General features: G+C 37.9%; 1 protein-coding gene across 4 annotated transcripts; it reads right to left on the bottom strand.

Moving 5' to 3' along the window:
- Window positions 1-28,349: 28,349 nt before the first annotated feature.
- On the bottom strand, window positions 28,350-124,953 carry GABRG2 (gamma-aminobutyric acid type A receptor subunit gamma2). Of its 4 annotated transcripts, XR_005556755.1 has the most exons (11): window positions 124,620-124,953; window positions 94,805-94,953; window positions 88,861-88,928; window positions 87,696-87,916; window positions 86,553-86,635; window positions 85,141-85,278; window positions 45,341-45,493; window positions 34,509-34,714; window positions 32,444-32,467; window positions 30,298-31,080; window positions 28,350-29,839 (listed from the first exon to the last, which is right to left on the bottom strand). XR_005556755.1 is itself a non-coding variant. In XM_039343705.1 (10 exons), the coding sequence occupies exons 1-10, from the start codon at window positions 124,775-124,777 to the stop codon at window positions 30,805-30,807; spliced, it is 1,476 nt and encodes a 491-aa protein (XP_039199639.1). In that variant the 5' UTR covers window positions 124,778-124,953; the 3' UTR covers window positions 29,994-30,804. The 4 variants fall into 4 exon arrangements, 3 of the variants coding, with proteins under 3 accessions (XP_039199639.1, XP_039199651.1, XP_039199662.1); XM_039343705.1 differs by lacking the exon at window positions 28,350-29,839 and having other exon boundaries at window positions 29,994-31,080; XM_039343717.1 differs by lacking the exons at window positions 28,350-29,839; window positions 32,444-32,467 and having other exon boundaries at window positions 29,994-31,080.
- Window positions 124,954-144,179: the final 19,226 nt, after the last annotated feature.

The following is a 144,179-nucleotide window of genomic DNA, read 5'->3' as shown; positions in this document are numbered from 1 at the left end:
GAGGGGGAGAGGGAGAGGATTGTTTAGTCATTGCCTCTCTACAAATTGTTGCTTTGCTCTTTTGCATGTTTTTTTTTTATCCTGCCATGTGCATTTTGCAGCAGCTGATATGATGAGGACATCGTCTAGCTGTTAAGACATCATTCCTCTACATCACAGTGTCAAACTCTCCAGATCACATGACGTGCCGCAATGTATCACAACTTTTTTTGCATTGCCGGAGCTGGGGTGGGCGCGGCCTCTGTATAAAGCAACCAGCCCGCAGGCAGGCAGTTTGACAGCCCTGCTCTACATACATTGCCACTGGGCGTTGTAATAAAAGCAGGAATTCATCATTTGGCAGCCAGGTACTTTTCTTGACAACAAGTGTTGTGGTGTAGCATTTCAATATGTCTTGGAGACAGACTTAAGCTGAAAGCCAGTAAACCAGAGTAAACAAAACCAAGAATTGTCTAGATGTTGACTAGAGTTGGTAAGACTTGCTGAGCTAGATTACTAGAGCTTCAAGGAAGGATAACAGGGTCAGGCAAGAGTTTCTGGAAATCAGCCTGATTCCAAGCTGTGTGGAATTCCAGACAAATTGTTATACAAGAAAATTGGTTTGACTGCCTATGACAGATGATGTTACAGGAACATAAATGTAACACCAGTGCCAGATGAATGCAGATGCCATGGGTGAGGAGGTCTTTGTGAAGCTTGCTTTTCATGTGCTTTACCAGCCAAGCTCAAAAGGGAATGAATTTCCTCCCCACCTGGTTGGGTTTCTTTCTTTCTTTTCTTTCTTTTTTTTTGTTGCTAGAAAATTCAAGACTATGTATTCTATAGCACAATATTGGGGAGCTCATCATTCCTTAAATTAAAGTTAGTAAATTAATGACTGCTTCAAGGAGTTCAGATTTTAAGAACTAAAAGGAGTTCTGCTCAATTATGAACTTGTAACAATTGGATGAGTTCCTAATGTGGCATGCAAATCTATTAGTGTTATAGTTTTGCTCCTCAAAATGCTTGAATTGTGGAAGTCCCATTCCTGCCTTTTGGCATTCTGTATAATTTCTACATGTGCATCCAATGAAACCTATAAAGATAACTCTTTTTCCGTTATTTCTGTAGCAATTGAAAAGACTGTACAAAGAACATTCATTGCTACAAAGCAAGAGAGTCTCCATCATAGAAAATAAAATAATTTAATGTAATTAAATTCCTATAGCAACTTATTGGAAGTTAAACTGAGCTTTCTTCTTCAGCCAGCAGATTACTCTGATCCTCTTCCTGACTCCCAGGTGGTTCTAACCTGGTTCCATCAACAATTTCCTAATGTCTTCATTGTCATTTCACTGACAACCTGGCATAATCCATTTCCAAAAATTAAGATAAATATGTGCATGGATAACTGACTTTTATACTCAACACAGTTCCCCCATTGGCTGGATTACAGGTATCAACCATTTTTGAGAAATGATATTGAATGAATGGGAATATGCAATTTGTTTGAGCCTTGGCTCTGATGGACTTCAGAGACCATCTCCTTCTCCTTACCTGAACTGCCACTTAGCTGCAAGGTTTTTTTTTTTTTTACTTTCTCCAGTGATATATTGTCCAATTTCTATAATAATTTCTGCTATTTTTAAGACAAACGTAGCTGTCAAACACTTTTACCAATCCTATACCATAAGCGTGTTTATCTAAACAGAAGCCCAATTTCACTTATCAGTTTTTGTTCAAAACCCGGACCTACTGTAAACTAAAATCTGAGAGATTAAAACCTGCAATCATCTATTAGCAAAACAGGTGTTCTTTCTTTGAATTATGTCCTGCATAGTAAAAATAATGATAGAGGTTTCATGCTTTTTGTTTTAGCATTGAATAATAGCATGACCTTCTCCTGTATTCTTAATTTTGTGGGTATTGGACTAAATTTAAGGTTTTGTTTGTGTGGTGTACATTCTTTCAAAGTCTCTACAAATTACATGATGAAAATGCATCCTTTTTGTCATTTGTTAATAGAATCATTCCGAAACTACTCTTCCCAAGCTGGTGTAACCATTAAGGAGCTGTACTTTTCTTATAAACTTTTTTCTGCCTCAGTTCCTTTGTTGTCCTTATTTCTTCATTCACTTTTTCCTTTGCTTTTTTTCTTTAATTTGTTAGAAGTCCAGTTCTTCCCCATGTTCTCTTCTCATGCATCATTAATAAGAAATCACCTACAATGCCAGAATAGTATAGACTTTGGCAAGCCAGTAATCAGAAAATAAGATCTGATGCAGAACTTGAAACACAATTCATTTAAAACCTGTTCATGCATTAAAAAAAACATGAGGCAATATGGCCCTGTGGCTTCCTTGGATTGACAGAGAAAGGGAAAGTGCAAATGAAGTTCCAGCATCAGATACACAAAGGTTCGAATCACAATAAGGTTCCCAATGCAGAAAAGGAGTAAGAAACAGTAACTCTAAGGAAATTAAGGCATGGGGTAAAGAAAAGGGAAGAAAGAAATAATCCCTTCCTAGCCAGCTTGGTGTAGTAGCTAAGGCATCAGAATAGAAAACAGGAACATGTGAGTTCTAGTCCCAGCTTAGACATGGGTGACCTTGGGCCAGGTACTCTCAATGCTCAGAAGGAGATAATGGAAACCACTTCTGAAATCCTGCTGACTCACCAGGAGTCAACGTTGATTTGAGGCCACCACCAACAACCCAAAGGAAAAAAGACAGCAGGAATTCTACTTAAGATGTTTTGACATCATGGCATCAGCAGCATCCTCAGGCTCTCACTACTTTCATCACAGTGACCCAGCGTTGCACCATAGGTACTGTCACTGTGGTGGATGCATATATTGCATTGTAATACACATTAAAAAGGACAGACCTCTTGCAGCAAGCTTGCCTCTTCTAAGTTTCCTCTAGTACACACTACCTGATGTCAGTTTCATCCATCTCAAGATCAAAAGGAAATTAATGATGGCTTTGAGAAAACATGATGTTGAAGTGTGTTACCGTCTCTGTCCTGGGTGAAGCAGAATTATCTGGGAGGAGAGGAAAAAGAAGTGTCTTCCTCAGCTTCTTCCAAATGTAATCTTGCAGGTCTGGACTTAAAAATGCTTCAGCCCCCTTTTGTCTAGGGCTAGGCCATGCTTTCTGTCTACTCTGTCAAAGTCTTCCTCAATTCTCTACCCCCAGCTACCTTGTGAGAGATTGTATTTGGAAAATTGTAAGCAGTTTTTTAGAAATATAAACAATCAATGATTATATTTTATTACTATTAGTATTTTGTTGCTGTTATTATTGTTGTTGTTGTTGTTGTTGTTCCTGCTGTTGCTATTACTAGCCTTCTATTAAGCACGTTTTGCTGTAAATGATTGCCAAGGACTTAAAGTCAGTCCTTGACATTTTCAGAAAAAACACAACAGTAGTCACAACCTGATTTCAGTCACTACAGTCAACTACTAAACAGAAGTAAATTTAGAGAAGAAATGGAAATCTCTTCAAGCAAAATTTTCTTGCAGAATGGGGATATTATGAATACTGAATATAGTGAGCCTAAAAATTGCTGCCTCCAAATAAATATTGAGAGAGAAAACAACAAAGTGTCTGCCCTTCCCCTATGCCTTGATGAAATTGTATTTCACTTCTAGTAAAATATTTGGGTCTCTTGTTAAAATGTTAATTAAACTATGTTATTTGAATAAAGCCCCAGGAAAAGGTTTGAATGTGCAGAGGTACATAAAGATAATATTGATGTCCAATCCTTTAAAGTACAACATCCCTTTCCACAAGGTTATATTGTAGCATTAAAAAAAAGAAATGAGAAAATACATCTGAATTATACTGTAGCTCCAAGATAAATATTTTATTATAAGTATTTTATAGTAGTATTTAGTGTGAAATTAAAACCTGGAATGGAATCAATAATGCTCTGAATAAATAAACAAGTTTGGGAATGTATGCATTCTGTATTGTGCATAGACAATCCTTGTGTGGTCCTTTCCTGCTCTTGCTTTTGATCCATAAATCTTCTTTAGTGACCAAGAGATATCTTCATGCAGCCATTATATAGGCAGTGATTTGAGATGGAGGAAATTGCTGAAAGCTCATATTGATTGGAAAGTTATTCAATTTTACTGATACACTGATGAAAAATTTCAAATATAGCCAAAAGGGCCATCTGTGATTCTAGTTACCAAAAAAAAAAGACATACTTTTTTCTTGTATAATACACACACACACACACACACACACGACTCAACTGAACCAAAAATGCTCTTCCTCAACTTCATATAACTCTGTAGAACACAGTGAGAAGGACAAGAAAGGGTTTGAAAAAATTGCTAATATAAAATAGGTAGATAGTGTCCAACTTATAACTACATTCGGGACCAGAGGTTCTTTCACTAAATGATGCAGTCTTACTCTCCGCCTGCTTTTCCACCACTCTAATGTAGTGGAAGAAGGTCACTTTCTGTTCAGCCATTCACCCATCTTTATCAACTGGCACACTTGGGTCTTTGCTAAGGAAGTGAAACTTCCATTTTGGGTTAATGTATGGTTTTCAAAAAGTATGATCCATGCAAACTATGTTAATCTTTAAAGACAATTTCAATTGTACATATGAGTTTAAGTAACATTAAGTGGTCATTTTAATGTGTTACTAAATGTATTTATAGTGTGGATTTTTTTAGCATGATTTTTTTTTTTAACATGGCATCATAACATTTGGAAAATGCAGGTTAAGAGCTGTGAGTCTTTGGTGCTCTCTGAGCAGGGTTATTTTCTTGCAGAAAGTACACTGAAGAAGTGCCCTGAAGATGTTACCCATGAAACATCTGCAAAGACCTCACAATTCAACCCTGAACTACAAACATTCTCTTCCATCAGTTAAGAATGACAAATTCTATTTATTTATTTGTTTGTCTGTCTGTCTGCCTGTCTATCCTCCCATCTTGCAGGTCAGGTGACTGAGTTAGTCAGATCAAGATAAAGCATATGAGTTAGAGAAGAGGCCCCCAATCTTTTGGGCACCAGGGACCAGTTCTATGGAGAAAGGTTTTTCCACAGACCGGAGAGTGCATGATTTTGTGTGCTGCCTGCATCCCATGGATGGGGCTTTGCTTGTTTGTGTGGACCGGTTGCTGGCATGATGTGGCCTGGTACCAGTCCACGGACTGGGGTTTGGGGACCCCTGAGTTAGAGAATAGCTAATGTATTTGTCTTGCAAGTGAGGAAGATGAAAAAGTGTGAATTACTGCTCAGACCATTCATCTCACTCCTCTCTCCTTGAAGATGGAAGTCATTGGATTCTTTACTGATGCTAACTGGAAGGACAAAATTAGGAACTGTCCTGGATGGTTCTGTACAGTAATCAACAAAATTATACTTGACATACTTTGCAACACAGAGACAGGGCTGCCAAGCATTTGCTGCTTGTTTTAATTTGATATGTTTTTTTGGCTTGTATCTCAGAGTCAATAGCTCCCCATAGGATTATGAACCATTGTAGATATTTAAAATGCACTTGGGAATTGCTTCATTCCAAATGTTCCCTGTCATAAATTGAGAAACAGTCCCCTTTTTTCTCTTATTATTCTACAGCAAATCTATTCATTCTTTTTTTTTTTAAAAAAAAAAAAAAGTTTTCAATCTTGGTCAGTCAATAATAAGATTTTAAAACATCCCCTGACCCCATAAATATTTTCTTTTTTCCTTACTTATTGAATATTCAATCTTTTCTTACGTATATGATGATACAATCAGGAATCATTACTAAATATTTCCAATTTAGACTCCCACTGTAGACTTGAAACTGAGTGATTACTTCACTTCTAATCTACACCTTGATTCTGCTAAAACAATCCCTTCATGGTCAAAAGTCAATGGTTCTTAAAATGTTCCAAATTGATCAGAAAAACCAAAATTTTTATCACACAAATATCAAACAGAATTATGCTAGCAGTACTATTGATTTCAGACTCAAATTTGCCAAAATTGAAACAAGTCTGATTTAAGCCAACTGAAGATCCAGCTCATGGATTGTATGTCCAAAATTAAGATGATCACAGTTAATTCTTATTAAGTATACTGGAAATATCCAGTAACGCAATTTGTAATAATCTCATTTAAGATAATTGGAAATCAATACCCATTACATAAAGCAACCCTCCATTGGTTTACCAGGGTAGGGCATTCAATTCATTATTTCAGAGGCTGCATAAATAACTATTAATGTCATCAAACACTTTGAACTTTCTGTGAAAAAGATATACTTGCTTAAAAGCTAAAGTTAATGCTTGTATCACCTTCAAGTTCTGTAAAACCTCTGAAGCAAAATAGTATCTGGTTCAAATAATCCAAATGATAAATGTCTGAGTTGGCTAAATTGCCAAGAATCATTCTCAGATAAATTAACTCTAATCATCATCATCATCGTCATCATCGTCATTGTCATCATCATCAAACATCAATCATCATCATTATCATCATCTTACAAAGCTGTTTAAAATGGCATTCTCAAAATTAATCTGATCCAAAGTAATAATATACAGGGTCTCTCTGTGTGTGCATGTATGTACAGTATACTGTATGTCAACCATGTCAGGATAACAGAAGCTTCTGGATGTTTGAAGCCTTACCCAATTTTAACATCAATTACACACATTATAAAAAGGAGTGGCTAGTCACACCTACCACCAAGAGATCATTGACACACACATCCTATTTGATGCCCCTATTACGAGAGGTCCTGTTTATCAAGAAGGTGGATACTATCTTACTATCTTTAACCTGATTTTAAAAAAATATATGTTAAAATTTGATTGGCAAGCCAATATTTTCCACAGGTTTATTCTAGCATTAACTGGAGAGGTTAAAAGTTTCCAATAATAAGTCTCAAATTGTTCAAGGAAGACCCTAATTCATATCTCAGTCATTTCATTAAAGAAATGGAAAAAATATTATATAATATATTTTAATATTATATAATAACTGTCCACTATAAATAATCTAGAACAGGAGTTAAGTTCAAAGCACTAAAAGTATATTTTTGTCACCTATACCTAAGTATCTGAACATCTAATGTTCCAAGCTAGATTGGCACTAGATAAGGGATACTGGAATGCAAGGTGGGTGGTGGGGGGTGGACTTGGGTATCTCATGACTGCGTATTGATTCTAAACTGATGATGCATTTAACCCCACTCTCCAGCTCAGCCTGTTCACCTCCCACAATAACTGAAGTTAGATTATTATAGCATATCGATTATACAATAATTTGCACTCTTGCATTTTGTCATCCTGCTATCTATGGGACAAGATAGCAAATTTTGAAAGATTCCTTGCCAATGAGAGAACTCAGAATCACTGGTCCATCTGTAACTTCTAACATATACATATAGAGCATTTAGCACCTCTCAGTAGGCCGTTTCCTGGGCATCCAGCTGACTATTCTATAAAATTCTGTCTGGCCAGATGAATGTTACATAAAATTCTGTCTGGCAAATAAAGACCCTAAAATAACACAAGCTTTGCAACATTTGTATTTTCAGACTGAAAAACCCATGCTCTGTTAAAGGCAATTTATGGCTGAGTTTTGGTCGTATTCTGTTGAGTACAGTATTTCATAAAGCATTAAAGAGTTAGATCGTCTTCATTCTGTTTTATTACAGGTTTTTCTTTTTATTTTTTTCATAATTAACCTTTATTTCATAATTAACTCAAATAACTTTAATAATGTAAATTATTTTTGTGAAAATAATTACATATAAACAGCTTTTATATGTAATTAAATATAAACAGCTTTTCCTCTTTTCTTTTCACTTTTTCCTGATATATATGAAGGGTTTGTGACCCGCAATATAATACAGATATAAACAATAACATACATCTTTAAAAAATCATATAATTGATCTTAAGCTGTCAAGCTAATTACATTGCTACTAAGCAAATTGTTATATTTAGAGACATCTTTTAAAGGAAGAAGTTTCTTTTTTCTGATCTGATTTTCAGAAATATTCATAATGGGTTTTCTATTGCAATTTGAACAAACAACAAGAATTCCTTGCAATTTAATTGGATCACTAGAAAAATTATTACAAAATTAAAACAGGACATTTACGCACACCTTATCACAAGTAAGTACAAAATTATTACACTCCATCTGGGAGATTTCAGTATATTGCTTTGCTCCTTTCCAGTAAAAGAAGCAAAACAAATTCCCCTTAATGAAATTGTGACACCTGGTTGGAAAGATGGCAAGAGGACGTATGTATATACTGCTGTACAATTTCCCAGACTGGAACATATATGTTCAGGTAATAGAACTAGTTAACAGTTTATAAAAATCTAATAGTCTTTTAATATTTATGAAGTATATGTGTATTCACAATTCCCTGTATTAGATTATCGTCTGTCTGTCTGTCTGTCTGTCTGTCTGTCTGTCTGTCTGTCTGTCTATCTATCTATCTATCTATCTATCTATCTATCTATCTATTCTATCTATCATCTTCTATAATGTTGGTATTGTTTAATGAAAAATATTAACTTTCAGAAATCTAATTTGATGATCTTTTATCTTGGAAGTTAGATAATTGGCATATGATGCATTTTTTGTACAAAACAGGCAAACCATTTTAAAATATAAATTCTTATTAAGAAATAATAGGTTGAATGCATAATTGCCTTTCTAGGAATACAAAGGATCTTTCTATTTAGGACAGAAATGCAATTCAGGGTGGTGGATAACATTTTTGTGTCTCCTTCCTTATATTTTCTTCAGAGCAAGAACCTACTCCATAATTTCAAAGGGTAGAGGAAAAAGAAATTATCAAAAACTGTCTCTCAGCCTGTGGAAAGCTAATCTGATGTAAAACATACGTTCTGACTTCTCCCTTCTTCAGTGCACTAAAACTGGCACAATACTTCAGAGTGAATATGACATAAGAATGAGTTTGGGAGTCCAATTCCTTCTTCCCTTAGGTTTCTGCTATTGCTTGATAGAAATACACCACACTCAAATTTGCTCAGTTCTGTTTTTCTCCATTTCCATTCTACACTTTTGTGAATTTTCTGTATGGCACTGAATGTTGAATTCAGAATTCTTGGTCTGATCCAGTAGGGATTGTAGCATATATTCCAGGGCAGCCTCCACACTCATTCCACTCCACACATCCCCCACTCACCAAAGTGCACTATTGGTTTTTATTGATTGATTGTATACTGTATTTCTTACTTACATAAGGACTCGTATGACATTCTTGTTATTTCAGTCTTGTCTCACAAAAACCCTGGAATGAAATTTTGTTGAGAAGTAAGAAGACTCAGATCAACTGTCTAAGGATCCTGGTTTTCCAGGTCAAAAAACATTGTTTTGAGCCATGCTAAACTATAGATGATAATGTTGAAATAATTATTTTCCAGATGATTGTTCTGCTGGCATATGTACTCGCAGATAAGCCCATCTGTGGTTAAGCCAACCTTCACATTTTTAATTTATTTATTTCATTTATTTTCATCCTGTCTTTATTGTTTTTAGAAATAACATAAGGTGGAGAACATATTTAATATTCTTTCTTTCCCTTAAATGAAAAATGCCCCACTTGCAGATAAGCTATATTTTTCATTATATTTTGGTTAAAAATTTAAGGGTCTATTTAGCCATGGGTGTGTATGGGGATATGGGTATTTAAAAAATTAATTACTGTATATACTTGCAGATAAGCCCACCTGTGGTTAAGACAAATTCAATTTTTGGGAATGTAGTTTGGTATCTAAAATTCTCACCTTATATGCAAATATATATATGGTACTTATAACTGACCATAATCCATATGAAACATGCTTCTTAAACACCATTACTGGCTTAAGAAGCAACTCCAAACTACATATCTCACTTGCAAGGATCGTATTTCTTCTGTCAGTTACAGGAAACTCTACCTCTTCCATAAGAGCTGCATTCCCCACTAAACTTATTTTTGTTTTATCTAGTTCAGCTTTATCCAAATGATATCATACATTTTGAATGAGGAAATTATGTTTCTTTGGGCTGATCATAAATATGTTTAGCAGGGTCTACTTTCCTGCATCTTTGCAATGCTCACTTTTATTACCCATGTTTAGCAGATAATTTTATGCAGAGAGAATCGATCTCTGCAATGTATTTGGTCTTTCAAAATATTGAATGCAATTCATGTAATTCATGCAATTGAAACCCAGGACTAAGTGTGATCTTAAGTTTGCTTCTGATTCTCAGCTTAGGGAATCCTCTAGCAACCTACAATGATATGAGGGAAACTGTAATACCGTATGCCAGTAATCTCAGTCTCTCCCCACTCCATAATGTAATAGACGTGACCCTTCCATTTAGGGTGGAACTGAGGAGTGGAAATTAAAATGCTGAGGTAGAATCAACCTAATACACCTTCCGTGCATAATCTGTTCGACTCACCACTCAATTGATCAAAAAACCTGTTTTTAATTCAGTATGTAAAAGCCTACTTCATTTATATAATCTGTTTATAATAGGCATAGAATAATTCTAGAATCTTGTGCCAGCAGGCTGAAATCTGGTAAGTGGGCTGGCATACAGAATCCACTTTCATTTCACAGCTTGCTGCTCAGAAAAATAGACCTTTCACAAACATTAATAAAAAAAATGAAATTGGTCAGTGGCTCTTCATCTGTAGTCCATTTTAGGCTATATATCATCCACAAAGAGAAAAATGTGTTTTGATCCTGAAAAGAGCATAGCCTCACCTGCATCTGAATGAAGTGCCAACACAGGGGGGGAGGGGATTCACTGTGGAGAACATAACATTTGAGTCTTGTATGCACTTTGTTGACAAGGACATGTTTAAAGGTCAGTGGGGATTAGAAAAAGAAAAAACATTTCTAAAAGGGAATGCTCTGTTAGTGTGATTGTGATACATGGTTTGCAGAAATGTAGCATGCAGTTGTGTCCTTGTTCAGCCACATTTGCTATTGTAGCAATTGGTAATACCAATTATTCTGTGGACATAATACGGAAGTCTCTGAGCAGCTGTCATCTTCTCTCTTCCTTAAGCTACCTCTGGCCCTCACTTGTCTTCTCTCTGTAAACCACTCAGACTTCTTCTCCATCTTTACTAGTCACGGCTGATGAAAGGATGTATAATGGAAGATGAAGGAGAGCAAATTTAACTGCTCAGCAAAACATCGGGAAGTGGTGGAGCAAGGGAGAAGCTGTAATTGCACATTTCTCTTTAAAAGAAAAAAAATCTCACTTTTATGTTTGTGTGGGTAGCTAGTAAGCAGTTGAGATTATACAACATCTAATTAAAATAATTAATTCTTCCTAATTTGGGGAAATTATTTGGAGGGTGAAGAGAAATGTTCCTTTGATTTTTAAGGGGGAATGAATTGAAAAGGCAGGAGAGAAAAGAAAGGGTAGACTACTCTCCCTTTCTCTCACTCTCTTTCTTTTTGTCGCCTCAACTATTCACTCCTACCTATCCTGCTTTAAAACAGCAGCACAGTAAAAATAAACCCAACTAAAATAGGTGGAGTGGGAGGATGGAGGATTTGCGTTGGAATGAAGCTGCCAGATATATTTATTAGCAGTGCTTTTTTTTCTAAAAAAAAAAAAAAGGAACTGGAACTCACACACTTCATACAACCCGCCTTGCCTACCCTACAAGGTTCCATCCAAAAAAGGTGCCGGAACTCCGTTCTGGGCATTCTATGAGAAAAAAAGCCCTGTTTATTAGCAAAACTTTGGCAGCAATAGGAATTCAATTACAATTGGCCCTAATGACAGGGCATCTCTTATTTAAATACCTGTTGCTTTTCCCCAGAACTTCACCCCCCAAACTGCCCAAATTGCAAGTCAGCCATTAGTAGCAGGTATATGACCATTCCTGACTGTTAGTCTGGATAAGTTTTTTTTAAAAAAATATGGTAAGACAAGACTCCACTCTCATATTTGGAGCAGTCAGAACACTTGAAACAATGCTACCAAAAGCGACACGTTTTTACCCAAATGTTGGAATAAAAGTCTTGGAACATATTCCTTTGTTTCAAGGCTGAAACACTCAAAACTGCCATTTTGAACAAAAACACATATTGTGCTTGAATCATTTTGCATATCCTTAACTCTGTCCTTAAGAGTCACACTGCAGAGAGATATGGGTTTTTCTATAAATTTAATAAGTAATAAATAAGGTCTTCCCCTCTCATGAGAACTAGCAGCGCCCACTTAGGGATTTGTTTGAAACCTTTTTCTGTAATGGCCACATGTCAGGGGAAAATGTTTGAAGGAGGGGCCATAATGATTCATAGCTACAAGTATATAAAGGAGGAGGCCAGAGTAACCAAGACTGTAACTGTCTGATTTGGAGAATGTTGTAAAACAATAAATGGGAAGCGGGGGGGGGGGAGAATCCCAACCTATTTATTTTCGTCTTTTGCCAGTGGCCTTAGGTGATTTCCGTAGTGCAAATCCTGCACTTCATTCTGAGCTTCCTAGTTTCAACTGTCATTCAGACTGTAGTGTAGAGCAGGGCTTTTCAACCTTTTCACCGATTGTATCACTTTTAGGATATGACAATGTCCAAGTACCACCAGTCGCCTAGCAAGGTGTCAAAAACTTGATGACAAAAAAAAAAATGGTACTGAAAAAGTGGCCCCCAAGCCACAGCTGAGCAAGACACCTGCCTGCCCACCCAGCAGCGCTCTTCCTCCTGTCCGAGGTTTTCATTGTTGTATTTCTGTTGAGGATTGGCAGTGGGAGTGGGGTGGGAGGGTGTTTGATTTTTATTCCCCCCATCTGCTTGGTGGTTGCAGCAGGTTTTGGTCACTTCACATGACCCTGCAACACTGTGACCGTCATAAATATCAATCGGTTACCAAGCATCTGAATGTAAATCACAAGACCCTGGAGATGCTGCAACATTCCAGCTGATCGGCGCTTCTTCTGGGCTCAGCAGAAACACCAGGATCAGTATTGCTTTCCAGCTGATTGGTGCTTCTTCAGGGCTCAGCAGAAGCACCAGGATCAGCACCAAGCTCCAGCTGGAGCCTGGTGCTGATCCTAGTGCTTCTATTGAGCCCTGACAGTCCCGAAGAAGTGCCAATCAGCCGGAAAGCGGTACTGATCCTGGCGCTTCCGCTGAGTCCTGACAACCTTACAGCTCCAGCTATCTCTCGCTCAGACTTGTGCAGTGCTGCCACCAGTTCAGCTCATTCCCCTCCCCTGCTACCACTTTTCTAGGATTGTCGCATACCACCTGCAAGGTGCCAATGTACCACAGGTGGTACCCGTACCACTGGTTGAAAAGCCCTGGTGTAGAGTCATGACTACCTGTTAGAGATCTTTCTGATTCAACATGAAGAATGTTATTGTCTTGACTTTTTATTTCATTTTTTTTATTTTATTTCATTTTTTTTCCATCCCAAAAGTTTTAAAAAATAAACTTATATGGTGCAATTGAAAACAATAAACAAAAGCAATGATGTTTTTGACCGCATAAATACTTTGCTCTGCTCTATGACTGGGCTTAATCAGTGTAAAGACAATGATCTTTCTATGGGAGTTTCTCTTCTCCTTTTGATCCCATGTATAAGTCCTACAAAAGTAATTTAGACCACTCTGCTGTGGTCATATCTTAGACAGATCCCTCAGCATGTTTGCTGAGATTTCCTTTCAAGTAAACAGGTAGCATCTAATGAAGTAGACAGATACTCTCAAAGGTTCAATGCCATGAGAGGCACTATATCTCGTAAGACAGTGCAGTACTTTGGATTCAAAGGAAAACACATTTCAGATTGTGTGGGCATGCCGAAATAGCATCTATAAGGAGTTCCTTGAAGTATCTGCATCCTTTTTAGGTCAGACTGCTACCCTCAGCCCCCACTGCCTCTGGGGCAGTGAACCATAGCTCATGAAATCCTGCATCTTTTAATAAAATTTGTTTGTCCAAAAAACTGTAACCAGACTCCTTCTGATGTATGGCTTAGTAATTTAATCATGCAGTGTTTAGTAATACAGATAAATTGACCTGAAGGAGTGAATCAGCTTTCTTCAAAATGTTACTCAATCACCACATTTGTACAGTGATCACTATATAAAACTATTTTCTTTCTTTCTTTCTTTCTCTTTCTTTCTTTCTTTCTTATTTCATTTGATGTTATTTCATTTCCAATAAAATCATTTTCTTTTCTCAGAATAGCAAAGTTCATTCAGGGCATTTGATGTGCTATTTTAAAACATTTTGACAACATGAAAAAGGACATTATTGCTAAATTCTAATTCAGCATATGAAAAATAAAACATACCAAAGGACTGTTCTTTGTTTCAGAAAAATAAATTCAGTATGGATGCAGAAATAAAAGGCTGATAGCAGGAATAAAAAAGTAAGATTCTATAGTAGTAGAATGTGGTAGTCTTCACTGACTTGGAATCTTTCCCACATTCAATAAACCAGTCCTCTGTTGAAGCAGACATGGTTAACAAATGGGAAAATCTTCTAATGGTTTTGCAATAGTCAGCATTTTGGAATATGCTTATGCATTAGTAGCTTCTTAGCATTTTGCTTCAAGTGATGCATTGTTAGAACCCTTAAAGCACATTGCTTTTTTTTTTCCTCTAATGGTTTTTGGAAGATATATATAAGGATTTACATTTCAGTAATTCTGCTCAGTGGCACAAGGGGTTTTTGTTGTTGTTGTTTTTCCATGCCCAACAGGACTGAGACCTGTGCCTAGCTTATATGATTGTCGTGTATTACTATATGATTCATAGACATGTATAAGTCAGAACCAGAAATGTTACTTTTTAATTTAAATTTAAAACTTTCTTTTTAATTTATGAAATTGGATTTTTTTAAATAAACTCCCCAAGTATATGGAAAAGAAAGCTTTAATCTTTTTACTCCTATGTTTCTACCAATAGGCATTCAGCTACCCAAGAAAATGTATACATATTCATGAATATGTAACCCAATCTCAGATCACTGTAGTATTGCAATTTGTGCCAGATTCATTGGAAAGAGTCTGGAATCATTTGTCCCAGAAGCTAGGAACCCTTGTCCTGAAATGAGACCAAGTAGTATGGCAGTCCTGGAAAAGAAAGAAATATCTCCACTAATTGGACATGAGAGAATCTAGCTAAGAAAAGGGAAATGCAAAGTTCCAGTAAATGTCTATGGAGATTCTCAACCATCCAAGTCATGGTTGTCCCAAAAGTGTTTTTTTTTTAAAAAAGGAAACTGCACTTTGTTTTTGTTTTTACTCTCACCCAATAAGTTTCTGTGAACTGAAGAAGCTTCTTGGATGAGAAGTGAGACATCTTCAAGAAAAAACAAAGTTCGGTTGCCTTTTGAAAAAACACTTTTGGGAAAGCTCCAGTAGCAATCTTCAGTTCGCAACTAGGTGAAATTAACTCATAGACAATCATGAGAAGGAACATATTTAGGACGATGAAGAAGCAGTTGAATATGTCAAGATAAACATCTGGGATTGGCCATGGACTCAGCCACAACCAGCCCAAATTATTATTCTTCCCTGCTTCATCAGTATAGCTCTTGGGCTAGAGCAGTGGTTCTCAACCTGTGGGTCGCAACCCCATTTGGGGTCGAACAACCATTTCACGGGGGTCACCAAACAACGCAGTCCATCATTTTTTCCCCCTTTTTCTTAGCTGTGCTACTTCCTTTTATTCTATTGGCTTTTGAAAGCCAATAGAATAGACTCTCTTGAATAGAGTCTAATTCTATTGGCGTTCAAAAGCCAATCGGAATTGTCCAGACTGTCTCTGCCCTGCTGAGCCCGCCAAAAGTCCCATTCTGCAAACGGGGCTGCAAGTTGTCTGCAGCGAAGGCGAGCTGTCTGGAAGTTTCCACCCCTCCCTGCTGAGCAACTACTAAAAATGTAAGTAAAAGAGGGCCAGGGGTGGGAGGTGGGAGGCCGGTGGGTGCAGGGAGGGTTGCTGGCGCGCGTGAGGCCCAGCAGGTGCCTTACCTCCCTTGGGCTGGGCCAGCTGGTGGCCCAGCCAGTGGTCACCCTGCGCCGTCGCTGCCCCTTGCCAGGCACACCTCAGCATGCGCGGCACTCCCAGGCAGGGAAAGTCCTCGACTTATGACTGGTTGGGTAGTCCTCGACTTACGACCAGTTGGGTAGTCCTCAATTTACAACCGGTTGGGGGTCGCGGCATTAAAAAGGTTGAGAACCACTGGGCTAGAGCTTCCCACATTTACCCCTTCCCCTCCTTCTGATGACAACTGCAGCTTTATAGAAATTAGTTCATCAATAATTACAGAATCCTTGGTTTCCATGGCTCTTAACTTGCTTTTGATATCTCTTGTCAGCCACAGCTTCCTTGGAGAGCAAACAACATTCCAGAATTAAGACACCATCATCATTAAAATCCCCATTATATATTTATAGGGCATATTTTCTAAAGAAAGAAAAGAACTGACTTTACAAACACCTATTTCAATCGATAGCATTATCAACAGACCTATACAGACAGAAGCATTTTAATAAAAATGTAAAAGCATTTTTTTAAAAAAGCCTTGATCTTCTGCCTGACAAAGCAACATCATTATTTTAATGAAACTTCCTTACTTTAATTAAGTAATTCAGGCAAGCTGCTGCTTTGGACTTTGCTCATCATTCCTGCCTTGAATAGGAGTTTTGCAAACGACTGAAAAAGCTTCAATGATAGAAATAACTCAACGTTTTATTTGAAGTTTGTGAATGTCTTATTTAAGAGATTTGGAGATTTGGGATGTCCATGAAAATGACTGTTTATGAATTTAAAGGAGAGAAGCCTAACATTTTTCACCTTTGCTGCCAGTGAAGATTCTTTTCTCTTTATTTAACAAAAGGTGGCAGGAGTAGCAATCAGAGAGGAATCTAACCAAGGGTGCCTTGGATAACAGCCTTCATTCAACTTTCAAGTTTTTCATCTTCAGTTTGCATGTTCAAATACACCTAGACTTGTATAAAGTTTGCACAGTCCATGTATTTATTTCTAGAACTACAGAACTGCCACTGAACTACATTAGGAGACTGGCAAACATTTGAAAGCTCTTGAGTTTATCATTTTTACATTTACCGTATGTTTTTCATAAATATGTTTTTTTTTAAAAAAGATAAAAACTAATACAAACTAATGTAAAGTAAGAAAGAAAAAAAGGAAAGCAAGGAGAAAGTAAAGAGTGCAAGAAAAAAAGGTGAAAAATAGAAAAGAAAGAAAAAGGATATAAAGAAGTCTCCAATATTCTTCACAGCAGTTACAAGTACAATTATATTTTAATTTCTCTCAAAAGTTACATTATAATACTCTTTTTTCTAAGCTGTCTAACCATCAACATTTGATGCTTATATCGACTGTTAATTTTGTTTTGCTCTTTTCTCTGGTTGTTCCATTGATGGGTCCATTCTGGATTACTTACTAGGTAAATTAAGACAGAAAGTGCCACTTAAATATTGTGCCCATTTACTGAGTGTATGTCTAGTAACTATAGGACTATATGTTCCAACATTAGAATTTGAGGACTGTTTTATTTTATATCCTACAAGTCTTGCCATGGATTATTTAAATTAATTATCTTATATTGTGCCACACTGCAGTGTTAGTAACAGAAAGTCTGTGGCTTATACAGCTCTTTCTATCAACTGTCAGAAGGTTGAGTGGTTTCCATTTTAATGGCGCTATATACTTTTTCTGCCAGCAGCTAGGTTAACAACAGGAAGTCCCTTGAGAGCCTGGAAGGGAAGAGGCTGTTCATATTAATTCCTGCCAAAGAATCACTGAAGCCTACTTGGTGATTGGAAGCAGGAAAAAATCCATGAAAAGTTGTGGATACAACAAATAACCATCTTTCAAAATGACAAAATCAGAGGAAACTGCTTGAATTTGAACAGACCTGCCGGAAATGCCAGGGACTGAATTCATTGTTTTCAGTATATAAAAATGTGTATTGCTGTTGGAAAGTATGGGTTCTCTTGAGAACAAGTTAGAGAGGAAGGCTGGTAGCATATCTGAAGACTCAGTCATATGCTCAATAACATATCCATTTAAATCTCTAAAAAAATAAAATGCAAATGTTTGATCGTTTCAAATCACTCAACAAAGTGAAAAAAAAAAATATAGAAAGCTGATGAACAGCTTGGAATAAGTAAACCAGAATTTCAAGGAAGACTAGAAGAGGTACTCGGATTAAGATTTGCTCAATATTTGATAACTATCTGAGATAATATAATAATATTAATAATATTGCAAAAAAGGGGCAACTGATTCTAAAAGTTAGCCCCAGATCAGTGAAAAGAGTCTCCTAAATCTATTTACCAAAATATGCATTCAATGATCACTTAGTTGATCTGCATTATCTTCCATTGAAACATGTCCTCTATTCACCTTGTAACACTGCTAAAGCATGCAATAAGTGTGCTCAAGGAAAATCATCTGTAGGCTAGCTTTACGGGCTTTGAGAAGTTATTGTTTTCTCCAAATACATGAAAAAAGAACTTTCATGGATACTAAACATTTCAGGTTTTATCAGGATACTGTAAAGCTAGTCTACAGATGATTTTCCCTTGAGAATACTTGTTGTATGTAATGTTGCAAAGTGAACAGAGGACACATTTCAGTGGGAGCTAAAGCAAGTCAGCTATGTGATCAGTGCATGCATAATTTGGTGAATAGATACGGGATATGAAATACCTGCTACTTTCTTTGAGGCTTGTATAAAATATAGATGGCAATAAACAGATTTTTATGGTAAGCAATACATCCTGTTACTGCATTTTCAGGAAGGAATATATTCCTAAATTCCATTCCTTTGTTTGTCCTTTCCTTCATTCCATCTTAGTTAGCAAAAGAGAAAGAATTAATGAGATATTTGGCAATCCACAAAGGACTGTTTCATAATGCTCTGATCCATGCTTGAAACATTGCTAACTTGACTTTGTAGAAAACTGTCAATGTCTACTTTGTGCTAAAATAAATTGAGAGTTATTGTGAAAACCTGCAACTCTGAAACACTGTCTTTAGTTTGCTCAAAGTGTTTTTCTAATGTTTAATAACTGGAAGAGAACATGATATGGATTCTGGCAAGGATTATGAGTTTCAAAAAGGCTTGTTCTAGTTATGTAATAATAGATGCTTAAAAATATAGTCCTACACCATGGTAGAAATGAACTAAAAAACAAAAATAAGGAAACTTACCCTAAGAAATTTGGTGCCATAGGAAAAAGTGCTGTAGTAGCAGACTGGGCTAAATCTGGTCACTAGAAGAGCAATACAAATATTTTAAGATTTAAAAAGCTGTATTTATCTTACTTTAGCGAACTAATTCAGGGTTATTTTATACTCATGTTCAGGATGAATACTATACCTCTGTTTCATTGGATTTTCTATATAATGGAACACATGGATATAGTTGGAACAGTCTCCTGTGATTTCATTTATATGTTCCAGTGAATGGATTTTGGGCTATATGTATAGTTTGGCAGCTGCACATGTCCATGGAACAATAAATCTCACTTGCTTCTTCAATGGATGCGTAACTTCAAATCTCTGATCTATGCAGACTCTCTTTTCTCCATATGGTCCAAGTATCCATCATGCCATTGCATATGGAAAGTTAAGGATAGTATTTCTACTGTATCAAGGAAATAGTATGTTTGTTTGTGCCTCTAATAATGCAAATAATGCAAATGATGATGATGATGATGGTGATGATGATGATGATGATGATAATAATAATAACAACAACAACAATCATGTTGGAAGGGTGTGAGTGCAGCAAAATTGCGCAAACTGACTACAAAGGTAGACATGACTGAGTTGTTAAATTAATCCATTGGGCATTGTGTAAAAAATACAACTTGCCTGTGTCTGAAAAGTCGTGGGAACATAGGGTGGAAAAAGTTGTTGAGAATGAGAGGGTGAAGATCTTGTGGGACTTTCAAATACAAACAGATCGCCATTTGGAACACAATACGCCACATATCGCAGTTGTAGAGAACGGAAGCATATAGCTGATTGATATTGCTGTACCAGGAGATGATGATGATGAGGAGGAGGATGAGGATGGTGATGATGATGATGATGATGATAATAATAATAATAATAATAATAATAATAATAATAATAATAATAATAATAATAAAATAAAGTTGGAAGGGACCTTGGAGGTCATCTAGTCCAACCCCCTGCCCAGGCAGGAAACCCTACACCATTTCAGACAAATGGCTGTCCAGTCTCTTCTTAGAAACTTCCGATGTTGGAGCATTCACCGCTTCTGGAGGCAGGTTGTTCCACAGGTTAATTGTTCTAACTATCAGGAAGTTTCTCCTTACTTCTAGGTTGCTTCTCTCCTTGATTAGTTTCCACCCATTGCTTCTTGTCCTGCCGTCAGGTGCTTTGGAAAATAGCTTGACTCCCTCTTCTTTGTGGCAGCCCCTGAGATATTGAAACACTGCTATCATGTCCCCCCTCGTCCTTCTCTTCATTAAACTAGACATACCCAATTCCAGCAGCCGTTCCTTATATGCTTTAGCCTCCAGTCCCCTAATCATCTTTATTGCTCTTCTCTGTACTCTTTCTAGAGTCTCAACATATTTTTTATATCGTGGTGACCAAAACTGGATGCAGTATTCCAAGTGTGGCCTTACCAAGGCATTGTAGAGTGGTATTAATACTTCACATGATTTTGATTCTATCCCTCTGTTAATGCAGCCTAGCACTGTGTTGGCCTTTTTGGCAGCTGCAGCACACTGCTGGCTTATATTTAAGTGATGTCCACTAGGACTCCGTAGTCCCTCTCACAGTTACTTCTATTGAGCAAGGTATCCCCTATACTATACCTGTGCATTTGGTTTTTCTTGCCTAAATGCAGGACCTTACTTTTTTCACTATTGAATTTCATTTTGTTGGATAGTGCCCAGTGTTCAAGTCTGTCCAGATCCTCCTGTATCTTAAGCCTGTCTTCTGGAATGTTGGCTATTCCTGCCAGCTTGGTGTCATCTGCAAATTTGATTATTTCCCCATCTATCCCCTCGTCCAAATTGTTGATGAAAATGTTGAAGAGCACTGGGCCCAGAACAGAGCCCTGGGGCACCCCACTATACACTTCCTTCCATGTAGATGTGGTTCCATTGAGGACCACATGCTGCGTATGGCTGGTCAGCCAGCTCGGATCCATCTGGTGGTGATGCTGTCTAACCCACATTTTTCTATCTTATCAAGTAGTAGGTTGTGATCTACTTTATCAAATGCCTTACTGAAGTCCAAGTAAATTATATCCACAGCATTCCTCTGATCTACTAATTTTGTCACTTGGTCAAAGAATACAATAAGATTTGTCTGGCATGTTCTGTTTTTGAGAAATCCATGTTGACTGTTAGTAATGACTTTGTTTGCCTCTGGGTGTTCGCTGATTCATTGTTTGATTATCTTTTCCAGAATCTTCCCAGATATTGAGGTCAGGCTGATAGGTCTGTAATTTCCTGGGTCCATTTTTTTTTTTCCTTTTTTGAAGATGGGAACTATATCAGCTCTTTTCCAGTCTTCCAGTAGTTCCCCAATGCTCTAGGATCTTTGAAAAATATAGTTCAATGGTTCTGAGATCACATCTGCCAGTTCCTTGAGAACCTTGGGGTATAATCCATCTGGTCCTGGTGAATTGAACTCATCTATCCTGGACAGGTGCTCACTTACCGTTTTCTTGTCTATCTTACCTTGCGTTTCTATTCTGTTTTTTGTGGTACTATTTTTGGTAAGTCTGTTTTTTCCCTTTGTGTAAAGACAGATGCAAAAAACAAGTTAAATAGTTCTGCTTTCTCCCTGTTGCTTGTCACCTTCTTGCCACTTCCACCCACTAATGGACCAATCATTTCCTTCACTTTTTTCTTGTTTTTTACATGTTGAAAGAAGCTTTTTTTTGTTATTTTTGACTTTGGTCTCAAGCCTTAGTTCATTTTGAGCCTTGGCTTTCCTCACTTCATCCTTGTAGGCTCGAGCTATTTGCTGATATTCTGACTTAGTTATGTGCCCTTTTTCCACTTTCTATACTTGTCCTTTTTATCTTTCAATTTATCAGAGAGTTCTTTATGCAACCATGCTGGTTTCTTTTGAGAGGTGTTATTTTTCCTCTTTGTTGGTATTGTGATAGACTGGGCTTTTATTGTCTCGTTTTTCAAAATTTCCCAAGCTGCTTGAGTTGTTTTCCCCTTGAGGATTCTCATCCATGGAATCCTTCCCAAGCCCTCTCTAAGTTTATTGAAATTAGCTCTCTTAAAGTCCAAGACTCTAGTTTGACTGTGTTCTATTGCTTGTGCTTCCATAATGTTGAATTCCAATATTGCATGATCACTTCCTCCCAAGGTATCTGTGGCTTCAATACCTTCTATCATTTCATCTCTGTTAGTGAGAATTAGATCCAAAATGGCTAATTCTCTAGTTCCCTTCTCTACTTTTTGGGAGACAAAGTTGTCTGCTAGGTTTGCAAGGAATCTGTTTGATCTTCCACTTGGTGCAGAGTTTGTTTCATCATTGTTGTGCTCTTTTTCTGTAGAGATGTAATTGTTTCTTATACATAGAGCAACTCTGTCTCCTCTTTTATTTGGTCTGTTTCTTTTAAATAATTTAAATCCCTCTAGCTGTGTTCCATTTGTGGGTTTCATCCCACCATGTTTCCATAATGGCAACAATATCATATCTGCCCTCATTAACCTGAATTTCTAGTTCACCCTGTTTGCTGTTCATACTCTGTGCATTGGTGTATAGACATTTGAGTCCTTTATGACTGACCCTATGTTTACTTTCTACATAACCTGTATGGTGCCTGAGTTCCCCTATTGTTTTACAACCTATTTGGTTAGTGTACTTTGTGTGGCACTCACTATTAGAAGCTTGATTTTGCTTGACAGTAAGGTTGATATTCTTGTCCATACACATATCTATGTTACATGCACTGATAGCCCTATAATTTTTAGATTGCCAGGGACAGGGATGTTCTGTATCAATTGACTCGCTGTCCCCACTGTTTAGTTTAAATATTCCTCCAAAAAATCTGTGAATTTATAGCCGAGTAATTCAGTCCCTTTCTTTGATGGGTGCAAACCATCTCCTTTGTACATTTTTTCATTGGACCAGCCACAGACATTGTGATTAATATATCCAAAGCCTTCCCCTTTATACCACTCCTTTAGCCACATATTGAATTGTGCTATACACTGGCCTTTTCCATTTTGCTCCTTATATACTGGTAAAACTTCTGAAAAAGTAAGCCTACAGCCTATTCTGCTAAGTTCCTGCCCCAAGCTCTGGAAATCGTTCTGCACAGAGAGTACATCTTTTGGGGACAGATCGTTAGTGCCAAGATGTACAATAGCCTCCACATCACAGTCCTTGTTGGCATACTTGATTATTTTAGAAATATGCTTCTTGTCCCTACTGGCAGTAGCACTTGGAAGACACCTGACCTCTTTTGAAACCACTGTATTCTTTCCTAAATTTACATCCCTTATAATTGAATCACCTACTAGAAGGTGGCTTCTCTTTTTGGATTCCTTTCTGTTCTTGCGTGACTGATGTGTAATACCTGATTCGCAATTCTCCCTGTCAAAACCAAGTTCTTCACCTTGGATCACAATCCCCTGCTTATTTGAGTTATCAAATAATACCTTTACCTGTCTCCTTAATGTCCCTATTAAGGTCAGCAAGGGCACTGTATCTGTTGTGCAGGGACACAGCGAAAGCTTTGTGTTTATGGTTCGCAGCTCTCACCCTTCCAGATCCCACAGTTGTCCACACTGCTCTTTTCCTGCAGGATCTTTGTGGTAGAGGGGGTTGGTAGTGCAGAGGCTCAGTAGAATAGGGGGACTGAACTGGACACCTAATTTCTGCCTGAAGAGCACAGATTACATACCTTACATAAATAATCTGTACTTGTAGACTAGTGATTTGTTTATAGATAGGACAGTTTCCAAGTTTGAAAGTTTGAAAAGGGTACTGTGAAAGACAGCTGCAAAACAAGTGTTGCACTAAACTAAGCCAGACATTGTTAGATACAGGGAATCTCAGATACACTTGCCCTGAATGTACCGCTGTTTTTTTTAATTTTTAGTTATATAATTTGCATGCCATTAGGCACGCAGGCCGCTACTTTTCTAGTGCAGCCTCCCAAGGCAGTTAGTAAAACTTCCTAGAAGCTTAAATACAATGGAGATTGATACATTAGATACATATTTTGCCTTCTGTTTGTGGAGATATAATAAAATGTAGGCATGTTAAACACTCTTTCTTTATGAAGTTAATAGGCAGCAGTATATTTGTGTAACCTAGTTCCTACTACTATGGCTGTGGTCCAGAGGTTGTTGTTTACATAAATAAGAGAGGTGTCCTTCTAGGGAGGAGGAATAGGACAGTGTAATAAGAAACAGCAAAGTAAACAATGTTGTTTAGTGTACATATTAATAATCTCAGGAAGACTATTGCAGGTGTGAAATACAACAGGGAAGTCATTTCAATAACTTACCCAAAGCATTCCAAAGGAAGGGTTGCAGTGTAATTGTGTTATGCCTTTTATCTTTCTGTTTCAAATGTAATTAAGCAAACATATATAATTGGAGGAGGTGTTTTGCTCAGGGCTCTCTCTTCTGCTATCCGCTGGCAAGAAGCCCAATGATCACTGTAAGCTGTCCAATAAAGTATACTTTGCTGCATATATCTCCAAATATTTTGGTTTCAGAATACAGTAAGCAGTTTTCGTACAACATGTAATATGTATACTTTATTTCTTTTAAAAAAATGTCTGGTTAAAATGAATACCAAATAATACATCAATAAATTTCAAAAGTCATGCATCCCAATATGGTGTAGGAGATGACCAAGTTGAGCACAAGGGAGGGATCAACCCTGTGATCAGTCTCAAGTCCCTTTGCACCCACAAGATATCTAAGTCCAGCCTACTTGAGTTTCATTGACCCCTATCTACCACCAATTTGCTTTGACCATTAGTAGTTCAGATTCTTGAAAAGAGTGTTAGCATGCAATAAATCTGTGTTCATTTAAACTGCTTCTGATTTCTTACAGTTGATATTGTTATTGTTTTTGTTAATTGCGAAGTCATGTCTGACCCATTGCGACCCCATGGACAACGTTCCTCTAGGACTTCCTCTAGATAGAAAAATGTGGGGTAGACAGAATCACCACCAGATGGATCTGTAGCTGGCTGACCGGCCGTACTCAGCTAGTGGTCCTCAATGGAAGTGCATCTATATAGAGGGAAGTGTGTAGTGGGGTGCCCCAGGGCTCTGTTCTTGGCCCAGTGCTCTTCAACATCTTCATCAACGATTTGGACAAACGGATAGATGGGGAACTCATCAAATTTGCAGATGACACCAAGCTGGCAGGAATAGCCAACACTCCAGAAGACAGGCTTAAGATATAGAAGGATCTGGAAAGACTTGAACACTGAGCACTAACTAACAAAATGAAATTTAATGGTGAAAAAAGCAAGGTTCTACATTTAGGCAAGAAAAACCAAATGCACAAGTACAGCATAGGTGGCACCATGCTCAATAGTAGTAACTGTGAGAGGGACCTCGGAGTCCTAGGAGACAATCACCTAAATATGAGCCAGCAGTGTGCTGCAACTGCCAAAAAGGCCAACACAGTGCTAGGCTGCATTAACAGAGGGATAGAATCAAGATCACATGAAGTATTAATGCCACTCTACAATGCCTTGGTAAGGCCACACTTGGAATACTGCATCCAGTTTTGGTCGCCACGATGTAAAAAGATGTTGAGACTCTAGAAAGAGTACAGAGAAGAGCAACAAAGATGATTAGGGGACTGGAGGATAAAACATAAAAAATGGTTGCTGGAATTGGGTATGTCTAGTTTAACGAAGAGAAGGGCGAGGGGGGACATGATAGCAGTATTCCAATATCTCAAGGGCTGCCATAAAGAAGAGGGAATCAAGCTATTTTCCAAAGCACATGAAGGCAGGACAAGAAGCAACGGGTGGAAACTAATTAAGGAGAGAAGCAACCTAGAACTAAGGAGAAACTTCCTGACAGTGAGAACAATTAATCAGTGGAACAGCCTGCCTCCAGAAGCAGTAAATGCTCCAACACTGGAAGTTTTTAAGAAGAGACTGGACAGCCATTTGTCCGAAATGGTATAGGGTTTCCTGCCTGAGCAGACGGTTGGACTAGATGACCTCCAAGGTCCCTTCCAACTTTACTACTACTATTATTATTACTACTACTATTATTATCTTCTGGAGTCCATTTAAGTTCACGCCTACTGCTTCAGTGACTCCATCCAGCCACCTCATTTTCTGTTGTCCCCTTCTTCTATTGCCCTCAATATTTCCCAGCATTAGGCCCTTCTCCAATGAGTCCTTCCTTCTCATTAGGTGGCCAAAGTATTTGAGTTTCAGCTTCAGGATCTAGCCTTCTAAAGACCAGTCAGGATTGATCTCTTCTAGGATTGACCGGTTTGAACACCTTGCAATCCAAGGGACTCACCGGAGTCTTCTCCAGCACCATAGTTCAAAGGCCTCAATTCTTTGTCACTCAGCCTTTCTTATGGTCCAACTTTCACATCCATACATTGCAACTGAGAAAACCATGGGGATGGAAATTATGAATCTTATTAGCCACTTTCTAAACTTCCAACCCCAAGGGATCTTTTTCATCTTGATTTCCTAGTGGACACTTTTGTATCTAATGCACCATTTTGGAGGAGGACTTCTGAAATGGCCAAAATTGTTTGGTGCTGTTGCTTCTACCTTGGCATACGAGTTGGCATATTCTACAAGATATACTAGCATCTTTCAAGAAGGTTGACTATGACTTTCTCAACTTTTAACTGAAGTTGAGAATGGCTGAAATAGAGGACACACAGTGATAAACAATACTGTGTTGTATCTATGACATTAAGTGGATTCCCTTTTCAGTATTTTGTCTTTAGTGATTATGGGATCCTGATGTCAAGCTTGAAGCACTTGCACAATGTTGTCACTTTTACTGCTTTTAAGCTTGCCAACGCACTAGGGGGGAGGGGAGGAGGAAAATGGAATGCAGACTCCAGACAACAAGAAATCCAACTGTGTGAACCAAGGACATTTTGCAGGTGTTTGCCAACTCACAGAGACACTTTCTTATAACAAACTTTTGACACTTGATTGGACAATGTGACATGCACTAATAGGGGGAGGGAGAATTGTGTGTTTTAATTATAGCAGTTCGCGCAGGAAATAATCAGATCTGGTTTTGCTTTCAACTGTGCCAAAATGATGTACTCAATAAAGTTTTGCATAAGAACATTGGAAAGTCTTGTTGGTGTTTACTTGGTTGGGTTCATTAGTCAGAACCTCGACACCTGAATGTAAAGCCATTAGAGAATTTTTTTAAAAAATGGTATGGAAAACACTGTAAGCCCACATATATGGAGGGAAGTGTGTAGTGGGGTGCCCCAGGGCTCTGTTCTGGGCCCAGTACTCTTCAACATCTTCATCAACGATTTGGATGAAGGGATAGATGGGGAACTCATCAAATTTGCAGATGACACCAAGCTGGCAGGAATAGCCAACACTCCAGAAGACAGGCTTCAGATACAGAAGGATCTGGACAGACTTGAACACTGGGCACTAACTAACAAAATGAAATTCAATGGTGAAAAAAGCAAGGTTCTACATTTAGGCAAGAAAAACCAAATGCACAAGTACAGCATAGGTGGCACCATGCTCAATAGTAGTAACTGTGAGAGGGACCTCGGAGTCCTAGTAGACAATCTCCTAAATATGAGCCAGCAGTGTGCTGCAGCTGCCAAAAAGGCCAACACAGTGCTAGGCTGCATTAACAGAGGGATAGAATCAAGATCACGTGAAGTATTAATACCACTCTTCAATGCCTTGGTAAGGCCACACTTGGAATACTGCATCCAGTTTTGGTCACCACGATGTAAAAAAGATGTTGAGACTCTAGAAAGAGTACAGAGAAGAGCAACAAAGATGATTAGGGGACTGGAGGCTAAAACATATAAGGAACGGTTGCGAGAATTGGGTATGTCTAGTTTAACGAAGAGAAGGACAAGGGGGGACATGATAGCAGTATTCCAATATCTCAGGGGCTGCCATAAAGAAGAGGGAATTAAGCTATTTTCCAAAGCACCTGAAGGCAGGACAAGAAGCAACGGGTGGAAACTAATCAAGGAGAGAAGCAACCTAGAACTAAGGAGAAACTTCCTGACAGTGAGAACAATTAATCAGTGGAACAGCTTGCCTCCAGAAGCAGTAAATGCTCCAACACTGGAAGTTTTTAAGAAGAGACTGGACAGCCATTTGTCCGAAATGGTGTAGGGTTTCCTGCCCGAGCAGGGGGTTGGACTAGATGACCTCCAAGGTCCCTTCCAACTTTACTACTATTACTATTACTATTACATACTAGCCCTTTCACATTCATCCTCATTATTACCACTAAACCTTTGCTGTATTTTTTAATATTCATTTTTTTTACATACAGAATCACCTACTTTAAGCACTACATTATGAACTGAAGAAGCTTCTTAGATGAGAAGTGAAACATTTTCAAAGGAAAAAGAAACAAGAACCTCCAGTTGCCTTTTGGAAAAGCACCTTTGAAACAACTATGACCTGGATGATTGAGAATCTCCAAAGACATTCTGAACTTCACTCATTGTAGGGCACAGCTTTACATATAGATAAGTCTGCAGATAATAGAATACAAAAATGCATTGTATTTTAGAAACCTGAGCTTTGAAAAAGTAAAGTCAGCTCATATATTCTTTGATCAACTAACGTTTTGAAGCAGGGTACAGAAACGAAAGCTTTTAAAAAACTAAAAACCAAGTTTAGCAATGAGATTAACCACAGTATACGCATAACCACATATGGTTGTTGCATACACTGGTTCATTTTATTCATTTTATTTCTAAACATACTGTATGTAAAGTCACACTCAAAGACAACAGTGATATTGAATGCAGCAATTGTATTGGAAAAAAACATGGGTATGTGCATTTCCTTCTTTCAAGTGCATTAAATAAGGAACAATCGATGATCAGGAGTCAGTTATTCCTTTCTATACATGTTTATTTTTAAAACTATACAGACATTGGGAAACTTAGAACTCCTTAGGACTGTATTGGCTGTCATTGATTTTGTAATGATAATATACATATAGATTATTCCTCATTCCTGGCTACGAACCTATTTGATAGTTACCATTTGTGACCACAAACATGTCAGAAATATTTACATGTGTTAAAGATTGCATAACTGAGCACAGTTGCTAGCTTAATGAGTCAAGAATTATCTAGGTGGTTGCTGGAGCACCCCCATACTATGATGGATTATTTTCTCCTTTTGGTCTGTTCATTTATTTTGGTTGTCTTTACGTGCCAACTGTGGAGACCTTTATCATAACCGAGCAACCCAAAGCAAGACAAAAAGAAGGGAAGCACAAACATCATCACACTAATGCATGGTGAACTGTAGGTCGATGTATTTCAAATGAAAATATACCAACAGCTGCCAGTAAAACAAATGTTTTACTTTGTGTATCTTGAAAAAGCCAATGTAGCCAGGGCTATGCACAGCCTGGTTCATTTTGGATAGCTCGTGCATTCTAGCAATCATCAGTATTCAAGCTGCCATCCCAATTGCTGTGGAAAATGAGAAACTAACACTGGGAGCAAAATTACAGAATTTAAAATTGGTCATTCTGGTTTAGTCTGTCCCTGGAGGACTGTGTGTTCTGTTCAACTGTTTAACATTTGTCTAACACCAGAAAAGTGTTGCCTGTTCACATCTTCCATGCAAGAGGGAGAAGGGATTTCTGCCAAACAAATAAAAAGAAGGCAATGGTTACTCCACAGTTTTCAGCAAAGCAGGGGATCTATAATAAAATATAGTTGCATATATGGAAATTTTTGCTTCATTCATTTTGCCCCCCCACCTTCCCACCCCCCCACCCTCCCACCCCCCCAAAAAATCTTCATGCACTAAATCCAAGTGCTACAAGCTAGTTATATATTTACAACATTTGTACATGTGCTCTAAGGAAGGGCACACAGCAGTTTCTTTATATATATATATAATTTGGGTGAGAAGAAAAACTGCCTTCTTCCCACTATCTAGTTTCATTGATCTGAAGGAAAAGATGACTCTTCCAAAAAGAAAAGCCTACAGAGGACAAAAGATATCATACATTTATAGCCAATGCTAATACACCAGACAGCATTTACCCCAAATTGTACCCGCTCTCATATACAACTGAAATGGTGACACCCAGACCTTGAGAGTTGATGTTGTTCCTCTCCTCTTGGTTCCTCTCAGATTCATGGGGCCTTCAATATGATCCTGGCTCTTTGTTGGATCATAGCACTTAAAAATGTAGAATGATATCATCCAGGTCACAACAGTGTTACAGTAGCCTTCAACAAATGATCTGATGGTTGGTATTTATTGAGTTATGGCACTAAAGATTCAGATCACTGCAAAGCATGTTATAAAGTTTAAAAGTTCATGAAACTCTGATGCTCAACAGACCAGGGCTGAGCCATTCCCTCTTTAGGTCAAGGAATGCTATGCATGGATAATGATAAATGTGCAGTGCATTCCCTGGGGCAGAAGAGAATGGGATGGCTCCTGCCTGCAGGATAGTCCATGTGTTTATTTTAAGTTCCCTCATATGCACCGAAGCCAATAGGTCATGGCACTGAAGTGAATTCAAACAGGAAACCAATCTTCTAATAAAATCCCAACAATAAGGCTCATGTCATCAACTTCCTTTCTGCTTGTTTAAAGGTAAAGGTAAGATACCCAGTAGACCAGATTAAACAAACAGAAGGCAGTGGGGAAAAATATGCGGGCATAGGAGTCCATTTTGGCAATGCGAATATGTATCCTTCCATGCCGCCAAGCTCCTGTTCGGCAATCCTCAAAGCAGCAGAAAAAACTTGCACAGTCCTTGCCGTCAAGACACTCATAACCATACTCTTCATCCCGTTCTTGGAGGTGTGTCGCATTGTTCATTTGAATCGTAGCTGACCTTGGACGGATATCAATTGTTGGTGCCTAAGATAAATGAGGGGCAAGAAGGAAAAAGGACAATAATGAACAGTTGTCCCTTTGCTATAAAAAGCTCAGCTAATTGGTGTGAAGCAACTAGTAGCTCTACAGAACAGGCACATGAACAACTTGCTAAAGATCTGGTTTGCTACTATAGTGATTAACCCATCATTCTGAACTGATGGAAAGGCATAATCCAACACTTATACCTTAAATCCAAATGTTACTGAATAGCAGCCACGCAGCAGGACTTAATTCCAAACAGGAATGTAGCCAAAGGAACACCATGATTTGCTTCCTTTGTTAGCTATAACATGACTGTTCAATAGAGGAAAATGATCGTATTTGTTTCTCATAGATTTGAAAGTTGATGCTTTATGTTTCTACATAGTGAAATAAGCTAAAATTGGTTATGGGGAAGTGGAATATTACCAGATTAATTATTTGTACATAGGTTAGGTGATGCTTTTAATGATCTTTGAAAATGAGCATTCCTATAACATGCAATTTTCAATTAACAACTGTTCACTAGCTAAAAGCTTCATCATGTCAAAATATGGCAGCTGTATATGTTCAATCATTTTAATCACATTTTACTGACAAAGATTTTTGAACTGTTGAGGAACAAACTGCTTGAAACCAGCAGCTAGCATATGAAAGATTTTTTTAAAAAAAAAAGTTATTGAAATAAAGACTGGAGACAGAAAGATATTTCCAATGTATTAGGATAATTCCATCATTTCATTTAATCTGTTACTTGGATATTTTAAAAGTATTTATTTCAGAATTCTATTTCATATTTAACAATGACATACAGCTACCCTGTATTTTCCACTCTGGATTTTGAGAACTAGTGACAGCAGTATATATAAGCATGTTATAGCCTTCAAAACTCTGTTGGCCTATGTAAGAATAATTATAAGATCATCCAATGGCATCCAATAGTTTACATCTTTGAAAGATTTCCAGCTAGCAAATATTCAGAAGATATCACTAAGGCTTAGGAATGATTTCTAAAAGAATGTATGGTGTATTCCTGGTGTGGTTATTACATTGGATTGGATCCCATGGATAACTTAAGAAGAGTGAAAGAATAATATAGACGTTTTGGATATTCTACAAGGATCTCTTCATGCATGCGATTCAAATATTCAAATCCTTTGAACTTGGAATAAGTTCAAAACAGCAGTGAATTAGTGTCTGGGCTGCTGAATCATCTTGATGTTCATTTCTAACTATGATCCATTCTACTTCACCATAAGGCTGTTTCAAGTAGAATGCACAAATTATTTTATAAACCTCTAGTGAAGCTCTAATTGTTCAGTTCAGCAGTCACATGCAGTGGATTTCTATTCCAAAAATATTATACCTTGAATGAAAACATCCGAAGAAGCTTTGGTTTTGTAGACAGAAAAAAAAAATCAGAATTTTTAAATTAAAGAAAAGAAGAAGAGGGGGAAAGGAGACAAAAAGTAGTTTAAATTAAAGATTCTATTTGAAACTATAGCAAGTTAAAAGAAAACAAACAGAAAAAGGATTTAAAATAGACTACTAAGCAATAACTTATGTAGAAAAGAATCAAAATTACACCTTTTGGAATTCTAATTTAAGCTATTTCTAAAGCTAAGGAAGCTATGATTTGTCGGCAAGCATTTAGTAATAGAAAATACATTTGATCAGATTTCTAAGGATTGTTCTTGCTTCCCCACCCATCCCTTTTGTTTTTCTTCTTCAATCTGCCATCTTTCTACATGGCAGTTCACTATATGGGTTGATGAAAGCAGAAAATCCTATTTACATAAAAACATTATATTGTATTTTGAGCAATGACTTTGAAGCTGTTCTTCTTTAAAAAATTAAACAGACACAAACAAAACCACAAAAGAGCAGTCTCTTTCTACAATGAAACAGCAGCCTTTGTTTGCCCTTCCTGCCATTAAAATAGTAAATAATAACAATAAACTAGTAAAGAATAACAATTTTTCTTCCACTGTTTGCAATGGAGAGAAATGCTTTAGATTAGGTCTAGCCTGATTTGTTTGTTTGTTTGTTTGTTTGTTTAATGACCTGGGATATTCCTCAGAACTGGAGGGTTTGGAGAGTCAACTAATCTAAAACCTTCCATTGTTAGTCCACATACATTTATATCTCCTGTGTCAGAACTCTGCTGTCAGAAAAGTGATAGCATGGAAGGTTTCATATCTGACTTCAGTCATTTGCCTCTCAAGTTAGAGTTCTTTCTGACCTCATACAGAGTTTGAGTTCTTCTATGATGATTTAGACACCATTGGCTATAGACTGCCATCTTCATTACAAAAGTTTGTAAAAGTCTATGGTAATTAAACTTGTTCTTCCTGGCATTTGAAGAATAAGTCCACGAATATTTTTGATCCAATAGTGACACAGTGGACTTAATATTTGCTGGCGATCTTATGTAATTGTTTCAACATACAATGAACTCTTGAAGCAGATAAGCACATATAAACTCACTATACAAATGTGTAATTTTTAACAAGAGGACGAGTACATTGTATTAATAAAACACACAAATGATAAACAGCTGAAAATAAAAATAAAAGTAGGGAGATAATATAGACCATTAAAACAAAAGGAAGAGTGATAAACAGGAAAAAATAGACAAGAAAAGACATACCATTTTTTTAAAATTAAAATTCATAACTAATGCGCTCTACAGTCTTTTCTCCAACCTTAGTAAGTTAATCCTAGACTTTCAGGGTTAACAAGCTCTATACTGGAGAAAAAATGTTGAAGCCTCCAGATGTCTATATCTACAAATCTTACCGCTTCCCAATAGAAGGTTCTATGCTTAGGAACAGAGGACTTGAAGGACAATGTCTAAAGGCACTAGGTTTCCACTGACATATATTAAAAGAAATGATATACGAAGTTATAATGGGCAGCCCATGCAAAGTATCTCCCTTGTTTGTTTGTTTTTTTAATCTGTTGATATAAATTGAAGATTCTGAAACAGCCATAAAGAGAATAAGCAAGAAAGTCTTTCAGAGTGATCCTAAGAAAAGTTGCAGAGTGCAATTCTGGCATGATTGATCTGCTTATTCCACAAAACTTGAGCAGCATTGAAGCTGGGGTCAGTAGGAAAATGAGTGCGCTCTTATGCTTTTGACTAGTCTCACCATTTCCAATATCTATATATACTACTTCAATGTGCTACTTAAAGGATTCCCTATTCCCATTTCTTCTGGATCTCCATCTATGTTCTATCTTTGTTCTACATCAGATATTTAAAAGATCTGCCATTTACATTCCTACTCATGCCTGGTGATAACGCAAATTTTATACACACACTTTCTATTTCGATATAGCTAAAAAAAAACCAAGAAAGAGTTCATTTCTGAAAAACATGGTTAAAATCAGGGTTTGTAACCTTGTTTATATTGCAATAAAATACATACAGGATTTTTCTTCTTTTTGTCTTTATTCTTGCTTGGCTTTCTGTTACTAACAAAATAATGAAGAGTCCCATACTCCACCAGTGCGGAAAAAACAAAAATGAAGCAGACTGACACAAAAAGATCCATTGCTGTCACATAAGAGACTTTGGGAAGAGATTTGCGAGCAATAGTACTGAGAGTGGTCATTGTCAGGACAGTTGTAATACCTAGTGAGGAAACAGAAACAGATAGAAAAGTACAGAAAATGTATTGTTGCATATGTAGAGAATTCTCGTGCTTGACAAAGCAGGACATGCAACAGAGATGGAAACAGAAATCAATTCATCTCTCTCTCTCTCTCTCTCTCTCTCTCTCTCTCTCTCTCTCTCTCTCTCTCTCTCTCTTTGAAGGTTCACAGTGGCTGGCTCAAGGTCACCTGATAGGCTAGTGTGACAGAGGTTTGTTTGACTGATGGGGGGCTAACAGTTGGTCTCACCACTACTATTCCAACACTTTATCTACTACACAACACTGACTCTCAATGTACATGTACATTTGATCCAGATAATAAATACGGATATGCCAAAATCCACACACAAACCAATGTAGAGGAATCTGCACATGAAAGGGACATATTTGTATAAGCATGTAAAAAAAGCTATATGTAAAAGTTCAGAAAAATAAGAAAATTGATTAATTGTACTTAACAGATTTGCTTAGCTTTGGAATTCTTTGGATCCAACCAGCAGCATGTTTCAATTAAATAAATAAACAGATCTTCAACTAAATAAATGTTTATTGATAGGATTCTTCCTTCAGCTTTCTGAGTATTGATCTCCCAAAGGATAACAAGAAAACAATACAGTTGCTTGCTTTGTTAGGCTTATTCAGATCTGCAACTTATAGTGCTCAGATCCCTTGTTATCATTCTCTTTTGTGAGTGTTATCCATCATGTTAATGCCTAAGGATGTTTTCTATAATATGCCTATACCATGAAATGTGAAAGGGAGAATGGAGTAAATCTCAACAAACCATTATTTGTTTTTGGGTAATCGCAGATGTCTTTAGTGTCTCCTCCTCTATAATTCCTACTGAATATAATTAGTTTGTGGCCAATTTCTACAACAAAGCCCTAGCTCTAGTTAGTCAAATGCAATAACACAGAGTTAGAAAAACAAGGATTAGCAAGGGGGGGGGGACAAATTCTGTTCAGCTCCATCTTGTGAGCAGCTAATCCTGTACTGTCTGGAAGGTGGCTTTTAACTGAAAGTATCTGCTACTTTATGCTGTTTATTACCTAGCTGGCAAGAAGTGAATAGCTTGGCTTAATCCTTCTATCTGGTACTGTTCTTTGGCAAAAATAATGGTCCTGAAGTATCTAGATAGCATAAAGTTACTAAGGGCATTTTAAAATGTTGGAATTTAGCTTCTCAATCCATAAAGCTCTTGTCTGAGTAAAGTGTGTGTTGAGTCCTCAAGTCAACGGCGAAAGAAGAGCACACATTCTGATGTTTCTAACAGCTTTTATTCTCTTCAGCTCTCTCCAACACAACTCAGAGGCTCGCAGGCCTCTCTGCCTTTTAAGTAGAATCCCCGGGCAAAAAGGTAACAAAGAATGGCGTGCTTTTGCACCTTGCGCATGCACGCAGGCTGGCGCCACTCAGTCTGGTCCCAGGCAGCTTGCAACAGCCCAGGACCATTGCAACGTCCCGATCCTGCTTTTGCAGGCTCAGGACACAACACCCCTTCCCCCTGGATGAAACTTAATTAACCTATATAGATAGGTATACGCGACCTCAACATGAACGTGGTGTGCTATCCTTATGGAACTGTACAACTGTTGCAGCTACTTACTAGCCACCTTATAGCATGGTGCCATGCTATTATTTTGGAATTAAGTGCCCAAGACTTGCACTTCCAAGTTCCCCAACAGTAGGCACCCTCTTCACCTCCCTTGCTTTGACAGCAATCTCACAAAATCTTCCAGGTGTTTGGGAGGTCTTTTAACCCTCTGTGACCTCCTCAGATTTTGAGAACACCCTTGACCATCCTGTGTGGTTATTATAGTGGAATTGCCCTCTCTTTTAAGCCCTGGTGGTCTCCGTGACCTGGGTTCTGTTTCCTGGTCTGCTTGCTTGCCCACCGGGCTCGTCAGACCAGGACTTTGCTCCAGACTATACCTGGTTGATCTGCCTAACTGCAGGCTATCAGGCCCTTCTATGTTTCCCCCAGTATTTGGCGAATCTGTGGTATTCTCCAAGTCCACAATGGACCTATCAAGGGAACACATCCCTTCACTCCCAAGCCCAGTAACTGGGTTGTCTAGGGTCTCTGCGGTGCCCAATACTCTGTTGCCCCCCATTCCATACCGGAGGTACCAGAATCAGGATTTGCCTCTCTGACTACCTCCCTGCATGCAGACTTCCTTTTGGGAGCAATTGCAGCATTGGGCCAGCTTGTTTGTTTGGGTGCCAGTTCTCTAGTGCTAGTTGGGTTGTTTGGATGCTCCCGGTTAGTCTCCCTGCTTGGAGTGCTGTATTGGGGTTGTGAATAATGAGCATGCCCCCTGGGTGACTCCCTGGCTGGAGTAAGTACTGGTGCCTGTATTGTTCCTTGTTCCCCTGAGTTCCTGTTAGGGACACTTGCAGAACCTTGGGAGAGGCCTTCCTCCACCTCTCCACTTGCCCCCGATTGCTGCCAACACTCTTTCTTTTGTATACAATTGTCCCCCTCCCTCCCTGGAGAAAACCCAGGGGTTGCAGAGGAAGAGTCCAGTCTCGTACGCAGCTGATCAATATGCTGCCGAAGGACACGACCGTTGTCCAGGGAAGCCTCGTAGGACAAGGGACTGGTGATCTTGCAGACTACAGCTGGGACCCACAGGTGACCGGGCCCATAGTTCTGGGTCCATACCGGGGCACCCACTTGCAGACACCTTGGTGCCCTTGGGTGGGAGACCCGAGGAGCCATCCTGTCCGGATGCAGCCTATCAAGTTTGGTGATCAGTCTGCACCCCCAGCGAAGTTCTACCGAGCTCTTCCCAGTGGAAATGGAAGGTGTGGTATGGTAAGCAAGAAGAAAATCTGCCAACCTGTGGTGCCAGTCACCATAAGTCAGTTTCTTGAGAGCATCCTTGGTGATGCGAACCATCCATTCAGCCATACTGTTGGTGGAAGGGTGGAATGGTGCCGAAGTTGCATGACAAATCATGTTGGCCTGCAAGAAAGCCTGAAACTTGGAAGAAGTGAATTGAGGACCATTGTCAGAAACCAGAACATCTGGAAGGCCATGTGCAGCAAAAATCCCTCTCAGTACTTGAATGGTCTTGGCAGCAGTAGTGGAAGAGACAGGAACAACCTCAAGCCACTTTGAATGGCTGTCAAAAAGGACCAAGAAGAATTGTCCCTGAAAGGGCCCAGCATAATCCACATGCACCCTAGACCAAGGTGACTGTGTCTCCTCCCATCTATGCACAGGAGCCTGAGGCATTTCAGGGCGTGAACGCTGGCACAAGTGGCATCCATGCACTCGGGCCTCTATTTCCCTGTCTAATCCTGGCCACCATAAATGGCTGCGCACAAGCGCTTTCATCCTGACAATGCCAGGATGACCCTCATGGAGATAAACCAAGACTCTAGGTCTCAATAAGGTAAAAATAACTACTCCGTTCCCCCACAACAGACAACCCTGAAAGGTGGATAACTCATGCTTCTTGAGCCAGAAGCTTTGGAACTCAGTACCTGGACAACTCTCAGGCCATCCAGACAAAACCCATGATAGTACACGAGTAAGCGTGAGATCTGTGGCTGATTCAGCAGCCACATCCCTGGCATTTAGGGGAGACTCAGGCAATGCCTGAATAGAGAGAATATTGATGGCAGGGGCAGGGTCAGCCTCTACCAGTTGCAGAGGTAATCTACTTAGGCCATCAGCGTGGCCCATTTCCTTGCCAGGTTTATGAGTCAAGGAAAAATCATAGGCAGACAAAAAAAAATAGACTTTCTCAGCATTCTAGGAGAAATAATATGGGGATTTTGTTTGTTAGTGGTGAACAACCCCAACAGAGGCTTATGGTCAGTATAGACCGTGAAATGTCTGCCATATAAAAAATCATGGAATTTTTTCATTCCAGCTACAATGGCCAAGGCTTCTCTATCTATCTGAGCGTAATTTCACTCAGCAGAGGACAAAGTTCTGGAGTAATATGCAACAGGAACCTGAGTTCCATCAGTTCTTAAGTGGCTAAGTACAGCCCCCACCCCATAAGGGGAAGCATCACAAGCGATGCAGACAGGAAGGGTTTCATTGAAATGTGCAAGCACATCATTTGATGTAAGTAAGGCCTTGACCTCATTGAAACTTTTTTCATGTACTTGGGACCACTGCCACACTGCCTGCTTGTCTAAAAGCCTATGAAGTGGTTCTGCTACATTAGCCTTATTGGGTAGGAAGACGTTGTAAAAATTCAAGAGGCCTAGGAATGCTTGTAACTCAGCTTTAGACTTAGGCCTAGGAGCCTGCTGTATAGTTTTTAATTTAGAATCAGCAGGGTGAATATCCCTGGCATCTATTCTGAATCCCTGGAAATCTGTAGAAGTAACTCCTATCTTACATTTATCTTTTTTAAGTTTTAGGCCTGTTTTTCTGAAACGGAGCAAAACAGCCCTCAATCTTTCAGCTAAATTCTGAGTGGATTCTCCAGCAATAAGGACATCATCAAAATAGGGGCAAACCCCAGGAAATCCTCTCAGGGTGTTTTCCATAATACTTTGGAATATTCCAGGAGCTACATTTACTCCAAATTGTAGTCTCTTGACTTTGAATGCCCCTCTATGGGTTACAATAGTCTGTGCTTCAGCAGCAGTTTCATCAACAGGTAACTGTTGATAAGCCTGTGCCAGATCTAACTTTGCAAAAACACGGCTCCCTTTGAGGGAAGCCAAAATATGGCTGACTACAGGTACAGGATATGCATGCTGTTGCAATGCCTTGTTTAATGTGCATTTGTAGTCTGCACAAATGCTAATGTCCCCATTAACCTTGAGAGGCATAACTATGGGGGTTTCCCAAGGACTTGAATCAACAGGTTCTAAAATGCCTTGCTGGATCAATTTATCCAGTTCAGCTGCTCTTCTCAAGGCTGCAATGTATTCTTTGGCTGATTCACCAGCTCTTTGATCCCTCTGTTCAAACGTGTGCCTCCACGCAATGACAGACAACTTGGGCTGGAAATGTTCCTTCAATAACTTCTTTAAGTCTGTATAAGTGACAGACTCAAGAGGGGCTGCCAAATTTTCTGCAATTTCAAATGCATCTTGACCACAGACACACAGCAAAGTAGCAGCCTTCAAGCCATCTTCTCTAATTTGATTCACTCTAAAGTAATTTTCTACTCTAGCGACATAAGACTCCCATCTTTCTGGGTGAGTAACGTCGAATTCAGACAATCTCCCTATCTTTTCCATCCTTGCTTCTTATTCTAGGAAGGGGTCTATCAGCCAGCTTACCTCCAGCGACGCTATACTGGCAGGCCAGGTGCTGAGTTTAACGCCGTCCTCCTTTCTCCAGGACTCCTTGGGTAAGCCTTACAAGTCTTCTTTCTTTATCTTGTAAGCAATCCCACCTTCTTCGCCAGTGTTGAGTCCTCGAGTCAATGGCGAAAAAGAGCACACATTCTGATGTTTCTAACAGCTTTTATTCTCTTCAGTTCTCTCCAACACAACTCAGAGGCTCGCAGGCTTCTCTGCCTTTTAAGAAGAATCCCCGGGCAAAAAGCTAACAAAGAATGGCGCGCTTTCGCACCTTGCGCATGCGCGCAGGCTGGCGCCACTCAGTCTGGTCCCGGGCAGCTTGCAACAGCCTGGGACCATTGTAATGTCCCGATCCTTCTTTTGCAGGCTCAGGACACAACAGTGTGAACTTTAGAATTCCTTCAATGTGAATATTTATTTAAAATGAGTGTTTATAGGTTGTAATAGCTACTACTTTAAAGCATCCCACATCACCTTTGTCTTCACCCACCAAACCTTCAGGGGAAAAAAAACAACCCTTCATCAATCTTCTTGAATTGCTGAGAACACAAGAAACAATATGCTTTTCTCCCCAGCTGACCAACAGAAAAATGTATCATCATCATCATCATCACCAACATCATCATCATCAATTTCAACCACATTCTTAATCAATGCTATGTTAGAATAGAGTAGAGTAGAGTAGAGTAGAGTAGAGTAGAGTAGAGTAGAGTAGAGTAGAGTAGAGTAGAGTAGAGTAGAGTAGAGTAGAGTAGAGTAGAATAAAAGAGTTGGAAGGGACCTTGGAAGTCTTTCTTTATGAATTTCTAAAAAAAAATATAACAAAAATCTGAGCAGTTGCTGTGATGAAGTTGAAAAAACTGCCAAGAGAAATTACTCTGGCTACGTTTTAAAAACCAGTGAAATGCTACGTGAACTGTATTGGTTGAACTCTATAAACCCCAGGAACTGGGCTAATGCAAAGTTTTCATCACAGAAAAAAAAGTCCATTCTCAAGTTTAATAAAGTTTCATCATGTCTAATGAAAAACCAGATTCTCCATGATTCCCTGTATCTCAACAGAAAATGGTTGATATGGAATCAGACTGTTAATTTGAGAGCAAAGAGGAAACATCCTAGTTTCATAGTCAGTTGTTTAAGGGAGAAAAGGTTTTTAAAAACTTGCACTATACGTATGAAAACACACACACATGGATTTTGGCTTTGATTTGCCAAAAGCAGGAAATACAAGTTGGTAGTCTAATCCAATCTTCTTATTCGCTAGATATGGGTGAACAAAGATATCACAATATATACTTGAAATGTACTTCGTTCTAACAACCTATTGACCTCATATCACCATTGGGTGCTCTCACCAATTAGGCTAGTGGGAAAACTTACTCACAAATGGGTATTGCCTATGGCAATCATAGTTACTTTTTCTTTAGCATAAACATCCACATTTTTTTTCTAAAAAAAGAATAATTGGTTCAGACTTGGGAATAAATATGGGTAATATATGCATTTTAAATTATATCACTGCTTCTGGCAGAAATTAAAACTCATTCTATCTTGAACATCTATTAATATTTGACATCCACCTTACAAATGGAACAGTTCAAAGGCATGTAATACTATCTGATAGAATTTCAGAATATTTGATAGTATAGTTTTGGTAGAGTCAATTGATTTCAAAGCCACATTTTTTTCCTCGTGTTTTTAACCACTGCTTTCTGTTCTTTGTATCTCAGAAATAAATTCTACTTCTGGAATATATGTTCAGCTGTGGTAAGGCTTAGATACATTCTGGATTAAGGAAAGGTTCAAAGATAGAATATTCTTCTCTGACAGCAAGTCATGAGCTACTAATCCCTTTCAGAAGTTTTCCTTCATTAGTTCAAATACACAAGGAGGGTGAGAAGGTAAAGCTCCTTGTACTGTCTACCATATTGTTTCACTCATGATCTGTATGAGCTTCACCCTTGATCTTCCCAAATTATTTTTTTTTAAAACTGGCATTCTGCATTCAAATAAATATAGTTAGAATCCTTGTTGTGGCTGGATAGACTACCACAGGGGTCTTCAAACTTGGCCCTTTTATGACTTGTGGATTTCAACTCCTAGAATTCCTCAGCCAGGCATGCTGGCTGAGGAATTCTGGGAATTGAAGTCCACAAGTATAAAAGGGTCAAGTTTAAAGACTCCTGGACTACCAAGCCCACTTTGCTGAATGAAGAATCTCCCTCTGACTTTTTGTTCTAACACATGAAGTTTGCAAAGGGAATATTACCTTCGTAACTCTATATTTTACCAAAAATAGAGGTATTCAGTAAGCCTTCTTAAAACATAGGCAAAGAATACATCAATTCATACCAAGCTGACTTGCACATTCTTAATGACATATGGATCAGCTACAATGTATAGCAACCATAGGCTTAGCAGCAGTGGAAAAGAGTGCAGTCCCAATGTACTGACTGACCCAAGATTCTGCTTCGTATGGAAGATTCCGCACACCTATACTAATATAGTCATACTGATGTCAAACATAACCAGTAGACCAGGGATCTTCAAACTTGGCCCTTTTATGACTTGTGGACTTCAATTCCCAGAATTCCTCACCCAAGTTTGAAGACCCCTGTGGTAGACATAAAAGTGTATGGTTGGCCAACAGAATACCACGATCCTATCACAGAAGCTTTTTACCCCATGAGTGGTGCTCATGTGAACCATTTAATTCCACTTTTTAGTGGGAAGCCCTTAGAACCTAAGATTTGTGAGAGTCATAATACTAATTGATGTTTCAGTAATCCAGCTGTCTAAAGTTATGAGAATGTCATACATACATGATAATATATACCTCTAATTTCATTAAAAATTCGATCCTGGGTAAAGCCATACAATAAAAATAAATAAACGCAAACACCAGGATAAAATTAAACTAAAAATGTTTAATAAAATGCTGAGCTTTTGTCGGTCAGCACTACCGACATCATCAGAGCTTAAAAAGGAGACTCCCATCGACCTGTTTTTAAGCTCTGATGATGTCGGTAGTGCTGACCAATGAAAGCTCAGCATTTTATTAAACATTTTTAGTTTAATTTTATCCTGGTGTTCGTGTTTATTTATTTTATTGTATGATAATATATCCATACATTTCTATGAGAAATATGAGCGGGGGATCTCAACACTTCAGAACAAACTAAACAATCATCATAATCATGGTTTGCATCTTAGAGAATGTTCTCCCTTAGCAGATATTGGTTGAACTTCCAGACAGCCATGTTTCACTTCAGAACTAGGCATGGTCACTGATCAATGTAAACATCTCAATCATATCTGCTCCAAAATATGTTCACAAAGATGTAAATATATAGGGCATCATTTGCACACAATAACTTCTGAAAGAAAGGGAATAAATGTTCTCTTTTAGCTGAAGATCAGGTTGTAATATCATATCTTCTGTTTTACTATATTGGTCAAGTATTAAATGTTGACAATATACTATAACTATAGATAAAGTGAATCATATAGTTTATTTAATGAGCAATTCAAGGCATATAGAGGCAGTGATTGGAACACTATTGTGGTTCTTGGTGTTCTCTTAGCTTGGATGTTTCTTGCAGAGATTTTATTACCAAACTAACATCATCAGTGCTATAAGGCAGTGGGGCTTGTTCTCATTTTGTATACTAGTAGCTTGCCCTCTCAGGATAAATGGGAGTGATCTTGGTAGTTCCTGGATTAGGTTTTAATTTACTGTTAGTTTGTTTCTCTGAGTTGATAATTTCTTGATTGAGGTGTTGTTTACTTTTTGACTGTTGGTCTAGTGTTAATCCTGTTGATAGCTGTAGAAGAAATGTTTGGTCTGTTTCCTTTTGGGCTTTTTGATTGTCTCTTTTGAATGATATGTAGATGTTGTTTATGTGTCTGCTGATGGATGATTTGTCTGAATGCCAGGCTTCTAGGAATTTTTTAGAATTTGTGGATTTGGCTTGATCTAGGACAGTGGTTCTCAACCTTTTTAATGCCGTGACCCCCAACCGGTCGTAAGTCGAGAACTAAGCCGGTCGTAAGTTGAGAACTAAACCAGTCATAAGTTGATGACTACCCAACCAGTCATAAGTCGAGGACTTTCCCTGCCCGGGAGCACCGCGCATGCGCGGTGCCGCCCCCTGCACCAGCCAAGGCGTAGCTGGCAAGCGGCAGAGATGGAGCACATGGCAGAGATGGCAGAGAGGCTGACCACCAGCTGGGCCACCAGCTGGCCCAGCTCAAGGGAGGTAAGGCACCCGCCAGAAAAGGGGAAAAAAATGGCGGACAGCCTTGCTTGGCAAGCCCCGTGAAATGGTCGATCGACCCCAAATGGGGTCACGACCCACAGGTTGAGAACTGCTGATCTAGGATGCTCACAGTTTTCCCAGTTTAAACTATTGTTAAGTCTGTCTAATGTGGTACACAATGCTCTTGAAAATAATTTTGGGATAGTTTGGTATAGTGGTTAAAGAGATCAAGTTAGAAACTGGGAGACAATGGATTCTAGTACAAAACTAGCTGGGTGACATTGGGCCAGCCACTTTTTCTCAGCCTTAGGAAGCAGGCAAGAACAAACTATTTCCAAAAAACCTTGCCAAGAACACTTCATGTAGTTGTCCAGATAGTTGCCAGGAGTCAAAAAACTGGTTCAAAGGCACACACAGAGACATACAAAGTATATCAGATAGACAAAAATGTATTTATTATAAGTAAGATATTGCTATGCTGTAAGCGTAGCCTAATTAGTTTAGTATTCCATACAAGCCATATAAGAAAGTAGAACATTGCATTGGATCCAGGCTCTTTCCAGCTCAGAAGACTGACTCTTTTTGGAGTTGGGAAACCTAATTTGGAAATTCTGTTAAATGCATAAAAAAAGTTAGCAAATGAAATAAAATGGGGGTGGGGAGGTGCGAGAGGTAAGGATGTTAAACATCCCATCCCATGTGTTTGACCTAGAAATTTTATTGGCCCAGTCAAAATAATTTCCTCCCATAGCTTATAAGTGAAAGCATATGTTTTAAAAAAGCAAGGCCAGGAAGAGGACAGAGAAACAAAGCTACAAACTTTTTCATTTCTATTCTGCTGATCTGAAAGTAATAAAGTTTTGAGCTTCTTTGGGGCCAATTTGGAGAATTCCAATCAGAGCATTACATTGTGCTTCTCTAGATTTTAACAGGGCAAAAGCTTTAAAGCAGCATTCTAAATGATTGTCATATTGGATCCACATATCTAAGCAATTTGTATAAGCTAACACATTGTTATAGAGGTTTTATGACTACTAAAAATATAAAGAAGCAAGGACCTACCCAAAGATGTTCTGGCTGGTACAGCATCCTTATTAATCCAGAAAGAAACCCAGGAGAGGACTACAATGAGTGTGCAGGGGATATATGTTTGAATGGTGAAATAGCCCATCCTTCGGCTTAAATCAAAATAGACTGCCATCACCACATAATCACCTGTAAAATGTATATAAAGAGATACAGATACACAAAATACATTATACAGTCAAATTACTGTCCAGTGATGCATTCTACATAGACTCAAGAGAAGTGAATTTCTTGGTACCAAATCTGTTTTTTTTTTTTTTTTAAAGAATCTCATCTCCCTTCACTGGACATTTGTTCCTTCCAGCTGGACTAGAAAATTAATTGAAAACTGTGCAAGAGTATCTCCATGACTGATGCACATACATTTAAGAGAATTGCTTCATTAATTGCAATGAGTCTAGACAATCAGTGTGCAATTAACCTCCTATCTACCACAAGCTAGCAAATGATAGCAGGGTGGAGTATATCGTATCTAGCCAGCTTAACTTACATTTCTCCATGGACGGCATATCCTTCAATGTCAGGTTAGTGACTAACCAATCAATTTCAATATACTAGCTTTTGCTTTCATTTATTTATTTTAACTTGCTTCCACAAGATTGTCACATTCAACTTATACTGGTTCTTATCTCTTTTCTTTCTTTGATTTTATTTTCTCTTTGATTCTTTTTTTTGCCATGAATGCTTCAGTTTCAGTAAAAAAAAAAAAAGTGTCAGTAAAAAGGATGATGTGTCATGAAGAGGAAGGATTCTAATACGTCCTGGGACTGAGACTGGAACTGTTCCTCTAAGATTACCAGGCCAATTCTGCAAAGTACATTTTATCACTAGATGGCAGCAAAATGTTCTCTGCTCAGCTTTCTTGCCATCTTCTGGTAGCCTGGGATGACCCTAAATGTTGACCAGATGAAGATGGCTTGGAAGAATCTGTGGCTTAACAATACAAAGTAGATGCCCTCTGCAGCAACAAAGTAAGTTGCGAGGCTTGGGAACAATTCAAAAGTTTGGGGCCCTGCAGAAAAAGATGTTATAGACAAAGGTTGAAAACAAAGGGTCAAACATGATATAAAGAAGACATAGAATTTTTTATCATATTTATTGTAAAAGGTTAGGCACTGTGTTTCAATTCTTAGGAAAGCACTCTTTAATCTCTCTTTAAATTGTACCATAGAAGAAAAAGAAAACCAAAGTCAACGACCATCTAACCCATTAATTTTCCACTCATAGGGCTATAAGGTCTCAGCTACAAAAATCCAGATAGCCATAAAATAGCAGCAAAGAACTAGTTTAGTGAGACTGAGGAACCAATGCAGATCAAAATATTTGCTTAAATAGATATCTTCAAAGAAAATATCATAAGATTTGGTACATATCCAACAAAACTCCTCCACCTCTTTTTTTCGAAAAAGCTTATTAAGAAGTTATTTTCCCTTATAGATCAGCAAATAAACTCTGACCTGATTAAGAAAAAGCACCAAATCATATCTGAAACCAAGTTTTATCATCAGTGCAGACACCTGGAATATATTAATTTGTTATTCATGTACAATATAGGTTTCTTTTTAAGATTTTTTTTTAATTTTTAGGATTTATTTATTTATTTAAGAACTGCCTTTGTGGAATAATTGAGAAATCTGTCTCATCTGAATTTTTAAATGAGTTTATTGTATTTATTCCTTCCAAATTTATAGGAGGTTTCATATTTAATGAATTGTTATACTAAAAGAAAACCTCACAAAACTGAGCAATTAAGCAAAACTGACTTTTGACAGATTCAACTATCCCTAAAATGTCCCAACATAAGAGAAAAAGCTTTATTCCCAGATCTGTTTGAAAGTATAGCTCTTTTATTGGGGACTAAAAGAACTGCACTTTCAAAGGATTGTGGAAATAAATAGTCATTTATCAGAAAAACTGTGCAATCCAATAACGTGATTTTTGCTGAAGCAAAAGATATTGCATCATATCAGATGGTGAGAGGTCTATCAGCTTCTCTAACATTCCATGTTAGTAAAGTTTGTTCATGCAGATTCACTACAAAGAACAATGTCTGCAGTATGAAACAATCGACTCTCCAAGTTATGAAAAGCAAAACAATGTCCATAAACATCAATTGTATTGACAATACTTCACAGAAAAACAACTTGAAATATTACTTCCACACTAACAATAACTATGTGAGTTCCATTTAGATGCACTTAATTTCCCAACTACATGCTGGCTTGCAAACCAAACCAAATTTATCAAAATATAATACACTTTTTTAATTGCAGCAATATATAACTGCAATCCTATATAGATTGTCATAGGCCTAGGTTGTGAATGAAGAGGAACTTCATTCTAAAGAGATATGCTTAGTAGGAGTGTGTGAATTAGCCACAACCTTACTCAACCATAATGTTCAATTCAAAGACATATTGACTGGAATTCAAGTTGATTGAACTGTGCAATTCAAGTCATCATATCAATTTGATTCAAATTTTTGGGCAAATTAAATGTCCTTTTGCAAAATTCTAACACACTTTACATCAAATCAATTGACTTGATTTGGCAGTCAAACTGATTTGGCAGTTCAATGCAAACATTCAATTCAAAGGAATTATTTGATTGAATTTCCTTTGTATCAAAGCTTCTCACAGCCCTAATGCTTAGAAGCATGCAGTATTATGACTGTTTTAAAATGTTAATCCTGTTTGTACTGCAGCTCAAATCCTTCCTCTCCCCCCTTCTAGTACAATTGCATTGACTTTTTAGCTTGTTTGCCTTTCAGTCTAAAAATTCAGGAGAAAGTAAGAGACAACAAAAGCATTTATGACCCAAGCATAAAAAGAGCAAGAATATTGCAGTTGCAACAATAAAACAACCAGACTGTTCATTCAGTGTTGTGGTGATCTTAGCAGTTTTACAGCAGAATCCAATGTTTGGCATCACATCTGTAACTCAGTAAAGCAGACACCAAGCTGTTTCATTGTATAGTAGTCTTCACAATGAAAACAAACAAACACCTGCGTCCAGTCACCACAGAAGGCTTCTAGCAAATACAACATTCACTACTCAGATCCTTTTTCAAGGCAGTAACTGGACCAGTGTGCTTTTGAAATTAAAAATTATGCTTTTAATTGGGAGAGCTACTTTGGCATTTGGTTAAAACCATAATGGAATGCTTGAGTTAACACAGCACAATAAACCTATAGGGACACCTTGTATTAGAATGTACAGCATGTTAAAACATTTAAATAATTTGAAGCATAGTCCCCCTAATTTTGGCAATGTAGTTATACTTGCCTGTTGTTCAACTACAGAAGCAACATGGGGATAATTATATATTTACCTTGGCAAATGCAGACCAAAGGAATTACAAAATATTTGTACTTAGCTTCAATTGGAATATGCCATTGGTGCAAAAATATATTTTGTGCATTGGCTTTCTGCTACTTAGTACATCTGACATAAAGGGCACTTTATTAATGGGTATTTGAAAAGCAAAGGCTGAAGTTTCTTGGTACTTCCTCAGGGGAATGAAAGAGGACAGAAACAGAAAAAAATGAGCACAAGTGATTCCAAGAGTCTCCAGACTGAGGTATGAAGCTCAGTGATCCTTCAAGGCTGAACTATAAGATACTTAAATATGCATTTTATGAACACCCTTTTTATTTTACAGTGTAAGTACACTGGGATCTGATCCATATTGGAGCCATTAGGGAGGGGGTTGCTTCTTTTTTTCCTCCATCTTTATTATTGATGGGGAAGACTCTTGAGAATCCTGTGGACAGTCAAGAAAACAAACCAACTGAATAAATCAACTCAGAGTTCTCACTTGAGGCACAAATGACCAGGCTGAAATTACCCATTTTGGACAACTATTTGAAAAGCTAGCTCTCTGGAGAAGGCTGTAATGCTGGGAAAGGTGGAAAGAAAGAGAAGAATGGGTTTACTAGTAATATAGTAAATGGATACAATGATGTTGAATGCACTTTGGAAGAACCGAACCAATTCAGGAAGAACTAAAGGACCAGGTTAGGGACAGATCATTACAGAGAAAATCTATCTATGTGATTGCTAAGAATGGACAACAAATGGATGGCATGTAATCTAGATAGATAGATAGATAGATAGATAGATAGATAGATAGATAGATAGATAGATGGACAAACAGACAGAGACAGAGAGAGCAATAGCACTTAGACTTATATACCACTTCACAGTGCTTTACAGCATTTTCTAAGCCAGTGGTTCTCAACCTGTGGTTCGTGACCCTATTTGGGGTCGAACGACCATTTCACGGGGGTTGCCAAACAACGCAGTCCACCATTTTTTCCCCTTTTCCTTGCTACTCCCTTTTATTCTATTGGCTTTCTCTTGAATAGAGTCTAATTCTATTGGCTTTCAAAAGCCAATAGGAATTGTCCAGTCTGTCTCTGCCCTGCTGAGCCCGCCAAAAGTCCCATTCTGCAAATGGTGCTGCATCAGTTGAGTAGTCCTCGACTTATGACCGATTGAGTAGTCCTCGACTTATGACCGGTTGGGGGTCGCGGCATTAAAAAGGTTGAGAACCACTGCTCTAAGCAGTTTACAAAGTCAGCATATTGCCCCCAACAATCTGGGTTCTCATTTTACTTACCTTGGAAGGATGGAATGCTGAGTTAACCTTGAGCTGGTCAGGATAAAACTCCTGGCAGTGGGCAGAGTTAGCCTACAATACTGCATCCTAATGACTGAGCCATCATATATATTTTTAAAAGGAGAGATCCTTTATTCCTGCCAATTAAACATTTACTTTTAATACCTGCATGATTATGGGCTTTTCCTTCCATATATATAACAGTGCTAGTCTATAGTGAAGAATAGGGTGAGGACTATTAGGACACCAATCAGTACTACTTCCAATCCTATGGGCTGCATTGGCAGGATAATTATGAAAAATGGGTGTGAGCATGCCCCAAATATAAATAGAATTGAAGTCTTCCATTATTTTCAGGGAAAGGAAAAATACATGGTTATTTTAATGATTTTCTGCAGTTTTGCCATCCCTTTTTAGAGTTATGATTAATATAGGCTCCTAGGGTCACAAAATGGAATTGAAGGTCCTGTACTGAGCAAAAGTGCTTAGACTTCTTTTATACCTTGGTCTTTCTATGAACATTCATAGTTTAGGCTGAACCCCATGGAAGTCACTACAGTATATTTTGACATTAATTTCTTGGCCCTCCAATAAAATATACATTGATTTCTTGGCCCCAACTATCCTTAAAGTCAAATAATATTAAACTATATAGGAATTTGTCTCCATTTACAGAACCACATTATCATGCAACATACGTGACAGTAAAGGAGAACTGAAACATTCTCCAAAAAGAAAAGATAGAGAAGTCTAGGCTAGTTCAATGATTTCATACAGCATATAGATTATGTGAAAAGGTATAGCAAATATGGCCTTAACAGATAAATACACAGTAAGGCCTGCATGCTTCCAACATTGAAGTACTGAATGACTCCATTAGTGAACTAGCTCGGGTAGCTATAGAGATAAATCAAGATTAGCAGAATTATAACAGCACAGTTAATATGTCAACATATCTGCATATAAAACATGTTAGGTATTTTGTTCTTTAATGTACAGAGCACAAACTTGCAATGCCAAGACCAAAATAGACTAACTGGAATTGAACTAACTAGACAATCACTTCCATTGAATGGAGCAAAATAGGTATCTTCCATCTTTCACAATGTTTGCCTTACAACCAGCCAACTTTCCTTATTGAAGGAAGAGGAGTACCTTAACTGCTCCTTTTATTTTATGTGCATAAAGATGAGCAAGTCTGAAATCGGAATTAAATCATCAAGACATCAAAAATTGGCATCAATGTTCTTCATGTGCTAGGAATTCCCTGTATTTATTTTAATGATGAACAGTGCCAGAACAGCAGTTGTATGGTGGAAAAAAATTGGTTCAGATTGATTCAATAAATTGTTCTTAAAGACTGATCAAATGTCTAACAGCTTAAGTAAGCATGAGTCACTACAGAGATGTGAACCAGCTTATACTATTGGCACATGCCCACATAGCATGTCAGCATGCACGTATACACCAGCTGTCCTAAAAAGAATTCTATTGCTTTCTGGTGGAAAGATTTTAAAAAAATGAGAAAAGAAAAGGATGGGCTCAGATTTGTTTAATTTTTCAGTTCATTCAACTGGATAAATATACTTTAAAGGGAATTGGGGTAGGTGGGAAAATCAACATGCTTTTCTCTTGTTTATTGTATCAGCCTCTGTTAACAAACTGAACAAATACAGTATATTTTAGATAAAATTATTTATTCAGAAATGGGAGCTGTCAGAAGCTGTATGCTACTAGGAAGGTTGTGATGGAATAAAAGTTTGATGAAACATGGTAGGAGTTTGGTAAGAGAAGTAATGAGTTCTTCTGGTGGATGGACAGGCATGATAGAGAGATGAGACAGAGATAGATAATAACTGGATGTGAAAGATCTGAGTCTATAAAAATTAGAATAAGAGAAAAAGATCCTCAAAAAAGAACTAATTGGTGGTGATTAAGGGAGAGATAAATAAATTGCTCATATTAGACATGTTGGAATATCTAAGGATTTTGGAATTGGGGATTTCCAGCTAAGAAAAATACTGTCCCAAGGAGCAAAAAAAGCATTAAAAAATTTTCAGAAGTATTAAAAAAGTTGTAAAAATCTCTAATGCTGCATGCAAGATAGATAGGAGAGACATAGAAATGAGAAGTGCAGCCTGGAGCATTGGAAGATGAAGAAGAGGAGGAAGAGAAGGAAGAGGAGGAGGAGGAGGAGGAGGGAGGAGGAGGAGGAAGAGGAGGAGGAGGAGGAAGAAGGAAGGAAGAAGAAGAAGAAGAAGAAGAAGAAGAAGAAGAAGAAGAAGAAGAAGAAGAAGAAGAAGAAGAAGAAGAAGAAGAAGAAGAAGAAGAAGAAGAAGAAGAAGAAGAAGAAGAAGAAGAAGAAGAAGAAGAAGAAGAAGAAGAACAACAACAACAACAACAACAACAACAACAACAACGTACTAGTGCAGATATCAGGTTAGAAACCAGGAAACTATAAATCCTAGTCTTATTTTAGGCACAAAGGTGATCTTGGGACAGTCACTTTTTTCAGTTCTAGGAAGGAGAAAATGGTAAACCATTTCTGGAAAAAAAACCTCGCCAAGAAAGCTATAGGGATTTGTCCAGGGAGTGTTCAAGAATCAGATACAATAGAATGGAAAGAAAAAGGGGGAGGGGTAAGGATAAAAGACAGACTACTTATAAGTACCCAAAAGGTAAACAGAGGCAGACCTGAGACATTTTTTTTCGTACAAATCAGCCCAGTTGGGTTCTACTCTCTAACAGAGAAAGGAATCATGGAGACAGGAGTGGTCCTCAATGTTCATCCAGTGGGGAAGAAAAAAGCCAGCAGTTTTACCTGTAAGGAATTCATCAATTAAATTGGTGGGGTGGGAGAATCAAGGCTTGAAGCACTGGAGCAATGGAGAAGCAAACTGGGATCAGCAGAGGCAAAGAGCCTACCAGGACCAAGTGGAGAGTGTGCATAAACTGCTAGATATTGACCTGTACATTTTGAAAGAGGCAAGGATACAATTGATTTCTTTAAATATGTACTGTATTTCACCTTTAAGAAGGTAAACTAGTTGGTTCTTAATAAACACTGTCTGAAAGAATCCCAACAAATTAAATAACTTGAGCTGGACTAGAAGACCTCCAAGGTTCTATTCTATTCTATTCTGTTCTATTCTATTCTAGTCTAGTCTAGTCTAGTCTAGTCTAGTCTAGTCTAGTCTAGTCTAGTCTAGTCTAGTCTATCTTAGTAAACCTAAGTAGCTTACTAACTAGTTAAGGGTTAATATTTGCTCATGTGGTATTATCTATATAACTATATGGTTGCTATTTTTATAGCAAAGCTGTTTTATAGTAAAGCTGTTCTGTTTGTTCATGATTAGTTTGATTTTAAAAAAAATGCAAAGGGTAGGATGAAGAAAAATACCCCTTAGAGTCTCCTCTTTTTGGAGGAGGAGAGGGCTGAAGTGGAAATCACTATCAGGCTTTGTTTAATGTTACTTGCAAAGGAGCTGGGGAGAACTGACTTGAGGGATCTCAGGAGAATCAGTTTCTCCTATTCCAGAAGAACTGGATTCAAACATTGGGTACATGTTTAAAGCCTTGCTTCTAGCATTACATTTAGTATCTCTGAAACTGCAGCTGACAACTGGAACAGAGTAGATCTATCAGTTGTGTAGAAAGCTTCCCAGAATTAGTATAATGTGGGATCAATCGGTCCTGTCTTTTTTCCAAGCATTTTCATCTAAGCCCACAATTAGGGTTTCATTCAGTGGTAGGATTCAAATATGTGAACAACCAGTTCTCTGTGTGGATGCTGCTTCTGGAGTTTAAGCTATGAAAAATGTGTCTAAGGAGCAAGAGACTAAGTCGAAAACTGGGTATAGGGACACAGCAGAGGCGTGACTTTTACTTTAGACTTAGTCTGATTGGAGCAGGAAGATTAAGACAACCCATTTGTGGATTCTCCATCCAATCATGCTGGAGAACAACCAGTTCTCTGATAACGGTTTCAACAGAATTCATTTCAGAGTCTTTATGTATGCTATGTTTTCAAATTTTGCTCTAAAGATACACCTAACTGTATTCTGGGACATGGTGACTAAGTGAAAATCACCGATTTGAAAACATGTTCCCCTCACCCTCCAAGTCTATGTTAAATCACCTTCTATTTGTGGAGTCCTTTCTGAGCTTCATATAGTCTCTTCTATTGGCATCTTTTATTCAGATATATGACTATAGAGGCACAAAATTATGTCAAACTAACACTGAGGGGGACAACCTTACATAAGAGAGTGTGCAGTGTGTTGTCATGGAATTTTCATGAAAATGCCTTTCATTTGTAAAAACATTTCCAATTTTAACTAATTTGACTACTTAAGTGTAGTTGTACACTTAAATATTAAGTGTGTGTTATCATATTATACATTGATTATTGTTAGGCAATTAGTAGTATCACTATAGTATTGCCATATCTGTATACAAGAACAAGGTATTCTTTATACCATTTATTCCAAGGGTAAATGCAATTTCTTTCTGTAATGTGCTACATTTCCTATAGCTTCAGTGTAGCAGCTCTCACATTCAGGAACTTACATTTTATCCCATTTAAGAACTGCTTCATTTGTTGCAGTGCAATAAATGAGTGACATTTTAGTTGTGAAGAGAATTCATAGAAGCATTCTGGAAAGCCAGCTTGCTTAAGACTGAAGAAGCATCATGTAGATCTCCAGAATAAGCTCCTCGGCAATGCATATACTTACAAATGTAAGAAGAGGGGGAGATTGTGTATACATATGGCATTGAGCTATATTTTTCCCATTTAGTTCTCAAGAGGCTTGTAAAACAGTATGGTGTATCCAGAACAGCTAGATTTGATCCAAACAATTTCCAACACAGAATTTACATAAGTAGGAGAAAAAAATAAACTGGCCATAAAAATAGTAAGAACAAAAGTTGCAAACCTTCCCTGGAAATCAATAAAACTTGGCAGAATTTTGTTTTTGGTGCTGGGAAGATTAGTATGCCTGTAAAAAAAAGACCATCAATATTCAGCATTAAGTTTGAATATTGATTGAGCTGGCTCTGAAGATACCATTATTCACCAATGTGTAAATAATCTGCAAATGAAGATGTATATGCTTCCTTTTATTTTCTCTCCAATGAACAGCCACGAGAGAGAAGAATAATTCCTTTTTCTTGTTTGAGTTGTTCAGACTGGTTAAAAAAAATTGCTTCCAATTAACTTGTACAGTGCACTACTATTCCAATAGAATTTAAGAAAATTGCTTTGAGGTTGTGAGATACAGTATATTATATTTCAGTTCACATATCACTAATAAGAAAAAGAACATCTAGATCTGAGCCAACTTGAAGACACTTAATTCAAACATTAGCTTCTTCAGTCTATTAAACTATTAATCATTCTCTTCTTCACTTCACTTTTCTCCCAAACAATGTCAAAAAATTTAGAAGGTATAAGTGCCAAAATCTAAACCCATTTGCCATGCAAACAGAAGCTGGAACAGAATATAAAGCTATGTTATTAGATTTAACTCAAGGGGGAAATATTAATTTTAACTAGTTATAATAGCAGATACATAGCATAAGCTTCATCCCTATGTTATGCAGTAATAAATAATAAACAATGCCACAGTATTTCCTATAAATAAATAAATTATTAGTAGATTTATTTATTTATTTATTTATTTGCTGTATGATCATAGACCAAGAGTTAACATGAAATCAGAATAAGGTACTTGAAAGCAACAAGGGTAATAAGTCATTGATATCAAGATGGCTTTTGATTTTATTATCCATACACTATGGGAATAAACTTACAACTTGAATTGATAATGATCCTTCCATTGAATATGAGTGATTTGCCTATATCAGGGGTATCAAACTGCCAGCCCATGGGCTGGATGCATCATCTGGAAGCTGCGCCCACCCCATTGCTGGCAATGGCAAAACCGGCCCGATATATTGCATGATGTCATGTGATGTCACGAGTTTGACATGTCTGTCCTATATTATACTTTTTTCTTCTTCAAGTCAGTCTTGGCTCCTAACAACTGCATTTCTTCTTGGCAAGATTTCAGAAGTGGTTTGCCCATTGACTTCTTCTGAGGCTGAGCAAGAGTAGTAAACCCAAGGTCATCCAGCTGTCTTCGAGCCTAAGGCAAGACTAGAACTCACAATCTTCAAATTTTTAGCCTGATGCTTTAACCACTACACAAACTTACTCTCATGCTCACTGAACCAAACATCCCTTTTTAATTTTAACAGAAAAAAAGTTTAACTGAGGTTAGGAGAGGAAACATACTAGGAATTGTTGGGGAAGCAGTTAAAATGTAAGAATAGGGAGAGATAATATTGCGTTTCACTGAACTGAGGTAACTGAATTGCTTTCCTTTCATTAAAATGCAAAAGAGACAAATTTTGCTCCCATTCAAATAGTAGATTGGCTGTTCTACCATCTCTGGGAACGAACATAATAACAAAGCATAATCCCCAGAGAGCTTGTTAAGAGGAAATATGGCTTTCCTCTTTATACCCAGGGTGACCTTACCTTTCTCTTATTCCATCCCCAAAACCACAGAGAAATAGGCCAGTCAGGGTTTGAAGAGATAATTATATGCTTTTCATTTATATTTGTATCTACAGATCTATATGCATATTAAAAAGGGGAAAAAGTGTCAAATAATATTCTAAAGTACATTTGCCACATTAGCGCATGTTTCAAACAAGAAGATACTGTCAACTTTTGAAATGAACCTGGCTGAAGCCATCTTTGTCATTCACAGTTGCCACACCAGTTGGGAGGGAGGGGAAGATGAAAATGGAGGTATTACTAGATATAACATTGAGCGATCCTGTGGGAACCAAGGTCATCTTCACAGGTGCTGGAAGATGAAGAGAAGGAGTGTCAAGGAGCCTGCCAATTGGCCTTATTGGGTAGCATGATCAATGACATGGTAGGGGTCTTTTACCAACAATTCATCCTCTCCTTTGCATTGTCAGAAGCTACTTAGGTGAAGGGTAAAGATGTAAAGGCAGATAGACTAGTATAGAAATTTCACAATAAACATCCCCAAAAGTCTAGCGAGTCTCCAGGTGATAGAACAGAAAATTAGCAACCCCCCCAAATGTATCTGTGCTTATTATTTTCCAGGAACTTCTTTCTCTCTAGAGGAGTCCGACTGTCAACTTTTGAAACAAACTTGACTGAAGCCATCTTTGTCATTCACAGTTGCCACACAGGCTTGGGGAAGGGATGAAAATGGAGGTATTGCTAGTCATAACATTGAGCGACATGGGAACCAAAATCATCCTCACAAGTGCTGGAAGACAGAGACAAGGAGTGTCAAGGAGCCTGCCAATTGCTCTCATTGGGTAGCATGATCGATGACATGGTAGCAGGGAGGGAAGTATTACATTTAGTTACATTGAATCCAGATGAGAATTTGGTTTCACTTTAGATCGTGCCAATATTATGTATCCAATAAACATGTTCTTTGAGGAATTTTCAAGCCTCAAAGTTCTGATTTGTTGGCATTCATTAGTCGGAACCTTGACAACTCAATATGCTTTTTGCTTAATAATAGCTTCCTTGTCCTGATGGGACTTTTGATTTTCTAAGAAGAATTGAACTAGCACTGTGCAAGAGGGAAAATAAAATAAAATCTTCTCTACATAACTAGTGTTGTCTGCTTCCTGAACTGGATGCTTTTGATAGATGGGTTAATTCATTTGACAGAAACAGAAAACATATGACAAATAAAAGGAATAGTTTTCACAATATGTTTGAACATATGACAAACAAAAGATAAAGCTCTCATCTATCAACATTAATTAGTTTCCATAGGATGCACATTTTGTGTTGTTCATTTCTTTCCAAATTTATTATTATGGTTGGTTGCACAGACAGACAGATGTTTAGGCTGGATTCAGCATTTTTGTCCATCTGTCAAGTCCTTCCCAGGGATCTGGGATAGGCAATCATTATTATTTATTATTATTTATTATTATTATGTCCTAGCCATTTTGACAACTGAGTTCTCAAAGAAGGCAACAATGTAGTGGTTAAGGCATGGGACTACGAATGCACAGATTCATGTTAAAGCCTATTCAGTCAGTCAATCAGTCAGTCAGTCAGTCAGTCAGTCAGTCAATTTCTATTCCTGTCCATCTCAGTCCAATTGACTCTCAGGCACCAAAGGTTTCTGAGTGAGTTTGGACTCATTACTCAATCTACCACCCACTTAACCTCACAGGATGGTTGTTGTGGATAAAAACTGGAGGAGGATCTTTTATATATGCCACAAAGAGCAAGATATAAATCTAACAAATAAATATATTTACTTTTGAGACATTTTTTCCCCAAAGAATTCCATCCACTTCCTTCAAATTGCTGAAACTGTATGAAAGTCCATTGTTGTTGTTGTTAATTGTAAAGTCATGTCCAACCCATCGCGACCCCATGGACAATGTTCCTCCAGGTCTTCCTGTCCTCTACCATCTTCTGGAGTCCATTTAAGTTCACACCTACTGCTTCAGTGACTCCATCTAGCCATCTCATTCTCTGTCGTCCCCTTCTTCTATTGCCCTCAATCTTTTCCAGCATTAGGCCCTTCTCCAGTGAGTCCTTCCTTCTCATTAGGTGGCCAAGTATTTGAGTTTCAACCTCAGGATCTGGCCTTCTAAAGAGCAGTCAGGATTGATCTCTTCTAGGATTGACCAGTTTGAACACCTTGCAGTCCAAGGGACTCGCAGGAGTCTTCTCCAGCACCATAGTTCAAAGGTCTCAATTCTTTGGCACTCAGCCTTTCTTATGGTCCAACTTTCACAGCCATACATTGCAACTGGGAAAACCATGGCCTGGACTATACGCACTTTTGTTGGCAGGGTGATGTCTCTGCTTTTAGTATGCTGTCTAGATTTGCCATAGCTTTCCTCCCCAGGAGCAAGCGTCTTTTAATTTCTTGGCTGCAGTCCCCATCTGAGGTGATCTTGGAGCCCAGAAAATAAAATCTGTCACTACCTCCATTTCTTCCCCATCTATTTGCCAGGAATTGAGAGGGCCGGATGCCATGATTTTGGTTTTCTTAATGTTGAGTTTCAAGCCAACTTTTGCACTCTCCTTCACCCGCATCAAGAGGCTCTTTAGTTCCTCTTCACTTTCTGCCATTAGTGTGGTATCATCTGCATATCTTAGGTATGAAAGTCCATACTATTCTTTATCCTTTAAATTCACATATATGTATAAATATAGATGTTAATTCAGAGCATTCAGTGTTTGTAAACCATCCAGAGTAATTTAGGTTAGCTGAATGATGTAGAAATTTGATAAATAATTAAATAAAATAAACACCTGTCTTATGAAACATTTTCATTGTGACTTTATTGGAAAATAACTAATTATCACAATATTCTAGCTTGTCATCCCAGTTTTTCCCAACCAGTGATAACTTTTGGTTAGCAGGCAGGATATGGCCTCATTTTTGCTTTTCCTGTACACTATTTGCTGGACATTTGTGAAAGGGAACCCTGGGAAATCCTGTTTTAAGGACTTTTTGAACAAATTGTTTTCTTCAACCCCCTAGCAAATCCAATCTCTAAAGCTAATGCTATTGACCGCATATATAAGGAAGAAACATGAATTCCAGATACTGCCCACCTCAGAACTTCCTGCTAAATGGTGAGTGCAATGATCCCAAGAATAAATGTCATCTCAGAGCCAGTCTAGAAGTAGCCAGCTGTGGTACAAGCAGCTTAATACTCAGAATTTGCTCCATCAGTTCTAAGGATTGCTTATGGTAGGATAAAAGGTTAAGTGAGTGTAAAAGACCTTCATTTGCAGACAAGGAAGGAGCAAGCAAGATACTTCCAGCTACTTTCAAAGTCAAGGGACACCATTAGATTAAAAAAGTGGACATACTACCCCAGGAAGCTACTAAGTAGGAATTTTAGCTAGATTTTAGCATATCGATTCTGTTAAGCAAGGGACTATAACAATTCTGAGCTACAAGCAAGAAGAAGAATTTTATGCTGTTCAGATTCATATCACCTAATCCTTCCATATCTCAATTTTATCATTTTTATTTTTACTTATGTAAATATCTCAGTAAATTGCATCCCTAGTTTTGCTAGAACATTTTGTTTCAGATTCCCCTAGGGAAAGGACTCTAAGAACAGTAAGTAACAAGCAAAATTTGTCTTCATTCAAAAGACTGGAGGGCGAAGCAAAAAGCAGTCCAGATTCATTGCAGCTTGCTTGGAAGCTGGTTGTGATTTGACAGGCTACTGACAAACATTTCAGGCTGCATCAGGCAAGTGTAGAATGCAAAGCAGGCTAGCTCAGGAGTCTCAAAAAAATGTTGGGGAGTGTCATGTCTCTCCCAGTGGCTAAACACCAGGGTTGGTGAGAAGTATTTTGGATTCACCTTCATGTCATATTTTGTGTACATGACAAACACTTCTTAAGGATTGGATGGGTAAGGTCAGAAGCAAAAACCTCGAACCAGAATGTTCCACTACAATATACATAGACCCTAGGATTACGATGGCAATTGGGATGGCGATTGCATTGCTAACTGTTGTGAGCACAAATTGCAATATCACATGATAGCCTCACTTAGTGATGGAAACTCCAGGACAATGTGGCTTGGAAGAGCAACTTGCTATATTCCTGCCAGATTCCCCATGAATTATCTTTGTGGGTAGCTAGCAGGGAAGATCACAAATAGTGATCACATGATGTACTTTGCTGTGACATCATAATCATGAGCTGGGCTTGTTGATTTTTTTCAGCACCACTATAAATCTGAACAGTCAGTGAATGAATGGAAGTAAGTCAAGGACTACCTGTAATGAAGCACAGGAGTTAACCATTTTTTTCCTGCTAAAAATTAAGAGGCTCTTAGTCTATAATACTGCACAAAATCATATTGCACAAAATGGAGAAAAAGGAAAGTCATTTGAAACTTCTTTCTGCATCTTAGTCTTTGTAATTTTTGGATTTTTAATTAATATCTATTGAAATAAACCCAGTTTATTAACAAGTAAGTCCATGAATCACTGCCCGTTAAGACTTCCAGATATTGGTCGGAGAAGTCCCCAACCAAGCAAAGCAAAAAATAAGACTATTTCACTTTGCTTTTAGAAGGGGCATGTTGCTTTATGAAACAGCTTGAAAGGAGCTCTTCATTTATAGAATTATTGAAGAAAGCCTCCTTTGGAATTTTGGCATCTATATCAAACCATAATGAATGTCTAAAGATCACTTGTGTGCAAAAACTGATCTTATGCACTGCCTTTCCAGTGTTTGATTCAACTGCATAAGCTGAGACAGTTGTGTGTTGGTGTTGCCATCCATCTTTCATTCCTCCCTGTAGATACTATGCTTTTGAAGTTTTGCATAGAAAAAATTGTGTGAATATAAATGAGATATTCAAAATCAGAAACTACACTATGGAAAATTATGTCTTCCACCCAATTTAGCATTTAAAAGAAAAGGATTTCATATTCAACTTCTTTTTAACAAAAAATCATTTTAGACAGATGTTGGGGGGACTCTATATACATACTAACATAATCACAGCCTTTATTTTTTCATAGTTCCTTGAGGCATTCTTGTGTAACTAATTGTTCTGCCAAGTACCTTTGTGGCTTGCCTTAAAGCAGAAATAAGATGCTTTGTATTCTAAGATGGTGACGACAATCCCATTACAATTCTTAAAGAGTACAAATGACCCAGAACAATTTGCAAGGGAACAACACATTGAAACTTTGTAGCAACTTAAAAGGTCATCTATAATTATGAAACAAACATAATCAGAGATCTTCAGAATCCTAGACAAATTGTTCCAATTAAAAACTGGTTATCATCCAAGTTTTATACAGTCAACCAACTTGATAACACTGGTCAGAATGCAGACCTTTGATAAAGAATGATCATCCTTTCTGTCCATCTTTGCTAATGCTTTTCAGCCTGCTATCACTGATTGCATGCAGTCTTTGGAATCAAACACACTGGTTCCATAATAAAGTGTTCCTTAGAATAGGGGTTTTTAAGCTTCTTCCAGTTGCAGAATCTGTTACTTTAAAAAAAATGTCCAGAACTCTTGATCAAAAGGCAAAATTCTTGTGGCTGTATTTGGTGGTTTTACTCCCTCTGTTATTTTTCATAGAACCCACCAGGTTCTTGTGAATCCCTAGGTTCTATGGAACAGAAGAAGAATTCTGCCTAAAGCCGAATTCTCTGAAGAAGCTCCTGATTGCAAACATTCCAAATTGCCCAATTTACATTTAGCAATATGAGATCTATCAAGTCAAAGGCCACTTATACACTTGATTGCAGTGACCTTCTCCCTTAGCACACTGGCCAATTCATTGCTGAAGGTCTTGATCATTTGTCTCCTTAACATTTGAAAGGGGCACTTTCATAGCATCACATGTCCTTCAGGTTGGGCAATTTCAGAAGACTTCCAAGAATGTCTTCAATATGTGGTTAATTTAAAATTGAGCACTGACAAATAAATGTAAAGCAAAGATACTTCTTAATGTGATATCACACTTTTCTTTGAAATTTATGCAGGCGTGAGGTGAGGCATTCATGAAAATTATACAAGGCAGATACAAACGTTCTGGAATTCTTCCTAACCCCAAGGTTTATAAACTGAGGCTGTAGGAGGCATCTATATTTTCTTCTGGGTAATGAAGGAACAGTTTGTATGGATGGATGTTTCTGTTCTTCCCCCATGTTGTGACTCTGTGTTTGTATGCAGGCAGCACATTCCGCTCTGGGTCAAATAACTGGAAGGAAAGAGGGAAGTGAGCTTAAATTGGAACAATCTGCAACCTTCTAAGCAGCTCTGCTACTGCCTCTCCTGTAGGGATCAGTTGAAGGATTTCTTTTCAGATTTCTTTCCTGCCCTTTGATATGGCCCATTCTCAAACTGTTACATTTTTTTCTTTTCCTTTTCCTTTGGCTAGCTTGTTTTCTTTACATCAAATCTATTCAGTTTTTAGAGAATTGTTGTCTTGATGGACAGAAAGGAGGCCCCAACTACTTTGCATAATTTCTTTCGATGGGACTTCTTAGTTTCCTTTATATTCACTTTTTCTTTACTTTCTGAGTGATGCTACCTACATACCTTCTAGCTATGTGCATAAACAGACATCACAGTAGTTATTATTAGTGCATTTATTTAGGTATCTCCAATTTCCTTTCTTGGAACATTCAGGAAATAAGCAGCCCATTGACCTCCTGCATTTTATCACCTTCAGGCTAATCAGTTAAGATCTAAGAACAGAGGGAATGCAGTCTGTGTCTGTCATGTAATTGTGATAGACTCACAAAAGCAATACTGAATACTACCGATGTGTGGATTACTAAGTTTACTTCCACAGAAGCATCATTTAAATTCTTATACTTTTCAGTCCTTCAGAATAATTTTGAAGCCATTTTCCCTTCTCTGTCCCCGGGATGGCAAAGGTCATAATTAAGTAATCAGTGGATCCATAGATGAGGGTAGAAAAGTAATCAGTCAGTACCCAGTCCTGAGCTACTGTAGCTATTGATACAACAAATTTTCTCTTACCAATATTTCATAAAAAAAGAAAAAGAAAGAAATGGCTAGCACTCCCTCTTCCTGTTTCCAAAACATATTCTATGTGGCTGTCTAGTTCCGTTGCAAAAGCTTTAAAAAGAGTAAAAGCCTTAAAAAGAGTAAAGTAAACCTGAAAAACTACCAAGTCATGATACCTCTATTATACGCAAGAGCATTTTGTCATCTGGGATGGTGAAGGACAAGCATACTAACAAGTTTTTCTATAGATGTGGTGGTCAGAGTAAATAGCTATTTTAGGAATTAAGAACTGTCCCTTTAAGGATAGCCTTTTGAGTAACGTAGTTTAAGTTACCTGGTCATATCTGTGTTTCGGATTGGCCACTGGGAGGGACTTCTGATTGGCTACCGGGGATTTCTGGCTATGGGCAGGCCACCGGGGTTTTAATGAATTCCAGCCATGGGAGCGGTTTGCTCCTTTTAACATGGAAGATACTACCTCTTTTCACCTACATGTTGGGGTCAGATTATGAAATGTACTTCAGAAGAATCTCTCCAGTAACTGTGAGTTAATGTTTAGAGAATGCCTGGTGAATTAAAGTAATCTGCATAAAACCCTTTCCGTGGAGTTTATCGAATGCAAAGTAAAATGGGCCTTAGGAAATCTGAGCGACAACAAAGCTAGTGGAGGTGACAGTATTCCAGCTGAGCTATTCAAAATCTTAAAAGATGATGTAGTAAAAGTGCTACACTCAATTTGCCAGCAAATTTGGAAAACTCAACAGAGGCCACAGGATTGGAAAAGATCAGTTTACATTCCAATTCCAAAGAAAGGCAATGCCGAAGAATGTTCAAACTATTGCAACATTGCACTCATTTCACATGCTAGTAAAGTTATGCTTAAAATCCTACAAGCTAGACTCCAGCAGTATGTGGATCGAGAACTACCAGAAGTACAGGCAGGATTTTGAAGAGGCAGAGGAACTAGAGATCAAATTGCCAACATATGCTGGATCCTGGAAAAAGCTAGGGAGTTCCAGAAAAACAGCTATTTCTGCTTCATTGACTATGCTAAAGCCTTTGATTGTGTGGATCACAACAAATTGTGGCAAGTTCTTAAAGAGATGGGAATACCAGACCATCTTATTTGTCTCTTGAGAAACCTATATGTGGGTCAAGAAGCAACAGTGAGAACTGGATATGGAACCACCGATTGGTTCAAAATTGGGAAAGGAGTCCGGCAAGGCTGTATACTGTCACCCTGCCTATTTAACTTATATGCAGAGCACATCATGAGAAAGGCAGGGCTAGATGAATCAAAAGTTGGAATTAAGATTGCTGGGAGAAATATCAACAACCTAAGATATGCAGATGATACCACTCTAATGGCAGAAAGGGAAGAGGAACTAAAGAGCCTCTTGATGTGGGTGAAGAAGGAGAGGGAAAAGTTGGCTTGAAACTCAACATTAAAGAAACCAAAATCATGGCAATCCGGCCCTCTCAATTCCTGGCAAATAGATGGGGAAGAAATGGAGGTAGAGACAGATTTTATTTTCCTGGGCTCCAAGATCACCTCAAATGGGGACTGCAGCCAAGAAATTAAAAGACGCTTGCTCCTGGGGAGGAAAGCTATGGCAAATCTAGACAGCATACTAAAAAGCAGAGACATCACCCTGCCAATAAAAGTGTGTATAGTCAAGGCCATAGTTTTCCCAGTTGCAATGTATGGATGTGAAAGTTGGACCATAAGAAAGGCTGAGCGACAAAGAATTGAGGCCTTTGAACTATGGTGCTGGAGAAGACTCCTGCGAGTCCCTTGGACTGCAAGGTGTTCAAACTGGTCAATCCTAGAAGAGATCAATCCTGACTGCTCTTTAGAAGGCCAGATCCTGAGGTTGAAACTCAAATACTTGGCCACCTAATGAGAAGGAAGGACTCACTGGAGAAGGGCCTAATGCTGGAAAAGATTGAGGGCAATAGAAGAAGGGGACAACAGAGAATGAGGTGGCTGGATGGAGTCACTGAAGCAGTAGGCTTGAACTTAAATGGACTCCAGAAGATGGTAGAGGACAGGAAGACCTGGAGGAACATTGTCCATGGGGTCGCGATGGGTCGGACACGACTTTGCAATTAACAACAACAACATCAAGCAATAACAGCCCCCTCTGCTTGAAACAGAACAATACCCTTTACAGGAACTCTAAGCTTAGTTGCACTTTGTATCTTCCCCTTATCATCCATTGAAGCATTCTAAACGACAAGCCCAAGGAAGAAAATGAATTGCTAACATCTGCCCACAAAAGACAATTGCTAGAATCTGCAAGCAGTCAATTTAGCCCACATTAAATCTGGATGTTTTTTAATGTGGAATAAAAAGTTATGTGAGTTTGCTTAGTCATATAAAAAAAAGAAAAGAAAAGATAGACAAGAAAAAACCCCTCTAAGCTGTTGCTGTGAAGGAAACTTTGTTAAGTCATCCAGTCATCTTTTCATTTTAAGAACCCATAACATCCTCTGAAGTCAGAAAATTGGGAAGCCGGCTGATGCAGCATCAGTGGCTAAGTAGACTATCAATAAGTTCCTCAAACCTGCAGTGCTGCGGATGAAATGTTCACTGATTTTTCAATTCCAAATGCAACCAATTGAGCCAGCAATAAATAAATGTTGTCAATGGGTTGACAATACAGAAGGCAGAACTGATTTGATGCAAAAAGCCCATATGGAAATATCATCTGTTATACCACCTGCTTGTCTAAGAAAACACAGGTTGATCTTATTATGCAGTAGCAAAATATCTACTGCAGTACATTTTAAAAATGATAAGCAATCTGTAATCCCAGTTATTCAGAATGAAAAAGGGCTAATAATTGTAAGTACTTACCTCCCTAGCAATAATACACAAATCCATTAAATTAGTGATAATCATACAGTAAGAAATGGTCATAATTCTATAACTTGGTTTTCTGAATTGCTCAATTTCTTCATACAGTTGCCTCCTCATTGGTCTAGTTCACACATCATAGACTACAGTAATTCATAATTTGGTTTGTTTCCTTTTGGGTTAGCATCTTTTATGAACTCAACAAACTGTGGCTTCTTCAGCATACTGCAGTTAAGCAACAGCGAATCACCATCAAGTGCAAATCTATGTAGAGTTGAAACATTCACTTGCAGCATTAGTGCAATCTCAGGCTGCTTTAGTCAGTTGGAACCGCTCTCTGTCTACAGCTGAAAACATATATAGGTCTTTTCACAGATTCCTAACTGTAAAATACTGAATGCTAATTTCCTAATAAAAGAACTGAACGTTGGAGAAAGTTTTTGGCTTCTCTGTGAAAAAAATCTGGATGTTGTTGGTCATGTTCTTGGAGACCCTAAGACAGGGGTCTTCAAACTTGGCCCTTTTATGACTTGTGGACTTTAACTCTTAGAATTCCTCAGCCAGGTATGCTGGAAGTTGAAGTCTACAAGTCATAAAAGGGCCATGTTTAAAGACCCCTGCCCTCAGACATAGTTTCATTATAGCAACAAGTTCCTTTGGGGGTCAACATTTTAAGCTGTATTCTTAACTACTGTAACTGGTTGATTTGGGTTTGATAATGCATTCCCTAATCATAACCTTCAATGAGATAACCTTTAATGTTTTTTACTTTTTCTAAGATTTGGATCATTTAGTTAAATCTCTCATCTGTTTCCAAAACAAGGAGAGAAAATTATAGGCAACAAATGATGGTTTGTAGTCTTCAGCTGAAAACCAGATACTGTATGCAGTTTTTTTTTCAATTTATCAAGATAAAACTATCACTGAAAGAGTTTACCACCTGAATATTTTATTTCAGGGAGAGGGTTGCTTCTGCAGCTTTGGTTTTGTTATTACAGAATATAAAACTACAGAAACATACAGTTTATTGTGCAGAAGTCCAGTCAATTACAAAATCTGTACTTATACCTTTCCTTTTTCCTGCCTAAATGTAAAATTTTGCTTTTGTCCACATTAAAATTCTAGTTATTCAGAGCACTGGGACATTTTTGGATAACTGATTTGAAGCAGTTAATATTAAGTGAGTTCTACCTAGAGATGTACTGATATTCAGTTCTTCAACATTCTGTATCAACTTGGATAATATCCACAAATTAATAGAGATTAGTTTGCACATACTTGAATAAAATTAATGTTGCAGATGAGAAAGCCCTCAAAAATATGACATCATACACCACCCACTTAAACTGGGCATAAATTCTCTGGAAGAGACTCTAGTTCAATGATAAAACACACAGTGGAAGTTCACATCCAGTCCTTGGCATTTTCACTTAACAGAAGGGGTGTTGGTCTTACCTGAACGCTTTTTCTCAGCATGATGATGGAGAATCCACCAATGGGTTAACTTTGTCTTCTATCCGCAGACTAGTCATCCAATTTTGCTCCACCTCTACTCCTGGGACCTCCCTGCCCCAGTCTCGACAAGGCGAAAGCTAGTTGGCTATGTTTTCTTGCGTTGACTCCATCCTCTCCCCTCACAGGACCTGACTGGCCTCAAGGGTGGGAGTGGATTCTCCATCGTCATGCTGAGAAAAGGCGTTCAGGTAAGACCAACGCCCCTGGTCTTACCTGAGGTTCCTGGCTGGCCTTCCTTGTGCCAAAAATTTCCTCCTCCCTGTAATTGGGTGGCTCTAGTTCATCTTTAGTGGAGGTTTGCCTCCTTTCGGCTCGGGAGAATTGTCTCTCTATAGCCTGGTGACATCGCTTAGCCCCCCTATCCACTGCTTTGGAAGGCCTTTTGGCCGATATTGCCTTGGCCTTGATCTTCCCAGCCACCTCCTGCTTGGATGATCTCTGTCTTTTATGAGCAGGGGGGCTGGTGGTGGCAGGATCCTGCGCTGTTTGAACTGTGCTGGTATCTGCCATTCTTAACTGGAATGATTTACAATTCCGGTCTGGTTCACGGTAAATGTGAGCTGATCTATGTCTTGTGTTCAATTATTACTATTATTATTAATATTATTATCTTATTTTATTTATTATTATTATTATTGATCATTGCATAGTCAGCTAGATGTTCAGACTGGATTTGGCATTTTGTCTATCTATCGAGTCCTTACCCAGGACCTGGGATAGGCAGATGTGGATGTTTGATGGTATTACAGATATCATCGCAGGATGGAAGCAGTTCCTAGTAAGGCCACCTTTTGCAATTGACTAATAGCCAATTTGTCAATGCCAATGGTGTTCAAGTGGTGCTCCAGTTGTTTTGGGATTGCACCCAAGGTGCCTATTACTATTGGTACTACCCTTGCTTGCTTTTGCCACAGTCTTTCTATTTCTATTTGTAGGTCTTTGTATTTTGTTATCTTCTCCAGTTCTTTCTCTTCTATTCTGCTGTCTCCAGGCACTGCCACGTCCACTATCCAGACTTTTTTGTCTTTCTTATCGACAATTGTTAAGTCTGGGGTGTTATGTTGCAGGTGCTTGTCTGTTTGAATTCTGAAGTCCCAGAGCAGTTTAATTTTATCATTTTCTATGACTTTCTCTATTTTATGATCCCACCAGTTTTTGCTTACAGGCAAATGATATTTTTTGCAGATCTTCCAATGCACCATTGTTGCTACTTTGTCATGCCGCTGCTTGTAGTCAGTCTGTGCAATCTTCTTGCAACAGCTTACCAGGTGGTCCATTGTTTCTTCAGCTTCTTTGCATAGGCGGCACTTACTGTCTGTTGCTGTCTTCTCAATTTTGACTTTATATGCATTTGTCCTTAAGGCTTGGTCTTGTGTAGCAAGAATTAGTCCCTCGGTCTCTTTCTTCAATTTTCCTGCTCTTAGCCATTGCGAGGTCTTGTTAATATCTGCCTTCCCAGCTATTTGTTTTAATGTATTGGCCATGTAGTGCTTTGTCTTCCCATGCCTCTATTCTCTTCTTTATTTGGTCTTTCTTGTAGGCCAGTTTGGTCTCTCCAGTAGTCAGTAAGCCTTCCTAATATACTAATTTCAGTGCATCTTCATCATTGTTCTTCAGATATTCTTCCAAAGCCATTTTTTCTTCTTCAACCATCTGATGTACTTGTAGCATTCCATGCCCACCTATTATTATTATTATTATTATTATTATTATTATTATTATTATTATTATTATTATTATTATTATTCCTATGTGGCTAGGAAGAAGGGCTGAGCTTGGGTGGAGTTGAGGTTGTTATTGGTCAATCTCAATCTTTCTCATGCCTCCCTCAGCTGGATTTCCTGGAGGCTACCCAAGAAAAAACAACTGCACTTGTATTCTGTGGAATACGGTCTGTGTGAGCTGCAGGGAAACTCCGGGAGGGATCTGCGGAGTCTAAAAGCCTTCTGCCGACCAGCTAATCCCCAGCTTAAGGCAATGGAAATAGCAGAAGTCTTGGAGGTGTTTAGCTGATTTAGGGTAAGAGCCTTCGAGAGCTGTGATATTCTTCTGCAGCTCACCAGCTTCGCATGTGTCCTATTGTTCCCACGCAGCTCTCTGGCTTCCGTATGATCTGCGGGAGGTTTAAATTGTCCGCTGATCAGCTGTGCTAATGAATTCCGAATTTGTTTTGGCTATCCTGGCTAGCCCTGTGAGAGGATTGGGTTGGGGGGGGGGAGGAGATTGTCTCTCCCTTTGTTCAGGGTCACACTTGGTGACCGGAAAATGGCGTCCGGTTCCTTGTTTTTCCGGCGATCGGCTGGGCTCAGGCCAGTATCTTGGTTGAGCTACAATCTGCCAGCAGAAAGGGCTCAAACAAATGTTCTTTGCAGTTCCCCACCCCCTCTTGGATTGATCAAAATAACAGAAATATACAACCTCAAAGAAGAATCACTTCAGGGTGTCAAGAATTCAGTCTAATCGGGCTCAAGACTAGTCGAGACTGGGGCAGGGAGGTCCCAGGAGGAGAGGTGGAGCAAAATTGGACAACTAGTCTGTGAGCAGAAGAAAAAGTTAACCCATTGGTGGATTCTCCACTCATCAAGCTGGAGAATTAGATGCTTAACATAGGAAAATTTCTGCTAGAGATCTTAGAATTACAAACAGATGTGCTGGAGAAGGATTGGTGGCAGCCCATTGTTAAATTTGGTGTCTGTGTGGGGGTATCATAGCCCCTTATTTTCCTGGGTTTTGGTCTATGAGTGCATGTTTTAATATATTTTTTAAAAACAGTCATCTTCTCTTTTGCTGACTGAATGGTTATAACCTATCAAAATTGGCAGCATCAAATACAAATATTTTGAATTGGAAAAAGGGAACCATGTTTCCCTAGGATAATTTTTAATGCTTTTAAAAATCAATAAATGCTCTTTTTCTAACCAATAGTTTTTGAATGATTACATTCTCTCTCTTTCTCTCTCTGCAGTTGTCATTTGATTTTAACTATTTGCTTTGCCTTAAATATTATCAAGTGTGAACAACCAGACTCATATGTGCAGACTTCAAGCTAACTGCTTTATTAGGTCCTGTTATAATATAGGAATCTCTCCAGTCTGGCAGCTCTTCTCTGTGAACTATTGGATAAGGCTCCAAGGAATTCAGGGAGGGTTAGTTCTGACCTTTTTATGGTTATGCAGTGACTCTAGATTTGTCCAGCACTTCATCTCTCCTCCCTGCCAGGCTGAATACTTCCCAACAAATATTTAAACCCTTTCATCACATTTTACATAGTAGCATTAAATGTATGAAATGATAAAAAATGTGTTTTATCATGTCTGGGATGAAGCAATATACCACTCCAATAATTTGTTTAATTAAAGCAAGGAAAACAAGGTGAATCCACAATTACTCATTGTAAGGATTATCTATTATATAGGGATCAAAGCCTGAAAATTAAACTCTTAAACAAAGCAATCTGTTCTGCAGAACATCATTATGCATCATTCTACAATGAAAGTTAACACTAATGTTGCAATGTATACCTAGATTCCTGGAAAAACGGACAAATTGCTTACAGTATACTTCAATAGGGTTACTGCTCTAAAATCCTGTCTACGCTCAAAAGCTAAGCAGGATTGCATCTAGTTACCACTTCATGGAAGAGCATCTGAGAATGTAGGATAGGCTGAGGAATTGGGGAGGAAAAAAAACTCATAAAGGAGACTTCCATGCTGCAGGTGTCTTGAAATAGTTTATGGTATGGTTAAAGCAACATTGGCAATAGAAAGGTATGGAGAGTTATAGTGAATGGTGCTGGCTACATTATTTTAGCTCTGCTTCCTCTTTTCTTTTGCCTTATTTCATGCCTTAGGTTTCTTTTTTCTGCTAATTCACATTCCTATTCTGACCTTTGCACATTACAATCCATCCAGTGGTGGAATTCAGTGGGTTCACATCATTTTGGTAGCTATTTTTTTGTTGCCCAGGCCCAGAATGGACTTCCAGAAGTGGCATCCACACAAAGAGCTGGTTGTTCACATATTTGAATCCCACCACTGAATCCATCCCAAAGTAAATACAATGAGGGTATGTATGCACCATTGCTTTGTTAACTGCATGGCTGTGCCGATATAGTCTTCAAAACTGAAGTTCAGCTCAAGATTATCTTTACCTTTCATTGTTTGTTTATTTTCTGTAGGAAAAAAGGAAAAAAACACTTCTGCTTTAGTAATTTAGAGTCACTGCCAATCTCAATCTTTCGGGTGCTTAAATTCATTTGACAATAGATTTTTACAGCATGCTGTTTCATGCATTCAGGTATATTATCACAGTTGGTAGCAACATTTAAAAGTATTACAGTTATTTTAGCTACATTTTCTCCAAACGTTATTCCCTCAAAACAAAACAAACAACAACAACAAAAAAAGAACTTTGATTTAACTAGAGTGAGATCTGGGCTGCTGCGTGACTTGAGCATCCAATTATACTGCTTCCTCATCACCCAGCTCTCAATTAAAACTTCTTGAAACAGCTGGGATGGGAGAAAAAGCTCTAGCAAATTAGATAAGTAGGTTATCAAAGTGTAAGATTAACAACCTTAAGTTGAGAAGGCAGCACCTTCAGTTACTGTATGTTGCATAAGGAATTCACTGAGCAATAACCACCTTGGAGACCCCCCTGTTTATTATGGAAGATGTAGATGTGCCAAAAGCCAATGTCTTTTTATTTTATGGGTACTTTTCCCCTTCTTTTTTTTTTAATGTTTGAGCAGTACCTCTTCATCAGAATGGCCTAGAAACATCCTTTCTGCTTTATTATTGTAAGTTAAAAAAAATGTGACATTTAACAATAACCCCCGTCCTCTATAGCAGGGGAGGCAGGAAGAGCAAAGTTCCACTTGGAACTGAGTGCCTATTGGGCCTCTTTCTCTGTACATCTGACTGAACAAATGGAAATCCTATCCAAGCCATCATCAAATCCATGTGTATTTAGACAAGAATTTAGCAAAAAGGGGCTTCTTCCTTCCTGGATCTTAATTTAACATCCTTCAAATATTTCACTACCAGTTTCTAGTGTTTAAGTCCAGTAACCTAGGTAATAAAGAAGAAAGAAGAAAACTGACAGGTGGAGATTACCAAACAAAACTATTACACAATCACTTTTCCACAATGATATTTGGATACAATAGGTACAGTCTATCTATTGCTAGGTGCCTGGATCAAGCACTATTCTCCAGGAAACCAAATTAAGTAAACAATGCTCTGAAATAATTAGATAAATTATAATTTTTTTTTAATTATGGTTTGGCATGGATTCTAAATCTGAGGCACATTCGTATTCATATATTCTGTCTAGCTCACAAAAAAGTGACTTTGCATGGCATACAATAGCATATGGAAATACATACATTAAAGTTATTTTAGGAATTTTTATTTCAGCATAGTATGCCTGTGCCTTTTTTGCTGGAGAGATTGAGTATTGTTTCAATAAGTAAACTAGGTCCTATAATTGCTTTAGGGTCATGGTTATCCATCACAATATGTTGTTATGACTTTCTCCAATTGCCAGCTGCAATAATGAAATAAGAGCACACTTTGTGAGTGAAACTGCAGCAGTTAATGAAAATCAATAATTAGATTTAGTTGTGATTTCAGTGTAAAGAAGTACATAGACGCTGAGATAATGCAATTTTCAAAAAGTGTCATTAATTCATAATAGTTCCAGAACTAAGAATGCTGAGACATTTTTATTTTCAGCTTAATATAAATTATTTTTAATATATGATTTATTGTAAGTTTTCTTTTAAAAACAACTCAGGACTAAACAGCTTAGACAAATTATTTTAGCTTTACATCTGTTAAGTTGTAGGATATTACATTTTCATTTAATTTATTTTATTAGCTTTCCCACCAAGAACATAGCTTTTACTTACTATATGAACTTTTACAATATTTTATCATGAAGGGAAGGCTAACTGGTTTTTTTTAAATAATACTATTGAGATAGGTTTGTGATGGAATCAATAAAAATATTTAACATATTAACAGATACATTGTTGCATTCAACTTTCCTGGAAACCATTTTGAAATTTGGTTATTCATATTTTCTGAGCAATTACCCATAGGATATTTTGCCACACTTTGTATCTACCTCTGGAAGAAAGACAATGTGATATTTCACTTTTTTCTTTTTAATAAATTTACAGACATTTCTAAAATTCTGTTTTCACTTTGTCATTATGGGGTACTGCATGTAGTTTACTGAGAAAAAAATGAATTTAAACAACTAGAATTAGGCTGCAGCATAACAAAATTGACAAAAGTGAAGGGGGTCTGAATACTTTCTGAATGCACTGTATGTTCAGATTTGGTCTTATTGATAATGTATATGATAGCTGTTCTGAGCACTGTTGGGAACAGAAAATGGAATTATACGTAAGATTAAATAAATTATAAATTAGTCATAACACAAAAAGAACAACCCAGGGTTTTTTGGGGTATGTAAAATGAGTCATCTTTACTTGAAAACCTCTTTCTGTCAACAGTGAACATTTCAAGGCATTTTTAATCTGGTGTGACTACTGTAGAAAAAGCCAGACAATGCAAATTAATTCATTATTTTACCTTATTTAGTATCTAAATAAGTTATTTCTTATTTAGGCTGCATTTGGTTTTTTTAAAAAAATTATATTCATGCTCCCCCTTCAATGAAATTAAATTTGAAATATTATTTATCAACTTACCTGGTCCAGTGTTTATGTAATTTACAAAATTATTTCTTTGCATAATAGCACTTTAGCATCTGACTTTAACCTAATGAGGTCTCTTCTGATGAATTCTCTGACTATGCCCCCAGGGAGAATCTAGAAATGCAAACAGCTGTGTTTATCTGTATGTATGTGTGTGTGCATTGCAAAGAATTAGATATGGTGCTGAATTAGAGCTGTCAGGTCTTGTTTTTTGAGAAGTTTCATATCTGTAATAGCTGTATAGTAAGTAGATACAACATGACCTTCTCAGTGCTGAGCAGAGTGCATAGAGCATAGCAGAATACTAAGCCAGACTTTTTTAAAACAATGTTTGGTCTAACAGGTCATAATACGTCAAATCAGGTATCATGGCAAGCCAAAACCTAATCAACTATAATCTGCTTAACTTTAGGTATGAATATATTGCTACCAAAATAGATGCACCTACAACACAACATCCCAGACTTTACCATTGTTGATAAGAAAGACAAAAAGTCTAGATAATGGACACTGCAGTACAGGAAATTGTACTGGAATACCTGTAAGAAATACCATTTGCCACCAAGCAAGAACTTGTGACCACAAAATAGACAAAATAGTAGAAAATGAAGTAGCTAAAGTGCATTGGGACTTTGGAATTCAAATACATAAACACCAGCTCCAGAACATCCACATTAACCACTGTCGATAAGGAAGACAAAAAAAATAAAAAATCTGGATAGTGGATGTTGCAGTATCTGGAGATAGCAGAACAGAAGAGAAAAGACTAGAAAAAAAATCACAAAATACAAAGACTTACAAACAGAAGTATAATGACTGTGGCAAAGGAAAGCAAAGATAGGACCAATAGCAATAGGCACTTTGGGTGCAGTCCCAAAATATGTGGAACACCATTTGAAGAGCATCAGTATTGGCAAAACCATCATCAATCAATTGCAAAAGGTAACTTTACTTGGAAAATATCCTGTGTTAATATCTTTAACACCCTTAAACAACAATATCTGCCTATCCCAGATCCCTAAGGAAGACTTGACAGATGGGAAATAATGCCAAAGACAGTCTAAACACCTCACTGTCTATATGACTTTGAATAGTTTACAGTTAAATATAGTTGAAACAGTATTCAAAAATGAGCAAGTTAAAATATTGTAGAATTTCTGAATATAAAGTGATAAAGTCTTGGCTCATAACATACCACTTTTAACTGTGGTTGAAAAGAAGAAACTGTAAATAACTGTTATGGCAATACCAGGAGAGAATTGAATAGAAGAAAAAGAATTGGAAAAGATCACAAAGTGTTAAGATCTTAAAATCAAATTTAAAATATGACACCATAAACTAGCCATGGCCGTTGGCACACTATGTACCATACTAAAAAAAAAACATTGGACGACAGTTTGTGCCTTGACAAATTTTCTATTTGACAATTTTAAAAAGTCACATTCTTGGATCTGTATATATATATATATATATATATATATATATATATATATATATATATATATATCCATTACAACATCCTAGTGTCTTGGAAAAATCTCAGTGCATATAAAGACCAACACCTGCTAAAGAACTGGAATCTATAATCTCACACTGTTATTGTTATTAGGGTGACACGGTAACTCAGTGGTTAAGATGCTGCACTTGTTGTTTAGTAAGCGGGCAGTCCAGGTTCAAGGCCTGATCGCCACATGACGGAGTAAACTCCCATCCTCGCCCCAGCTCCTGCTAACCTAGCAGTCCGAAAGCATGCAAATACAAGTAGATAAATAGGTACCACTTCAATGAGAAAGGTAACAGTGCTCCATGATGTCATGCTGGCCACATGACCACCAAAATGTCTTTGGACAGCTCTGGCTAAATGGCCTCAAAATGGAGATGAACACCATCCCCTATAGTCGGAAATGAGTAAAATCTGCAGGGACTCCTTTACCATTTGTTGTATTATTATTATTACTATTATTATCATATACATATCTAATTTCTACCACACATTTTTCCTAACAGCATAAAGTATATCCAGTTAAACATTAGAATTCAATCTTATGACTCAACACAATCTTGCAGTAAAATGGATTCTTTTATCAGTTTCAGCAAGATACACATTTCTCTCTTACCCAGAATGTAAGTTTCTAACTTCCATGTTATTTCCCTCTGTGTCCCTACAGAAAATACATCTTTTTGCCATGGAAAGTCTTATACTATTTCCCCCCTTAGAAACAAAGTACAGTGCAGATTTATTCTCTTTTATGACTACTCTGATTATTCAAATATTCAATGTATGTTTCATGTATAAATGTCATCCTGTAGCTGTTGAAGTGCTGCTATTAGTATTACCAAGTGGCTGTATCTGCATTATATTGTAGATTTTAATGGCTAGTACTATTTGTTTATAGATGATTTACTGTGGATGTTTATTCCTTTAGATATTTTATTTTTATGTTACACTGCATTGTTATTTATCACTATTGTTCTTTGTAGATCAGTTGTCCCCAATCTTCTTGGCACCAGGGACCAGATTTGTGGAGGACAGGTTTTCCATGGACTGGAGGAGGAGGGAGGAGTGTGTAACGTACACCTTGCACTTGTGCCATTTGTCTTGCCCATTGCTCACCTCCACTTATGTGGCCCAGTTCTTAACAGGCCACAGACCTGTTTGTAGGGGACCCGAGTGACTGGGGACCCTTGTTGTAAATGTTTCTTTGTATACTACCATGAGTCTGCTCAGATTTGGTAAATTACAAATGCAAATTAAAAAATATTTATTTTTAGGTTAAAGTTGATCAATGATCAAGTCTAGGAACAGACTTTAAGCAGCACTCTGCTTTAAGCAGAGCTATATCACTTCCTCCTTATGGGATGGTGAAATGTCCCTTGTCTCAAGGATGCATTCAATACCACAAACACCCAGCACATGTCATCCCCAGGTAGCATAGCCAGTCAGGACACATATCCTACACCAAGGAGGCTGAACCAACAGATTCAGGAGGTAAGCAAATAAATCTGATATGGTCTGGAAATAAACTCTGGCACATGGAAAAAATTATATATAGAATAAACCTTTTGCAGTTAGCCTTTCTGAGACAGTGGCAAATGGCCTCTGATAAAGACATAAATAAGAACTTAATCCATGAATCAGCAAGTGTTGACATTTAGGGAGGATTAGAGCTATTACTGAAAATTGCAGCATTTCAGAGAGAGTACCATGAAAGTCAGTTCCACTAAAGTGTAATAATTTTGAATAAAATGAAGTCTGATAGGAGTTCTAATGTTTTAATAAAATACTTGTACTCTTTGGGCTCTGCTTGATCATAGGAGGAAGTTTCCATTTTCTGGTTGCTTCTTTACCTACTTTATATGGAGGTTTATGAATTTATCCTAAGCTAAAATGGAAGAAGAGATCTTCACAGGAAGATTAAAAGGCCACACTGCTCCTGAAATCTGCAGTATTTTCTTAGCTGACAAAAATGCATATCACTACATTATTTTGAAAAACATATTTAATTATTGCTGATAACAATCTTAAGTAATGTGAGATGCTACATATATTTATCACTTTGAGTAAGTAGAATTGAACTGTGCACATTTGTGCATTCATAACAAAAATAATCTTTCAATTACATCAACAATGTGAGACCATTACCGTCGCTTGCAAAACTAGATTAGTGGTCCCTCCAGAAGGCCACAATACCTTAAAGTGAACTGATAGTTGTGTGGGAGGGAAACAACAGAAATAAAACTATTTCTTCCAAAAGTTCCTTTTTTCATGAGAAAAAACAAGAGTCTGAGATAGAATTGTGATTTTTTTTCCCAAATAAGTCTTAAACTGAACCAGAAATAAGACACTTTATGCAAGGAATTCTTTTATATCTTTCACTGATAGCACAATTGTAACTTTTGTCTTCCATTTTATGATGCCAGAGCAACCCCAAATTGTGTAACTGAACCTTGGTAGTAAAATCCACATTTTTGATGGGACATTTTCAGCTTTTTGTTGTTGTTGTTGTTCTCATAGAAATGTGTTAAATAAAGGGTTTTAAACATCTATGAAATAACTAAATAAAGCAAATCACTGAACAAAAAAAGAGGGAAAATTTCTCTGCAGCTCTAAAATAATATTTTTTTAAAAAAAATGTAGGCCTGGACCAAATATTGCTCATACATTATATATAATTACAAACCTGAGGCTTTCATTGGTCTCTTTTTATATTCATATTCTAAATTGTGGAATCTAATTAGGTAATGTCTGAAGTTACTAATTCTTCCCCTATAAAGAAGATTGTGAGGGTAACATGCCTTCATTGAGGGCAGAAGGTCTTCAAATTAGATTCAGCTATTTTATATATATATATATATATATATATATATATATATATATATATATATATATATATATATATATATAACATGTGATTTCTATAATTGCTTCCCTAAATACAATCATTTCACCCTCTTCTAGCTTAGGCTAATTAAAGCTTTGTTTATTCTGGATTTAATATTTCAGAAATGCTAATTAAAATCTTACCACTTGATTGCAACCAGCCCTTCTTTATCCAGAATATGACCATGGATAATTTATTGATTGGCAAGACTGTCTTTAAAGGATTGGCACAATTTCGACATACTCTCCTTCTCCCAAAACACTGCAAGTGTCACAATTCTAGGATACAGAGCACATGTTCAAGCTTGTTACTTCCAAGAGGTAGGCTGAACTGCCCAAACAGCAAATATTGCATTTAACTATCTAATAATTTCTGCACCCATCCTCCTCCTCCTCCTGCTCCTGCTCCTCCTCCTCCTCGTCTTCCTCCTTTAAAAAAACCCACTTTCCAAATTCAAATATTGTTCTGAAACCACAATAGGTTTCAAGATCAAATGTATAAAAGCATTAATCCTACTCTTCCCAATTCTATTTTTAAAATGTGCTCTCCAAGTTAAGGAATCTATGGCACATAAAAGATTATAATTTGATGAGTACATTGAGTCACCAACTAGATTTTTTTCTACAACCTTAACTGATGTTTTTTCCCAAATGAAGTATTGGGCTAACCTTCTGAACCGCTAACCTTCTGTCATTTCAAAGTCTATTACATGCGCATACTAAAGATCATACAGTGCAAAGTAAAATGGAAAGATGTAACTATAAGACCTCTTATCTACCCTACAGAGAAAATCAATCATCATTTAGTAAGTGATTGCTCAATTTATTGCCACAATCTAAACACAAGCAAAATGGAGTGCTGCCACTCCAGAAGTGTTTTAGAAAAAGAGTCATGGCATTGAATCACAGGAGGGGTCCTTGAATACCTTTTTATCATGCAACAGGATAAAAATATCATTTTGTGATGGAAAACTCCAATAAATCATGTTCATGTGTTCTCTTCCTCATATTGCTCAAGAAAGACTCTATTCAGAATGTAGATGATTTAGCCTAGATTCCAATAGAATAGAGCTTGAAGGGACCTTGGAGGTCTTCTAGTTCAGTCTCCTGCTCAAGCAGCAGGACTATATCATCTCAGACAAGTGACTATCTAGCCTCTTCTTAAAAATCTCCAGTGATGGAACACTCACAATTTCTGGAAGCAAGCTGTTCCATGGTTAATTATTCTCACTGTCAGGAAATTTCTCCTTAATTCCAGGTTGCTACTCTCTTTGATCAGTTTCCAGCCATTGTTTCTTGTCCTGCCCTCTGGTGCTTTGGTGAATAATGTGACCCTCTCTTCTTGGTGGCAGCCCCTCAAATAATGGAATACTGCTATCATGTCTCCCCCTTTTCTTCTTTTCTTTAGACTAGCCAAACTCAAGTCCTGCAGCTGTTCTTCATATGCTTTAGTCTCCAGGCCTTTAATCATCTTAGGTGCTCTTCTCTAAAAAATTTTCTAAACTCTCAACATCTTTTTTGTGATATGGTGACCAAAATTGGCTGCAGTATTCCATATGTGGTCTTATTAGGATTTTATAAAGCAGTACTAATACTTTGCATGATCTTGATTCTATGCCTCTGTTTATACAACCCAGGATTGTATTAGCTTTTTTGGCTGCTGCTGCACATTGCTGGTGATCGTCCACTAGGACTCCAAGATCCTCTCACAGTTACTGTTTTTAAGCCAGGTCTCACCCAATCTGTACTTGTACCTTTGATTTTTCCTGCCTAAATGTAAAACTTTGCTCTTCTCCACATTGAAACTCATTTTGTTGGATAGGACCCATTGTTCAAGTTTATCAAGATCTTTTTGGATCCTGAGTTTGTCTTCTGGGGTATTGGCTACTCCTGCCAATTTGGTGTCATCTGCAAATTTGATGAGTTCCCCTTCCCCTTCATCTAAGCCATTTATGAAGTTATTGAAGAGTATTGGGCCTAAGAAAGAACCTTTACTGCTTACTTCAGTCCATGGGGATGTAGTACCATTGAGGACTACTCGTTCAGTATGGTTTGCCAGCCAGCTACAGATCCATCTAGTGGTGATGTTGTCTATTCCATTTTTTTCTAGCTTACCAAATAGTAGGTTGTGGTCTACTTTATCAAATGCCTTACTGAAATCTAAGTATAATACGTCCACAGCATTTCACTGGTCTACTAATTTAGTCACTTTTTCAAAGAATGAAATAAGATTGGTTTGGTATGATCTGTTTTTAACAAACCCATGCTAGCTACTAGTTATAACTTTGTTTGCTTCTGCTTGTTCTCACATCTGTTTTTTGATTATCTTTTCTAGGATATTCCCAGGTATTGATGTTAAATTGATTCGTCTGTACTTTCCTGGATCCGTTTTTTTTCCCTTTCTTGAAGATGGGAACCACATCAGCCCTTTTCCAATCCTCAGGTATTTTCCTGGTGCTCCAGGATTTATGAAAGATGTGGTGCAATGGTTCTGAGATAACATCTGCCAGCTCCTTCAGAATTCTGTGATGTAATCTGTCCGGTCCCAGTGATTTATATTCATCAAGGTTGGATAAGTGTTCTCTTACCATTTTCTTGCTTATTTTCATTTTTGTTTCTAGTTTGTCTTTTGCAGTGTTTTTTTTTTTTTTGTATGTTGGGCTATAGTTTCTTTTTGTTTGAAAACTGATGTAATGTATAAGTTAAGCAGCTCTGCTTTCTCCCTGTTGCCTGTTATATTCTTGCCATCTTCTTTCTTTAGTGGACCTACAGTTTCCTTGACTTTTTGTTGTTGTTAATATGTTGGAAGAATTTTTTTTATTATCTTTGATTTCTGTTGCAAGTCTTTGTTCATTCTGAGCCTTTGCTTTCCTGACTTCATCTTTGCATGTTCTAGCTGTCTGCTGATAATCGGTTTTAGTTACAGTATATGCCCCTCCTTTCATTTTTTTTTTGTATTTGTCCTTTTTTTCTTTCAGTTTGTCAGAGAGATCTTGTGTAGCCATGTTGGTTTCTTCTTGAATTTCTTGTTTTTCTTTTTCAGTGGTATTGTGCTGGTATGGACTTTTATGATTGCATTTTTCAGAGTTTCCCATGCATGAGATCTTTTCTAGGTTCTCTCTGAGTTTGTTAAAGTCAGCTTTTTGAAGTTTAAGACACTGGTTGGGTTGTTTTCTATTGCTAGTGTTTGCATTATATTAAATTCCAGTATGATGTGGTCAATTTCACCCAAGGTTCTGGCAACTTCAACTCCCTCTATCACTTCTTCTCTATTAGTAAGAATTAAGTCCAGTATAGCTTTATGTCTAGTTCCTCCTCCACCTTTTGGGTGACAAAGTTATCATTTAGGTTGGTTAGGAATCTGTTTGATCTCCCCGCTCGCTGCAGAGTTTGTCTCCCAGTTGATATCCGGATAGTTGAAGTCTCCCATTACTACTGTTGTAGGCTTCCTACATACATTTGTTAACTGGTTATTTCTTCTGATTGGTTGGGTGGCCTGTAATATACACCTATGGCAATGTCACTTTTTTTCTCTTTTATATTAACCCATATACATTCTGGAGAGATTTTATCTTTGATTATGTGCGTTTCTGTAGATATGTAGTGTTCTCTTACATATAGTGGAACTCCCCCTCCTCTTTTTGTAGACTTGTTTTTTTGAACAATTTGTATCCATCTATCAGTCCATTCCATTCATGGGTTTCATCCCACCAGGTTCCTGTAATGCCAACTATGTCATACCCTCCCTCATGTACTATTGTTTCTAGTTTGCCCTGTTTCTTCCCCAAGCTTTGAGCATTTGTATATAAGCATTTAAGAGTTTTATGCCTGTCAGTGGGCATGTTTCCTGCATCTCCTGACTGTTGTTTAAGTTTTTCTTTTTTCTCATCACTGCCTGCTTCATTGTTTGATTTGTTTTCTTGGGATTTATGATTGGTTTGGGTTCTAGAAATTCTAAAGATTTGTCACCCTTCCCCCTCAATTTTAGTTTAAAGCCCTCCTGATGAGTTGGGCCAGTCTTTTTCTGAGTACATTTTAAAGTTTAAAACTTAGATTAAAACGTCTGAATTCATGCTCAGAGTTCAAACTTTTGCCTGCTGTTTTCCATAGTTTTTATGACAGAGTCATTAAAGCAAGTGAAACAATCTGTGGCCTCAGTGTCATTCTTGTGTTTCCCAATGCCCTTTCAGGCCAAACACTGGTGGTAATTTTGAAATGAAAGCTGAAGTTTAAATCTTTAAGTAGGTTTAATACCATAAAAGAAAAAAAAATCCTTTCTTAGAAACTAAAGAAAAACAAAAATGGACTATGGTAATACCAAGTGCTGAGGCCTTATTCATTTTGCATGAGTATCCTCACTCCCTGTACATCTCATCAAAAATTAAATTATGTCCTCAACCTTTGGGTTGTCCACCATTTATTTCATTAACAACCACAGTCTACAAAGCAAGGTAAACATCCTCTATGTCACAGGTGTCAAATTCACCATATCACATGACTTGTTGCAATGTATTGTGACTTTTTTCACATTGCTGAAGCTGGGTTGGGCGTGGACTCTGCATGATGCAACCAGAGCACGGGCCAGCAGTTTGACCCCTGCTCTATGTAATGTATTTATCTTGGAATGTTATCTCCATTTTTAAGGGCTAAAATTGGGGATAATGAGGAAGGCACAAGAATGCCATCCTCACTCTAATATCTTCATACATGATGCCAACTGTCACTTTTCCTTTCATCTTTGTTGATTCAAGCTAGAAATGGTCTTCCATAAATGTCTGGATGAATAAGATTAGAAGCAGTTTCTCCATTTTCTGAAGATATTAATCCATATGAACAAAAAGCTCTCTTCAAGCTAAAAATATAAAGACTAAGATGGATATTGCCAGGAGATGGATTGGGAGATAAACCTACAGATTAGAGAGCCATAGAATTGGAAGAGAACACTAAAAGAGTCCAAATATATGCTCAGCCCAGGAATTCAAATTAAAGCATCAGTGGCTGCTTAGCTTTGGCTTTAACATATCTAATGGGGAAAAATGCCCCACTGCTTTTTATAAATGCTCCACTATCAAATACTTTGATTAAGTTACACATCCTGTAACTTAAAATTATTGTTCCATTTCTTGAACAAACAGGTCTTTCTTTTTCAGATAACCATTCTACACTTTGGAAAGCCCTATCATGTTTTCCAGCAATCATTTCTCAAGGATCTATCCAGTTTCCTTAGTCTGTCCTTCTAAGACTGTTTTCTTAGTTCATTCTTGCTATCCATCTCTGCATTATCTCTTTCTTAAAATGTGGGTACAGAGCTGAACATGATAGCTGATATGAAATCTGGCCAAAGCAAAATAAAGTGGTAGTACTATTACCCAGGATTTAGAAGTCACGCTAAAACTGCACTTGCTCCCCCCACCCCCAGTGATATTAGGCCACTTGCAACCAACCACTATTCCAAAATCTGTATCACAAATAGATTTCATTACCTAATCATGACAGCCCTCTCCCCCCTCCACCCAAATCTTATAACTGTCTCTTTAAATTTTGCTCTGTAATTGAAAACATTTTGCATTGGTGTATATTAAATTTCACACTTTTATTTTCACTCATTTCTCTAACTTATAAAGCTTATACTACTTTTTCTTTCTATGTTCTGTTTAAGCTATCAAATACAAATACAATAAACATTCCCTCTACTATTCATCTGGATTTCATTCATGACAATAGGGTGGTATGGTGGCTCAGTGATTAAGATGCGGGACTTGTCAGCTAGAAAGCTGGCAGCCCAGTTCGAGACCTGAGCACCACATGATGGAGTAAGCTCCTGTCCTCGCTCCAGCTCCTGCTAACCTAGCAGTTCAAAAGCATACAAATGTAAGTAGATAATTAGGTATCACTAAGGCAGGAAGGTAACAGTGCTCTGTGATGTCATGCTGGCCACATGACCACTGAAATGTCTTCGGACAGCTCTGGCTCAATGGCCTTGAAATGGAGATGAGCACCGCCCCCTACAGTCGGCAACAACTAGTGGAGTAAAATCCGTAGGGATTCCTTTACCTTAATTCATGAGAATGGTGAAAAGATAATGAAACCATAGTTACTTAACTCACCTGATCTTGTTGGAATCACTTCAGTTGTATTTCTAAGTCCAACAAATGAGAACTGATAGAGCCTCCAGGATCTAGTATCCCCCACTTCCACTGAACTGCGTTTCCACATATAGATGATTTCTTCCTTTGGGTAACCATCTTCAAACCAAGGAAAATCAGGATTACATCAATGTATTTTATATACTAGTGCTTCCTTACTTACATGCTAGTACTTTCCAATTTATATGTGGGTCTCATGCACTTGTATGACTTTCAGCCATTTTGCAACACAATGCTTATTGAATTCATTTAAAACCCAAAGCATCAAGAACTTCAGAAAAAGATTTTACAGTTACAAACCATCATGGAAAAAGCATGACTATGTCAAATGTCTGACAAGTTGCACTATATCAAATTATAAACATTCTTTTTCTTAAGAGGAAACTTCACTGGCTACTCATCTCCAACCCCCATAATGGCTTTTTAAATGTTAAAAGTACACAGAAAAGTGATGGATTTTATCAGGAAACATGTATTCCAATGTTCACACCAATCTGTAAAGATAAATTGCTCTGATAGATATCTGAGAGAACCACTATTAAATAATAACTAAAACCATAAAATGTGCACTTTTGTATGCTTTGTTCTGGAGAAAGAGATATTATATGCTCTGGACTCCCCACTGGACTTGGCAGTAAGTATTTCTAGATGCCATTCTCCCATTAGCTATGAAGTTTAATGAGTCAGTCTCACTATCCCTGTTCATTTTACTTCACTGACTTAGATGACAATAAAATAGGCTTGCCTAAGACATTTTACTCTTGTACAAAATGTCATATAAAACATTCAGCATTAATCACAGAAGAGGTTCATCCATAATGGCTGAAGAAAGAAAGAAGTTGAGTTTAGAGAACAGAGGGCAGTGATTACATCTGAGACATTCCTCATCTGAGACAGTCTCTTCATTCTATTCTGTCCATTTAATGGTGTGGTCAACTCTACTTAACTCTGGGAATCATAACCTTACATATTCCTGAGCTTAGAGGAAGGTTGGGACATAGATGTGATGAATTTATAAACATGTGAAATCTGAATTGGTAGCTTACTTTTTGGCAGCAATATTTCTCTTTAGTTGGAGTTCAAGAGTACTTGGTAGCCTCATATTTATTTAACCGCATAGCTATTGTTTGGAAATAGTCCAGTGACTTATAGATAAATGCCCTAGATTTCTCTAAAATCAAGAGCAATAGATAACGTGTTTATCTGTGTAGTAATTTTGGTAATTTTAGCATTGATTATTGCTGCACATTTACACAATAGCTATATATTACATTGTCAGCTTTATCTGATTATTGTGATATTAAGTTTTTTAAAATTATTATTATTATTTTCCTCTTTCTTTCATCAGGATAATCCCATTGTTGCCTACTTACAGCTTGAAAATGCCAGTGGACAAGAGTGTTCATCCATTGGGAAATTGTATAACTGTAATTGACACTCTGCATCTATTGTCAGTCTGAAAATAAACAAAGGCAGATGTTATTTCTATTTGTCATGTTCTCAGCCTTCCAATTCTTACTGTAACTATGACAATAGTTAATATGTGTTCATACACAACACTTTATCTCTGCTAAAAGCCTGAGAAGTATTCCTGAGTACATGAAATATTCTTACACTCCTTCTTCATTGTAAACTATTTCTTCATCTTCGTTGAGGGTAAAGGCTATTAAACTCAGTGTAATAACTTCTGCATAGTCACAATTAGGGTTTTACCATGAAATGTTGACAAGAAGGAACAAGTCCTGCCTATCTGGGCTGTTTAGGTATATAAATCATGCTTGTCTTCTCACTTTTGAAATTTACCACTAAACTGGCTATTTATCATAACTAACATGGCAAGTGGGTTTCTTATAGTGGGCTTCCAAGGAAATATGGAGGCCATGAAAATTAATGTATTTCTAAACATAAGAATCAACTGTGAATAGTCTACTGAACAGCATTGTAAAAGCTATGTTAAGCTGTATTCCTGTATTTACTTCTAGCAAACCTTTCAGGGCTATTGAGATTTCTTCTTTGTTCACAGTGCTGCAAGCAGCCCACAATGTCATGTGCCCTTAGTTTCCTGTCAAGCAATGAGAGAAAGAAGATGGGGGCATGCCAACACTGCAGAGATACCCCTTTTAAAAATGCATATTTTATCCTAAGGATAGTTGTGAGATAAGAGAATTGGTGGGGAGCTAGAGAGGAAGAGATGCTTTTAGGTCTTGTTCATTCATATCTTTTCATTACATGACAGTGCACTGGTTGACATCATTTTATTCTCCTTAAAATGCTGTGGGACCAGTTTGAGAGATAGCAAATATCGTATTGCATGCTCTGATTCTTAGGTTCTAACTATTCTTAGGTTCTAACTATTCTATCATATAGTTCTGCTCTAACGATGAAAATGTTCACTTAATTTTGGCTGAAATATTTAAGACATTTTATAGTCACTATGTATGATGTCTTCTTTATTCACATTGACACATCCAATAAGTATTGAGCACTGGAAATAATGGAATTAACTATGAAAATACCTGAGGGTATATAGCACCCTGCCATCATTCCAGATCCTGAGCATTCTATTGGGTGTTGTTATCCAGTGTGCATCTGCTTTTTTTGAGTTTCGAAAGAACGTATCAGGAATCCAGATCTTCCCCACCATGTTGCTGTTCAACCTCAGAACTTTAATGGTGCTGTTAAATCTTAGTCGTCTGTCATACCAGGTTTGGGCAAAAAATATATCAATTGTATATTCCTGCAGGAATAACAAAATGTGTTAAGGGAAGATCTGTAAGATCTCAGTACAAAGTACGTAATTATGAAGTTACTTCTCAAAACTTTGTTGGCCCTTTTGCTGAGGAGAAACTAGTAGAGATTCAGGCTATACAAGAAGAGTTATGCAGGTGGAACAGGAAAAATCTATCCCTAAATTGTGTCAGAATAACAGATTTGGAAGGGACCTTGGAGGTCTTCTAGTCCAACCCTCTGCTCAAGCAGGAGATCCTATGCCATTCCAGACAAATGGCTGTCCAATCTCTTCTTAAAAACCTCCAGTGATGGAGCACCAACAACTTCTGGAGGCAAGCCATTCCACTGAATAATTGTTCATACTATCAAGAAATATCTCCTTAGTTTTAGATTGGATCTCTCCTTGGTAAGTTTCCATCTGTTATTTGTTCTGCCTTCAGATGCTTTGGTTGGATTCCTCTTCTTTAAATATTGGAAGTCTGCTATCATGTCATCCCTAGATGTTCTCTTTGTTAGACATTCCCAATTCTTGCAACTGTTCTTCATATGTTTTAACCTCCAGTTCCCTAATCATCTTTGTTGCTCTGTCTATTCAACTAGTGAGCATACTCTCATCTAATTTCACAGAAACAGTCAAAATTCATCTTGTTTTTTTAGCCATGTTGATCTCAGAACAGAATCAATTAAAGAACACTTTATTTCCACCCATAGAAGTACCCACACTTCCCACTCAATCCCCAGAACAGCAAAATTCTATGTTGAAAAAGAGGCAAGAAAGATAATTTATACTCATTTTTTTCTATAAAGGTGTTTAAGGCAGTGGCATGTTAACATATATTATTTGCCACTATTGGTAACATATATTATTTATATATAGTAAGGACTATCAGAGTTCACTAATGACAATCTTCAATAAACTCTGACAAAAATCTATGAAGAGCTATTACATACCATATTGATAGCATTCACTGGACCAATGCTATTGACATACATATCAGTGTGAATTACCGTGGGTTGCACTGTAACAGAAACAATAAGAGCAAAACTGTAAAACTGTAAATTAAACACAATTCCAACAATAATTAATAAGGTTAGCCATTCAAATTAGCAAAATAATGAAGCAGCAAATGAATGTTTTTTTAAAAGCTACATTACTTCAATTAAAGAAAATATAATCAATAATGCCAATAAGAAAGACTTTGCCTTTCAAACAGGATGTGATCTTTCTCATCATCCTGAAATCACAACTTTGGGAATCCGTTCTAAATAATTAAAGTTAACTAAAATTAGATCAAAGCCCTTAAGAAATGCAATGTTTTTGGATAGACTTTTATTTATAATTTTATATATTTATAATTCTAATTATTGACATTTTTAAATTTATAAATGTGGTTATTTTGTAATAAAAATTGGTAATTTAGTTCTGGTTGCTTTTCTCAAAGAACTGACAACAATAGAGAAAACAACCTGATATCCTTTTGAACAAACATGGTAAAAACTAAACGGTTTTTTTCTCTTATTTAACTGTTTAATGACTGTCAATATGATGCACAGTTAGATACATTTAAGGATTTACTAGTTAAGAGGCCTTCACTGCAATCCTAAACTCACTGGTGGGACTTCAGATTTAACAAGCTCTTTGACCAGTGTCATACTCAACTAAATAGCAAATGTATACATAAAATGTTGAGACTAATTTAATCCATAAACCACAATTATGCACTTGGAGTTCAGTTAATAAGGAATCAATAGAAGTTAATTCTCCTTAGATATTCTAAGTTCTACTATTTTCAAAAGAGTTACAACTAAGAAAAAAAACTATTTCTCCCTTCTCTGTCTAAACAAGCTGTCTAATGAGAACAGCCAAAGTAGCTATCTGCCTATGTTCTCAAGTCTTATTCCTATAAGTTATGGCTGGCCTTTCCTTCTCGTCTGCCTGAAAAAGTCAGCTTGGATAGGCAGAGGAGAAAATATTATACCATAGTACAGGGGTCCTCAATCTTGGCAACTTTAAGACTTGTGGACTTCAACTCCCTGTGATAAAAATCTGGATGTTGTTTGGTCATGTTCTTGGAGACCCTAAGATAGGGATCTTCAAACTTGGCCCTTTTATGACTTTTGGACTTCAACTCCCAGAATTCCTCAGCCAGCATGCCTGGCTGAAGAATTCTGGGAGTTGAAGTCCACAAGTCTTAAAGTTGCCAAGGTTGGAGACCCCTGCCATAGTAATTACAAATCATTCTTTCTACAAATATTAACATCTAAGTTGCTTTAAAGATAACTAAATAAAACATTACTGTGCCCAAAAAACATAATTTCAAGTTTTAAAAGGAAAGAAGAGAAAATACAGAGCTGAAGTATGTGAAATATTATCTTTTTCGATCAGCAAACACAATATGAACATTGTAACACCATATAAATTAGTTTTTGCACTAAAAAAAGGGGGTTGGATTTTCATCCATCCACATTATTGCATAATAAATTATAATTAGAATTAATAATTATAAATAATCCTGATGTACCATTAATTAGATTAAAATCTAATATGTCTTGGTGGGATGGATTTTCATCCCATTTGTATTATTGCATAATTAATTAGAATTAATAATTATAATTAATAATCCTAATGTACCATTAATTAGACTACAATCTAACATGCTGGGATTTATATTTGATTGGGACTGCCTAGAGTTCAACATATGATTGGTGGCTATATGGCTGTTTTAATTAATTAAATAAATATTCAAAGATAATATTTTGTTTCTATAATCTCAGTCACATTATTCATTAACTTTCACAAATAGATATCAGTTTTGATTCACATGTACTTCTCTCTCTCGCTCAAAAAAAAAAAAAAAAATTGAAACTGAAGTCTTCCTTTCTCTGCTGCTCTCATTAACAGCATGACTCTCCCCTTGATACCAAACCATCAGGAAAACAGCCACCTCATATTTACTATCTTTTCCCTACTGTAACACTATATGGCACATTTTCTGCTAAACATGAACAAACTAGTCTCAACTTTTCAGTTCTGGACAAGCTGTCATCCATTTTCCTCCCTCGAGTGGCTTTTTAAAAATTTGGGATGGATTTTCTATAAAAATGTGAAGAGAGGTATTTACTCCTCTCATCACAGCAATTACCGCTTCTTGCCACTGAATTAAGGTAACTCAACCATAAATAAAATGTCTTCTTTGACCAATCCCTCATTTTCTTCAATGCATCATTTCATATTGTATTTCTGGCTCTTTCTCCACCTCCATTTCCTGAATCCCTGTTTCTCATATTCCCATCGTTACAATGAATTCTTCATTTAATAGAATAACTTTAACTAAATAATTATATAGAGCCTGCTTTACCTGAGCAAAAATCCTGAGTTTGAGAGCTGATTCTTCTAGCAGTTATCCAAGCAGTTTCATTTTCAGCTCTTATTGTACAAAACCTGCTCCCCAAGCTTCCACTAACAAGGACTTTAAAAGACAGCTTCCATCCCTCTAAATGACATCCAGTAAAGAAAAATAAAACCTCTCTGGTTGTTACTTTTTACAAGTTTTAGTTATATCATTAGGAAACTGTGCAGAAACTCAGGAACCGCATAACATAGATACAATAATAATATGAGGCAACACTAAGGTATTAATCTCAATCAGAATGAATCCCAGTGTCCACAATGGGCATTTGCCCTGAACTGAATCTTCTCTCATATCATCTATAAGCCTCCTTATAGGCACCATCCATTCCAAAAGCACAGTACATGTTTAAATAGCCCAGCTTTTTCCTCTTTGCAATTGTCTACACAGAGTCCCAAGGTAGGAGCTTTTTCATTCTTCTTCTGGCTCCTTCTTCTGGACTAGCCGTCACTCTGCTTAACAACTAATTCCTACAACACTGTCAAACTACTTAGTAAAGCTGAATTACTATGGTACTCGTCATCTTTCCTATTACCTGTCCTTATCTTCTTATGACTATAACTTTGTTGCTTGTATCTTACAATTTATATTGTTTTTAGTATCCTAGTATGATTTATGTTGTTTGCTTAGCTAGTATTCTATGAGTATCACTAAGTGTTGCATCTTATGATTTATGAAGAAGTGTTGTATTTTACAATTTATGATGAATGTATTTTCATGTTATTTATGATTATGATTATCACTATTACTTGTATGTACACTGAAAGCTTATGCACCGGAGAGAAATTCCTCATGTCCAACCACACTTGGCCAATAAAGAATTCTATTCTATTCTATTCTATTCTATTCTATTCTATTCTATTCTATTCTATTCTATTCTATTCTATTCTATTCTATTCTATTCTAAATCACTGTTTTCAATTTCTTCTCCTTTTGACCATCCAAATTACTTTACCCTATCCAAATCATTGGCTTGATTATGTCCCATTAAACTAGCACTGACTCCTAGAGACCAATCTGATCCTTCTGGTCTTCCACTGGTATACCTGATGGTGGTGTAATTGTCTGTCCACCTTGCTGTTGCTTGTCCTCTTTTTTTCCCTATCTTTCCCAGCATTATGGATATCACCAGAGAGTTAAGTCTTCACATAATGTAGCTGAAGTAGGATAATTTCAGCCTGGCCATTTGTGTCAAGTATGAACTCTGGGTTGATTTGTTCCATAATCTGTTTGTTTTCTTGGCTATCCCTGATACTCTCAGGAGTCTTCTCCAGCACCAGAGTAGTGTTAACACTCTTCCTAAACTGCTTCTTCTAAATCCAACTTTTGCTTCTACAGACTATCACAGGAAAAACAATTTACTGCATGATTGTGATATTAGTATTATTGACACATCCTGGCATCTTAATGTCTTTTTTTTACTCTATGACAGTGTTTCCCAAACTTGACAATTTTAAGGCATGTGGACTTCAACTCCCAGAATTCCACAGCCAGCGTTGCTGGCTGTGGAATTCTGGGAGTTGAAGTCCACATGCCTTAAAATTGTCAAGTTTGGGAAACACTGCTCTATGAGGTGCCAATCTATGGCACATTTCTTGGCTGATGATTGCAGGAGTTATCTACTACTTCATTTTCTTTGTCAAATCTAAGACTGTACCTGTTTCAATTAGTTTGGTCTTTATAGTTAATTTTAGTCCCATTTTTTTTCAATGTGTTCTTTGATTTTTATCATTGACAAGTCATTTATTTATTTTATACGTACATAAATAGATAAATACATTTTTAAAGCCTCCCATTTTACAGCAATGATTCTGGATGATGCACAGAGGATTAAAGTCAACAAATTACAATAAAATATAACAAATATACACACATGAATAGTTGAAACTTCTGGCTTTTTTTTCTCTACTGCTAACTCACTAGAAACTATTTCAACATCCCTACCCCTGCTGCAAATTTATCTTCGAAGTTCAGACAGTTGATCCCCAGAAGAGCATCCTGCTGCACAAAGAAGGGCTCATGTTTTGTTTTGTTTATCACATACTGATAAGTAGATTTTCTACAAACAAAGGTTCTTCCATCCTATTAGGATGGAGAAATTTTACTGCAACTTTACTGCAGCCAGTACTGGGTTGCAGTTAGTTCAGTTGACATTTACCAAAGAGCAGCAATGCAAGGTTCAAAAAGCACAATTAGATGTAAGAGACTCTCTACATTATTGCAGCTTATACAGTGGAAGACATGAGATGCTGACAGTGTTGAAGTAAATTCATGTGCCAGTCATACTGGCTTTGAACATAAAATGGGAGAAAGTGAAACTTTGTTCATTGCTTCAAGCAGTAAAAGATTCAAGCTCATCCCATTCTCATGTGTTTTGCATTGACTAATGGTTGTTACATTAGGATGGTTATTAATCATTTCCTGGTTTCTTCTGTTACTTACATCTTTTTGGAACAGATTACTATAACAGTTCCTGTTTATCATCTGAGAGGCACCTTATTCTGTTCTTGGTGACTTCTCTGGAAAATCTGGTTGAGCAATTTGTTATGATCATGTTATTTCACTAACATAGGCTTCCCATGGCTGTCAGGGCAAATGCACAATGCTAATGCACTGTTTTCTTGACAACTTTAGAATGGATTGTTTGTTTATTTTTTAATAAAAATGACTTCATTTTAAAGCCAAGGTGGTGCAGTAATTAGAATGTAGTACTGCAGGCCAACTCTGTCCACTGCCAGGAGTTTGATCCTGACTGGCTCAAGATTGATTTAGTCTTCCATCTTTCTGAGGTCAGGAAAATGAGGACCAAGATTGTTGGGGCAATATGCTGACTCTGTAAACTGATTGGAAAATGTTATAAATGTTATAAAGTTCTATGTAACAGTATATAAGTCTACGTGCTATTGCTATTGCTAATGCTAAAGCTGACTTTATTTTTTCCACACACTGCTGCATGATCAACACAATCTTCTTTTTGTCATGATTCTTTATTCTCTTCTATCCCAGACTTTGTTATTTTAGTCTAATACCACTGAAAGCATGTTGTTAAATTCAATTAAATGTTTCCCTGCATAGAGCATCTTTTGCAAAGATACAGCCTGACCAGTTAAGTCCAGGTTCTATGGTTTCAGCCATGAACAATATCAGCCTTATTTGATACTGTTCAATGGAAATACAAACTGTTCAGAATGCTATAATATCCTTCTCAAACTTATACCTTGACATTGAAGTCAATTCCAACTTTACTGTTCAGACACAAGATCCTTAGATCAACGAGTGAAAAGCAACATGTGTACCATAAGATGCTATTAATATTTTAAAATCACTGTGAGCTGTAACATTTTAAAGGTTATAATAGATACAAAGGTATTAAAGAAAACAATGGTTTTTAACAAAAGATACTGATTGCCAAAAATTGCATAGATAACATTTTCCCCTTCTCCATCTAATTACCTTTAAAGTAAATAAATAAACAACATTCTCACCTCCTATATCTGGTCTCAGTTTGTTGTCATACCCCTCCAGCAGGCCATTTAAAATGAGGGTAACATCACTCTCATGTACTTTGGGAGTCAACACCCAGGTTTTGTTGGTAGTATAATCTTCATAATCATCATCACTTTTTTGGCTAGTACTGTTTAGAGAAAAAAAAAATAAAGGAAAAGAGCACTGGAGTCATTTACCTGGAGAAGATCAAAATTAAGTTCCTTGACATCTCCATAGGAATCCATCACGACTACAAACGCCCCACCCCCTTTTTAAATGATAGCAGTTCTGAATATATCTCTCTGTGTATATTCATATATACGTGACTATGAAGAAAAATATGTATGGCCCAATCCATGCCTTTAAAAGTATGATCTGTCTACAAAGTTAATACATAACAGCATTCCATTTACCCCCATCTAGCCTTCCGTCCTGCTTGGTTAGCTATCACTAGCATCAGCACTGTGCAATTCTTTTCCATATAATCACATAAATTAGATTTTCAAGTATCTCTGATAACTTCAGTGCATCTTATTCTGTTTTATCCAAAACCTCAATAAAAAATTCAGGTTTACAACTTTTATTAATCATTTTATGAGCTAGAAAATCTCTACTCATACAGATGCCGGCAAAACCCATTTAAGTCATCATTGTTTACTGGCTCCTTAGCCCTTAAGATGTTGGCTATTTTTTGATCAGTGCCAAACGAAAGCTTGGCAGCTTTTAGTAAAGTATATTTTTATATTTATACTCTCCTGGTGTTCGTATTTTATTTGTACCATATATATATATTTGTTTTCTGAGGTTTTCGCGGGTATTTGTATATAGGTCTTTGGTTGTTCGGGTTTTCTCCCGCGTAAAATTGGAAGTGTCTTGGCAACGTTTCGACGAAGTCACATTCGTCATCTTCAGGCTGGTGTTTTTAGCTTCTTGCTTTGAGCAGCAATGTGTGGTTTTAGCTGTTTCTTCCTTTTAACTGCCAGTGAGGGTATGAACTGATTGGATGGGAGCTTGGCTGTGTTCTGATTGGGTGGAGGTGTGTTCTGAATGGTTAGGGGCTTGGCTGTGCTCTGATTGGCTGGGGGAGTGTTCTGTTTGGTTGTGCTCAGGTTAGTCTGAGTTGCAGAGGGGTTTAAGATTTTGGGGTTAGGGAGTCGTTTGTCAATAAGGGCAGGTTTCCAAATGGCTGGTAGGCGGGAGGTATCATCTCGCTTGTTCATGCTGTGTGGGCGTTTTTCTATCTCGATGGCTTCTCTGATTATTCTGTTATTAAAATGTTCACTTTTGGCAATGGTTCTGGTATTTTTAAAGTCAATTTCATGTCCTGTGGCTTTAAGGTGTTGGACCAGGGAAGATGTTGGTTCCTCTTTTTTGACTGAGTTCTTATGTTCTTCAATGCGTGCACTTATTCTTCTGTTGGTTTGTCCGATGTATATGGTGGGACAAGTGGTGCATGGGATTTCGTATACTCCTTGATTTTCTAATTCAATTTTATCTTTGGGGTTTCTAAGGATGGTGGATATTTTTCTGTTTGTGCAGAATGCTGTTTTGATGTTGTGTTTATGAAGGAAACGTCGCCAAGACACTTCCAATTTTACGTGGGAGAAAACCCGAACAACCAAAGACCTACTATATATATATATATATATATATATATATATATATATGTATATGTATATATGTATATATATATATATATATATATATATATATATATATATATATATATATATATATATATATGTCTTAGCGTATTCAGGTCTTTTCCTGTGTAAGATTGAGAGTATCTTGCCGACGTTTCAATGAGGTCCCACTCATCATCTTCAGGCTGGGGTCTTCAGCTTCGTGCTTGTGCGAGCAAAGTGTGATCGGAGCTGCCGTCTCTCTATAAATGTTGGTGGGGGTGTGTGGAGTGCTGACTTAGTTGCTGTAGGTAGGTTGGTTGGCTGTGTTGGAGTTATTGTTTGCAGATTGTTCGGCTGTTTCGTAACATCCTGAGTAGCTGAGGTGCTGGCTGTGTGCCCATTAGTTTTTGTGTTGTAACGACCTAAGTAATGGATTGTGTGATGACCTTCTGAGATCTAGTGTAGTGATATCCTGAGTTCTGTGTTACAACATCCTGGGTGGTTGGCTGTGTTGTAATATACTGAGCTTTAGCGTTGTAACCTCCTGAGTTCTGTGATGTGATGTCCAGAGCAGAAGGCTGTGATGTGACATTCTGGGCTTTCGTTTGGCTCCGAGTTTGCAGTCTAGCTCTGTGTTTATGACATGTGTCCGTTTGCTTAGTGTGAGGGTCGGAGGGAGGTGCAGCAGCTGGTGATGTTGTCATGGTTTGGCTTCTGGATGGTGGTTGCATTTCATCTGAGGGATGGGTTTGGGCTTAGGTTTGGGTCTGGTGAGGGTGAATGGTGGTGGTATGCTGTGTAGTTCTGGGTCCGGTGTCAGTTTTCGTGGCTAGGACTTGTTTGTTGATTAGGGCTAGTTTCCAGGTGTATGGTAGGCAGGAGGTATCGCCATGTTTATTCATGTTGTGGGGGTGTTTTTCTATTTCGATGGCTTCCATAATTATTCTCTTGTTGTGGTGTTCAGTTTTGGAGATTAGTTTGGTTCCTTCAAAATCAATTTCATATCCTGTAGCTTTAAAGTGCTGGAAGAGGGAGGAAGTTTTTTCTTCTTTTCTGACTGCGTTCTTGTGTTCTGCAATGCATGCATTTATTCTCCTGTTAGTTTGTCCAATGTATGTAGCTGGGCATATTTTGCATGATATTTCATAGACTCCTTGGTTTTCTAACTGGATCATGTCTTTGGGGTTTCTTAAGATGTTGGCTATTTTTTGATCAGTGCCAAAGGCTGTCTTGATATTGTGTTTGTGGAGAATTTTGCTGATTTTACCTGTGGTGCCTTTGATGTAGAGGAGGAGGACAATGTTGTTGTACTGTTCTATGTCTCGGTTCTTGGGGGGTGTTTCCCTTTGGATTAGGTTGGTAATAATATTTCTTTGGAATCTGTTGGAGATTAATATGTTTGTGAGAGTGTGTTCAGTTTTCAGGTGGTTTTTGTTGGCTAGGCGTTTGGTTCTGGAGATGAGGGTCTTGGCTACGGAGTTGATCTGTGCAGGGTGGTGATGGGATTGTGCGTTTAAGTAGCAATGGAGTGTGTTTTTTTCCGGTAGATGGTGTTCCTAGGGAGCCATTGGGTTTTTTGTAGATTAGGACATCCAGAAAGGGGAATTGGTTGTTAGCTTCCATTTCCACCGTGAATTGTATTTTGGGGTGTAGGCTAATCTACAAAAGTATTATATTCTATAATACTCCACTGTCTGTGAGACTCATTTGATCACTTCACTGCTGAATATATTTATTAAAACAAATAGTAAATATAATAATTGGAATAATAGGAATGAGTTGTTTGACATAAGCAAGATACAACTGATATCACTGATATTTATAGTGTGTAAGCAAACTCAGAACAGATGTTTAGCAAGGTACTGTAATCAAAGTCAAAAATCTTTAAAACTTGAAAAAATGCATTTTAATCCTCCATTATTGAAAGCTTTTTATACAACACAATCTATCACTGAGTTAAAATAATAGACAAGATACCAAACATAGTACATTTGTAACAAAGTGGATAGCTGGATAAGGAACAGTTGATAGGTTGGATTTTTTTCTAGTCTTATTTGCATATCTTTGAAAAAAGTTTATGATGTTATTTTAAAATATATCACTATAATGCAATGGTTTTTATAACTTTAATGGAAGAATTATTTTTCATTTTAAAACAAAGGTTATCCAATATACACTTTATGACACATGACAAAATAAAACTCATTCATATCTCAGTAACTAAACTGCAAAAAAAATGCATTTTAATCCTTCATTATTAAAGGCTTCTTATACAACACAACCTACCTCTGAGTTAAGATAACATACAAGATACAAGACTTATAGTTAGCAAAATGGACAACTGGGTAAATAAAAAGTTACACATAATTAGAAGCACTCTACAATAGAGGTAAAATAATATATACAATTTTAAGGCTCTGCATTGATATAATTGGAAACAACAATAATATATGGCAATGGGCTTTTATAAATGCGTTTATAGTAAACCCAGTGTATTTCTATAGACATGCTTTAGGAAGTGCCACATATCAGGTCAATGGAAAGTTCTAACTTGCTATCGAAACAAAGCCTTTGGATAAATAAGGACTCTTTTAACATAATTAGAGAGAGAGAGAGAGAGAGAGAGACAGGTTCCAGCACAAGTCCAAAAGCTTGGAAGACTAAACCTCTGGTCCCGATGACCAATCCAGACTGGAGCTTGCAAAAGTGAAAATACCTAACCAATTTTGAATTATCTCAAAAAAGCTCATCTAAACTGGATGAGAGACCACCAGCAAAAACCCAAATCTATAAGCTAGACATGGAAATCAAAAAATACCCCTGCAGAAGGAGTAAGAAACCACTTGCATCTGTTGCCCAACAAAGCTACGTGACAGATGTGTCCATGAAATTGCCTGGTATCAACTTTGATTGAAGAAAATCTTTACCTTTGGGATTTGCTGTGCAACTTTAGCACAGAGGAGAGAACTTCAGCATAATCCTGTGCTTTCATCCCATCAACCCATATACTGATTACAGGTGTAAACAGCAATAGTGCCCATTTGTACAAAGTAGAATCTTTTTCACTGGGAGGAGTGCAGATGAGAGCTAGGAAGTGAAAGATGAAGCTTTTCCTTCCCAGGTACTAGGATTTTGATCATTCAGGAAAGAAAAATAATAATAATTGCCATGGATAATAAATAGTTTGATCATTAAGTCCCAAAGTATAAGATACTTAAAGATTGTTGAATGTCAGTCCTGTATCATCCCATAAATGCCTGGGAAGAAGAAAAATATATAAAGAATTCTGCATATCTTCTTCTTTCTGCATATTTTCATCTTCTAAGGACTTTTCAGACATTCAGAAAGAATACACAAGGCTGGCATTTTGGTCCTGTGTGCAGATATTTCCTTCAAAAGTATAATGGAGTGTTTCAGATCATAGTACTGGCTTAACTAAAACCACTTTGAAGTCTACACGGGGAACTCTCTGTATAAAAGTCTCTATGTACGTTCTATGGAAAACCTATAGATGTCCGTTCCAGGTTTGGCTATGATCAGAATGGAGCAATTGGTGTTGTTCCCATGTGCTACCTAACAGATGGGCTTTGTCCAGTGGCAGAAAGAGACAATCCTGCTTTATCTACAATCCTGCTTCATATGTGAAGAACAATAAGTAGGGTTTACCTGTCCAAACACATAGCAAACTGGAGGTGAGCATTTGCATGTACTAACAAGCACAGATATGTAGTAATTTGAAATAAACAAGGAATACTGACATAGGATTATATACAAATTCATCACTGTCTCCCCAAAGTGAGGGAACTCACAGAATGAATGAATGGGTTTGTATAATCTATAAGCATCAAATATAGAAAGCCAGTGTGAAAATGTGTTTATAGAGTTCTGGAGTAAGAATAGGAAAGCCATGACTCTCAATAGTGGAAGCTAATTAGGTGATTTTAACCATTGTCTATCAGCCCAACTTACCTCAGAAAGTTGTTGTTGGGATAAAAGTGGAAGAGGAATGTTGTAAGTGCTGTATCGTGAGCACTTAAAGAAAACATACAGTATCAGTCTAATGAATAAATAAAAGAAGTATTTCTGTGAGAAGTTAACAGCTACTAAAAACTCTTGTAAAGCCCCAAATGAGGCAGTATGTGATATATTTATTACTAGAACAAATACTGAATTTTGCTTCTGAAGCTATGGCATTGATACAGGATGGAAAGGTTTTCTCTTGGTGTTTAGGAGCTATATATAATTCTTTCAAAGCTGAGGAGTACAATGATCAGTGCAGTTGTTATGTCCTGAGCCTGCTAAAGCATTCACCAGGCTCAGAAATGTTGCAAAGGGTCCCAGGCAGACCAAAAGCTGCCTGGGATCAGACTGGCTGTCTCCAGCCTTGCGCACATGCACAAGATGGGAAACAGCCTCTGCAATCATTGGTTGATGTTGTCCAGGGATAGGACACTATAAAAGGTCTGCGAGCCATTTTTGCAGTTTTGAAGGCTTGTTGTTACACAATGTGTCTCCTCTTAATGCCTCCAATCTGCAAACATAACAGCAGTAACACAAAATTTCCAGGGGGTTTACAATTTCTTGAAATATGAATGTTATGATGATCATCCCAAGACAGGAGGAGGACCAAAAAAAAAGATTCAAGCAAAAGAAAAGCCTCACTAAATGACTGTCTTCTTTTTTAGAAGGTATGCCATTTTGTGCAAATGTTAACATATGGCTTATAGTAAATCGTATAAGCATGTTTTATCTAAAATTGCACCATCAACATTGAAGACTTCTATTCTCGGTTCAAATAGCAGAATGTGCTTGGGTGGCTGTAGAGACAGCTTCCTTCTCCCATTTTTTGTCATATGGTTCAAATGACATGATGAAAAGAATTCATGCAGTGCATTAATAGCTTTCTGCAGGAAAATGCATGTACAAACAGAGCCAAACCATGACATGGACTGAGTGGTTTCCCATAATCAAAAAACTCTATGCGACTAAAATGGTATCAAACATATCCTGCCCTCAGCATCTCCCCCCACACTGTAATTAAAAACCATTTCAAATTAAAATGGGCAGTGGTTTGGTTCTGTTTTGTTTGAAAGATAAGGAGTATTTTTTTTAGCAATCTATATAAATGTGGATCACAAACTTGAAGTATTTGTGCAAGAAATGGGCAAAATTTGAGAGGGATCCTTGCAGGGACTGCAACGTTAGAATAAACAACACACCAAAGAAAATCTAAAGAACAGAAATGGATGATAGATGTGGAACAAATCACACAGGGCAGTATTTAGTCACCAGTTTTGTTTTGGGTTTTTTTTTTCAAGCAAAGATCCTATGCTATCTCCTTCTAAGTCTCACAAAATCCACTGAAATCTCTTTACTTCCTAAGATTACTGTCAAAAAGCATTGTCCATGATCCAAAGCATTGATTGGAGAGCAATGAGAGTTATTCTCTGCCTTAAGTCCCCAAAACTTAGTACTATATAATAAGCTTGGAGAAAAATGAAACAACTTTTGTGGACTCAGTGTTCTCATCTTTCTGTTCTTCCAAATGCCAAATCATGAACATGACTACCTGATAATAACTCAGATCAGCTAGTTGGATAGTGTTGACATTGATTGACAACAATTTTTATGATCACTAGCAGAAGCTTTCCAAGCCCTATATCAGAGACTGAAGACAGTATCTTCTGTGTTCAAAGCTGCTGTTTTGCTACTGAGTTGTTTGCCACTATTGAAACAGGAGCTATTCCTGTTGCTCATAGTTCCACAAAGATCACCCTGCCATTTTAGTTTGCAAAACTTACATCTTATTGCTTATAATACTAGAAGGTAGATTCAAAAAGAATATTGGAAAAATATTCTACAGTCCAGCAAGTCTTTCTTTTGCCAGGTAGATAACAGCCCATGCCACATTAGGTCATCATTTCAGAGATATTTCTTACCTAAACAGAGAAACAGAATGACCACTGCACTTCATCTTCCTGCCAGCTTCTCCATTGAGTTTCCTTGTGGGAAGCTGGCAGGGAGCATCAGAAATCTTCCTTCCTTCCTTCCTTCCTTCCTTCCTTCCTTCCTTCCTTCCTTCCTTCCTTCTCTGTCATTCTACATTATCTTCCTTCCTTTCTTTCCTCTCTCCCTAGATTTCCTGTTAGTCTCCCCACTTACTTTGTATTTGGGGAGATTGTGGAGAGAAGTGGGAAATGGAGAAGCCATCAGAAGGGTGGAAGCCCAAGTCCAGCAGGCAGGTAAGTGGCTGTTGCCAATAGAGGAGGAAACAAGGAAGTGTATAGGAGGTGGATTGGATTGGTTCATGGGTTGCTTGAGAGGTGCTGCATGGGAAATGCTGCATGGGTTGGAGAGGACACGCTGGAGTCAGCATAGGTCCAGAAGAGTACATGGGGGTGGTGAGGTGTGTGAGAGGTATCATGCGGGTCAATGAGGATGCATAGGGTGGCATTGTTGCTCAAAAAGTGTGAAGGAGAGATTGTGGATATGTGTGAAAGATTCCACATTAATTGGGAATGAGGTGAGTGTCAGGAAGTGTGCCAGGAGTGCTTGGGAGTGCAGGTTACGGAAAGTATGTAGGAAGGTGATCTGGTTCAGAATGTGTGCATCGGGGTGTGCCCAAGAGTTGCCCTATGAGTTTGAGAAAGTACGTGGGGGGGGGGGCAGGAATTAGGGAGTGTGTGTAGAGGTATGTAAAAGGTCCCACATGAAACAGGTGAGGTGCACAATGCAGATAAGGTGCAACAGACATAGTGATGTATGTGAAGAAGGGTCCACAAGGGTTCCTATCTCCCTGTTCTTCCCTTCCTCCCTTCCTGCCTCCCTTCCCAGCAGGCAGGCAAGTGGCTCCTGCTGGGTGGGAGAGAGAGCAAGTTATTTCAAGAGTGGCTGGGAAACTGTCATGGAACATTCAAAATGAACTTCATTTTGGCAGAGTTGAAACAGCAGCAGCCTGGCAGCACTAAAGCAGTCATGACTTTCTCAATTTTCAGTCCCTTGGGAGACATGGGTCCCAGATTTTGGACAGATTGTGTAAGTTAACGCATTTGAGGTATCTTGGTTCAGAAATTGCTGCCCTGTGATGCACTATTTTGTCTAGTTTAAGGATAATGGAACAAGAATTTTAATAGTATAGATGTCATGGTTCTAACAGAGACAAATAAATTAGAACTCCGAGGCTTGAAAATTCCTCAGAGAACATGTTTATTAATTACAAAGTATTGGCACGATCAAAAGTGAAACCAAATCTGAAATTCCCACTAAAAATTTCCCAGTTATAAAGTATAATGTCCCACCCACAAAACTATGCCATCACTACGTTCCCTAATACATTCATTTGGCAGGCAGTTTAATACAACACCCAGTCCCTGTTCACGGGATCAATAGATGACCTTGGTTCCCATGGGACAGAAGATTATTATGACTAGTGAAGCACCTCGGCAAGCATCCCCTCCCTCCGTCCTATGTGACAACTTAGAATGAAGAGAAAGATGGCTGCAGCCAGGCTCGTTATAAAATCGACAATAGACAGCAATCTCAGCAATAAGTTTCCCTCCTTTTCTGGAAGCATTTTTCAGGAATTCTAAACACGTGAAGAGAGCCCATCTGATCTTTATCAACTGCATCTTTAACAATATCCCTTTATCAACTGCATCTTCCCTTCACCTTTCCTGGATTTGTAATTTTGCATTCCTTGCCTATTTTGCACCTCCTGAACTTACATTAGTAAGAGGTCTGTTTCCCAAACATAGGAATCATAATATGATTCAGTCAATATTGTTTCCCTTCTTTTTCTTTTTTTCTATATTCTTTCCCTTTCCTTTGCTTTTTGATTTAAACTAAGGAAATATGAATATCACCAGTTATGATCTATTAGGTACATAAAAAACTGTAATTTTGGTCCTTTTTTTAAAAAAAGCTTCTTACATTGATGAAATCTATGGTCTTGAATAGGCGTGAAAAAGCTGTCAGACTTGTAAAATGCATACAAATGACCATGATATCGGCTATAATGCTTGGAGACATTCCAGTATTTCGACTTAGACATGCTTAGAATCAGACGTAGTACTGTGCCTGAAATTCACAATCTGTATAGAGGAGGATGAGGGGCAGATTGATGGGAATTTCATGCTTTTCTCATTTGTTCCTCCCCACCAAAATAATGCGGATTATCCATGTGCAAAGTGGATTTGATGTGCTTTGCTAAGAAGTTTCACACTGCAAAGATGATGCAGTGATTCTTATCGAGGTGAAAAGATAGATGCAGTGCACCTGCGTAAAGGCTTTTGCATTGTGTCATTGCTCCTCTGAGTCTCCAGCACTTAATCTGGTTGAGGCTTCTGCAAAGGTTTGTCACTCAAACCTCATGAAAGAAAAAAAATTCTCATAGATCTGCCCATCTTGACTGAAATGAGCTACCGGAATGATAGATGTTAAGTCAGAAATCAAGGCTGGCATAGGCCAAGGAAGAGGGAGAATGAATTTCTTCTGTTTAATCTAGCAAATATCTGTCATTTTCAGTCAACTACTTAAACTAGAGATTCTCGGTTGTGAATCAGGATTTTCTGGGCTGACTGTAAGTTTAAAAAGAGGAACTTGCATTACATTACATTTAAAAAAATCCTCTTCTTTTTTTCCTATTTCTTTTAGTTTTTTTTCTTTCTGTACTTTTTCTTTTTTTTTCTTTATTTTTCCTTTCTTTCCTGCTTTTACCTCTATATTAATTTGTCTTATATTTTATATCCTTGTAAAACTTTTAATATAAATTATTTTAAATTTATGCAGTCTTATGCAGGCAAAATGGAAGCATTTGCTGCTATGGTTCCCTGCCAGACTTACATGGTAGTTCAGACAAGGAACACATTCAAAAGTACTATCCCTAACTTTAAAAGAAACTTGCAAGTCTGAAAGTACATCCCTTTGCCCTTTATAATAATAATAATCTTTATTGATTAACCCTTGGGCCATATCAAAGTGCAAAGTTCCAGCAACAAAACATTACCAAATTTTGATAAAAGCAATTTAAAATGAACTTTGCTAAAATACAGTTTAAAATGAAATTAGAGCAAAATACAGTCTAAAATGAAATTAAAATTGAGTCCCCCCCCCTTTATAGTCCAACAACCTAAGAAGAATCCTTTCTGAGATATTTGCTACAGCCTCATCCCTTCTGTGGACTCAGTTACTGCTTGTCTGATTGTTATTAGTCTGTGCATCTTCCTCCCAAGGTCAATCTGCTATATTATTGCAAACACACACACACACACACACACACACACACACACCCTACACACATTGCCTGTTCATGGGCAGCTGCAATATTTTGGACAATCCCTTCAATTGAATTAAAATTGAATAATTAAAATGAATTAAGATATACATTTATTTCTTGCCCCAACTGTGATCTCATCAAAACTATTAGTTTTATTCTAGGAAGTGGAGGTGTCATATAGGTTCATTAAGCATTTGGTAGATCGTTCATCTGATAATGCCCATCTTCAACCTAGGAATATCTTATGGCAGAATATTGCTACAAAATGATGTTATGGCATCTGCAGAAATTTTATAGCTTTAAAGGACATAAAGGCATCACTGAAATTTGAGAAACAGATCATCTCTCAGTAGCTGGCTGACCGGCTGTAGTCAGCATGTGGTCCTCAATGGAACCGCACAGGACTTTTTTTTCTTATAGAATGCCGAGAATGGAGTTCTGGCACCTTTTTGGGATAGAACCATGTAGGGTAGGCGAGATGGGTTATATGATGTGTGTGAGTTCCGGCACCTTTTTTTTTTTTAGAAAAAAAGCACCGGAACCACATCTACATGGAGGGTACCCCGGGGCTCTGCTCTGGGCCCAGTGCTCTTCAACATCTTCATCAACGATTTGGATGAGGGGATAGATGGGAAACTCATCAAATTGGCAGGAATAGCCAACACTCCAGAAGACAGGCTTAAGATACAGGAGGATCTGGAGATACATGAACACTGGGCACTATCTAACAAAATGAAATTCAATGGTGAAAAAAGTAAGGTTCTACATTTAGGCAAGAAAATCCAAATGTACAAGTATAGTATAGGGGGTATCTTGTTCAATAGTAGTAACTGTGAGAGGGACCTCGGAGTCCTAGTGGACAATCACTTAAATATGAGCCAGCAGTGTGCTGCAGCTGCCAAAAAAGCCAACTCAGTGCTGGGCTACATTAACAGAGGGATAGAATCAAGAACACGCGAAGTATTAATATCATTTTATAATGCTTTGGTAAGGCCACACTTGGAATACTGCATCCAGTTTTGGTCACCACAATGTAAAAAAGATGCTGAGATTCTAGAAAAAGTACAGAGAAGAGCAATAAAGATGATTAGGGGACTGGAGGCTAAAACATACAAGGAACGACTGCTGGAATTGGGTATATCTAGTTTAATGAAGAGAAGGACGAGGGGGGACATGATAGCAGTGGTCCAATATCTCAGGGGCTGCCACAAAGAAGAGGGAGTCAAGCTATTTTCCAAAGCGCTTGAAGGCAGGACAAGAAGCAATGGATGGAAACTAATCAAGGAGAGAAGCAGTCTAGAACTAAGGAGAAACTTCCTGACAGTTAGAACAATTAACCAGTGGAACAACCTGCCTCCAGAAGTGGTGAATGCTCCAACACGGGAAGTTTTTAAGAAGAGACTGGACAGCCATTTGTCTGAAATGGTACAGGGTTTCCTGCCTGATCAGGGGGTTGGACTAGATGACCTACAAGATCCCTTCCAACTTTATTATTATTATTATTATTATTATTATTATTATTATTATTATTATTATTATTATTGTTGTTGTTGTTGTTGTTGTTGTTGTTGTTGTTTTGTTGTTGTTATTATTATGGATCATCGCACAGTCAGCCGGATGTTCAGACTGGATTTAGCATTTTGTCTACCTATCGAGTCCTTACCCATTTTTTATTATTATTATTATTATTATTATTATTATTATTATTATTACTATTACTATTACTATTACTATTACTATTACTATTACTATTATTATATAGTACATACCTAGCTTCTTCCCCTCTTGTGAAAACTAAGTGGCTAATAGAAGGAACTGGGGAATGGTGAAGGAGGAAAATCTTTCTTTTCTCTTAAATTGCCATAAATATCATAGAAAGTAAACTGGGCAGGATGAGTGTGGTGCACATTATAATAAGCAAATGATTTTAAACAGCCAACATTTTTCAAGCAAGCCTTCTAATATTATATTATTCAGACATCACTGAATATTTTTGTTCATGCTCCTGAGAGAGTAGTAAAGAATGCTGAATGCTGTTTATTTCAACATCTCTCCCCTAAAACACCATTAATTATGATGAATTGTGATTAGAAATACAAGCTGTCAAAATTATGTTCCAGCCTTTTCCTTTTCCCCATCCTTACATTCTCCTGAAACTGACAGTTTGATGGAAATCATAACTGACTTTTCTAGACCCACCACTAAAATTGTCCCAAATAAACAAATAACAGAGTTGGAAAGGACCTTAGAGGCCTTCTAGTCCGTCACCTGCTCAAGCAGGAGACCTTACAATTTCAGAAAAATTGCTGTCCAATTTCTTCTTAAAAACCTCCAGTAACAAAGCACCTACAACTTCTGAAGGTTGTAGTTTCACTGATTAATTGTTCTCACTGTCAGGAAATTTCTCCTTAGATCTAGGTTGGTTCTGTCCGTGATTAATTTCCACCCATTGTTTCTTTTCCTACCTTCTGGTGCTTTGGAAAAATAGGTTGACCCCCCTCTTCTTTGTGACAGCCCCTCAAATATTGGAACACTGCTATCATGTAACCCCTAGTCCTTCTTTCCACTAGGCTGACATATCTAATTCCTGTAACTGTGGTTCATATGTTTTAGCCTCTAGATCAATGTTTCCCAAACTTGACAATTTTAAGGCAGGTGGATTTCAACTCCCAGAATTCCACAGCCAGCAATGCTGGCTGTGGAATTCTGGGAGTTGAAGTCCACCTGCCTTAAAATTGTCAAGTTTGGGAAACACTGCTCTAGATGAATAATCATCTTTGTTGCTCTTCTCTGCATTCTTTCCAGAGTCTCAACATCTTTTTTATATTGTGGAGACAAAAATTCCAAGTATGATCTTACTAAGGGATTATAAAGTGGTGCTAACACTTCATGTGATCTTTATTCTATCTCTCTGTTAATGCAGCCTAGGATTGCATTTTTTTCTTTTTTTTTTGGTGGCTGCAGCATATGCTGGCTCATATTTAAATGGTTATCTACTAAGACTCCTAGATCCCACTCACAGTTACTACTTTTGAGCCAGGTTTCAGTTATTTTGTACATGTACATTTTTTCTTGCCTATGTGTAAAAGCTTACTTTTCTTATCACTGAATTTTATTTTGCTAAATAGGGTCCAGTGTTCAAGTCAAGTCTTGAATCAAATCAATGATGCAAATGGAGCTTGTGCCTAAAATTCCCAAATTATACCTAGAGAGCATTGGAAAATGGTAAACACGTGCACCATAATCACCTGAGCAGAGTCTACTTAAGCCGATGCTTTCATTGTAACAACTATCCCTTCATTTTTAAAATTATACTTAGAGGAGGGGGGAATCATCTGGGCACATACATAAAATTCAGAAGTTCATTTTATTATTGTACTTTTAAATATATAATCCTGTCTTGGATAATCTAGTGCTTAGTAAATGTATTTAGTATCCGAACAAAAGAAACAAACTCAATTGTAACTATGCTGTTGTTATGATCTAAACACCTTTAAAATGCAAAACTACATACAATCTATATACAATTTACTTTTTTTAAAAAAATCAGACTTATCATATGTTTTGCTCTAATACAGTGATGGCAAACCTTTTAGAAACCGAGTGCCCAAATTGCAACTCAAAACCCACTTATTTATCGCACAGTGCCAGCATTGCATCAGCATTGTGGTGCCCTCAGGTGGGCCGGGGTGTGTGGTCCACTGGGTGAGCATGGCTGCAGTGGTCACAGCAGACTGGGTGAGCATGGCCAGGGCCAGTCCCTCACCATCTCCGGGGCATCTCCAGTGGGTGAACGCCACTTGCTCGCTCACTTCCTACCCTGTCGCTTCCAAACACCATGTGCTCGCAACTCTGGTGAACTCTGCTGGGGCAACGCCACGTGTGCCCACAGAGAGGGCTCTGAGTGCTGCCTCTGGCACCCGTGCCATAGGTTTGCCACCACTGCTCTAATATACTGAGAAGATAAAAACAATTATGAAGCATGGAATATTAGGGCAGAGATACATCTGAGTTGCGTGCTTAAAAATGGAGGAAAGAGACAAAGCCATTTACAAGGGATTCCTACTAAGTAAACATAGTCTAGGGACTTTAATTACTTAGCTATAAATCTGGCTCTAGATAGATTTCTGATTCTTTCTAAATCAATCTCTGTCAAAGCTTTTGCCTGGGGAATATATATATCTTCAGCTTAACTTTACATCTGCAGAACTCAAAATTTAAAACAAATAAGGTTAGCAAATTAGTCTTTTTGGCTGTCTGTCATAGTCCATCTCTAGACCTATTGCCAACCACACAACTAGAGATACATTTCTACAGCAGGGAGTGCTACTTGTGAGAGAGGCTTCCCATTGCTCTATTCCCTCATACGATGGCCTGAGAACCAATGTGAATACAATTGTCCCTTTTCTTCCTCAATTAATTGTCATGACATCTGGAATTTGAATCTCAAAAAGGCCTTAAATGTATTTATTGTTTTATATAAAGTTGCACTAGTGAATTTGGTTAGATGAGTAAGGTTTTCCTTGTTGCATTGTGATTAACGTACTTCGTTCTGCACATGTTCTGCAGTACAGGTGGTACTTGACTTACAGCCACTTGTTTAGCAACCTGAGAAAACTGATTTACAACCAGATCTTGTACTTTTGAATGGTGCAGCATTGTCATGGCCATACAACCAAAATTCAGGTGCTGGGTAACTGGCATGTATTTATGACAGTTATGGCATCCTGGGGCCACGTGATCATCCTTTGGGATCTTCCCAGGTGGTTTCCAACCACCAAGTCAACCAAAGCAAAAACAAAAAAAAAAAAGTTGTAAAATTGGTCATGAGTCACTTAACAACTGTCTTGCTCCACAATAGAAATGCTGGTCTCAAATGTGGGCATAAATCAAGGACTACCTATACAGTCAAATAATAGATACCACTCTAATCTCGCCAACTGAATGGAAAGTAAACATGTGGAACAGTGAGGGACAATGCTTGATGTCCAGGTGTTACTAGGGGAGGAGGTGGCAAGAACACAGGGTAAGGATGTAAAATGTTGAGTATCATATACATAAAGAGGCTATGATTTCCCCCTTTCCCCCTTGCATTTAGGGGCCAACTGCAGATTGATAATTTTTTAAAAGCAATGCCTTAAGCCTCTTTTAGGTCTTACCATCTGAAATTGGCAAGAAAGCACAACAAAAGTTTCTTGACAACTGCAACCCTGAAATCTGACAGAGACCTGTTTAGGACCACAGGTGCCCATATTAGATACAGAAACTATATTTTCCTTTTTATATTTAGTATTAAATCATCTTTGCCTGCAGCACACAATGGCTTTGTTTTTAATGTAAATGAAAAGCCTAAAGTAAATTTCAACTATTGAAGGAAGATTGCCAATAATTATTGGAATTTCGGGAAAATAGGAAAGTGAGGGAGGAGGTCTAACCAATATCTTTTGCACTGCAGTCCAGAAACAATATCCTATTTAGTCTCAGTTTGGACTCCCTTTAAACAAGAATCAACTACCCAAAAAGAATTTTTGCAACAGAGGAAAATGTTACATTCTCTCCTAAATACAAGTCTTCCATGAAATTAACATCTAAATGTGGCAGATGGGATCCTATGCAACATTATTCAAGAAGTGTTTTTCCTTTCCTTTCCTTTCCTTTCCTCAGTTTTATGATCATGATGCTTGGTATTTTCAATTACATTCACTTCTACATGTATCATTCTCTAAGCTTTTAAACGTAAAATATCAACAATTTAGGTAATTAATGTTTTAAAATTGGTTAATATATTACATCACAATATGATATTTTGTTGATGTCCTCAAAAATTAATCCTGCCATGTTCACAATTACTATTTAGAGGATGTGATATGCAGTCTGGCAGACAGCTGCTGTTGAAGCAATGGTCTGTATCTCTCACGAACGATATTCAGTTCTAGGAAAAGGTATATCCACTATCTTTTCAAAATGTAGAAGCATGACTGACTTTTTTATTGTAGTGGCTTTGTGAATGACAAATAATCTTCTTGGCATTGTTTTTGTGTCCAGTTATAATAAGAAATCCATGAAACTCTCCCTGTACAAAGTTAGATTTCCAAGAAATAGAAACTGATAGATATCTTTATCTAAATATTATGGGTTTTGCATTCACTCTGATTTTTATTTTAAGGAGCACTCATTCCTGAATATATAAAAAGTATAATTGAAATAATTCAATTATTAAAACATACTTGTTCATTGTAAGTGTATAGTATAATAAAGGTCTTTAAATGCTATTAATATAACATGAAGAAAGGGAAATAAAATAACAGGTAGAAACACTATTGCCTAGAGTATGTGACTGTAAAAATATTTTTTTAAAAAACAACGTCCATTTAAAAATATTTATATTTTTGCATGCTCTTTATGAAAAAAAAGTAATTATCCAGAAAACATTGTCTTTTCTTTCTTCTGATATTTTAAAATTAAATATTGGAAAAAAACATATGAAATTTCTTTGATATTGTTTGTAATGTGTGTGTCCTTTTTGCGTATGTTCAATTTAAATGTATACTAACCTTTTTCCTCAAATAAAATACAGAAAATGATTTTGAACAGGATGCTTTGATTTTAATATGATGATAGTAAGATAGATTTTATTTCAGAAAATATTTATCAAAATTTAGAATATTTAATAAACATTGTATAGATAATAGTTCTCTGGATAATTTATACTTAATTGAAAAAAGATCAGAGACATAAAATAATTCTTTCCTTAGCTTGATTCATAGAGATTACTTGGAATCCAAATCATGCTAGCAGATTTCTACAAGCACAATGCAAACCTTTGAAAATCTATCTGGAGAGTCCATTTTTTCATTACTATTTCCCCTTAAGTTGGTCCCTTATCTTGAAACAACTGGTTGTCATCGCTGCTGTCAAAACTTTCTTTCTAGGCTGCATATCGTTCAAATAAAAGGGATACTAGTATTAAATGGAGAATATTTTTTTTTCTTCTTAACTGGCTCTTAAATGGTAGTTATTGTAACCATGCATAAGAAACATATGGATGTCAACATCTTCTTGTATGTCAGTGACCATGAGGTGTCACTATCTCACGATATGTAATTATTCTGAAATTTTAAAAATGACTGTACTGTAAGAACATAAAGACCTTGCTTGTCAATTATGTTCAACTATTGCTGAGATGTGCTGGGAAACATTGTATATTCTAACATGAGGATGGAGGTTCATTCTCCAAGCTTAAGGGATGGTTTCCGAATGTTTTGTTACCAGACCTGCTAATGAAAAGTTCAGGAACAAACCCAGAAGCTCAGAGAATAAACCTTCCCCCTCATCCTACACCTGAGCTACAGATGTTCGCCACCATCGCATATTCTAATATTTCCTATTGGCCTTCTGCATTATAATGTAAGACTTACCAAGGAAGGCCAGCATTTACAGGCTTTTGATTGTGCTGTAATATATATACACCAACATATAGTTACATTCACTCTCTGTAGATATTATCATCTAATATGCAAAAAGGAGCTCCAGATCTTCATTAATAAATAAGTAGATATAATTATAATTCTGGATAGCCAATTTGACAATATTTGTCAAAGAGATGCTTCAAAGAAGTACAAAGCAGGAGAGTCCATTTACTATGAGACTTAAATTCTTCTCGCTATCTAACCTTTTTACCTTTATTTAATCACTATGTGACTCTCTGTCTGATATTATTAGTATTTGTATATTTAGGTCTATTGATGTCACCATGAACTAAGGCAATTTGGTTCTGTGGCAAAATTTGGTGATATTCTTGAAAATTGTCCTGTTTTTCAAAGCAACTGAAGCCAAGAACTATAGACTTTTCAATGCAATATAAACTTTTTTTAGTAAGACATGCTTATGTATCACAGCTCTTCTAACACTGCATATATGAAATACAAAAAGAACAGAAATATACTACTCTACATTCATAAACCTCCATTTTACTTTCACTTACTGTTAAACAAGGTCATTTGAAAAGTTTACATTTCTCGAGAAGAATATGACATTCCCATTAATGCACCTACTGGTACCTGTCATTTTTATATTTAACAAAATTTGATAAGTTGATAGTATGGTAAAAGACTAAGCAATTGGAAATGCTTGTTACTACATATTCTCAGCCTGCTAAACTATAAAGACTTTTGCTGGAGTTATGATACAGTTTAGCAAAAGAACAATATGCCTATTTATGCTGTCAGTCTGTAGTATGCATGCACACACATACATAAAGATGGAGAGAGAACTGACTCTTAATTTTTTTTCACCATTGAAATCAGTAATTTTGGGGGTTTATTATCTTCCCTCTGATACATTTGAAAAGGGAAATATAATAGAGGGAAGACCGATATAGATAAAATAGAAGGATATTAATTCTTGAAGGACATGCATACACTTTTATGTTCTTTGTGAAGGACTGTTAGAAGAGAGTCTATTATTCAGTCTAAGTGTGAACAAAACAAATAAAAGAACCAACCAGAATCCATAAGTCTTGAAATACAAACCTAAATTTTAGACTTAAATGAAAATCTATACCCTCTGTTTTAGGGAAGATGAAATATTTCTTCTTTTTTGCTAATGTTTAAGTGATTACATAATACTTTTCAGTTCCACTTGTGGAGGACTCAAAGAATGTTGAGAGTAAGCATGCTTAGATTTTTGTCCTGGGATCAGGAACAGCAATAAGCAGAGTATCTGATAATATGTTTATTTATCCAAACATGTTTATTAACCTCTTCTATAAGGATTTGCTATATATGCTAAATATGTGTTTACATGTGCATCATTACCTGTCTTTGCTTCAATTTTGCATATATTTATTCCAATAAGGAACAGAGCTATAATCTATTGTTTATTTTTCTGTGTTTACTATTCTTTTTCCAATGACCTAGAGAAGATAATTATATGAAACTACTTTATGTATAGGTTTGTGTGGCACCAACTCTATGACTATGAAGATTATAAAGAATGTTGTAAAACAATTTGCAGCCATAAAAATTTAGTCCAATGGGAGTCTATCTGCTTCACACACAAAATATCCCAGATTTATTGCTACCTATTCCAGGATGGCTAGATGATAGATAGGTAGGAGTCTCAAAAGAAACTATATAAAACAACACAGAGCTATTGTCAGTCAATATCAACCAATGGTTTAAATGAGCTAATGTTCTATGTAAAAACTGTTTCCTCTCTTCCTACCTCTCCACTTTAGTGTGTGTGTGTGTGTGTGTGTGTGTGTGTGTGTGAGAGAGAGAGAGAGAGAGAGAGAGAGACTGAGAAATTGAAATAATGGCTGGATTTCAGCTAACACTCTCAACCATAAACTAGCCAATTCCCTTTTAACCTTTTAATCAAAGTATCTTGCAAAACCACATGACGTGCATTTTATGATGTGCAACCATGACAATAATCAAGCATCCCAGATGTGCAAACATATCTACTATGAACATGGTTTAAAAAAATAAAAAATAATGCATCTTGATTGTCTTGGCAACTTGTTCCTAATTTGTCTCACTGTAATATTGGACTATGTGCATTTGGGTATGCATTTAGATTGTCTTTCACTAAATATATGAGTGTTTATGTTTTCTTCTGGACTTTGTGTGTATTCCAAACTACGATTAGAGCTGGGTGATTAAAGCTCTATCCACAGGGAGGACATCAATCTTTCATTTATTCTCCCTCATGTCATCAGTCTCCAGGGAGCTCCATAATTCTATGATATGTTGTTATTCATAGTGTGATCCTTTTCCAAGTAGGATCATGTAATGCAGCAGAATTATTTTTTAAATATAACATTTTATTAGGTTTAGAAATGATACCAAGTCCACAACCATTTTGTGGAATTGCAACAAATTGGACAGGTATGAACAGTAGTAGATGAGCGATTTTTTTTCCCTAGGTTTTGAATTATCCCACATTATTTTGTGTCCAAAAGCATTAGAGGATAAACATTTTAATATTTGTTGAGATTAGGTCACTATAGTATGCATTTGAATGCTTTATGGTTTCAGGATTCAAGTATGAACTTTTAAGCTAAATTGTTCTCACATTCCATTTTCTAAAACAAGGGTGTCAGATTGCCCGCCCGCAGGCTGGTTACATCATACAGAGGCCACACCCATCCCAGTTTTTTTTCTTTTTTCTTTTTTATTGAAAATTTTTGAAGTTTTACAGCAAATCCCCTCCCCAAACCCCCCCACCCTCCCATACCCTCCCCCACCTCCCCAAACCTCCCAAACCCTCCCCCAACCTTCCCAGAGCTGAATACAGGCTTACTTAAAATTTTTCAAAAAAAAATAGAAAAACTTAAAACACATATAAATCCTAAACAAATCTAAATATGTTAAATTAATCTAAAAAAATAAAAATTACAATCATTAAACACATTATAATATACTCTAAACATTTTCTAGTATCATGAACTCCCTCCAAAACACAAATTTAAACATTAGTTTCTTTGAATATCTATACCTACAATATAAAATCTAATTTCTCCCTCTTTCTTTATCCTCAAACAAAAAATACCATTAAAACTAAATACTCTTTAAATACTTTAAACTAAATACTTAAACTTAAACTTGTTATCTGAAATTTTCATTCAATCTCCATAATAATAATAAAAAACCCAATCATTGAACACATTATAATATACTCTAAACATTTTCATATCATACTTATATTATTATCCATCATTCTTTATAAACTCCCTCCAAAACACAAATTTGAACATTACTTAAAACATTAGAATTCCCTTATAAACATTTAAATCTTTACCAATAACAAATTCCATCCACCATATTATACCAATAACAAATTCCTCCACAATAAACACATTCCTTCTCTTATCCATAAGTCTCTTAAAGGTATCAGTCTCTCGTGTCCATAAACCTCAAAAGAACCTTTAAAATCTGCCCTTGAAGATAGCTCCAATGAATTTGTAAATCCTAGTTCTCCCACCAGCTCAGGAACTGATAACTGTGAAGCTTCCTTAACCTCCTTCTTCTGTTGGTCTTTCTCTTTACGTTTATATGTTGAACGGGTTGTCCTCTGCTCTTTCATCTTGACTTGTTGAGGCCCCCCAGATGGAAATTTCCCCTTTTTAATTAATATAGGCTCTTCACACTGCAATTCTGCCCTTAAAGGTTGCTCCAAAAAGTTTGTAAATCCTGCTTCTCCCGCAGAATCAGGAACCAATACTTGTGAAACTTCCTTGACCTTCTTCTGTTGATCCTTTTCTTTACAATTGTATGTTACTCAGGTTGTCTTCTGCTCCTCCATCTCTGCTTGTTGAGGCCCCTGAAGTTTCCCAATTTTCATAAATGTAAGCAGTTCAGACTGCAATTGATCCTTTTCTTTATTATATGTTGCACAGGTTATCCTCTGCTCCTCCATCTCAACTTGTTGAGACCCCTCAAACTGAGGTTTCCCAATTTTCATAAGTATAGGCTCTTCAGACTGCAATTCTACCTTCTTCTCTTCCAAAGCTTTAAACTTAATAGATGGCGATGAACATACCCCAGCACCGAAGTATAAAAGTCTTTTGCTTGAAAAACAGTATTAAGTCTATAACGTATCCCCCGGTAGTTCACCACCATTCCAATCGGAACATCCCATCTGAATGAAATTCATCTCTTTTTGAGTTCATCTGCTAAAAAGGCAAACTCCTTTCTTCTTCTTAAAATTTTAGATGGGATCTCCTTTAGGATTATAACATCTTGTGAAGCAATTTGAAATCTCTTCTTATAAAAAGCTTGTATAATTTCATTGCGCAGGGATCTTTTCCCAAAGTAAATTACCACATCTCTTAGCAAATTCTTTTGCACTGCCACCACAGAATTAACTCTAAATAATTTTTCAATTTCACCAAGTATTTCCTCTTTTTCTTTATTCAAAATCACAGCAAAGTCCTTTGCAACCATCTCTCTCAGATCTCCTTGCAAAGACTCTCCCAAGCCTCTAATTCTTAGGGCATATTCCATTTGTCCATATTGAAGCATAAGAATCTCATTTTCCATTTCTTTTTCCATACTTTCAAATTTTTCCTCCATCAATTCCACTTTTTCTTCTACCTCTTCCACACAGGAGTTCAGCTTTTCAAAAACAGAGGCAACTCCTTTTAAAACCAAAACTATCTCCTGCCTCAAAATCTTATTATTTTCCTCTAAAATCTCTTTCATTTCGACCCTAATTTGAGATATAACATTTCCCATCATATCTTGCAAATCCTTCAGAATTATTGGCTGAACCAAGGAAGAGGGTGAAGCTATTGATTTGGATTGTTGCACTGATGATAAGACCGAAAAAGAAGCCACTTTAGGAACTGTAGGAGTCCCTGGACGCTTTGGAGCCATCTTACAAAAAAAAATCTTTACTCCTTCTTAAAAATTACAAAAATTAAACAAAAAAAAGAAAGGTTAAATCCAAAAAAAAAAAAATTCAAAAAAATCCTTCAAAAGGAGATCATTATAACGAAAAAAAAATACTAAACCCTTTGGAGCCTTCTTAGAGAAATCTTTACTCCTTCTTAAAAAAAATACAAAAAGCAAAACAAAAAAGTTAAACAAAAATAATAATATTTCTCCAGACCCAACATCAAAATCAAATCCACATTCTGTTCCAATCATTAAAAAAAAAGGGGGGGAAGGATAAAGAAAAACATCTAAAAGCTTGCCAATCACCATTTTACTTTCCCTTTCAGCAAAAGGGAAAAAAAAATAAAAAGAAGGAATATAAAAATAAAAATAAATCTTTAAGCTAAAAATCCAAATAAAATCAAAGGGAATTAAAAAAAATCCATTCCATTTTTTTAAAAAAAAAATACAAAAGACAAAACGAAAAAGTTAAACAAAAATAATAATGCTTCTAAAATCCAAAAAAGCCGATCGCCATTTTATTTTCCCTTTCAACAACAAAAAGAAAATTAAAACATCCATTCCAATCATTAAAAAGGAAAAAAAAAAGAAAAAGGGAAGGAAAAACCCCAGAAAGCCTGCCGATCACTATTCTACCTTCCCAAAGGGAAAAAAGAAAAGGAAAAAAAAGAACGCCGAAAAGCCTGCCGATAGCCATTTTACTTTCCCTTTTGGCAAAAAGTAAAAAGTAAAAAGAGGGAATATAAACGTAAAAATAAGTCTTTAAACTTAAAATCCAAGTAAAGTCAAAGAAAGCAAAAGCTAAATCCTCTAGTCTACTCTGTCCACTTCTAAGAAAAACTCACCAGGTCTCTTTAATCGCGGAGGTGGTTGCCACGGCTTGTTTTGTCCCTAGGGACAAAAGCAGCTGGGAAGCGGAGACAGTCTGAACTCCGTGGGAGCACTCCTTTCACCCCCCCCCAAAAAAAATATTGGGGGTGCATAAGAGGCTCTACCACTATTCAGACAACCCTCTTTCCCCCCCTTTGCCCGGGAGGGGGATTTTGAACTGCTGAACAGCTGATGTCCGCTGTTCATAGCGATTCAAACACTTACCCAGGAGGACGGCTAGAAGGTAGCCGCCATCGCCCGCACTGATCCACCGGAAGTTGATCCCATCCCAGTTTTGTCAATGTGAAAAAAGTCACAATATGTCGCGACATGTCACGTGACACAGCGAGTTTGACACCTGTGTTCTAGAATATCCAACAAATAAGCTATTTTGCTGTGAATTAAGCCTTGTTCAACTGTTTTTATTAAATATGTCCAAGTGATCCAGGAAATATGAAGGAATCACATCTGCTGCTTCCATCCACAACCAATGAATATTTTTTTTAAAAAAGTGAAAATCATCTGCATGTGGATAACTCTGCTGCATTTCTGATTGCAAAGAAACAATATAGCACATACAACTGTACAAATGCAGAATGTATCTCAGACCAAATGAATTGAAACAACTTCAGATGTTTCTGAAAGTAAGAATTAATGTGTATTGCAAGTTGAGCATTGCAGAAGCTAGAGATAGTTTGATTCATATATAATAAGGCCATCTTGAAGACTGTGAAACACTGAATTAAACTTTGATAAGAGTTGAGGTTTGGGACAGTAGTTAAGGCATCAGGCTACAAATTGGAAGGCCTTGAGTTCTAGGCCCCCTACCAGCTGACTGAGCTTAGACTAATCACTCTTTCTCAAACCTAGGAAGGAATCAATGGCAGACCATTTCTGAAATCTTGCCAAAATACTGCAGGATTTCTCCAGATTGGAGCCAACACTAGGAGTCAACACTGACTCAAATGCATCAAAAAATAAAGCAACTATTCCTTTCTGGGTCTTATTGCATTCCTAAATCCTTCAGCTGTTCTTCGATTATAGATGGCTCCTCAGTGTGATATTTTGGTTTCTTTTGTGATCCTGGCTTGTATTTGAGTATATTGTCTCTAATCTGTTATCCTATGGTTCATACTTCCTGGTTCAACTAAACTAGCATTCTTACACTTACTTTACATAAACTTAAATGTATAAGAATACCAGATGCCACCATGAAAATGCATGTTATGTTCAAAGTAAATTTGTGCATTTGTAGTTCATTAAATTTGGAATCTTTCCTGTTGGGTCAATGTATGCTATGATGATGTGAGAATGTGGGAAAGGGTTTTCTTGGTATTAGCACTGGTATTAACACTCAAACAGGGGATTCTTTCCCCTGAGGAAAGTGAAATTGACTCCCACTCTGGTGAATTTTCTATGTCTTGCCAAAAACCTGCTTTCACCACATTTTGATTTTCTACACATTATTATCTCACTTTTTAAATATTTTTTTAAATATTAAAATTTGTTAATTTTATTATTCACTCTTCTTGTAATAAAATATAAGTGTCATGATCTTAGGAGTGTCAAAAGACCTTTTACTGGTATAGGGCCTTCTGCACAATCCTGTGGAAATCCTTAACCCATAAGCAGAAAGCCAAAATAAAAATCAAATATTTAACTTTAATTCTAATGTGTCCCATTCTGACATGCAAGCTACATCAATGCTACATAATTAAATTTATATCCAGAAATCCAATGATGCAGCTAGACAGTGGGTTCTGAGTGGCTAGCATCAGATATTAATACATCATTTGCCACTTCTTCTTCTTCTTGTGCCATATCTTTTATCAGACATTGGTGATCATGTTGGTAATCCTGTTTTTATCAGCAGCCGCATGAAAAAGTGCTGCTGAATTTTGTCCAAACCAATCCCTTAGATTTTGAAGCCACGATGTTCTCCTTCTGCCTGGACCTCGTTTGCCTTCAATATTTCCCTGGAGGATTAAATGGAGTATGCCGTATTTTTTCTGGGTGTAGCATCACATGTCCGAAATATTCTAATTTTCATTGTTTAATTGTTTTGATGATTTCCCTTGGCTTTCCCAGGCAGCTTATTTATCATAAGCTTATTTATCATAAGCTACAAAGACATGTGCTGGTGCTGAACACAAATTTTTTTCTGATAATTCCCTGCCCGTGTTTACACAATTATCTCTTGATATCTATGAAGATTCTCAGTTATCCAGGTCATGGCTGTCCCAAAGATGCTTTTTAAAAAGGCAACTGGACTTTGTTTTTTTCTTGAGGATATTTTGCTTCTCATCCAGGAAGCTTCTTCAGTTTTGACTGAAGCTTCTTGGATGAGAAGCAAAACATCTTTAAGGAAAAACAAAGTCCAGTTTCCTTTGAAAAAGCATCTTTGGCATAATTCTCTCTTAAGATCTGGTTGTTTTCAATTAATTCATGGGTAGAAACATGTCCTGTACATTTCATGATAACTACAAACTTACTCACCTGCAAAACCCTTCTTAGATTAGAAAAACTGAAGAGTCAGATTCCTTGCTTTGGAGCCATTTATAAGCCAAGACAAAAAAAAAAAAAGAGTTATTTCTTTGGGGTGGTCACACGGTGGAAAAGAAAGATACTGAATCTTAAGGACTTTTAAGATTTTGGCATATAAGACTTTTGAGAAGATCTACAGCACTGAAAGTCTGTTATGCTAGAAGAAGAAATAGCTTAGCTAATGCTTGCTACCTTTCAGGGCCTTTTTTTTTTTTTTACTTCTTTGGTGAATTGCTCATGACTCAACTTCAAGTCAGTGGAGAACTATTCCAGCATGAAATTTGCTGTGTAATACAGATATAACTAAGGACAACTTTAAGTTTATTTCATTCATGAGCTAGGATGAGATGAAAGCAATGTCACCAAGATACAGCAGGAAAAAAAAAATAGGTTGCCTGGGCATGTTTAGATGTAATCTGGAAACAAAACTTAGTTTATTTAAGAAATCAGATGAATGGGGTCAGGATGGCACAGCAGTGCATGTTCAGCCTTTTAAACAATCAAGTAAAGATTATCCAATTCCTTTATGGAAAATTTTAAAGTGAATATTGCACAGATTAACTGGACTCTTTTAGATACAGTATAAGTCCCCCCTTTCATTCTGATGGGAAGGTGTATCAGCACAAATCATCTTAGTAAACTCAATTTAATTATCCCCAAAAGCTAGTTTCCTGGGATTATTTTCATTCTCCATGAAAATGAAAGGGAATCACTTAGGAATTCTAATTGGGGTGGGGGGAGAAAATTTTTGACAAACATATAGGTTGGCTTACCTCAAGTTCAAGGTGGCTAACAATTTTTGCTCTTTTTTCCTTTGGTATTTATGTATGAAGTTTAGAGAGCTACAGTAGCTACACACTCAATAAAAATAGCTTACAAGACCAGATAAAAGTGACCAAATTTAAAAAGGAACTAGACATCAAAGAACAACTCGTCACCTCATGGCTTGGAGAAATATATTTATGAACTTATATATGTACTTATTTTCCAAATTGCCAGCAGAATTCATGGCAATTTCAGAATGTCACCATGCTACAGCATTCATTCTCAATAGAAAAATATAGATAGCTTTTATATTAAAAGTATTGAAATGCATTAAAAAAATAGAAGCCGGGCAACCTTTTTTTATTATTATTCTAGGCAGTCAGTGCTGTTTGGATTGAGCAGAAAACTATAGAAAAGGACCTCCCAATCTTTCTCCCAACATCACAATTTGAAGATTTCTCAGAAATTAGTCCGTTGAGACCCTATAAATTTTCAATATTCAATATTTACTAAATATTGCCTCCTCAGCATTCAAAATGTGATGTCAATAAAGTGATATGAATTTCAACAAAAGCTTTCCATGCAAAGTGTGTACAAAATATTTACTACATTTTTCAATCATAATGTAAAAAAAAAGTTGGAAAAAGTTGCCTACGATATTAAAGACATGAAAGTTTTCCATAAATGTCTCCCTTTGATGATGATTGCAGTTTGAGGCCTATAACTTTAATGGACAACTGATTTGGGAAAATTTATCAGATTAATGGAATAGATTTGAAATGGCTACAAGAACACTTATTAATGTATAATTTTCATGTATTAATTTGTCTTTTAAGTTAGAACTATTAAATGCACAATTCAGAAGACAAATCTTTCCAATATAGAATAGGGAAAAATTGTAGTATCAGTAACATTTTCAAAATAAATACAAGCAGAACCTCCCATCCAAAAGCTGGCTTCTGTCTTTAAGGTCCTGTAACCAGAATATGACATTAGGAAAACAATGAATGCTTAAAACAATCATTTGAGATAAACTTTTCTCCTTTTCTATGTTGGATTTATTTCTAAAGTAAATACTTCCATTATACATTTGCCATTATTAAAAATGATGGGGAAAAGAGAGAAATAAAAGCAAGGACTGGGGGAAAAAATTAGTAAGTGGGGCTCAAATGGGAAGTAACAGGTCTGAGGCAAATAATGTGTGTTTCCTCTCTTAAATGCTAACTCTTGCCCAGCATGCCATGGTTGGCCATTTCTCAAAGAATCACATTAGCTCTTCAATATGGCAGGTGAAAGGGAAATGAAGCTAGCAAGCATTAAAGCATCTGCTTTACTGTTGCCAAATATTTACAACAAAAGAGAGGAGGAAATAGGGCTTGCAGCACTATGGACAGAGCTCTCTTGGGCTATGGCCAGCTCAGTATCTGGCAGGGCACTGCTACTTCTGACACCAGCCTGCTAATCAGAGACTCCACAACGTTTTAAGTGCAAGACGCCGAGTTCTACGGCGCAGCCTTTAAGCAGAGTAGCAAACATCGCGTCCCATTCCGTCGCCTGACATCTTCTCCTGACTGTAACCTTTCTGCTTACTCCCTCTGACCTTAAATGCACAACCCATCCCACCCCCTCCACACACACACACACGTAGACACACAGATGTGCCATGTATACGGGCTAATTGACGAGAAAGCCAAACATCCTTCCAGTCTCCGCGTCAACATTCCCCTCAGCGAAAGAGGCTGGGAGGCGAATGCAGCGCATGCCATCACTACGGCTGCGGGCTCTAGCAAGCGAGGAGCGGCGGTCCCTGTTCTCTGCGAGATGGTTGGCTCTGTGAGGTGCCCTTGGCCCAGAGGAAGAAACCACGCTGCTGCAGAGCGGTATAAAAATAAAAACCCGACCACGCAGTCCCGCTATGGCCGCCTAAAGCAACCCCACGCCGTCCTCCCTCCTTCCCTTCCTAGCCAGCTTTAGTAGATCTTCTTGCACTGAAGCACCGGGGAAAATGCTGTGAGTGGGTGGGGGGGGGGAGTGTTAACCTTTACTGGAATAGACCCCCGCTCCCCATCCTCGATTCCTTCGTCTCTGCACCATTAAACAGCAAGGCAAATGTAACCATTCCGGATTATGGGGAGGAAGGGCACGTACAGCTCACCCCAAAGCAGATAAATACATAACGGAGGCAGCCGCTCTCCAGCATTTTTCTTCCAAGCCTTATGCATTTCTAATCGGCACCGTCTCCCCCCCCCCAGCCCCAGCCCCCCCCACTTCATTATCGCGCCCCCCCCTCCAGTTTTCCCCAGCCTTCCGTAGCAAAACAGAAAACGCGGCTTACCCCTGGATGAGGGAAAAGAGTAGTAGTGTCCGCAGCATCATTTTGAGAGGAGGTACTGCTGTATCCAGCAACGAAAAACTGCCTGGGCTAGGCGGGTTTGGAGGAGTCATCTCTCTCTTTCTCGCTATCTCTGACTTCACCCCCACCATCACCATCATACACACACACACACGCTCTCCCGCCGCCTTCCTCGATCGTAGACAAACCTGCCTCCTCCTTTATTTAGTTATTTGTAGTGTGGAAGGTAGTGGGGGGAGAGAGAGAGAGAGAGCCCCCCCTCCGTCCCTCCCTCTCTTTACCAGGTCCCGCTGGCGGGATGAGCCATTGCGCTCGCTCGCTCTCTTCCCTTCAGCCGAATTAATTTTCGGGGCGGGGGGTTCAAAAAAGCAAATCGTTTCCTTATCCTTCCTTTATGTATGTATGTATGTGTGTGTGTGTATGTATGTGTGTATGTATGTATGTATGTGTGTGTATATATGTATGTATGTAATATATATTAATATATATATATGTAATATATATATTGGTCATGCACACACACACACAAACACACACACACACACACACACACACACACACACACACACACACACACACACACGCTCTTGGGAGTGGGGAGGGGGAGAGACGACGGATCCTCTGCGATCTGCCACACAGAAGGGATCGGCCTGGGGAAAGAGATCGGAAAGAAGGGGGGAGAGGAGGCCTTTGCCCGGATTAAGCCGCGAGGTCAAAAGGGGGGGGGACGTGGCACCCGAGGTTGCTGCCACTACCTCAGCACCGCTTTAACACATGCGTGGTATCGGCTGTGCAATTGCTCCCCCTTCACTCTTCAACACGCGTGCGGAGCTGTCTTCCAGGACGAGTGGTTTTTCTACCGCCGCCAGGTAGCCAGTTATAAATCTTCCTTCGCTGTAACCCTTTTTTCTAAAGTGAAGTGAAAGTACAGTTTCTTTCCAGGTCAATTCTATACAGTTCGCTTGACAACAGCGTCAAAGTCTTTCTCTTGAGTTCCCAATGCAACCCATAGCTCTGAGATTTCCTAGTGGTCTCCTATTCAAGGACTAAACAGGCCCCATTGTGGCTGAGGTTTTACAATGACACAAAGTCATTGATCTACTGCCTCTACCTGAGCCAGGACTGAGGACCTGTCCTGCACACCCTTCAAACAAGTATATTGAGAGGCATGATGAAAGTGGAGGGGAGTAAATCTGCTCTGGTGTGGCCAGAGAGATGCATGATGATGGACATTATTTTCCACAGAAATGGATCTGTAGTTTCAAGGAATATTTGTGGCTGTTTAAAGGGAGGGTGGCATTATAAGATGCATGCTGCAGTGAGGGTGAAAAAGATTATTTTCAGGAGCATCCAGATTGGGGGGGGGGGAGAGAATTGCACATGGTTTCTGTTTCTGCTCAATTTCAAAATAAGTTTGCTAACACAAGGAAGGAAAGAAGGAAGGAAGGAAGGAAAGAAGGAAGGAAAGAAGGAAGGAAGGAAGGAAGGAAGGAAGGAAGGAAGGAAGGAAGGAAGGAAGGAAGGAAGGAAGGAAGGAAGGAAGGAAGGTAGAAGTTTGAGTGATAGTCCATCAGATATATGTCCAGACAAAATTTTGCAGAAGGTTCCTCCAATATGTAAGACATGGGAGAAGAGCAAGTGGGTTATTTGGGTAACAACCCAAGGACAGGGAGAGAGACAAGAAACAAGCCAGTGAGCAGCACATGTGTGGAAGATGGAATGAATCAGAGTCATAGTGCATAAAGAGCCCTCCAAATGCTTACTGCAAATGCTTACTGCAGGGGAGGGGCTTCAACCTGCCATTTGTTGGAGGTGACAGTTGCTAAGCAGCACATGGATTTGAGATGGTTCAACCTGTAGGAAAAGGAGCTGGTCATGAAGCCTGTTTGGGGTGGGGGGGCAACATAAATCCTATTTTATGGGAAGAAGAAGCATGGCAGAACTTTATGGGGATCTAAACTTCATTCTCTAATTATTAACATTAAAACAAAGAAAATCATGGAAAGAGAGGTAGTTTAGTGTAGTGGCTAAGGCATCAGGCTAGAACTGGGAGACTGAAACCAGCTGGGTGACATTGGGTCAGTCAGACGTTGGGTGACTTTTCTAAGCCCTAAAAAGGATGGAATGGCAAACAACTTCTAAAAATCCTTGCCAGGAACTCCAAGACTTGACCAGGCAATCTCCAAGAATTGAACACGATTGAATGGAAGAAAAAGAAAAATGGAAGAAAAAGATTAAAGAAAATAGGAAGCAACTCTGTAAATGTGGTATAATGTCTGGATATAGCTAGGTAGAGAAGCAAAATAGATCATTTTTCATTGTTCATTTAACAGGCATCATTTTAATGCCTGTCAAATGACAGGATTTAGCTTTTCTTTTACTTTGTGATTTTTAGTTCGATAATGAAAAGCCTGTCCCAAAGTTCATGACAAAGTCAGGAAGAGCGCTTACCACACAACACAACTTAACACGTTTAAGGGAGGCCTCCTTTGAGGCTTTGATTACTTCATGCTCATGTCAGTGTAATTTTCTCAGCCATAATATGAAAGTGATTTGTAGCTGCCTTATTTCATAATATTTTTTCAACTTTCCAGTCTATTTACAGGTCGTTTTCTACTTCCACATTCAAAACTGCTAGTGAGATAAGACAAAACCAGAAATGTAATTGTGGCCAGTTTTCTTCACCCAGAGCAACTGCCAGCAACTTTTGTTTTACTTGAGTTAATTTCTTTTAGTATAAAATTAGACTTCAAACTTTGAAATGAAATGGCAATATTCTTAACTACTATATTAATTCAAAAAGATGCAATTCAAATTTGTAATCAAGTATTTTATTTGAAGTAGTTGCTGTTATAATTAGCTTGCAATCACTAGTGTAATCCCTGATACACCCTTCAATGCCTACTAAATTCCCAGTCCCATCCAACATTAAAAACTCTTTATTATAAAAAAAACAAATTAATTAGGATGTGGGCATACCACAAAACTAGACCCTGAAAACTAGAGTGACTAGGGAAATTCTTTGAGGTTTGTTTGCTTCTGGTATATTAAACCTTGTGGGCCTGAAGTGAAAATATCTGAACAACCACTACATGACAGAAAAAGTTTGGATGTGCCAGCCAGTCACTTGGGTTTTAGCCACCTAGAACTAGGAATTCTAGTTTTGTGACTGACTAAGCTCACTGCAGTAGCTGTATGTGAATATAGCTCCCAAGATCGCCAGGTCTTTCCAAATGGATTCCCCCAAAAGTGTCTACTCAAAGCTAACTAATTATATGCTAGAGGAGAATCCTGAGAAATGAAGTCCAGACTCCTTTAAAGTGCTGAGGTTGGCAAATGCTGTGCTGTCTACAAGATGGTGCCCATACGTAAGTAAACACACCATATGGACTAGATTTCCTTCAATATTTAATGAATTTCCATGGAATTTACTTCAGTCAATTTCATATTGAGTAATAGCAGCAGTAATAGCAGAAGAATGTTACAGACTTCATATTTTTTAAAAATGGTGAATTCAGATAAGAAGGTAGTGCTATTCCTATACAAACACCAATGGCAAAAGCCAAAAAATGCCTTTAAAATACTGTATTTGTCACATAATAGCATTTTGGGCAGCTTTTAGCCACTTCACCATCTTAGCTGAACAGAGATTTAAGCATGCATCAGTACTAAACAGTTTTGTCTGCTGGAAAACTAAGTTACCTACCAACTTTGCCAAAACGTAATCGTGTTGTGGCAAGGCTATGTTGTGACTCCACAAGGGATATCTTTCAGTACATCTGTTGAAATAACTAAACAACAGAAGGAAAATGATAGCATTCTAAGGATTATCTCAATTATTTTATTCTAAAGAAGATCCTATCACAAGGCTTTGCTTTATGAAAGAGTATGTCCCAGCTCTTGCCTTATTATCTTGAGAAATGAAGGCTCTTCTGAAGAGGTACACTTAAATACTGCATTTGTCACATAATATCATTTGGGGCAGCTTTTAGCCACTTCCCATCTTAGCTGAACAGAGATCTAAGCAGGCATCAGTACTAAAGAGTTTTCTCTGCTGGAAAATTAAATTATCTAACTACCAACTTTGCCAAAACATAATCATGTTGTGGCAAGGCTATGTTGTGACTCCACAAGGGATATCTTTCAGTACATCTGTTGAAAGTAAGCACATTCACAGAATCTCTGTAACATTCACATGGGATTATTAATCGGGAATAAATGTGTTGCAGAGCTGACTCCTGTTGCTCTCACACCTTGCCTTTGTGTGTAGATACAAGCACTGCCAACAGTTTTTCCAACCTGCTAGGAAATTTCACAATGTGCTCCATTACTGTGAAGTCATGCTTTCAACACCACTGTCACTTGGCAGTCAGCGAGTGCTATCTTCAATCACGTGAATGGAGGAAAAGATTGGCATCTGGGAAGTTTATATTTGAGGCATCTGGGAGGTTTATATTTCTATACTGCAGCCTTTTAGTGTTTGCTGGAAATCCCGATTTCTTGTACTTAAACCACATTAGGATGAAAAGAAGTTCCATCCAGTACTTAAAATGATTAACAAATGATGCCTTCAGCGAGGGCCAGGATGGTTTTCCAATACTTTCTTAAAAGTAACTTGTGTTTGCTTTCAACATTTTCTAATTCAGAGTTCCTGGTGATGCTATTTTATTTAAGAAATGGGGAAATCTTGGAGGTAATACTATAAAAACAATCTAAAAATATTAACTCTTTCTCCACTGTGGAGTTCAACATTAAACCAAGCATTTCCTTTAATGCTGTAATTGCTAAAATCGCTCAAATTTTTGCTGCAGTCCAATTTTATGGCAGCTGGTGCATATCTGCACAAACTTGCACTCTAAAAATCGGGTCTCAAAACATACCAAGGAAATACAGTAAATACTGAAATGAGATTATTTAGCAATAAGATTACAGGAGTCATCTTAAAATTCATGTGAACATAAAAGTTGACAGTTACCCATTATTTTCCACAGAAATGGATCTGTAGTTTCAAGGAATATTTGTGGCTGTTTAAAGGGAGGGTGGCATTATAAGATGCATGCTGCAGTGAGGGTCAAAAAGATTGTTTTGAGGAGCATCCAGATTGGAGGGGGGGGAGAGAGAGAATTGCGCATGGTTTCTGTTTTTGCTCAATTTCAAAATACGTTTGCTAACACAAGGAAGGAAGGAAGGAAGGAAGGAAGGAAGGAAGGAAGGAAGGAAGGAAGGAAGGAAGGAAGGAAGGAAGGAAGGAAGGAAGGAAGGAAGAAGTTTGAGTGATAGTCCATCAGATATATGTCCAGACAAAATTTTGCAGAAGGTTCCTCCAATATGTAAGACATGGGAGAAGAGCAAGTGGGTTATTTGGGTAACAACCCAAGGACAGGGAGAGAGACAAGAAACAAGCCAGTGAGCAGCACATGTGTGGAAGATGGAATGAATCAGAGTCATAGTGCATAAAGAGCCCTCCAAATGCTTACTGCAAATGCTTACTGCAGGGGAGGGGCTTCAACCTGCCATTTGTTGGGGGTGACAGTTGCTAAGCAGTACATGGATTTGAGATGGTTCAACCTGTAGGAAAAGGAGCTGGTCATAAAGCCTGTTTGGGGTGGGGGGGCAACATAAATCCTATTTTATGGGAAGAAGAAGCATGGCAGAACTTTATGGGGATCTAAACTTCATTCTCTAATTATTAACATTAAAACAAAGAAAATCATGAAAAGAGAGGTAGTTTAGTGGCTAAGGCATCAGGCTAGAACTGGGAGACTGAAACCAGCTGGGTGACATTGGGTCAATCAGACGTTGGGTGTCTTTTCTAAGCCCTAAAAAGGATGCAATGGCAAACAACTTCTAAAAATGCTTGCCAGGAACTCCAAGACTTGACCAGGCAATCTCCAAGAACTGAACATGATTAAATGGAAGAAAAAGAAAAATGGAAGAAAAAGATTAAAGAAAATAGGAAGCAACTCTGTAAATATGGTATAATGTCTGGATATAGCTAGGTAGAGAAGCAAAATAGATCATTTTTCATTGTTCATTTAACAGGCATCATTTTAATGCCTGTCAAATGACAGGATTTAGCTTTTCTTTTACTTCGTGACTTTTAGTTCGATAATGAAAAGCCTGTCCCAAAGTTCATGACAAAGTCAGGAAGAGTGCTTACCACACAACACAACTTAATATGTTTAAGGGAGGCCTCCTTTGAGGTGCACAAACTTGCACTCTAAAAATCAGGTCTCAAAACATACCAAGGAAATACAATAAATACTGAAATGAGATTATTTAGCAATAAGATTACAGGAGTCATCTTAAAATTCATGTGAACATAAAAGTTGACAGTTACCCAGAATAGGGCTAGAGGAAATGTCACTTTGGGCTCATCAACCAAAAGCAGCAACAACAACAAAAATCTAAAGAGAAAGATGCAGTTTTGCTTGGTAAATGCAGCCTCCAATAAACAATAGTATTCCCTATTTTCACAAAACACCAGCACTCTTGAAAGAAAGGGGGGTTTCTTTGGGGTCCTTTGCTCCTCTTTTGCTCAAGACTTTTCTGTCAGAGAAAATACCTTCAGTAACTTTTCATTATGCCAGCTCTTCATGGACCAGGTGTGTAGATCTAATTTTGACCTCTTAGAGATTTGGATCTGAATGGAAAAAGGAACTTTTATAAACATATCTCCTGCCTAGGACTCCCTTAATCCTTGCAGCAATGTCTCAGGACATTGGGTGCTGCCTTCTATATTTTTGGAGTGACCTGGGGAAAAGATTAAAAAAGAGGAAAGAAAGGAGAAGAAGCAAACTCTTACACCAGAGCTTATAGGCCCTTTTATTACAAGGATGAATTAATATTGTTTGAGGAGAATGAAACACATGGAGATGTTGTTTCAGAAAAGCTGACCAAATGGCTCATTGTCTGCAGTGGCAGGATATAATGATTGTTGTGAGATAACAGATATGAAAAAGTGGGGCCTAATGAAAATCATGTTGGTATGAAATACCTGGACTTCCTATTTCTTTCTTCATTGCAACCAAGTCAAAAGCTTTTTGCTGGAAGATTGAGAAAGGAGTGTAATGGCTTCAATCAAGTGCATCACATTTGAAGGAGAAAAAGAGAAGCATATTGTATTCTAACACAGGATACCTCTACTTTTACTTTAATGTTTCTGTTTACCAGGACAAAATCTGATGATTTTTTTTTACCCCCTAGGAAGTACAAGGCATATGCTGTATGTGAAAGGAATTTAAAAGAATTACTTAGCTAAAGAATCTGTAGGATACTTCAAAGGTGCTTTTTCAAAAGGCAAGTGGCCTTTGCTTTTTCCTCTGAGGAAAATCTTTCACTTCTTGGAACAAACAAAATCCAGTTACCTTTTCAAAAAGCACCTTTAAGACAACCATGACCTGAGACACTGCATAGATGTCTGTAAGGACAATTTATATTCTGTCCATTTTCTTTTCACTTTTTTTTTCTATGAATACAGGGGAAACAAAGATGTTTGCCTTCCTGTTTAGGGCCAGAGCAAGGTGGAACACTGTGTAAATCTTATTAAGTGCTAGCACTCAAACATAATCCAAAAAAGTCCTCCACTTCAATATTTTGGATAAATAACTACACAACAGAAGGAAAATGGTAGCATTCTAAGGTTATCTCAATTATTTAATTCTAAGGCTTTCACAAGGCTTTACTTTATGAAGGAGTATGCCCCAGCTCTTGTCTTATTATCCTAAGAAATGAAGAATCTTCTGAAAAGGTAAAACTTTTCTGCTCCTGTGTAGGTTATTGAAGGATTATTCTATTCCTATTCTCATTTTCATTTTTACAGAACAAATTTACTCTGGAAACATTTTATCAGAAAGCCATGATTTTTTTTAAAAAAATATTTTTTTTCTTTTAAAGTTATTTAATAGTTATTTAAAATGTAATAGTTTCTAATTTTCATCAGTGGATTTTTAGATTCCCACCACCACCACCCTTTACTGATAATTATAATTATCAGACAATCAATAACCTCCCTTTACTTTTTTCTTTTCAAAAACTTTTGGTGATGATTAAAGTGCTGAAATTGGTAAGAGCCCTGGACCATATGGTTTTTTTTTTTTATTTCTCTAAAAATATATTGAGTTCTTACCTTATATTTGATTAGAGACATATGTGAAAGCTTTTCTAATCAGACTATAGTCCTTTAATTTTAATGAAATATTACATTTTCAAAATCTAAGAAGGATCCTGTTATTTATTCCAATCATAAAATTTTAATAGCTATTTTCAGTGCTTTTTTTCTAAAGAAAAAAAAAGTGCTGGAACTCACATATGTCATACAACCCGCCTAGCCTACCCTATAAGGTTCCATCCAAAAAAGGTGCAGGAACTCCGTTCTGGGCGTTTTATGAGAAAAAAAAGCCCTGGCTGTTTTAGTTACAAGCTATTCTTTGCAACCACTGTGAACTCAGGTGAGGGTGGATTTATGTAAGATTATCAAAGGATCTGATAATGTGGCATTTTTAAATCAATGTAATTGATTAATTCAATGTAATCAATGTAACTCAAAATAGATAGAATCTAGCAGTATTTCTTTAGATCCTGAAAATGGTTTCATGTTGTTTATTGGATATTTCTGAAATGACCTCTGACATTATGTATTTTAATTGTTTTGTTCTGCACTAATATATTTCATTTAATTTTTTATTACTATGTGATTACTAATCACATATATTTTTGTTTTGTCACTGTTGATTTGTGGTAATGGATGCTCTGCTTCTCTTTTTCATCTGGTTTAGAATTTCTTGCTTGCACTGTTATAAATTTTAGAAATATTAAAAGGAATATAATAGGGAAAGTAATACGTAAATTACATGTGGATGATGTGCTCTATTACACAGGTTAAGATTTAAATTCATATTCCTAATTGCATTTCATTAACTTATGGGCTTGCTTGCCATCATACATACATACTCAATAAATTTGAGCTGACCAGATCTGTTGCTCTGGAATCTTTGTAATGATTTTGACATATTTTGTGATTGTAAACTCTAATTCTTGTGTTTGCTTTGATATGAAGATTGCCAGGAAATTTTCTCATCATGGGGATTTAAACATTATCAGTATTATGCTAATAAAACCAATGGACTAGTATAACTTTAAATATTTGGGATAAGACAAATGTGATTCAGAAAAAATTAAATTGACTTATATTTTAATGAAATGAAATATTTTGATGAAATGAAAACTCTGTTCATAGCAATTAAGGTGTTGAACTAAGGAGCACAGAGACTCAGATCCTAATCTACCCTCAGATATGGAACCTCACTGGGTGACTCTCAGCCCTTGCTACTTTACAGATTGATTATTGTAGGGAAAAATGAAAAAGAAGTGCATGTATACCTCCTTGAATTCCTGTACAGTATATTTAATAAATAAATGACTGATGAAAGATTACGTGTCTTTCCCTGGATATTCCTCCAGATTTTCACTGTACTTTTCACTACGTACATAGCGAAAAGGGTGGATTTAATTTTTTTACCTCTTCATTATTTTTTATTATTTTTATTTATTTCTATCCTGCCTTTATTATTTTTACAAATAACGCAAGATGGCAAATATATCCAACATACCATCCTCTTCCTATGATGGATCGATGGATGTATAGATGGATCAATCGATGGACAAACAGTCAGACAGGTTTAAATAAAGAACTTCAGAATTCAACTCCAGTTTGGGTTATTATTCTCTTTGAAATCTATTATTCAATCCCACTGAAACCTGAACAAACAGTTGGATTTTTTTATTATTATTATTATTTTGGGATTTATGTCACTGTTTTGTGGTTGCAAAAAAGTCTGGATAATGCACGTGGCAATATATGAAGATAGCAGAATAGAAAAGAAAAACAATAAACTGAAGAAAATCACAAAATACAAAGGTCTACAAATAGAAATACATCTACTATGGCAAAAGAAAGCAAAGATATACTAATAGCAATATGTGCCTTGAATACAATCCCAAAATATCTGTAGCACCACTTGAATACCATCAATATTGACAAAACCATCAGTTAGTTGCAAAAGACTGCTTTACTTGGAACAGTTTACATTCTGTGGATGATATCTTTAATATTATTAAACAATTACATCTAACTAACCCAGGTTCTTTAGAATGACTTGATAGCTGGGGGGGAAAATGCCACATCCAATCTAAACATCTGGTTGACTATGCAACAAACCATAATAGATCCAATGAGTCAGCATAAGCAGAGATGAATCTTACGCAGTTAGAGGGCAGTACTGCAGGCCACTTTAGCTGACTGTGTTCAGCAGGTCAGCGGTTCAAATCTCACCGGCTCAAGGTTGACTCAGCCTTCCATCCTTCCGGGGTAGGTAAAATGAGGACCCAGATTGTTGGGGGCAATGTAAATATATATATGCATTGCTTACTGGTGTACACCGCTTAGAGAGTGCTTGCACTTAAAGCGGTATATAAGTCTCAAAAATAAATAAATAAATAAATAAATAAATATTTATATTGTGCTAATGCCAAGCATTTATTTAGTTTTAAGGGGCGTTGTCTTACCTGAATGCCTTTTCTCAGCATGATGATGGAGAATCCACAAGTGGGTTGTCTTAATCTTCCTGCTCCAATAAGACTAAGTCTGAAGTATAGCTATGCCTCTGCTGTGCAAGAGCACCCCAGTTTGAGACTAAGGCGAGACACAGACGTTAGTCCGATGCGTGTGCTTCCCTTACACTGGAACCAGGCCAAACTGACCCTAAAAGGGAGGGAGTGGATTCTTCATCATCATGCTGAGAAAAGGCATTCAGGTAAGACAACGCACCTTCTCCAGCATGATTGGATGGAGAATCCACAAGTTGGACATACCAAAGCCCTGTTAACCCTTAGGGGGGGAAATAGTTTGGGCCTGGGTCCCACTGGTTGATATTACATGTTGCAATACCCTGTGACCAAATGAGGCATCCGAAGAGGCATATTTGTCAATTTTCTAGTGCTTGACAAAGGATGAAGGTGAGGACCATGTTGCCGCCCTACTGATCTCCCCGGTAGTGGCGCCACAGGTGGAATGGGCCGTGATGTGTCCAGGAACAGTCAATGATTGTGACCGGTATGCTAGGGCAATGCCAGCCCTAATCCATCTCCCTATCATTGAGGAAGAGACCTTCTGACCCTGGAGGAAGGTTGAAATGAAACAAACAATGCTTCGGATTTACGGAAAGCTGAAGTCTGTTTGATGTAACATCGCAGGGCCCTGTGAATGTCGAGACTATGCCACCATTTCTCGAGAGTATGGGAAGGGCTAGGACAGAAATTTGGTAACACCACCTCCTGGGACCTATGGTACAATGAATTGACCTTGGGAATAAAGGAAGGATCGAGTCTGAGGGTCACCCTGTCTGCATGGAAGATGCACAGGTCCTCTCTGATGGAGAGAGTGGCCAGTTCTGAAATTCACCTGGCCAACGTGACTACCACTAGAAAAGCCACCTTCATGGACAATAGTTTAAGAGAGCATGTATTAATGGGCTCAAAAGGTGGCGAGATGAGGGCTGCAAAACCCAGTGTAGGTCCCAAGAAGGATATCAGTGAACCGCTGGTGGCCTGGCATTAGTCACTCCCTTTAAAAAGGAAAGCACCATAGGGTGGTGTGCCAGGGGAGCGGAATTGTCACACAGGAGCACCGTGGATAGAGCTGCTACCTGTCTGCGGATGATAGCCCCTTGTCCAACCCATCCATCAGGAATTCCAAAACAATCAGAACAGAGATGTCCAAGAGTTCCACTTTATGGCCAGAGCACCAGGTACAGAAGCTCCTCCATGTGGCATCATAGATTCTATTCATTGAGGGGTGCCTGGATTGCTGAATCATGGCAATCACCCTTGACAAATATGAATCTCGGGTCAAGGCCCGCCTCTCAAGTGCCAAATGGTTAGCTGGAGCCAATGTGGATCTGGATGCTGAAGTACCCCTTGAGTAAGGGTAATATGACCTGTGGGGATCCTCCATGGGGGAGATATGGAGAGCTCTACCAGGTTGGCAAACCACGGATGTCTCAGCCAATGTGGGGCAATCAGGATGACCTCCACCTGTTTGTGTAGGATCTTGCAGATTGTCGTGGGAAGGAGTGGCAAGGGAGGAAAGGCAAACAGCAGCTCTCTGGGCCAGGGACTGCGGAGGGCATCCATCCCTTCTGCTGTTGGAGATGGCAACCTGGAAAAGAATCTTGGGAGTTGGGAATTGGCTGGGGAGGCAAAGAGGTCTAAGGTTGGGGGACCAGACCTGTCCACGATCTCCCTGAACAACCCCGGGTCCAGGCGCCATTCGACATGGTCCACAGTTGATCTGCTCAATGAGTCCGCCTGCTGGTTGGCCACTCCAGAGATTGTTCCGCACTGATGGAGGCAAGATTGTTCTCTGCCCAAGACCCCAACAATTGGGCCTCATCCATGAGAGGCCTGGACCTGGTACCCCCTTGCCTGTTCACATGGGCCTTCGCAACAATGTTTTCTGTGAGCATCAGGACATGTTGTCCCGCTACCCTGCTGCTGAAGTGGTGTAAGGCCAGACGTATGGCCTTGAGTTCCAGCCAGTTTATGTTGTTTTTCAACTCCTCCTGAGACCACCGACCCTGAGCCCATTGAGACTGGAGATGCGCTCCCCAGCGTCCGTGGTCAGAGTAATTCTGGCAGGCTCTTTGAACTCTGTTCCCCTTGACATTGCTGGGGAGGCCCTCTATCGAAGGAAGTTCAACGCCTGACATGGAACTCAGACCTTCTGGTTGGAAGCACTGATGTGTAGCCTCTGGAATGGAAGTAGAAGCCACTGCAGCTCCCTGGTGTGAAGACATGCCCATGGTACAATTTGTATATAGGACACCATCTTTCCCAGGAGTTGTGACAAAAAGGCTAGGGTGACCACCCTCTCCCTCTGGATCCAATGAACTAGGGCCTGTATGCTGTCCTGTCAGTCCTGTGACAGATAGACCGTGCAATTGTTCGTGTCTATGACTGCCCCTAGATGCAGGAGACAGGTTGAGGGCACTGTATGGCTTTTCTGAAAGTTGACAGAAAAGCCATGCTCCTGAAAGGTCCTGACAGCGAGGGCAAGATCCGACTGAGCTAGCTGGATGGAGGGAGACTGTATCAGTATGTCGTCCAGATAGCACTGAACCCTTATCGGGATCTGTCTCAGGTGGGTAGCCAGCACTGTCAATATCTTTGTAAACATCCTGGGCACTGAGGAGAGACCGAATGGAAAGGCCCTGTATTGATAGTTCTGGTGGGCATAACAAAATCTGAGAAATGGAGAATAGGGATGTGTAAGTATGCCTCTGTCAGGTCTATTGATGTCAGGAAGTCCCCTTTTCTGATGCTGGCTAGGATCAATTGCAGCGACTGCATCTTGAACTTCCTGTTCATCAGATAGTAATTTAGACCCTTTAAATCTAAAATTGCCCTCCAGCCCCCCCCCCAAGGACTTCGGAAAGACAAAAAGAGTGGAGTAAAACCCCCGTCTCTTCTGGTCTTCCAGTACTGGCTCTATGGTCCGTATCTGTAACAAGTGGGAGATGGCCTCTGACATGAGGTCCGCTCTGTTCTTGTTCATGGGGGTGGGGCAAGACTGAAAATGGTCTGGTGGACTGGACCAAAATTCTAGCATTAGACCTTGAGCTATGGTGTTCAACACCCATGAGTCTGTGGTGGTGGCTGCCCGTATGTCAGAATAAAGGGACAGACGACCGCCTATGGGCAGAGTGCCCTTGTTTGAAAGGGCATCCTCCTGAGCCTCGAAAGGGCCATTTGGACTGGAATTGTGGCCTGGTCTGGGATGGTCCTGCTGGCGCTCTGATCTCTGGTAGAAAGGATGAATGGTCTGGGACCAGTCCCAGTTGAGGCTGCCCGAAAGGACTGCCTATGATAATAATTTTGTGAAGCCCAACCACCCAGTCGCTTATCACTCTTCTTAATAGTATTTATAAGAGTCTTGCGTTTGTCCTTGCCCTCCACCAAGTAAGGGTTGAGGACTTCGCCAAAGAGGTGTCCCCCAGCATAAAGCTTAGTAGCCAGGTGCCACTTAGCCTTCAGGTCCGCCTGCCAGTTCTTGAGCCACAAAAGTCTACGGGCTGAAATGTCTGCCACTATGGCTCGTAAAGAGTATCTTGCGGCATGGAGGGAGGCATCAGCCATATACTGGGATCTGGCCACCAACTTACCCAGGTTCTGGTGAACATGAATCTGGTCAGGAGAGATCATACCCTGGAGCTTGCGGAGCCACAAGATGGGAGCCCAAGCGAAGAAGGCCATGGATGTAGAGGCCTTGATTGCCCAAGCCAAAGCCTGATGTGATCTGCGCAAGGCAGCTTCAAACTTTTTGTCCTCTGCCTTGAGCACTTCAGCCATGTCCCCTGGAATATTAGAGTTGGAAAAAAGAGAGTTTAGTGGTTCATAAACTTAAGGGACCTCTAGCAAAGAGGCGAAAGAGGGAGCCACATTAAATAAGTTTTTCTCTGAAGTCCCCAGATTGAGGATAGATCCCAGGTTTCCCCACTGCTTCTGCACTGTGCTGCGGAAGAAGGGGAGAAAGGAACATGTTTTTGTGGCACCACCAGTTCATCATACAGTGGATTGGGATCCTTGGATGTGGAAGGTGTTAGCTGGGCCTCCTGCTTTGGGGTGATGTTGGCTGCAGTGCAAGCCTTGAGCAGCAACGAACTGAAGAGGGATTGATCAAAAAGACCAGCGGGGGGGGGAGCCAAATCTGGAGGTGCGATGTCCTCGTCGTCCAACAGGAGCAGCCCTAAAGCATTGAATTTTGCAGAATCTGATTCTGAAGAAACCTCCTGGAACGGTTGAGGAGGTGCTGAGGAGGCTTGTTGAGGTCGTTGGCAGACTGATGAGGCCATGAATTGGGCGAAAGCCTGAGTCATCATAGCCTGAATCTGGTCAGGCCATACTATCTGTGGTTCAGGGGGATGGAGCCCTGTTGCAGTAGGCATAAATATAGCCTGCAGCCCAGACAGGAACATGCCTTGGGCTGCACCCTTTGGGCTTCTAGGTCTATCCCTGAGCCAACTGGTCCTACCTGTGTTGCCTCCCTTTGGGAGACCAGGCTCCTGGGGCCAAATTACAAGGGACTGCCTGGGGCTCAAATAATGAACCTACAGGTGGAGTAGTGTTATGCGCTTCACCTGAAATCAAGTTCCTTGCCCTGGAAATTTCTCCCTCTAAGGTCTGATGACACCTGTTGCCCTCCTTGTCAGCTGTTCTAGGCATTTTAGAGGACTGAGCCCTGGCCTTTGCTGTGATCTTCCCCACTGCCTCCATAGAGGAAGAGTTGTGTTTCTTTCCGGCGGGAGAGTCAGTACTGTCTTGTGAAGTCTGGGGAAGGGAATTATCTGCCGTGTTAACTGGGCAATTCCCCTTCAAATGTGATTCTTGGATAAGGATTCCCCTGGCTACTGCTTCCAGTGAAGTCTGAAACCACAGGCCCCTTGATAGGTCCAATTTCCGTGTTGTAGCGCCTCCCCAGCGCTATAAGTGACCACTGAAGGGGCCACCTCCCTCTAGGAATATCAAATTCCAAGGGGTAGTGAAGAATTAGGGTGGTGGGGAGTAGAGTGATGAAGCAATGCATCCTTGTAGGGATGAGCTTGCCCTCCCCAAGTACCGAGCAGAATACCAAGGCAGCAAAGGAAGAAGATCCCTGTGAGGTGCAGCTATCAAAATGGTGGCCGCAATTCAAATGCACCAAAAGTAACTGTCACTGGAGCTCTGAGGCTGGAGTAAGAGCCTAGCTGATGAGCTTTGCCCCCAAAATGGCGGACGCGCCTGACAAATTTGGCTGTCAGGGGAACCCCTGAAGCTGCAACAGTCAAAATGGTGGCCGGACGATTTTCGTGCTAGAAATGCTGCCTGAGTTGACTAGAATCTCACCCTGATCGCTAATCTCCGCTCCGCACCGATCAGCAGGCTGGCGCTCCTACGGAGCCATCCCGATCACTTTCTTCTTACTGTGTCCCAGCCGAGTCAGTGAAGACAAGAAATGCAAGGGAAGGTGTCTGGAATGCCGTGCTGTTTCCCCTCAGCTTAGCCGCTGCCACCTGATCGCTCTGAAGGCTCTAGGGCTCCGCGCCGGCCAGCTGGGTGGGTTAAGCAATTCGGCCATTAATGACCTCGGAATTTACTAATTTGAGGGAAGTACAGCTTGCATGAGGGAGAGCAGTCCCAATTCGGGCAGGCAACTGCCTGCAGGGAAGTCTTACAAAGTAAGGCCTTCCTGGCCAGAAAGGAAAAATGCCAATCAAATTTTCCCCTTTTTTGATTACATTAAACTAATGTCCAGAATGAAAGGAAAGAAATTCACAGGGATTGTACAACCTGCTGGTAATCTGAGTAAGCAAATACATGTCGGTGGAGCAAGAGACTAAGTCTAAAACTGGGGTGCTATTGCATAGCAGAGGCGTAGCTACACTTCAGACTTAGTCTTATTGGAGCAGGAAGATTAAGACAACCCACTTGTGGATTCTCCATCCAATCATGCTGGAGAACATCCAATTCACATTGATACCAATAATCACCATACATTTATTTTCTTTGCAGTGGTTACCTGGATTCAGCTGAATGCTAAACAGTGTCATTGCACACTTCCCTGCATATCATTTATGCTATATCCTCAGAACATTGGTGGGATTCAGCCAGTTTGCACCAGTTCATCAGAACTAGTAGTTAATTTTTTGTATCTCAGGCCCAGAATGGACTTCCAGAAGCAGCATTCACACAGAGAACCAGTTGTTCACATATTTGAATCCCACCACTGATACTCAGCATGTCTCAGTTCACATGTCCAGAAAATCCTGGACAATTTTTTAAACTGTTCTATATTTTTTATCAGTTTTGGGGGAAAAAAGGTGTGAAAGTGATTTGCATCAATTGCGGCTCATAGTTTCAGCTTTGAAATCTCTACCCTTGATTAATGAAAACTATCTGAACAATCTTTTCTGCTTCATTGTATTTAAATGTTTGAATGCTTTAAAAATAATACAATTAGCCTATTCACAGAATACCTGACAAGTATTCGAATGCATATTATTAAATGCACCTGCACTTCTAAGATATTAAAACAAATTGGTAGTTAAGTTGAATTTTTACAACATGTGAAGGATACTGTTTAAAAATTTGGAATCAGAAAACCAAAAGTATAATGCCAGTTACTACAAAAATCATTTTTCCAAGGTTTTGCAAAATAAATCTGTATCTCTTATACAACCTTAGGAATCTGATACCAAAATGATGAAATGTGCACTGGGACCATTCTATTCTTTCATAATTGTAGAACATAGAACCTACAATCATAAGGCTGGAAGGGAAGTCTTCTAGTCCAACACGCTACTCAAAGCAGGAGACCTTATATCATCCTGGTCAAATGGTTGTTCAGTCAATTATATTCTGACATCACATGCAAATATGTAAAGGGCACAGTTTTGCCATTATATCTGATGCTATTTGTGCCCACCATGGTTCCCCTGTGATCACTTACATAGACAATGGAATCCTTTATGTTGTAGTGTTATCTGGTAAAACATCCAGTTACCATTATGGTGGTGATGATGATGATGATAATGATGATGATGATGATGACATTGAGTAATTGTCAATTCATCAATTGAATTGAATTCAATACGTCTTCTTCATCCTAGGAAGCTGGAGAAACTGCAGTTTCTTCCTGTGACCGGCCATATGAGTATATGTATTATAACAGAACAATAACTATCACATTAATATTGTTCAGTGCTGTTATTATTCACTCTGATTACTTTTATAGCTTTTGGGATTTTTTTGCAAGGGGGTGGGTGGGTAGAATGCACAACAAAAAAGTCTGTCTTTGCAAGAAGACTATATATGTTAAAATGTTAGGTATTAATCCTTTATGTTTTCACTTGTGATTATTTCCTCTTTAAAGAGATATCACAATCTCTGTTAATGCCTATTTTTATTTCCTATAGTTGTAGTTGTTATTATTGTTAGTAGTATCACCATGATAATCACATTATAATTGCATTTTATTTCTCCAGTCAGTGAATCTTATTCTGGAAAGTGTACAGTAATTTATTTCAAACTCTTACATTGCTTGGAGGTTAAGGGCCAGCTTCTCCAGCATTTCAGGTTATCATTTTGCTACTGTGGACTTCCAGATACAGAGACCATCTGGGATCAGCACTCACGTTAGTTAAATGACTGCTTTGCCAATTCAGGGAGCCTTCACAAATTGACATGATAAAGGGGACTTATTGGAGGAAAAGAATATTTGAAGTGCAAAGGTATTTTAGGTATTTTAGCCTAGCATGATATTCAAATTGACAATTGGTTGCAAAAAATAGGCACTGCCAGAGCTCTAGTCTCTAACAGAAGTTGAAAACATCCCCATATGTGCAATCTTCTCTTTCTAAAGGAATTTGTCCAGTGAGGATTGGGCAGACATCTGAGGACATGGGAGAAAAGAAAAAAGATAAAAAAAGTAATGACACGTCTCATAGATGTAGAGTTACCTCATTCTGTTGCCTAATTTTCATAGACTGCTTCATATTGAGTGCAAATCATGATTAATTAATTATGGCCTTATTGAAGAAACTATATTTGTCTGTTTTGTGAAGTAGCTAATCCATAGACCAAAATTTACAACTGTTGGGTTCATAACAAGAATCAAGTCTTGTGCATTGGGAAGTTGATCAAAATTGGTCAGCCAGCATTTTAGATCCCTAGAGTCCTATTTCTTCTTGACTCAGTGAGATATCTCATCATTAACTTCCTTTCATGTTAGCATGTCTTAAAATACCTCTCTCTGAGCACCAAAATTATTTATTATATGATTTATAAAGCTTCCTATCTCACATAAGTGACTGGGTAACTGACAAAAATTAACAAATAACTCAGTATGCATAAACCCTCCAATTCTCATGAATACAACAATAACCCCACAAAACAAAATCCCACCATCAATAATAACAGAGCTCATCTATCCACTTGACTAAAATACCTTCAGTTTTAGCCTGGTGTTCAGTGTCTTGCCAGAAGCTAACAGGTTGGGGCCTTCCAAATCTCTAGAAGTCATGTTATTCTACAGAATAGGTCCTGCACAGAAGTGGTATGATTGCTTCGAAAAGGGATCTAGAACCTGGACCTCTCTTTAAAATGGGTAGGGTGGGCAGTAGGTTGCAAGAGGTCAGCTGATCTTATTAGAGATGAATGGCTCCATTTTTGCAAGCTATCAGAAATGCTGAATAGCTTTGAGGTCATAGATAGGCTCTCCCCCCCCTTAAAAGCCATCAGATTATTGAAGTCAGTGAACCATGCATATGTTCAAATGTTGCCTGGAAACATTTTTACAGTACATTTTTACTATCAATCAAACCGGGAGATTGAAGTTATGATTCAAGCCCCTTATAGACTCTTCTTAATTTAAATACAGTAGAAAGAAAAGGACTATGCTATGGCAAAACTGAATATCATAATATCATAAGCAGATGATTTTTTTTCTGT

This window comes from Crotalus tigris, unplaced genomic scaffold (assembly GCF_016545835.1).
Source record: "Crotalus tigris isolate CLP2741 ecotype Arizona unplaced genomic scaffold, ASM1654583v1 scf7180000017551.9496454, whole genome shotgun sequence".
Taxonomy (NCBI): Eukaryota; Metazoa; Chordata; class Lepidosauria; order Squamata; family Viperidae; genus Crotalus; species Crotalus tigris.
Note: the sequence above shows the minus strand (reverse complement) of the source record. Positions and strands in the feature narration are given on the sequence as shown.

Excerpts from the sequence above, each read along its gene's own strand:
- GABRG2 (XM_039343705.1), bottom strand. The coding sequence starts at position 124,777 with ATGATGGTGATGGTGGGGGTGAAGTCAGAGATAGCGAGAAAGAGAGAG. Across the intron at positions 94,954-124,619 it reads CTCTTTTCCCTCATCCAGGG|TACTAGCCAAAAAAGTGATG; the intron begins GTAAGCCGCGTT and ends TTCTCTAAACAG. Across the intron at positions 88,929-94,804 it reads ACTGAGACCAGATATAGGAG|TGCAACCCACGGTAATTCAC; the intron begins GTGAGAATGTTG and ends TTTCTGTTACAG.